The sequence below is a fragment of the Trichomycterus rosablanca genome, chromosome 15 (assembly GCF_030014385.1).
Source record: "Trichomycterus rosablanca isolate fTriRos1 chromosome 15, fTriRos1.hap1, whole genome shotgun sequence".
NCBI lineage: Eukaryota > Metazoa > Chordata > Actinopteri > Siluriformes > Trichomycteridae > Trichomycterus > Trichomycterus rosablanca.
Window position 1 is genome coordinate 14,109,820 of NC_086002.1, and position 144,179 is coordinate 14,253,998.

The 144,179-nt window shown below is 38.4% G+C and overlaps 6 protein-coding genes and 1 long non-coding RNA gene across 10 annotated transcripts; 4 read left to right on the top strand and 3 right to left on the bottom strand.

Moving 5' to 3' along the window:
- Positions 1-449: 449 nt before the first annotated feature.
- Positions 450-25,021, bottom strand: knl1 (kinetochore scaffold 1). Its single transcript, XM_063010862.1, has 22 exons — positions 24,975-25,021; positions 22,783-22,822; positions 22,112-22,171; positions 21,941-22,026; positions 21,798-21,850; positions 20,697-20,743; positions 16,930-19,755; positions 16,722-16,806; positions 16,530-16,597; positions 14,367-14,465; positions 14,164-14,279; positions 13,927-14,017; positions 13,634-13,750; positions 13,369-13,456; positions 12,424-12,547; positions 11,329-11,433; positions 10,686-10,786; positions 10,512-10,577; positions 10,281-10,390; positions 9,424-9,545; positions 3,686-3,811; positions 450-683 (listed from the first exon to the last, which is right to left on the bottom strand). The coding sequence occupies exons 1-22, from the start codon at positions 25,004-25,006 to the stop codon at positions 587-589; spliced, it is 4,659 nt and encodes a 1,552-aa protein (XP_062866932.1). The 5' UTR covers positions 25,007-25,021; the 3' UTR covers positions 450-586.
- A 1,847-nt stretch (positions 25,022-26,868) lies between these two features.
- On the top strand, positions 26,869-36,913 carry knstrn (kinetochore localized astrin (SPAG5) binding protein). 3 transcript variants are annotated; one of them, XM_063010607.1, is made up of 8 exons: positions 26,869-26,902; positions 27,449-27,552; positions 30,078-30,104; positions 30,191-30,290; positions 31,077-31,191; positions 32,939-33,000; positions 34,952-35,026; positions 36,649-36,913. In XM_063010607.1, the coding sequence occupies exons 2-8, from the start codon at positions 27,455-27,457 to the stop codon at positions 36,778-36,780; spliced, it is 609 nt and encodes a 202-aa protein (XP_062866677.1). In that variant the 5' UTR covers positions 26,869-26,902; positions 27,449-27,454; the 3' UTR covers positions 36,781-36,913. The 3 variants fall into 3 exon arrangements, with proteins under 3 accessions (XP_062866677.1, XP_062866676.1, XP_062866678.1); XM_063010606.1 differs by lacking the exon at positions 26,869-26,902 and adding an exon at positions 27,113-27,217; XM_063010608.1 differs by lacking the exon at positions 26,869-26,902 and adding an exon at positions 27,182-27,202.
- Positions 36,914-40,747: 3,834 nt separating this feature from the next.
- Positions 40,748-61,663, top strand: cfap221 (cilia and flagella associated protein 221). 2 transcript variants are annotated; one of them, XM_063010403.1, is made up of 24 exons: positions 40,748-40,789; positions 41,227-41,374; positions 42,085-42,185; positions 43,973-44,059; positions 44,146-44,241; positions 44,360-44,460; positions 45,769-45,872; positions 46,017-46,176; positions 49,817-49,940; positions 50,052-50,181; positions 51,229-51,337; positions 51,419-51,506; positions 53,947-54,036; positions 54,163-54,258; positions 54,801-54,876; positions 54,979-55,076; positions 55,399-55,479; positions 56,689-56,796; positions 57,404-57,565; positions 57,709-57,858; positions 59,012-59,112; positions 59,259-59,354; positions 60,513-60,611; positions 61,176-61,663. In XM_063010403.1, the coding sequence occupies exons 2-24, from the start codon at positions 41,245-41,247 to the stop codon at positions 61,303-61,305; spliced, it is 2,517 nt and encodes an 838-aa protein (XP_062866473.1). In that variant the 5' UTR covers positions 40,748-40,789; positions 41,227-41,244; the 3' UTR covers positions 61,306-61,663. The 2 variants fall into 2 exon arrangements, with proteins under 2 accessions (XP_062866473.1, XP_062866472.1); XM_063010402.1 differs by having other exon boundaries at positions 40,770-40,789; positions 41,199-41,374.
- A 5,268-nt stretch (positions 61,664-66,931) lies between these two features.
- LOC134329581 (cyclic nucleotide-gated channel cone photoreceptor subunit alpha) lies at positions 66,932-73,242 on the bottom strand. Its single transcript, XM_063010863.1, has 6 exons — positions 73,187-73,242; positions 70,201-70,269; positions 69,973-70,107; positions 69,755-69,856; positions 68,391-68,497; positions 66,932-68,298 (listed from the first exon to the last, which is right to left on the bottom strand). Exons 1-6 carry the CDS (start codon positions 73,240-73,242, stop codon positions 66,932-66,934), a joined length of 1,836 nt encoding a protein of 611 aa, XP_062866933.1.
- Positions 73,243-77,223: 3,981 nt separating this feature from the next.
- Positions 77,224-86,838, bottom strand: atp1b1b (ATPase Na+/K+ transporting subunit beta 1b). Its single transcript, XM_063009413.1, has 6 exons — positions 86,663-86,838; positions 82,895-83,023; positions 81,172-81,327; positions 79,519-79,703; positions 79,340-79,423; positions 77,224-78,670 (listed from the first exon to the last, which is right to left on the bottom strand). The coding sequence occupies exons 1-6, from the start codon at positions 86,754-86,756 to the stop codon at positions 78,410-78,412; spliced, it is 909 nt and encodes a 302-aa protein (XP_062865483.1). The 5' UTR covers positions 86,757-86,838; the 3' UTR covers positions 77,224-78,409.
- A 23,862-nt stretch (positions 86,839-110,700) lies between these two features.
- Positions 110,701-125,796, top strand: mpc2a (mitochondrial pyruvate carrier 2a). Its single transcript, XM_063009794.1, has 5 exons — positions 110,701-110,962; positions 116,584-116,624; positions 118,161-118,245; positions 123,179-123,290; positions 125,561-125,796. Exons 1-5 carry the CDS (start codon positions 110,815-110,817, stop codon positions 125,598-125,600), a joined length of 426 nt encoding a protein of 141 aa, XP_062865864.1. The 5' UTR covers positions 110,701-110,814; the 3' UTR covers positions 125,601-125,796.
- Positions 125,797-128,348: 2,552 nt separating this feature from the next.
- Positions 128,349-131,940, top strand: LOC134329342 (uncharacterized). Its single transcript, XR_010014861.1, has 3 exons — positions 128,349-128,454; positions 129,878-130,118; positions 130,834-131,940. It is a non-coding gene; the product is annotated as an uncharacterized LOC134329342 (long non-coding RNA).
- The last annotated feature ends 12,239 nt before the right edge of the window (positions 131,941-144,179 follow it).

A 144,179-nucleotide genomic window follows, 5' to 3' on the forward strand; every position in this document is an offset into this window, starting at 1 on the left:
AATGCAGTGTCCACTCACTGTCCACTCTATTAGGCACTCCTACCTACTTGGTCCACCTTGTAGATGTGAAGTCGGAAACGATCGCTCATCTCTTGCTGCTGCTTGAGTTGGTCATCTTTGAGACCTTCATCAGTGGTCACAGGACGCTGCCCCTGGGGTGCTGTTGGCTGGATATTTTTGGTTGGTGGACTATTCTCAATCCAGCAGTTAGTGAGGTGTTTAAAAACTCCAGCAGTGCTGCTGTGTCCTATCCACTCATACCAGCACAGCACACACTAACACACCACCACCATGTCAGTGTCACTGCAGTGCTGAGAATGATCCACCACCCAAATAATATCTGCTCTGTGGGGGTCCTGACCACTGTAGAACAGCATGATAGGGGGCTAACAAAGCATGCAGAGAAACAGATGGATTACAGTCAGTAATTGTAGAACTACAAAGTGCTTCTATATGGTAAGTGGAGCTGATCAAATGGACAGTGAGTGTAGAAACAAGGGGTGGTTTTAATGTTATGGCTGATCAGTGTATATGAGCAACACGGGACCCATTTTGCAAACATAAACTAAAGACATTAAAGCATTTTTTAGCACAAAAGATCTGAATGAATCCTCCTGATGACTTTTGTCAGATATTTCTTGGCTGGTGTTACAGAGGATAAAATGTCTTCAATTTGGTCCACCCTGTTAAAAAAGATAAACAAATTAATCTTGTATAGTACACTGTTAGTCAATTTGATTGATTTTTCTTGAATCATTAAACAATTAACATTAAAAAGTATGAATACGTTTTTCTCTATGGTGTTTATATTTTTGACTATTATTTATTTATTGTTTGTGAAGGATAAACATTTATTTATTAGCATTAAAATGAAAAGGACTTCCACACAGGACACAATTGTCTATAATCACCACATAATGACTAATCCTTGCTAACGAGTATCTGTTCTTTTAACATTACACTTTAGAATAGTGTCACGTAGGGCTGGGCGGTAGGACCAAAGATTTGTATCACGGTATTTTTTAAGATTCTGACGGTTTCACGGTATGTTTTTTTTTTGTATGACTGGGACTTTTTATATGTCTGTGGCTGATTTTACTGTCATAAGTACAGAATATTAGAAGTTTTAATTTCACCATGTATATAATGAAGGGTTTGAGGACTATAAGCTTTGCCCCACAAAATGACACAATATATGATGGAATCAGTATGCATAAAACAGCAATAAATACAATTTTTATTGTTTATTTAATATTTAAGTATTGTACAATTACTCTTAGCTAGGGATGTAACGATGCACCACAAGACAGTTAAAAATCGATTTACATGTGTAACGATGCAAGTCGGTTTACATGTATAATGAATCGATATTTACTAGCAGAGGTCACTGGCGCTATTCACCTCGCCTGGTTGACGTGACTACAGGGTTGCCAAGTTCGGAATTTCCAGCCAAATTTATTTATGTTCATTTCTTTATTTGTATTATTCATTTTTTTATTTAATGTGGGATTTATTTCATTTCAGTTTTTTTATTTTACGCAAAAAGGGAAATGTGCAGCATTGTTTTGCATAGTTTGTACCTACCTCAAAAATAAAAGGGCATTCATTATTTAAATAAATAAAAGATAAGCACAAATAGAGAGAAATAATAAAAGGAAACTGTCATAATTTGTCTTGTATCGTGAATCACATCGCATCGTGGGTAGAGTGTATCGTTACATCCCTACTCTTAGCTCTCACTTTAAAGTGGACGACTTTAAACATCTCCGCTTCCAGTTCGCTTATAACATTGGTTTAGCGACTGACCTAAAGTATTTTCGCCCTGTAAGACAATTATTGCTGTAAAAGTTCCTTTCGTGACTGTCTATAGAGGAATATTATATGATTTGCTGCCTATTAAAGCTTACAGCTGTTTTATTAACTATCCTACAGTATGGTGGTATTTAAAAAATCCATACGGTATACCAAATGTACTGTCATACTGCCCCAGCCCTTTAAAATGTGTAATTAACAAGACAAATCCCAAATTTGGACCATAAGCACTGTGTTTAGAAAAAAAAACACTACAAAAGAAACTTGGAGCACAGACAGAGTCCTGATTTTCCTTGGAACAGCTGGTATTGGAATTTGTCAGCTGATGGAACTTATTGATGCATTTCATTGTACTCTAATCTGAGGGCAGAGATCCTGTACAGGTATACCATATGGAAAGATCCATACGGTATACCAAATGTACCATCATACCACCCAGCCCTTTAAAATGTGTAATTAAAAAGAGAAATCCCAAATTTGGACCATAAGCACTGTCTGTGCTCCAAGTTTCTTCTGTAGTGTTTTTTTCTAAACACAGAATCCTGATTTTCCTCGGAACAGCTGGTATTGAGATTTGTCAGCTGATGGAACTTATTGATGCATTTCATTGTACTGTAATCTGAGAGCAGAGATCCTGTGCAGTGGTGGTAACTCTTGGCCTGCCTTTCCTTTGGCAGGCCTCATTAGAACCTGTTCCATCATTGTGCTTAATTGTTTTTGCCACAGCGTTTGACACTTTTAAACATCACTTCTTTGAGATTGTTTGTTTGGATTTGAACACAATGTTTGATGCATATTTGTGTCAGTTTATGGCATGATCGGTATTATGTTTAAATCTGTTTAATGTATATTGTCTTTATATTTTTAGTCTATATAGTTGCAAGATAGGTTAAAACTGTTCTTGTGTTGTCTAGTGTAAGAATTTATTTTATGATTTCAGGCATGTGTACTTCTTGTCTGTTCTTTGTGTATTTGGGACACTTGTTTAAATAATGATGTTTAAAGTCTTCTATCGTTGCATAGCTGAGCTGTTCTAGCTGTGTTATGGACTACTACAACCAAATATAACCACACAAGGCTATTTAAGACTTGCCCTACCTAGTTGACCCAGCTGATTGGCATGAGGCATAAACCAGGACAGGCATTTCATGAACTTTTTTAAGCACACACCAGTACACCGTGAATCGCATCAGTATCGTGAATTTTGCCGCAAACAAAATTGGCCTCCAGTCTGCTAGGGTGGGAAATGACCGGATTAAACAGAAGGGTGGGGCTGCGTAAGGATCCTCGTTGCCCTGGGCACCTGCACAGCGGTGAAGGAGCGCAGACGTTGGGGTGTGGCTCTCCGTGTGCAAAGCCGGCCTCACGGGCAAATCCACCGAGGTGTGGGTGTGTACGAAGGGATCAGTAGACAGCGCAAACATCGGAGGGAGTGTGTGTCACCCCACTAGGGGTGATCGATTTGATTACGCTAAAGGGGGTTAAAAAAAAAATGCAATTCAAGTAAGAAATGCTTACACTTCTATGCTTTGTATGCTTTGTAAGACACCCCAACGTCTGCGCTCCTTCACCGCTGTGCAGGTGCCCAGGGCAACGAGGATCCTTACGCAGCCCCACCCCTCTGTTTAATCCGGTCATTGCCCACCCTAGCAGACTGGAGGCCAATTTTGTTTGCTGCAAAATTCACGATACTGATGCGATTCACGGTACTGGTGTGTGCCTGGTATTTTTATACTCACACTTGCTTTACCCCCACCACATTCAGCATGTTAAATTTTTTTAGAAGAATTTAACACATCAGACAATAAACAATACAATAAAAATTTTATGGCAACATTATTTTTTAAGAGAAAATGTATTAATAACTTCAAACCTTGTGTTGCCAATATGATTCTGGAATTTCTGTATTTGTACAGGCCCAAAGGGATAGTCTGCTTTAACAGCAAGGCTAAGATCAAACTTAGCAAATGCTCTTACACTGGAAAACGTAATGTCAACCCTGGGAAAGAGAAAAAAACATGTTTTCATATTTCTGTTTGTCATTGTAGAGGTATTTAAACCTTTTTTTCTTCTTCTTAAAGAATACAATACAAACAGCATGTAATAAAATAGCACTATTCTCACATAGTCACAATAACACAATCATCACCACATTTACTTATACAGAGTCTTTCACATGCTCAAGGATGCTTGAACCGAAGTACAACAAAAGGACAACATAGGTACAACACTCAAGTACATATGGAAGCATAAAGCAAGTACGTCTGTGCCAGAGAAAAAACAGAAGTCATCATGGGTAGGCTTGTGAAGAGTATTCCCCAATTACACTAAATGATCAAGCACTTATATTCTTCTGACATTTTTATATTTATACATACACTGATCAGCCATAACATTAAAACCACCTCCTTGTTTCTACACACATTGTCATATAGAAGCACTTTGTAGTTCTACAATTACTGACTGTAGTCCATCTGTTTCTCTGCATAATTTGTTAGCCCCCTTTCATGCTGTTCTTCAATGGTCAGGACTCTCCCAGGACCACCACAGAGAAGGTATTATTTGGGTGGTGGATCATTCTCAGCACCGCAGTGACACTGACATCATGGTGGTGTGTTAGTGTGTGTTGTGCTGGCATGAGTGGATCAGACACAGAAGCGCTGATGGAGTTTTATATATATATATATATATATATATATATATATACTGTATATATACAGTGTATCACAAAAGTAAGTACACCCCTCACATTTCTGCAAATATTTTATTATATCTTTTCATGGGACAACACTATAGACATGAAACTTGGATATAACTTAGAGTAGTCAGTATACAACTTGTATAGCAGTGTAGATTTACTGTCTTCTGAAAATAACTCAACACACAGCCATTAATGTCTAAATGGCTGGCAACATAAGTGAGTACACCCCACAGTGAACATGTCCAAATTGTGCCCAAAGTGTCAATATTTTGTGTGACCACCATTATTATCCAGCACTGCCTTAACCCTCTTGGGCATGGAATTCACCAGAGCTGCAGAGGTTGCTACTGGAATCCTCTTCCACTCCTCCATGATGACATCACGGAGCTGGTGGATGTTAGACACCTTGAACTCCTCCACCTTCCACTTGAGGATGCGCCACAGGTGCTCAATTGGGTTTAGTCCATCACCTTTACCTTCAGCTTCCTCAGCAAGGCAGTTGTCATCTTGGAGGTTGTGTTTGGGGTCGTTATCCTGTTGGAAAACTGCCATGAGGCCCAGTTTTCGAAGGGAGGGGATCATGCTCTGTTTCAGAATGTCACAGTACATGTTGAAATTCATGTTTCCCTCAATGAACTGCAGCTCCCCAGTGCCAGCAACACTCATGCAGCCCAAGACCATGATGCTACCACCACCATGCTTGACTGTAGGCAAGATACAGTTGTCTTGGTACTTCTCACCAGGGCGCCGCCACACATGCTGGACACCATCTGAGCCAAACAAGTTTATCTTGGTCTCGTCAGACCACAGGGCATTCCAGTAATCCATGTTCTTGGACTGCTTGTCTTCAGCAAACTGTTTGCGGGCTTTCTTGTGCGTCAGCTTCCTTCTGGGATGACGACCATGCAGACCGAGTTGATGCAGTGTGCGGCGTATTGTCTGAGCACTGACAGGCTGACCTCCCACGTCTTCAACCTCTGCAGCAATGCTGGCAGCACTCATGTGTCTATTTTTTAAAGCCAACCTCTGGATATGACGCCGAACACGTGGACTCAACTTCTTTGGTCGACCCTGGCGAAGCCTGTTCCGAGTGGAACCTGTCCTGGAAAACCGCTGTATGACCTTGGCCACCATGCTGTAGCTCAGTTTCAGGGTGTTAGCAATCTTCTTATAGCCCAGGCCAGCTTTGTGGAGAGCAACAATATTGTTGAATATCCAGTGGCCAGTATGAGAGAATTGTACCCAAAACACCAAATTTAACAGCCCTGCTCCCCATTTACACCTGGGACCTTGACACATGACACCAGGGAGGGACAACGACACATTTGGGCACAATTTGGACATGTTCACTGTGGGGTGTACTCACTTATGTTGCCAGCTATTTAGACATTAATGGCTGTGTGTTGAGTTATTTTCAGAAGACAGTAAATCTACACTGCTATTCAAGCTGTACACTGACTACTCTAAGTTATATCCAAGTTTCATGTCTATAGTGTTCTCCCATGAAAAGATATAATGAAATATTTGCAGAAATGTGAGGGGTGTACTCACTTTTGTGATACACTGTATATATTCCCCCCCCCCCCCCCCCCCCCCATTTTTATCCCCTAATCTAGTCGTGTCCAATTACCCTGATTGCATCCTCTATACTGATTCGACCCTTCACCGCTGACTGAGGACACCTCTCAACTGACTTGCGCCCCCTCCGGTACGCACAGTGCAGGTACTCCTCAGCCCTGTGCAGGCGCCATCAGTCAGCCAGCAGGGGCCGCAGTTGCACCAGTTATGAGGACCTATGATCAGACTTTCTTACCCTCTAACCCTGAACAACAGCCAATCGTTGTTCATACTGCCGCCCAGCCCAGTCGGAAAGGCAGAACCGAGATTCGATACGATGTATTCGAAACCCCAACTCTGGTGAGCTGCTGATGGAATTTTTAAACACCACACTGTCACTAATGGACTAAGAATAGTCCACTAACCAAAAATATCCAGCTAACAGCACAGTTATTTAAAAACTCCAGCAGCACTGCTGTGTCTGATACCTGCACAACACACACTAACAAACCACCACCATGTCAGTGTCACTGCAGTGCTGAGAATGATCCACCACCTAAATAATATGTTGATGCATGCTCAATAATCCAGGTACACAAATCCACAAAGTTGAATCAGTTCATCTGGACACAAGTTTGTTGTAGAGATACGTTTCGTCACTCAATCCGAATGACTTCTTCAGTCTGAGCTGGTGTTGAATACCCCAACCTTATATGCAGTTGATTTGCATAACGACCGATCACCGCCCATTGCATAACAATGGAACTGGTGATCAGGTCTATATGAAATTCACAATGACCATTAATTACAATGGCCATGTGTGTCTTTCACACATGATTGGGGTAACGCTCCAATGACGGCGTTGTATGATGGTGAGAGATGTACTCTCAGGCCCCCTCCCCGGTTCAGAGATGGTCGTTCCCTCTTCACGTAAATGGCCTCTTTCACTCCGCTGGCTCACTACACTACACTACACTCACCTGCAAGCCAGTGGCCACTCATTTAATGATGAAGATGTGCAGATCCTTGACAAGGAGAAACGCTGGTTTGAACGTGGAGTCAAAGAGGCCATTTACGTGAAGAGGGAACGACCATCTCTGAACCGGGGAGGTGATCGGTCGTTATGCAAATCAACTGCATATAAGGTTGGGGTATTCAACACCAGCTCAGACTGAAGAAGTCATTCGGATTGAGTGACGAAACGTATCTCTACAACAAACTTGTGTCCAGATGAACTGATTCAACTTTGTGGACACCTAAATAATACCTGCTCTGTGGTGGTCCTGACCATTGAAGAACAGAGTGAAAGCAGGCTAAAAAGTTATGTACTTTGGACTGTGGGAGGAAACCAGAGCACCCGGAGGAAACTCACGTGGACACGGGGAGAACATGCAAACTCCACACAGAAAGGACCTGGATCGCCCCACCTGGGGATCAAACCCAGGACCTCCTTGCTCACAAACCATGCCGCCCCCGTAAGGTTTGCAACCTCAGGGTACATGATGGGGCATTTTGATGTAGAAACTCTACCAGGTTGGGTGAGGAGTTAGGCAATGCAGAGCAATAAGAAGAATTGTGCTGAATGTGAAATGCAATAGGTGACCAGTGAAGATTGGGAGTGATGTGGTCAGTCCTCTTAAGAAGGCAGAGAATCCCAGCAGCGGCATTTCGTACATACTGTAACCTACTGAGGGTTATAATAGGGAGGCCACATATAAGGACATTACAGTAGTCTAACCATCACTACAGTCACCAATGCATGAACAAGTGTTTCTGCTACGCTGAGGGAGAACCAGAACCAAAATCTCTTCCCTATTGATGAGGTTTGCAGATCTTTTAAATCTGTATCTAAATGACAAAAATATAAAATAATTTACAATGTTTTTACTGACCAAATAAAATGTATTATGCAAATATAGTCACATGTTGAATACGATGCCTGTAACAAGGTCAAAATAAGGGATGTGGAGCAAATGAAGAATAAGAGGTTTATATAGAATTCGGGTGAAACATTTTACAGTAACATAATTGGTTATAAAAGGAGAATCCACCAAAAGCTTTGCGTGTCTGTGTAAGCAAATATGAATTGTGGCTCATCACGTTGTGCCAAACTTCATTAGAGATTCGTCAATCAGTTCTACTCCCAATCCTTGTGTTTTTTTTTAAACCTCAGCCCTGTGCCTAGGACCTTGTTTTGAACCATCCTGCCTTTTTCCAGCTCAATTGATGTCATCCTATGATTGCCAAGTGACATTCGAATGAGTTCATGGGTCCATGCCAATCAGTGGAGCCATAATCTTCCTCTGCTGGTCTTCGACTTATGCCAAATTCACCATACACAACTTTCAAAGTGTTCAGATCGCTGTACTGTTCACACTACACAGCTTGATCTTTTGTAATCAGGAGTCGTTGTGGTTTTTACACTACACGACTGATCGGCGATGGGGGTCGGACACTACACGATCTGTTATCAGGAGAAATTTTAATGATACCATGTCAAAAAATGCACGTCAACAAGAAGCGAGTGATCAAAGTCGTTTGTGCGCTGACATGTAGCGTAAAAACAAAGAGGAAAAATTAATGAATCTGGGTGAAGGAGTGGATTTGGCTATGTGACCAGCAGGGATTGTCTGTTCTGCAGAGAGAGTCGGAAGTCAAATAAATATTTATTGCAATACAACGTTGGTATTATGGTTTGGCGTGGATGATAAGTCACAAATACCGTAAAGCTTGTTTGTGTTCCGATTTATTCTGATAGAAACTATATTATGCCCCACACATTTATAACGCCCAACACACCGTATCTTGCGTTCACAACAATCACAACCTCATCGCAACACCTTTCACACTACATGATTTTGAGTCACTGACAGGTCCAGATATTTAGCATGCTAGATATTTTTCTTCAGTCGAGACGCTCGGATCGAGTCGTTGAACAGTTCACACACAGCAATTGAGAGCCGACTTGCCGGCGAGCAAAAATCATGGCAAAAACCGTGTAGTGATTTTGTATCTCCAATTCACCTCAATTGCATGTTTTTGGACTGTGGGAGGAAAGCCACACAGACACTGGGAGAACTTGCAAAATCCACACAGAAAGGACCCATCCTATCTGTGATTTGAACCCAGGACCTTCTTGCTGTGAGGCGACAGTACATAACAAGAAAACCAAAGCTGTCACTTTATGCTAAAATGATATTTCTCCACACTGTGAAATCTAATATGACAACCACAAGAAGGTCCACAGTTAAGTGTGATTGACATTCTCGTAATGTTTGCAAATCTGCTAAATTATGAAGACAAGTTCAAACTTTAGTTATGCAGAACAAAAGTTGCACAGGTATTTTACTTACATTGCATCCACGCAAGAAATCTGCAAGATTCCAAACTTTAGGCCTCCCCACTTTTTTAACTGATGTATTTCCTCGCCCAAAAGTCGAAGTCGGCCCACCACCAAGCTGACATCATGGAGCAACTATAGAGAAAGCAACATAAATGCACAGACTGAAGCTACAGCAAAAGTTCAATTCCTATGTTTTATTTCTACCGACTCATTTTAGTAGTCAGATAGGAAAATGGTAAACTGGTGTAAACAGGTAAACTTTTGCAGAAGAGCTTATCATGACATTTTAAAACATTGAGTTAATAAAAACATGACAAATTAAGAAAGTAGTTTTATTATTGCTGTGAAGGTGCATGACAAACACAGTCAGCTGTTTTTGTTAAGTGATGAATCAAACCAATAATCAATTAACTGTATCCCAGCATGCAACCTTATTCATAGACATAGCACCTTTTTTATTTATTTTTTTCTAGATTCCCTCCACCCCTCGATCTCCCAATATAGTCATTTCCAATTCCTAACTGAGAACAGTCTGCTGAATGCACAACCGCCAGTCTTTTTAAGGACAGCAAATCTCTGACACATCCAATCTGCAACCACTTCTTATCACCTGACCGTGTTAGGTTCTCACACAGAGCTGTATGGCTAAGCTCCATGTGACTCTAAATCCTCCCCAATCGTGTGTGTTGGTGCCCTGACCATTCCCGGAGGTTGCATAATTAAGTGGCAGAACGAACAGAACTTGCAAGTTGTGTGCTAGACCACTACTCTAGCCAAGCATATACATTTTGTTTTATTTTTTTGATTGAGGCTATTTTTTAAACATAACAAACAAAAGTGAAACAAAAAATGTCATTAAACCATTACCAGTGGTATGTGTTGAGTCGTTGGGTATTCCAGACCCCACTTCTTTTGAGACTGGATGTAATTTGCAAGTAACTGATGAATCATGACCGCATGGGACTGTGAGCCTTCACCTTCACAAAAAGACAAACAAATCATTAAACAAATATTAAATTTAAATCAGCTGAATACAGTGGTGTGAGATGGTGTCCATTTATTTATTTTTCTTTCCGTTGAAATGTCAAAAATTCTTACCATTTAAAAGAAATTTAAATGATATCTCCACATCCTGTACCACATCTTCACGTACCAATTCTGCCTCTTACAGAATAAAAATATAATAGTGTTACAGCACTTTCAAATAATTTCTAATATTCTTAAAATGTTTGCCAGTAAGTCACTAAAGGATGGTCAAGTTTTTAGACGTACCAGGGACCTTTTTCGGTTTCACTTCCAGCCGCAGAGTGCCATGAAGAAAGGTAAAAACAATCCTATGATCATCTCGGTCACAGAAGCGCCACTCATTGAGACTGCAAAATAGAATATTTAAATGATAACATAATGCAGTAAATTGTTTGCTCATCCACACCACTCTCACGGTCACAAAAGCTTAAACCTTTCTATTCCTCACATTTTACTGACTGAAATGATTTCACTGAAAGGCTAAAATGGTTGGTCTCCAAACAAAATATGGACTACAAGCTATCATTTCAGAGGTGGGGGCTTTTTTTCACCCTACAGGGGTGGGGTCTCGCAGAGCACAGTATCTTGATTAGCCGTCCCCACTCAGGAGCCTTGACTGTTCAGCGGAGGTCGTAATTCCACAAAATGTGTTGAAAAGTTTTCACAGGGTATGATGACTTAACGGTCGTTAAAGTATTGAACAAGCCAGCATGAAATCTACTGCATAATGACCACAATGACTGTGTGCAGTGCAACTGTTTTGCTAATAATGTGATCAGTGTATGTTTTTTAACATCCATCATCTGTCTCATACCACAATTATTGATACTAGGCATGACAGGACACAATTAATATTGTACCATTGTGAGCTGTGTATGGAAACACCTACCTATTTATAGTTGTGATCTGATGTTCTAGTCCTCTGGTTTCATCTTGCAGTTTTACCTGTGTTTCCTCTAAAGTTTGTGCTTGAACTTCAAGCTTGCCAAAGTGTCTGGAACCAAGAGCATAGTTTCAGCATTCGGTACTGGATTTCTAAATCATTGTTTGAATTGTACAGGGAATGCGTTCTAACATCTGTACAGACTCTGTCCAACAATACATTTGTTAATAACATTTTAACAATTAAATAATAATTTATAGAAAGAAAAAATCCAAATATGCATACTTAATGTATTTATCCTCTACACCCTAGTTACAGTACTATATGGTTTAACAATGACAGCCAGGCAGTGAAAACCATGGTTGTGTATTTTTACCAAGATTTAAGTTTTGGCCCAGACTGCTTTGTTTGCTAAGCTTACAATTGGGGATGTTAATGATTAGCCAATTAACAACAACACAGGACAAAGAATAATTATTTAATTAATGCTGTTGGTTAAAAAGATCAGTTGAAATTTATCTTATAACAGCTGACGTTTTATTTGAACAGAGACTGAAAGCTATCAGGCTATCGCCAGCTGACTGTTTACATACTCTTTCAAAGAACAGGCACTGCAGCTCTAACCCGAACATAAAAAAAAAACTTTTTTAAAACACTGATGTGATTTAAATGATGGATGACAGACCTATAACACATTAAATTAACAAGCTGTCCAGTATAAGTGTACTTAATAAAGTCGCTTATCTATTTTTAATAAAAACCCATCTCTTTATTAAGCACTTAATCTGACATGTACTTACTAATGCTTTATTTCTTGCATTAAAAAACAGATTTGTATTCTTGAACTGTTGTCTACCTAAACTAGAATAAGGTAATGTTTACTATGGGAGCACTTCTGTGTTTCATGCACAGTGTGATGGCAAATAAAGCAGCACACCATGAATTTATATTGTAACAAAATAATCTATAGGTGTGTTTTATATGTCAGGCGAAAGGAAAAAATGTGTCTATTTTATGAAACATTTTACCAATCGATTATATGTTTGCATGTTTATTTGGCTTGTTTACTACTACTACTTCAGTGGGTGGAACAATACGTACTTCTCTGTCTGAGCAACTTCTGAATTTAGTGCATCAAGATCTTCTTGCTTTGCTTTTAAAACAGGCACGGTTTTGAGGAGGACCTGTTGATCTCTTACGACCATGCCATTCATCCCTTCCAGTTCTAGCAAACAAACATGCAAAATTTTTATTGCATTATTACATGAACAATACATTGTAATCCACCCCTAATGTTGTTTAATTCAAGTCAACTCAGGCAATATCTATACCTGAATGTAGAGCTGGGTGGTATGACGGTACATTCGGTACAGTATACCGTCATACCGTACCAGTTAATACAACAGCTGTAGGCTTCAATATTGTTTGCCACTAAAAAACACTATGGAGCGCTGTGCAGATTAGGTACAGCTCACTTGTTAACCAGGTAGGCTTTCTTGATATGGTGGGAAAAAAATAACCAAAAACAGCAAAGAAATGAGCTGTGTCGGCAGTTTACAAGTTTTTTTGTTCCGACAGAGATTAAAACACTATATACTGTACGGTTTGTCTGGGCATGGTTGTTGCAAAAAAAGCAAACGGTTAGCGACATTACTACCGGGGGGAAAGTACTTCAGTTTAATTGCTATACTGACATTATACCAACAACACCGAATCAAGCTGGAAGCATAGATATATAAAGTCGGCCACTTTTCTACAATGGACCTGTGGTCAAGTTGGGCAATCAGTGGAGTCATACCTCAGTATAATGGTGCACTTCATCAGTAGTGACTGGGAGACTGCACATGTCATTTTACTTGTTAGAGGGAGAGCTAATGGTAATTGTGTAATACTTAAATATTATATTAATAATAAACATTGTACATATTGCAACACATTTTTTTGGTCATGCCGCCCAGCCCTACCTGAAATTATACGGCATGTAAAAGAAATTAGCTCCACAAATAAATCATAAATAATGCATGAAAGCACAAGATTCTCCCATACCAGACTCCAGCTCATTTACACATCCATCTAGTTCTTTCAGCATCTCATTTGTCTCCTTGATTTTACACATCAAGTTGTGTTTAGCATCCTGAAATGCACAAAAATGTTTTGCTGTGTTACATTAAAGACATAAAGACTTGCCTACATGAAACACTGTGATTTATAATTGTGATTTAAAACACTGTGTGTTTTGTCATTTAAAAATCACCTTAATGAACGTCATTATAGTTGGGGTAATACATATAACAAAAAATACATGGCTTACCTGTGTTGTTTTTAAGAGCTCAGAATACAGTTCTTTCTTTATTTCATTGGAAAATGCCTTGCTTTTCTTCCGGTAAAAAACTCTTTGTTCCTTTAACCTGGTACCAAATCTCTGCAGCTGTAATATTTTAAAAAATTTTAATATTTTATTCAATGGAATATGATTATTACTGTTATTATTAAGTACATAAATTAGTGACGACAAATATTTTAATGTTTTGCCCATTGGCATCAAAAACCCACTCAATAATCATACATTTTAATTACTAAAGTGTTTTGTTAGCAAATCCTCACCTGAACTTTCGAAAATGCACACACACTCTGCAGCAATGCTTCGTTGGTGTTTTTCAGTGGTTTGTCTTGCTCAGCCATTTGAGATTTAAATCTGATTCGTAAAACACAGTATAGCAACACATGCATGTATTACAAATCATTTTTGGAGTTAACAGACATGGGATTTAAAATCCGGTTTAATTGCATTAAAAAGATTTGTTTACATGTTGCACACACTTTCTGTACAGAATTACATACCCTTCAGCCATCTTTGTTAGCTTTTGGCAATCTTTTTCATAGACTCTCTGCTTTGGACGGTATATGTATTTGTCCTTAAGCGAGTCCTCCATTGTGTGAGTTTTGGCAGCTCTAAACTGTATAAGATAAATAATGGATTTAAAAAATGACAAAAGAACAGAACCATAACAGAGAAAACACTGGGTAATTTACAGACAACTTACATTGTCAGGAACCGCGCTGGGTCTTGATTTGTGGATTACAGATTTGACACCAAAGTGGTTTAGTAGGTCGTTAACAGTAATGCTTCCATCTTCAAGTTTCTTTAGGGGAAAAAACAAACAAAACACAAGTAAGACAACAGTGTCTCTAAGAGTTTGGGTCAGAAGTTAATTTGGCCTCTTTCATCCACTTTATTATCACAGTCCTACAGCATAACCTCACTATGCCACCAGCTGTAGCTAACAGACAGATTATCTTTTTAAAGGACTTTAAGAAACATTTGCTGCGACACTGGTGTGGAATGTTCTGCCTTCTTGTTCTGCACTAAAACTGAACATGCCAATGATCCCAAGCACACTTATAAATCAACCAATGCTTGGTTTAGAAAACAGTCCCGGAGCAGCCTTTTCAGTCTCCTGATTTAAATCCTATAAAAAAATTGATAGCTTTCCTGCTCCTTTTATTTATTTATTTTTAATAGCATCAAACCTCAATGAGCTGGAAGCTTTCGCATGGTATGGATGAGTAAAGGTTCCACAAGAAAGGTGTCAAAAGCTTGCTAGCAATTAACAAAATCGCATTTTAGAAATTACCAGGCAAAACAATATTAATTTTCTGTTCACTGAGATTTCTTGTCGTATGTTTTCATTTAATCCTATAAACATCACTATAATACCTTTCTAATTACAACTAAATAATCAGCTTTTATTGTATTAACACCTGCTTTTGAATTTACACATGTGTGAATCTAATGATTTCTTATTAAGCCATACTTTGATCAATTAAACATACTGTATCATATATTAAATGAACCAGAAGAATCCAGTCAGTCACATGGGTCATGACAATCTGAAATCAATCTGGATTTAAATTAGACCACTAATTGCATGTTTCTCTTATGTGAAATGTTACAATACTGTACTTACTTACACTGATCAGGCATAACATTATGACCACCTTATTGTTTTTACACTCACTGTCCATTTTATAAGCTCCACTTACCATATAGAAGCACTTTGTAGTTCTACAATTACTGACTGTAATCCATCTGTTTCTCTACATACTTTTTTAGCCTGCTTTCACCCTGTTCTTCAATGGTCAGGACCCCCACAGGACCACAGAGCAGGTATTATATAGGTGGTGGATCATTCTCAGCACTGCGGTGACACTGACATGGTGGTGGTGTGTTAGTGTGTGTTGTGCTGGTATGAGTGAATCAGACACAGCAGCACTGCTGGAGTTTTTAAATACCATGTCCACTTACTGTCCACTCTATTGGACACTCCTACCTAGTTGATCCACCTTGTAGATGTAAAGTCAAAAACGATCGCTCATCTATTGCTGCTGTTCGAGTTGGTCTTTTTCTAGACCTTCATCAGTGGTCACAGGACGCTGCCCATGGGGCGCTGTTGGCCGGATATATTTTTGGTTGGTGGACTATTCTCAGTCCAGCAGGGACAGTGAGGTGTTTAACACACACTAACACACCACCACCATGTCAGTGTCACTGCAGTGCTGAGAATGATCCACCACCCAAATAATACCTACTCTGTAGTGGTCCTGACCATTGAAGAACAGCATGAAAGAGGGCTGACAAAGCATGCAGAGAAACAGATGAACTACAGTCATTAATTGTAGAACTACAAAGTGCTCCTATATGGTAAGTGGAGCTGATAAAATGGACAGTAGTGTAGAAACAAGGAGGTGGTTCTAATGTTATGGCTGATCAGTGTATATCTACACCTAATCTTCAAATAATTATTCTTGTAATTGTAGACAGTAATATACAATATAATATACAATTACTTCCAGTCTATTTTCAGTCCAATTGTAAAACATTTAAACAGGTTACTTTTCCAAAACAGGCAAGATACCAACAATCACCTATACTTCACTGAAAGATAAACACCACTAATCCCAGTCCAATCCACAGATTGTTACATCTATAACAAACACATGGAATGATTTAACCCAATCCTAATACTTGAAAGTTAACCTAAGCCTACAGGAGGTTTCAGTAATGGCTGTACATCACACAGAATTATCAATTTGTCTAATGTGCTTCACAATCATCAAAAGCAGACTGCTTTTATTCTATCATAACAAATGCTAATTCCCCTCACACACGAGTTGTAGTAAAAACAGTTTTAAGTGCATTGAGATACCTCAAAGAAATCAAGTTCATGATCCAACGTTGCCTCAACCTGGGAGTCAAGCTGAGAGCTTCTTAGGGCTTTGAAACAAAGAGAACAGTAAGCTTTTTGTCAGAAATGTACACAGATACGTATATTAGAATAAATGTATTCAAAGAACTGTAACTGATACTACTATAGTATAGGTTAATCAGTAATATTTACTTGATTCAGAGATTCCTTCACATTTTGTAGTGTTGGAATTGCTGCTGGAGTCATATGTATCTTTAGTTGTAATGCCTGGTTCATTCTGAAATACAGAAACAATACAGTAGAATGCAATAGAGTCTCGTAACAATGACCGAATAAATAAAAATATTACACAGTAAAGAGACACAAATAGACAAAATGAATGTATCAGAATTAAGCTTACCAATGTTGGACTGCTTTCATTCTGGCTTGCATATTTTTCTTCAAGTAGCATTTCCTCATACTGGCTTGAAATCACGCTGGACACATTGTCGTCATGTTTAAGAACATTTTCATCAGTAGGGACCACAGTGAATGGCTCGTGCTCATCTATCTTACTGCTCAAATAGCTGACAGCAGTTCCAGAGAAATCCTCTTCAGGAAGCACCTCATTGTCGAGAAAGTCACTTTCATAGCTCCCTGTTTCTTTAGCAGAATCCACATGTGTTTTTTCGTTCTTTGAATGGATGTCTTCAAAGCCATCAGTGCTTTTATGTTCGGTCTGATTCGGGCTTGTCGATCTGGCATGGCGACGGAGTTTTGGCATGATGCCACCAAGTGAGAGCCTTGCTACAAGAGAACTCTTCTTGAGGTTGAACTGTGTGGTGCCCTCTTTCTGCGCAAAGTTCAGTTTATTTTTAAAAGTGTTAGCTTCCCTAAAAGACTGCACAACATTGTCTTTTTTTGTGGTATCAACTGGTGATATGACTGTAAAGCTGGCAATAGGTGTTGTAACACTTCCTGCCACCAATCCATTTGGCTCACCAATAGATTGGGCAATATTCTGAAGTTTTAGTTGTATATCAGCAAGGCTCCTCCGTCTGGAGTTTGGTCGCTCTTTTTTCATATCAACGTCTGGATCGATTGCAAATCCTTTGTTTTCGACTGATGTTGCAGCTTTGGCGCCCATAGGCAATGCGCCATCCACCTTTTTAAATGTATAAGTGTCAGTGCTACTAGACAGAGTCTCTGCACTTTTCGTACTTTCATTAAAGGCAACACTGCACTGTTCTTCAATGTGCTGCGTTAAAGCTCTAGTGATCTCCATACTACAGTCTTCAATGGGCTGTGTGAGAGCTCTAGTCATCTCCATATTACAGTCTTCATCAAAGACATCATCTCTGCAAGTCAAATTAAGTGATGAGCTTTCATTCTTGTTACTGAGACTCAAGGTTTGACTGTTTTTAGGGTCAGCTAGAACCGTCTGGCCTTTGATCAGGTCTATGCCAGTTATGTGTGACATTGCTTCTTTGTGGTTGCCTGTGTGACTTAAAGCATCCATCTCCATTTCTGAAACTGGAGACTTGCAGTATACAGTTTTTGGCACGAACGCCGTTACTGGTTTTACACCAATTACTCTGGAAGTCTCCATTTTATCAGACATGACTGGTCTTGAAGATGACACACGGGCTAAACTTTGCATCATGTTTAAAGCATCAATGGTGACAGTCCTGCATCCTGTGAGATCCATGTCAGCATGTGCACTTAGCATGTCAGAAGCACTGATGTGATCTAATTTTACAGAGTCAGGCAGACCATGGGGTTCAAGCATCTGCACTGAAGGTACAGATCTCTCTGTTAACCTTCTCTCAGAGAATGAGCACCTTTTCGGTGCTTTATAGCCAGTAAAATCAAGACTTTTCGCTGATTTGCCAAACTGATTGTACTCCCCACAGCCTTTGGTCTCAAGCAGAACTGTCTGACATTGTGTCATTTCCATATCGTCAACCACGTCGTCATAATTACTTTCATTACTTTTGACCTGATGGGCCATTTCGACTTCTAGAGAGACCGCTGGCTCTACCATGAAAGACGCACGTTTTCTTAAAGGCATTTTGTTAGTTGGCAAAATATTTTCCGAGTCTATTGCGACTGTATTGCATCCTGTCAAATCCATGTCATCTGGAGTAGGAGACATAACCAGAGTTGAGGCTTGGCAGGTCAACTCCATGAAGTCACTCTGTTCGTTGTACAACACAGTGTCCATTAAAGGTCTCTCATTTCTTGTTGCTCTTGTTTCTTTAAGGCCTTCATTCGTCTTTACTCTGCTTGAATCATCAGTTGAGGAAGATGCTGCTACAAATGACTTGCGAAAAGGTTCTCCTCCATACTTTGTCTCAAGGACAACAGTTTGTGATTGTGTTATTTCCATATCATCGCAATCAGCCATGGGGGCAAAAGAAATGTCCCTTGTTGTGTTTTTTTCAGACAACTGCTTAATTTCAGACTGATTAAATGATGAAATTCTTCTTGCTTGGGTAGAAATGAACATAGCCTCATCTTTCCTCACTTTTTGCTCTTGTTCATGAATATATTCATCTAAAGCTTGTGTCATATCCATTCCACTGACGTCATTAGAGAAACACCTGGATCTTCTCTGATTTGCAGAAGACATGTTGTGATTTAAATTTTCCACATCTTTCATGTTGATAGTTGCAGTTTGACTACAAGTTAGGTCCATGTCATCTGAATCATTCACAAAAGACCGTGTATTCAATCCTGTGCTTCTGCGGTTTCTGCCTACTGTATGTGAAGCATGCTGAGTGAAGTCCATCCTATCAATAACAACAGTGTGACTCTTAGTGATGTCCATGGTCTGTTCATTACCAGGAACAACTTCTGAATTTCTAGCCTGCAGTACTTGTGGTTCTGGACAGTATATCGGCTTGAAGAAAGTTGGCAGGACATTTTCCTTGTCCATTTCACCTTGTATTTTTTTGGAAAAGGCTACAACTTTTTGTCCACTTGGCTTCGATAAACTACTAAGAAAGTCACTGAATTCTAAATGCACAGCATCTTTTTCAACGTTGTCAGAATTTTTACAAGGCATCAGGTTTGTGAAGTAATGCCCACCAGAGCTGGCAAACATATTAAAGGATGATTCTGCATTAATGACATCCTCCTTCTCTATTGAAATAGTGTGACTGTGAGTCATATCCATATAGCCAGTGTCTTCACCAAGCAACATAGTTCTGTCCACTAGATCATCTTGGAGAAATGAGTTTGGGTCCTGTTTGGGTTTAGAGAGTAAAATAGATCTTAATAAAGGAACAGAAAGCAGTAATTTTATTTAACAAAACTGATGACAAACATAAGCACACATTATTTGGTAAATTATATTATTTTATAAATAATTATATTTCTGATTATGTTTCTGATGGTGGGGGTTTGCCAGTCAAAGCACCCAAGAACCTAGTCAGGATAAATGGCATTGAGGACTTCATTAAGTACCAGAGATTTAAAATTAAATGGATGTGTGGTTGGATCTTCCAAAGTATACATTAAAATCCTAACAAAGGTAGTTCAAATTAATCACATATTCAAGCCAGTGCAACAACCTTTACAAACATCTGACCTAAAGTTCATTAAGAATTTGCATGGTGAAATCAAAAGGAGGGCAAGGCCTGTATTTTTCAATGCCATTATAGATTGTAGAAGACTCAAGACTGCTATAATGACAATATTTTAAAAAGCCCTACAAAGTACTTACTAAAGATTAACAATTAAAATGCTCTATCATCTAGCTCTATTTAATACAGATTAAAAAGAATTCAGCAAATCATTGCTGTCTGTAACTTTTCTGAAGAAAAGCTTAATTAGCATAGCACAGTGAGTTATTTTCTTAATTGTTTTATGTTTAGTGTAGTCTTTTTACTACTTTTTTTCGTTTTGGCATGCATGCAGAAACTAAAAGAGAAAGCAACCACAAACTTTAAACTTCTCAGGAGTTCTGAAGTCCTTTACTTGCTTAGTAAAAGATTATTGTGAAAAAGATTTCATTTGGTACAACTAATGCCTATCCTTTTGACATCCCTAACTGCCATTTCAAGAAAACATGACTTTTAACAGGTACATGTTTGCATTTAAGGGAATCCTTTTAGAACACTGACTTATTAGACACTGATATGATTAATTTAGGCAGGTATATAGACTTGGGAATTTTTTACTTACCTTTAGTTGATGGAACTGTGAAGATGGGTTTATCATGGGGTCCAAGCCTAAAATTACAGTTACGAAAGTCATGAGCAATCATGTAAACTAAAGAATGTGAATGAATCTGGCAGCACAACTTTAATCTAGACTTTTGCTTCCAGATCATCCAGCACCACATTCTTGGCCCAAATTTATTTGAACATTTACTTGTTCGAGAGACAGTGAAAATAGACTGTGGACACAAAATTACACTATACAGCCAGAAGTAAGATGACACCTGACCATGAACATCCTATTCTAAAACCATAGTCAGTGTTATTGAATTGCCTCTACACTCCCCTATAACATTTTGCACTTTTTTGGAAAGACAGTGTGAGGTCAGTAATCTCATGTTAGTGATGTCTGCTCACATCTTTAGCTTAGGAGACAAATTTGCTTTACTATGAATGAAAGCTAAAATATTAATGATACTATTATTATTATAAGCTGGATCCATACATACATCATGTAACAGATGTATTAATTTTTTAATCATAGTGGTTTTCTTGAATGACAAAAATGCAGTAAACAGCAATTATTGTTTTATACACTTCAATTGACTAAATATTTAAGTGTAAGTAATAAATAAGTAATATTTTCCCTAAAATTGCATTCTATGAGCAATTTCATATGAAAATGTTTCAGAAAAAGCCTCCAAACTTACAGGAAATTAAGTAAACATTGGTTTAAAAAGTGTTAAAAAAAAGTTAGTAAAAGCAAAGTTAGATAACGGTGAGTCAGCAAAATATGATTTAATCAAAAATAGAAATGCTTACAAAGACATTAATTTTAATTATTAGTACTTTTCACATGATAATACTTATTACTAATAAACTAAGATTTTTAATTGGAGATGTTACAAAGAAGTTACAGATGTATGTATTTTTGTTAATGTGGAACAATGAAGAAATCTACTATATCTACTATACTATTATCATGATGTATAAACACAGGCATTTATTTTGCATTTATTTTTCATTTATGTTCCATACAGTCTCAGCCAAAATATTTAATTTATAGATAATCTTACTATTATTTTTTTCTTTGGTAAAAAAAATAAAATAAAATAAATGCCCTTACCAGTATTCACGTTCTGAATAGGGGCCAGCACAGGAGATTCATTCTTGAGGTCTCTAAATAATAATAAAAAAAAACAGTGAATTAAGACTTTATACAACAGTTTAATGTCCAGTTATTAACAGAATTGTGTAAAGTCATCTTACTTTGAGAAGACACGAACGTTATTTGTCGCGGCAAAGCTGACTCTTCGTGAATTCCTGCGTTTCTCAATAGGTCTAGTTTCCTCCTGCTAAAAAGGAATAAGGTCAGGATTAATAAGCTTGAAAAAAGTACAAAGGTAGAACAGCTGATTTAACAAAATGAATCATAATCACCTGATTTTCATCCTGCTCAGCAGCGAACACTTTCATTGATGTCCGGGGGGCTTTAAGAATCTGTATAAGTCACAAACACAGTTAGGAAACATGGTCAGTTTCACTGTAGTTTCCAGAAATGTGGTTTGAATACAACACTAGAATTCAGACGCAAATGATCATTTCACCAGAATTTGTGAAGATAAGCTTAAATCTGCATGTAACTATAAAAGACTCATGGGTCATTATAACTTATGAGTGTTGTAATAGACATGTATGAACACAACATACAATTATTCATTTTCAGCAGACCGAGTTGTTAAGCATGGTCTCAACACACACATCTTCCAATTATGGAATATAATATTATACTACAGTATGTAACAGTCCAATATCCATTATAGTATAATTTAATACGTAATATGCAGTTATTTTAATGTATTTCTAAGATATATTGTATTTTCCTGGAAAAGATGTCACTAAACCACTGCCAGTATGGGACTTGAGCAAAGCCCTTAATCCTTAAATGCTTGGAACGCACTTGGTCACAATTGTAAGATGCTTCAGATAAAAATAAAATACTTATTCCAACAGAACTCCCAGATCAATATACTGTACATCATTAAGTAGAAATACAGGTCAGGAAAGGTTATTCTATTTAATTCTATTCCAAATTACTTTTAAATACATACCGATGAAATTCTTCTTTTCGCTGATCCATCTTGGTCAAACCTGCAAAAATAACAATCACATATTCTGGACAATTAAAGTAATTTAATTATTTAATTTAATTTAACAAGCAGCAGTATTGTAACGGAAATGTCATACAATAATCATACCTGAGCACTTGGTCTTTCATTTACATCAGACTTTGGGCTTTGTTATTTAATTGAGTTAACAGTTTACTGTAATTCTGGCTTCAAATGCTCAAAGAAATGTCACCACTGCACTTCTTTAGGAAAACATGCAACTTCTCCCAGAAGATTTGTAATTATAAATAATAATTTGTAACTATTAATAATTTGGTGATTTCATTTTATGATTTCTTTTTGCATAGGAACACAAGAAACAGAGGAAAAAAGTCAAATGTAAGATCAAACACACACAGAACTTCAAAAATAGCCTGGACAAAATTGGAAGGAATTTGTGTCATATGACGTTCCTTTAAGTTGTACTTTAAACTCATGAGTGGCAGGCACCTGGTATTGGCTATATAGAATTCACACTTGCAATTACAGATCAATTGCATGCAATCACAGACTATTTTTTTGTGTCTGTTATGTACCACTCTGAGCATGAATACAGAAAGAAGAGCATAGAATTATCCAAGAATGAGAGAACCAAATTTGTGCAAAAGCATGGACACCCTTAAGGCTACAAGTCCATCTCTAAAGTACTTGGTATGCTCTTGCAAGTTACTGTATATTGTGTTCAGCACAAAGTCCTATTATTAGAAGGATTTAAATACGTTTTAATTACTTTAAGTACAAAAAGTAATGAAGTTTTAATCAATTTTATTAGTGGATTTGTGCAGGATGTACAAATTGAACACAGTACTTAATGTGCACTTACAAAATCTATGACTATTGTTACTGCTTAACCATGAACTGTCTTTTCCTTTACAACAACATCCATCGGTACAGCTGTGGCATGACCGTCATTTTCAAACAAGAATAATAAGATGAGTAACAATAATTCCGATTTATGAATTTTCCAGATCAAAGGCGAATGAACACACATGGCACATTTTGTTTGTAAAAAATAAACAAACAAAAGGAATGGTAACATTAAATTGGTCACTCAGAATTTCTTTTGTGTAGATTTAAGACATCATAATAATTGTAACTAGGTTAATTTAAATAAAAGGTTGTGGGATTGTTTAAAGGGGTATGCTCATGCAAGCTACTGTATATTGTGTTCAGCACAAAGTCCTACAATTAGAAGGATTTAAATAAGTTTTAATTACTTTAAGTACAATAAGTATTAAAGTTTTAATCAATTTAATTAGTGGATCTGTGCAGGATGTACAAATTGAACATAGTATTTAATGTGCACTTACAAAATCTATGACTATCGTTTCTGCTCAACCATAAACTGTCTTTTCCTCAACAACAACATTCATCTGTACAGCTGTGGCATGACAGTCATTTTTAAACAAGAATAATAAGAATAGGGCAGTTGTAGCCTAGCGGTTAAGGTACTGGACTAGTAATCCAAAGGTCGCTGGTTCAAACCCCACCACTGCCAGGTTGCCACTGTTGGGCCCTTTAGCAAGGCCCTTAACCCTCAATTGCTTAGATAATATACTGTCACGGTACTGTAAGTCGCTTCGGATAAAAGTGTCTGCTAAATGCTGAAAATGTAAATGTAAACGTAATAAGATGAAGAAAAATTATCATGGGCACAAGACGGCCAGCCAGGGCATAACACCACATTCCCAAGCCATGTAAGGTCAGATGCTATAGCAACACCTGACATTCTGGGAATTATGATGGAAAATGTTCAAGTTAATTCTGATTTATTTCAATGTAAAATAATACAATGTGTTATTCAGGACATTTAGGGACGTGCACATAATACTGACCCAAATTTGCATATTAAGAATGTGGGGACACCAGATAACACCAGGGAACTAATAATTAAAATAAATATGATATCAACTTGACAACACAGCATATAATAAAATATATATGTAACAATAATTCCAAATAATACATTTTCCAGACACGGGGCAAATGAAGACACATGGTACATTTTAACAAAAAATAAACAAGCAAAAAGACCTTCAGAATTTCCTTCACAAATGTAACAGAAAATTTATTTTAATTCTAAAACGACTCATGTAATTGTTATTTATTTTATAATCTGAAATGACTTCACTTACCCAAATTTAAAGTCTTCTTCTTTATTCTCCATCACTGTACAATAACGTAAACCTACAAAAATAAAAATCTGCATAAAACAAATGACTAGTGAATAAACGTAAACTATTTCACTTTTGCAAAGATTAACACTTTAATAGCAGCTCACTAAACCTTTTATCTTCTCTTAAATGCGTTATTTTCGTTTAGCTCAGCAGCTCGTTGCAGTCACTCCCTGTTTACTTTAGCCTGGCTAGCTAACCAGTCAAAACACGGACTGAAATGTCATTAAAGCAACCAAATAAGCTGGTACCTCTGACATATTATCTTCATATTATCTAATTATTGTATTTTATTTTGGTTTGGGATAAATATTTAAATGTACTTATACAAACACACTTATTGTTAAGAATTAAACATGCACCCGCCTATCAGCTAACGAGGTCCTTTTTTTCCTGAAGTTTGAACTAACCGCCTTCCGTTAAAACTCGGAGCATGCGCAGTAGCGAGTGAGTGCTGGCGCTCAGTGCAGTGAGAACATTTGCACTCTGAAGAAATGTCAGTCCACCTTACAACATCGAGTGTGTATAACAACCCTTCTAAATAATGAAGTTTGTTTACATTTCAGAGGGAAGATAAGAGAAAATTAAAGCAAACTCTGCAGTGTATAAATGTTTTTTTTAAAAGGAGTAACTTTAACTTTATACAGTGTTATAATTGACCATTTAATTGACCATTTAATGATTAATGAAAATGATTATGTTCAGTACACTCAATAGTTAATTGAAGTGATTTACCAATCTTATCCGTACAATTATTGTTATTATTATTATTATTATTATTGTTGTTGTTGTGTTGTTATTATTATTATTATTACTATTATTATTGCTGTTATTATTCATATTATTATTATTCATATTATTACTGTTGTTGTTGTTTTGTTGTTGTTGTTGTTGTTATTATTATTATTATTGCTGTTATTCATATTATTATTTTTCATATTATTATTATTATTGTTATTATTATTATTATTATTATTATTATTATTATCTAACAACCATATTGATCCTATCCAAATGATATACAATTATTGGCCATAAATTACTATTATATGTTATATTATTACTATTATTGTACTACTATATGTATACTATTATGTGTTAAATATGCAACATTGTTAACTATGGGGGTAAAAAAAATATAAGGTAATCAGCCTAATCTAAAACGGTCCACTGATAAAGGGCTAAAAGATGGGGGAAAAACTATGTGCATGAAAACTATGATCTTTAACTGTACACCTAAATTTTGTGACAAGTAAAAAGGCCAGTAAATGTCAACAGTATCAAATTAAGTGTGCTGCACTAATTAATAATTAGGAACAGTTGTCAAAGACCTAGATTTATGTATGAAAAACTCAAAGTTTTAAACTTTTAAATTGTATTTATATTCATGGCCGAAATGTTAAACATTTCTAATTGCAGTACAGTAAATCTCATAATATCTAATTTCGAGTTCAGCACTTGTAAACAGACTGCGTCCGGAATCGCATACTTAGAGAGTATGTACTAGATTGGAGGAAGTATGCACTACTCTGCCGGTAAAAAAGTACATACTTCCAGTACAGAAGTATGCAGTATGCACACAACACTGCTACGCACTACATCCGCCATCTTTCCAACGTCAAGTGATGACGTGGGACGTGATGACGTAATATCACCATGGTTACAGACTCATTACAAACCCCACTCGCCAAATTTTTGGATATTATCGTGTTTTTGTCATTAATTCGTCTTTAAAATGTTTTATTTTATTTATCTTACTTACACTTGTAAACATCTTTCTTGTTTCTTATTACGCTTCGAACGCCTACGCAGCTCCAGTTGCATTATGGGATACATTAACGGACCGCAAGTGTGCATCGCTTGCATACTCAAACATGGCTGCCCAATAAGTAGGTCATCCGGGTACTTCTCGCGTACCTCTTTGTGTATACTGTGTATTCGGACATACTAACCGCTCTCGCGTCCTCATTTCGCGTACTATTGAGTATGGAAGTATGCGATTCCGGACGCAGCCCGAGACGAAGACGCTTGACTGTGACACCACTTCCGATTAGAGTTTTTGAATAGTGCACATTTTATCACTACACCGGGCGCCGCCTCTAGACACGTATTAGTTGACGGAAGTGACGCGTTCATATTTTGAATCTTCAGCCGCGCTGCAAATCTGTTGAAGCTTGCGTTTATATTGCGTAAATATTATTCAGGTTTGAACTATATTTTATTTAAATGTATATTAACATGTATGAATTATCACAGAATTAAATATATATTTCCTTGCACAATGTTTAACATTTAATAAATGCTAATAACGTCAATGTATTTTTCCATTAAAACGGTTTTTTTTATGAACTAGCTGGATGTCTAGAAGTTAGATCATTAACTTTATTTATATAAGAGAAACTGTTTAACAAACTAAATGTATTTTATTTTGGCAGGCGATCATGAAGAGAGTGGAAAAGCCTCAACTGAAGGATACAGCGATTCCTACACTACCACATTTTGTTTCCAGAAAAGCAAATCTGAAGAGTGACAGTGAAAAGTCAGTACTCTAAATAAATTAAATAATAACAATTTTATATATACAGTATATATATATATATATATATATATATATATATATATATACACACACAGTGTATCACAGAAGTGAGTACACCCCTCACATTTCTGCAAATATTTTATTATATCTTTTCATGGGACAACACTATAGAAATAAAACTTGGATATAACTTAGAGTAGTCAGTGTACAACTTGTATAGCAGTGTAGATTTACTGTCTTCTGAAAATAACTCAACACACAGCCATTAATGTCTAAATGGCTGGCAACATAAGTGAGTACACCCCACAGTGAACATGTCCAAATTGTGCCCAAAGTGTCAATATTTTGTGTGACCACCATTATTATCCAGCACTGCCTTAACCCTCCTGGGCATGGAATTCACCAGAGCTGCACAGGTTGCTACTGGAATCCTCTTCCACTCCTCCATGATGACATCACGGAGCTGGTGGATGTTAGACACCTTGAACTCCTCCACCTTCCACTTGAGGATGCGCCACAGGTGCTCAATTGGGTTTAGTCCATCACCTTTACCTTCAGCTTCCTCAGCAAGGCAGTTGTCATCTTGGAGGTTGTGTTTGGGGTCGTTATCCTGTTGGAAAACTGCCATGAGGCCCAGTTTTCGAAGGGAGGGGATCATGCTCTGTTTCAGAATGTCACAGTACATGTTGGAATTCATGTTTCCCTCAATGAACTGCAGCTCCCCAGTGCCAGCAACACTCATGCAGCCCAAGACCATGATGCTACCACCACCATGCTTGACTGTAGGCAAGATACAGTTGTCTTGGTACTTCTCACCAGGGTGCCGCCACACATGCTGGACACCATCTGAGCCAAACAAGTTTATCTTGGTCTCGTCAGACCACAGGGCATTCCAGTAATCCATGTTCTTGGACTGCTTGTCTTCAGCAAACTGTTTGCGGGCTTTCTTGTGCATCAGCTTCCTTCTGGGATGACGACCATGCAGACCGAGTTGATGCAGTGTGCGGCGTATGGTCTGAGCACTGACAGGCTGACCTCCCACGTCTTCAACCTCTGCAGCAATGCTGGCAGCACTCATGTGTCTATTTTTTAAAGCCAACCTCTGGATATGACGCCGAACACGTGGACTCAACTTCTTTGGTCGACCCTGGCGAAGCCTGTTCCGAGTGGAACCTGTCCTGGAAAACCGCTGTATGACCTTGGCCACCATGCTGTAGCTCAGTTTCAGGGTGTTAGCAATCTTCTTATAGCCCAGGCCATCTTTGTGGAGAGCAACAATTCTATTTCTCACATCCTCAGAGAGTTCTTTGCCATGAGGTGCCATGTTGAATATCCAGTGGCCAGTATGAGAGAATTGTACCCAAAACACCAAATTTAACAGCCCTGCTCCCCATTTACACCTGGGACCTTGACACATGACACCAGGGAGGGCCAACGACACATTTGGGCACAATTTGGACATGTTCACTGTGGGGTGTACTCACTTATGTTGCCAGCTATTTAGACATTAATGGCTGTGTGTTGAGTTATTTTCAGAAGACAGTAAATCTACACTGCTATACAAGTTGTACACTGACTACTCTAAGTTATATCCAAGTTTCATGTCTATAGTGTTGTCCCATGAAAAGATATAATGAAATATTTGCAGAAATGTGAGGGGTGTACTCACTTTTGTGATACACTGTATATATATATATATATATATATATATATAATTAATTTAAAAAATATTACCTTACAACAATATGTCCTTACAAAAAGAGTAACATAGTACATGGGGCTACAATAGATATTTTAAAGTTAATTTCTACACTGACCAGCTACACACCTGATAATAGCAATCATAACCCCAAAACTAAAGCAACTAAAAAGTCATGGCCATGACATAAAGTTCTGCTGGATCCCAGGACATTGTGGCCTTAAAGGAAATGAACCAGCACACTAGACAGCAAAGCAAGCTGTAACATTACTGATCCAACAATGCCCCTACCCGCCATCCAATCTCAAAACAATTATAAAAGCATACATACAGCTTGGCAAAAAGAAAAGGAAACTTATACCATAAAACGGATGAAGCTCACTACCCAAAAAAACTATGGGAACAAAGTATCTACACAAGATGCTGCATAGGACACACCACATTGACTCATACCTATTGCTAAAAGGAGACCAGGCCCCCACTTGCCCTTGTACTGTCATTAATGTAAGTATAAAACATAACAATAAAATAATACATAAATAAGCAATTAACCATACAAATTTGTTTAGCTCTCAAAATAAAAAAATTTTTATTCAACCTACACTTTTGTTCGAACAGTGTTTTAACAGATGCATGTTTCGTCAGGTCAGTGGTATAACTGTGAACAATAAAACAGGTTCAGAAAGAAAAACGTTGTGCATGGAAAAAAAAAAGTCAAATCTCAAGAATGACATGAAGGTTAGCCAAAGTGGCTTAGTTTTGAGTTTAGAACACCGTCACATGTTAATACGACTATTTGTAATCCCATTCTATTATTTATTTTCAGGAAAACCCAAGCAAAGACTCTGAAAGGGTAAGAAGCCCACTTAAGCCTCTGTTTTTTGAAAATATATATTTGGTTTAAATTTAATTAGGGAATTGACTATTTTTATTTTCCAGACCCTCAGTAAAATATGGGCAACAAAATGATCTAAGGGAGCAGAATCGCATTTTGGTGGCAACAAATGAAGATTTGCAAAGACAGATTTTAGAGTTAAAGGTATTGTTGACCTTGTTGTTTATCTACAGTTGCAAGAATTAAATCATAATTAAAGAGCTGTGCCTCCACACAAAACGTGTCAAACCATGGTTTTATAGAGCTGGCTTTATACACACGGGTGCAATCATGCTGGTACAGAAAAGAGCCTTTCCAAAATTGGATACATATACTATATGGGCAAAAGTATTGGGACATCTGATCCTAAGCTTGTTGGACATCCTATTCTAAAACAATCAGCATTTATATTGATTTGCTCACTCTTTTCTTGTAGTTTAATATAATCCACTCTTCTGGGAAGACTTTCTACTAGACTGGAGTGTTTGTGTAGGAATTTGTGCCCATTTAGTCAATGGAGTCAGTGAGGTCAGGCAGTGATGTTGAAACAGAAGGCCTGGCTTGCAAACAGTTTAATTCATTCTAAAAGTGTTGAACTGGGGTGAGATCAGGGCTCCATGTGAGTAGTCAAACCAAGTCTTTATAGAGCTTGCTTTGTGCTCAGGTGCATAATCCTGCTGAAAGAGAAATAAAGAGTCCCTAAACTGTTGCCACTAAGTAAAAAGCACACTATTTAACTTATATTTTTATACAGCTGTTAGCCATATAGTGTAGTTGGATGCACAGCCGTTATTTAATGATTTAAAAATTATTTAATACCATGTCCACATACTTTTGGCCATTTGTGTATCTGGTGATGTACATGTCAGCATGGGAAATGTATTTATAGTATGTGTGTGTATATTTTAAGCACCCAGTCAAGGATTTCTTTTTATTTGTTTGCTTCTATAGGAAAGTGTAGCTCTATTAGAAGAGCGGTGCAGTAACCTTCAAGATGAAAACGCTGGAATCAAGAAGCAACTCCGGGACTGTCATGTACTTCTGATAGCAGAAAAACTTGACCCTGGTAATCAGGAATCCATTGTTTTTAGTTTTTCTCTTTTTTTTTTTTACTTGTAGCATAATGAGACCTACTAATCTGAGCCATTGGGCTAACACCAAATTACAAAGAGTGGAACCTTTAATGTGTAATGTGCCTTGATCTGATTTTAACAAACCTATTAACTGCTTAATTAGGGGCTTTTAGCTACCTGAGTCAATACTCGTTACTCTTGTTACACTCCTGTCAATAGCCTGTATGTTGAAGCAAATGAACCCCCTCTCCCAATCAGAAGACTTCAGATTAGTTTACAAACAGCCCTCAGAATTCAGGATAACAAAAATAATCTCACGTATCAAGCCTTCTTCGGTGACCCTCTACGATGCCAGACCAGATCCCATCTTATTAGACCCCTTGGCCTGCAAATTGGCCACATACTGACCACTTTAAATATCCCAGAGGGCCCCACCAAGCCCCCGCTGCCTGCCCCCTGGACTCTGAGGAAACCGTAATACTTAATGTAGCAAAGTCCTCGAAACAGACTATGTCACCACTTGACTACCTGTCTTTATACAACACAATCAGACTCAGTTTCCCAAAACACAGTTTCATTTTTACGGACGGATCAAAAACAGAGACCCATGTGGGTGCCGCGTTTTTTTTAACCAACGGCCACTGTTGTAGTATTCGTCTACCTTATCATGCCTCAGTATTCACGGCAGAGGCTCATGCGCTCCTCTTGGCCATCAGACATATATCTATTAGTCCCCATAAATGCTATGTGATTTGCTCTGACTAAATCCTGCATGCAAGCTCTTGAGTCCATGAGAACAGATCACCCAAGAATACAAGAACTGCTTAAACTGGACAAAGAACTTTACACCCAAGGAGTTTTCATGGTCTACTGCTGGATTCCCTGTCATAGTGGCATAGAAGGAAATGAAAGAGCAGACAGCTTGGCAAAGGAAGCGAGAAATAAAGAGATTGCTTGGAGATACATCTCAAAAACTGATGCTTACCCAGAGATCAAAAACTACTGCAGAATAAAATGGCAAGAAGACTGGTCCACCAATACCCAAAATAAACTGTATGAAATAACTCCCAACATCAATATTAAACACAATCGAGACTTCTTAAAAAGACAAGACCAGACAATTATAAGCAGGTGCCGAATTGGTTATACTGCCCTCACCCACCGACACCTCCTGGTTGGTAAGCAGGCACCAACCTGTCAATTCTGTGCTACACCCCTAACAACCAAACATATTTTATTAGAATGTCCTACAATTTCAGCCATTAGAGACAATTTTTATAGTGAGAAGATTCCTCCAGTTAAAATTCTTAACTTTTTAAAAAGTCTTGATATTAAACAACTGATCTGAGCATATAATGTTTTACAGTTCTAATATCTGTCTATGCCATAAAATAGCCAATGTGTTGCTGATATGGCAATAAACCCAAACAACCAACCAAACACATACTGATGGACTGCTAAACACAGAGAGACTGAAATTCTTTAATGAAAACAATATACAAAACCTGCTTAAGACAACAGCACCAGGGAAAATACTAATATTTTATCATTTATTTTACAGGACAATACGCAACTTATGTACCACCATATAAATAGCCTCAATGTGCTGATACAGCGTTAAAATCAATCAATTTAACTGTCATTCAGATTGCTAACTGATAGTGCTTCTGTTATTTTCTACTAGTTATTAAAACATAGTCACTTGTCTAACTTTACCAGTGTGTCTGAATTTGTTCTCAGTTTCAGGGGAAAAGATTGAGCAAGCTGTAGAACAAAAAGACAGACAAAGGGAGGATGTCATGGTAACCAAAATTCTGCTTTCTTTTTACATAGTATATTATTTAGTGGCTTATTCTTGGACATGTAACATCCAAGCTCAAACATCAAACTCATCATTGCATATTTTTTTCCTAAATATATATATATACAGTGTATCACAAAAGTGAGTACACCCCTCACATTTCTGCAGATATTTAAGTATATCTTTTCATGGGACAACACTGACAAAATGACACTTTGACACAATGAAAAGTAGTCTGTGTGCAGCTTATATAACAGTGTAAATTTATTCTTCCCTCAAAATAACTCAATATACAGCCATTAATGTCTAAACCACCGGCACCAAAAGTGAGTACACCCCTTAGTGAAAGTTCCTGAAGTGTCAATATTTTGTGTGGCCACCATTATTTCCCAGAACTGCCTTAACTCTCCTGGGCATGGAGTTTACCAGAGCTTCACAGGTTGCCACTGGAATGCTTTTCCACTCCTCCATGACGACATCACGGAGCTGGCGGATATTCGAGACTTTGCGCTCCTCCACCTTCCGCTTGAGGATGCCCCAAAGATGTTCTATTAGGTTTAGGTCTGGAGACATGCTTGGCCAGTCCATCACCTTTACCCTCAGCCTCTTCAATAAAGCAGTGGTCGTCTTAGAGGTGTGTTTGGGGTCATTATCATGCTGGAACACTGCCCTGCGACCCAGTTTCCGGAGGGAGAGGATCATGCTCTGCTTCAGTATTTCACAGTACATATTGGAGTTCATGTGTCCCTCAATGAAATGTAACTCCCCAACACCTGCTGCACTCATGCAGCCCCAGACCATGGCATTCCCACCACCATGCTTGACTGTAGGCATGACACACTTATCTTTGTACTCCTCACCTGATTGCCGCCACACATGCTTGAGACCATCTGAACCAAACAAATTAATCTTGGTCTCATCAGACCATAGGACATGGTTCCAGTAATCCATGTCCTTTGTTGACATGTCTTCAGCAAACTGTTTGCGGGCTTTCTTGTGTAGAGACTTCAGAAGAGGCTTCCTTCTGGGGTGACAGCCATGCAGACCAATTTGATGTAGCGTGCGGCGTATGGTCTGAGCACTGACAGGCTGACCCCCCACCTTTTCAATCTCTGCAGCAATGCTGACAGCACTCCTGCGCCTATCTTTCAAAGACAGCAGTTGGATGTGACGCTGAGCACGTGCACTCAGCTTCTTTGGACGACCAACGCGAGGTCTGTTCTGAGTGGACCCTGCTCTTTTAAAACGCTGGATGATCTTGGCCACTGTGCTGCAGCTCAGTTTCAGGGTGTTGGCAATCTTCTTGTAGCCTTGGCCATCTTCATGTAGCGCAACAATTCGTCTTTTAAGATCCTCAGAGAGTTCTTTGCCATGAGGTGCCATGTTGGAACTTTCAGTGACCAGTATGAGAGAGTGTGAGAGCTGTACTACTAAATTGAACACACCTGCTCCCTATGCACACCTGAGACCTAGTAACACTAATGAGTCACATGACATTTTGGAGGGAAAATGACAAGCAGTGCTCAATTTGGACATTTAGGGGTGTAGTCTCTTAGGGGTGTACTCACTTTTGTTGCCGGTGGTTTAGACATTAATGGTTGTATATTGAGTTATTTTGAGGGAAGAATAAATTTACACTGTTATATAAGCTGCACACAGACTACTTTTCATTGTGTCAAAGTGTCATTTTGTCAGTGTTGTCCCATGAAAAGATATACTTAAATATCTGCAGAAATGTGAGGGGTGTACTCACTTTTGTGATACACTGTATATATATATATCAATGCATATATAAGATCCTTGTTTTCTGCCTGTTTAGATGTACAGTATTATTAAGTATTTCTCAATTTGTCTTAATGCTAACTTTTTATATGTATATTCATACAGAAAACCTCACACTTGTCCAATTGTTTGCTACAAAAAAATTAAGTCAGTTTCTGTTTCTGTAACAGACTGTTTCACAAAAACTGTTGACTGAGCTAAAGCTATTTGATGAGTTTGCAAGAGAACATGGAGCACAATTAGCAGTAAGTATTAGTATTTCCCTTTCCTCCCAATCAGTCATATCCAATTACCTAGTTGTATTATCTCTATCCTATTTCCTTCGAGATCAATAAAGTATCTACCTACCTACCTATCTACCACACACTACTCTTTACGGACGGCTCTAAAGCAGAAAACTTTGTATCAGCAGCAGTAGTAGCCAATCAACATAAAGAAAAGGAAACAGCTCAAGTTATACAGCAGAAGCACACGCTTTACAAATGGCAATAGCATATATTGAGCGCTCAGGTTTACGAAGAGCATAATCTGTACAGACTCTCAATCCTGCCTCCAAGAAATGTAAACACTATCCCTCCACCACCCAATCCTGAATAAAATACTAGGAAAACTAAAATAACTCCACAATCGTAAATATGACATTAGTCTGTGCTGGATCCCATGACACTGCGGCATTGCGGGAAACGAAAAAGCAGATCGGATAGCAAAGGAAACATAGGAAAAGCTGTAAACTGCAGGCTCCCCCCATCAGATATAAAACAAACAATCTTCTTCCTCTGCCTTTGTCCTGTTCGGTTGCGGGGTCTGCTCTAGGCGGATCATGATCCGCATTGATTTGGCACAATTTTTACACCGGATGCCCTTCCTGACACAACCCTCCCTATTTTACCTGGGCTTGGCACCGGCACTATAATGCACTGGTTTGTTCATCTACTGGCTAGATATCTATAGGACAATTCAGTGTTTCCAATTAGCCAATTATTGTTTTTGGACTGTGGGAGGAAACCGGTGCACCTGGAGGAAACCCACGCGGACACGGGGAGAACATGCAAACTCCGCACAGAAAGGACCCCTGGGACCCCACCTGGGGATCGAACCCAGGACCTTCTTGCTGTGAGGCGACAGTGCTACCCACTAAGCCACGTGCCGCCCATATAAAACAAACAATCACTGCCTATATTAAAAATATGCGGCAAAAAGAACAGGAAAAGCAAAAACAGAACAAACTCTACAACATCCACGCCAACATCCAAACACGACCAAAACTGCTGACTGGAAAGAGATTGGAACAGACAACATATACAAGATGTCGTATTGGGCACTCTTGCCTAACACATACACACCTGGTGAAGGGAGAACGCCCACCGATATGTGACCACTGTAATACACAAATAACTATTGAATATTTATTGACAAAGTGCACAAAATATAACATAGAATGACAAAGACTTGCAATACCAAATACAATTTTTTGAAAAATACAAGACTGATAATACACATCTAGAACTAAACACAGAAAGGACACTAGACAAAGAACATGAATAATTAACCTGTACAAAATCTAGGTACCTATCTTGCCATGAGAATGACCAATGTGTAAACATGGCGTTAAACAACATACATACCTACATACCTACCTACCTACCTATCGATCTATCTGAATGAAGAGGGCCATACCTAACACATAGCCCCTTCAACATCTTTGGCCCACCCACCTTCAGACATAGCCAATCTGTGTAGGTGTCCGGCCATTCGATAGCAGGACTCGCATTAGATCACTGCACCACTCGAGCACCCCTTCAACTCTATTTTCTTTCATTCATTGTGTTTCACAAATATTGAATGACCAATTATGTCTTGCTTGTAGGAGATGCAAAACACAATGAAAAGCCTAAATGAAGCCAGAGAAAAGCTCCATACTGATCGGGAATCGTTTTGCTTGGATGCTGAGGAGATGGAGAAGGCACTGAAGGAGGCAGAGAGACTGCTCATAGAGTAAAATAACTTCTTGTCTGTTGTTTTTTCTTTGTTGTTTGTTTTTATTGATGTTTTTACCTTTTGGTAAAATCTGTTTGTTATGAATAAACCAGTTTTGTGAGCTATGTTTAATAAAGATTCTACTTAATTAAAAAGTTTAGGCTTTTGTTGAAATATTCTGCCATGCCAAACTTGAGCTACAAGGTTAATTTTTAGCTTCCCAAGTGATGACCCAATAAGTGGCCGGACATTTTCTCCTTCAGCAACATTTGCTGTCCCAAATTACACATTTATAGTCCTTTGTGTGTTCTTGTGCAGTCTTCATAGATATGTGGTCTCATTTGTGGGTTAAAATGGGTTCTCACCATTATTCTTAATTAGTCCCTTAGTATGGATGCAGACTTGGTGATTGTCTTGGACCAAATGCTGTTAGCTTTAATAGAATGTGCTCATTGACAGCAAAGAAACTCAGAGGCCAGAACATTAACATCCATAATTAATTAATTACATAAAATAAATCTTTTCCTGTTTTTACTTGTTATTAAACATGATTTTCTGCTTAAACACCTAAGTGTAATTTTATTTGGTTTGTGACCCTAAATTTTCTCTCACAATTATAAATCACTATTCATCAAGACATATTTTAAGGCAGCTCCCCCTCTCTTTTGCATTGTTTTAATTCATGCATGGTTACCCTGACTGGTCTGTGGCTATGCAGCCCCATACCCAACAAACTGTGATGCACTGTGTATTCTAACACCTTTCTATCAGAACCAGCATTAACTTCTTCAGCAATCTGAGCTACAGTAGCTCGTCTGTTGGATCGGATGACATGGCCCAGCCTTCGCTCCCCACGTGCATCAATGAGCCTTGGCCGCCCATGATCCTGTCTCCGGTTTACCACTGTTCTTTCCTTGGACCAGTTTTGATAGATACTGACCACTGCAGCCTGGGAACACCCCACAAGAGCTGCAGTTTTGGAGATGCTCTGACCCAGTCGTCTAGCCATCACAATTTGGCCCTTGTCAAACTCGCTCAAATCCTTATGCTTGCCCATTTTTCCTGCTTCTAACATCAACTTTGAGGATAAAATGTTCACTTGCTGCCTAATATATCCCACCCACTAACAGGTGCCGTGATGAAGACATAATCGGTGTTATTCACTTCACCTGTCAGTGGTCATAATGTTATGTCTGGTCGGTGTTTATTTTATTTACTCTTTTCTCTGTCGCCTCCTGCTGTTAGCTTTGCACCCTTACATTGGTATTGACATGCAAGTTAGGTTAGGTGAAAGTAACAACATATTGTTATACATAAATTATAAATATACATTTAACTGCTTAGCTACTATTGGCTATTTTATAAGCCTACAATGGAAATACATTTTAAATTCAGATGCAGCAGCAAATATGGTTAGTTAACTACCCTGTCATTACCATGTTAGTGTAATTGAAGTATAGCCAATGGTCTGCCACCCAAATAATATTTGGTGTGTTAAATAAATCCTATGGGTTACAAAAGCTTGAGTGTACTGAGCAGCAATGCAGGGCTAATTGTATATGCAGAAAGTGCATCTATATGGTTGATGTTGTTTGTAATATTGCCAATTAATGTACATACAAGACAGTTTTTCTTAATAAAGATGGCAATATTTTTACACTATTAAGACAAAATATTTAACAATTGAAACATACCTCTGAGATCTGGGTGATGTAACTATGGTATTTATTTAACTGTTCAGTTACTACTTCATCATGTTTAAATTTGTGGTGGTTCATAACCTACTCTGAAATACTAGGTGCTATGTGGAAAAACTTGGACAGGGTTTTAGTCCATCTCACAGCAACAGAGCAACTCCACCTGAAGCCAGTAAATGGCAGAACTCAGCCAGCTAAGATTTACATTTTTTTGCAACAATTTACTGACCCACTAGAAACCACCTGGGTACCAGTTAGCTTTTGAAATAATCTATCACATCCAATCAACTCCTAGCAATTCACAATCTCTCTCTCTTGAATAATCATCAGGTTTAATTTAGTCCCATTGCCACACGTGTATAAAATCAAGCGCCTAGTCATACAGTCTGTATTTACATTTGTGAAAAGAATGGGTCATTTTAAAGTGCTCATTGAATCTGAGTGTGTTTCTGCAATAGAATGCCAACAAGTCAGCTGTTCACAATCAACTGGGAACAATGTTGTTGAACTCAGCCAGGAAGTAGCAGAACACGTAAATAGCTATAGTTAAAACTATATATTAATCATAGATATATGTTTACTGATATTCTCTGTTTTGTCTTTGCACAATGCTACTATTTGCACTTCTGGTAGATGCTAACTGCATTTTGTTGCCTTGTACCTGTACTGAGAAATGACTGACCATCCATCCATCCATCCATCCAATATGAACATAAGTTGGGTGACTCAATAACTGCAGGGTTCTAGTACTAGTAATCAGAAGGTCGCTGGTTCAAACCCCACCACTGCCAGGTTGCTGCTGTTGGGCCCTCATGGCCAGACAGAGTTTCTTAATACCATCCTTAAACACATGTGGTTATTATTCATTTAATGATAAAGCCAACGGAAAAGTTCATAAATATAATGAATAACCAAAAGTATGTAGACAATCCTTATTATTTAATATTTAGTTTGGGTGTTTATTTAAATATTATATAAAATAAAACTATATGCTTCTAATTTTGTGCCAACAGTTTGGGAAAGGCACAAACTCAGGGCAGTTGTAGCCTAGTGGTTGAAGTACTGGACTAGTAATTGAAAGGTTGCTGGTTTAAGCCCCACTGCAGCCAGTTTGCCACTGTAGGGCCCTTGATCAAAACCCTTAACCCTCAATTGCTCAGACTGTACGTATACTGTCAAAGGACTGTGTGTTGCTTTGGATAAAAGCATCTGCTAAATGCTGTAAATGTAATCGTATAAGAACATAATTTGATGGGCTGTTGTATGGAAGAGGTCCAGAGGCCTTCACAGAGCCATGACTTCAACCATACAGAACACTTGTGGAGTGAATTGGAACCCTACTTTTTATATTTAGGGGTATTATACAGTAGACCCTTGAGTTACGAACGGTTTACCATACTAACATTTTGGGTTACGAGCGATCTTTTTCAACTTAACGTATGAACAAATTTCAGATAACGAACCGAAATTCGCGAAACACGTGACGTCACGAACAAGTTGACTCCGACCGTCTCTCTCTCTCTCTCTCTCTCTCTCTCTCTCTCTCTATATATATATATATATATATATATATACAGTGAGCAAACATTCGGACAGCGGACAGAGTGTTTTCGGTGTTTTCTTTATATTTTGTAAAATTCTATTTTAAATGGCCTCAAAGAATGTGCAGAGAAAGTGTAGTGGTGAGAAAATAAAACAATCTAATGCTATTTGTTGTTGTATAATTACTCCTTCCAGTAGCTGTCACTGTGTATCAGACAGAGGGGACAGTGAGTGAGAGAGAAGAAGGAAGTCGCTGAGTAAAGTATTCTCTGTTTCGTGCAATTACACCTACAAAATACAACACTATTAAAATAAAGAAGAAAATAATAGAGAAATATGAGAGTTATTGTTGTTTCTGGTAGATACATTTTATAAAAAAAAAGAAGGAAATGTATTATGGTGTATGGTACACACGTACTGTACTGAAATGTGATGTGTGTTTTTATGTACAGTACAGTACTACTGTGTATTGTTGTTTATTATGGTTTATTACAGTAATGTCTATTCTATAATTTAAGATGAAGGGAAAAAATACTTGTATTATTTAAAGACCATTTAAGACATTAGAAAGGTTAGGTAAGGGGGGGTTTGGGAGGTCTGGCACAGATTAATTCTATTTACATGATTTCTTATGGGAAAAATAGGTTTAACTAACGAACATTTTGACAAATCTCCTCATGTTTATGTGCTTTTATTTTGAAGAGTAGCGTTAGCCAATAGCCGTCGTGATAGCGTTCTTGTTGCCATGGTGGTGGAACTGTTGACAAGGCTTCCAGGGTTGAGAAAAAACAGGTGTGTACTAAATGTCACAAGCGTTTCTGTTGCCTTTAGTTATATAATTAACATATATTTGAACAAATTAACATATATATATATATATATATATAAAATATATGTTACGTTATATTTTACTCTATATTTTACGATATTATTTGTAAATAACAAATTCATTGTTTGTTTGCCTTTTTTCAAACTGTGTCAGCAATATGTTCATTCAGTGTTCCATATAGCTGAACTTTATTAATTAGTTAATTATTCATTACATATTTTTATTTTACATGTAAATACATTAAACATTCGTTTTATGGGCTTGTGTCATTTAATGTATTTAATTTGAATTATAAATATGAGCTTTAATTTGACTTGGAAAACCCTTTGACTGCATATTAGTGACAGTATGCATGCTGACTAAAGTTTCTAGATGTTTCTGTTCTTTTGTCATAATTAAGTCGGTTTAAAGAGCCAGAATGGAAGTCATGCTGCAATCTCCCAAGACTTTCTCAGACAGTGTGAAGAAAAAGAAAATGTATCATCTTGGCCAGCTAATAGAGGAAACAAGGAGGAGTGGCAATGTTTCCCATCATCTTCTTGAAACTAGTATGACTATATTTCTTTTGCTATGGCTCCATAACCCTTTCTAATTACACACACTATCCATTTTATCAGCTCCACTTACCATATAGGAGCACTTTGTAGTTCTTCAATTACTCACTGTAGTCCATCTGTTTCTCTACATACCTTTTTAGCCTGCTTTCACCCTGTTCTTCAATGGTCAGGACCACCACAGAGCAAGTATTATTTAGGTGGTGGATCATTCTCGGCACTGCAGTCACACTGACTGCTGTTTGAGTTGGTCATCTTCTAGACCTTCATCAGTGGTCACAGGATGCTGCCGATGGAGCACTGTTGGCTGGATGTTTTTGGTTGGTGGACTATTCTCAGTCCATCAGCACTGCTGAGTCTTATCCACTCATACCAGCACAACACACACTAACACACAAGTGTTACCATGTCAGTGTCACTGCAGTGCTGAGAATGATCCAACACCCAAATAACACCCACTCTGTAGTGGTCTTGTGGGGGTGCTGACCATTGAAGAACAGGATGAAAGCAGGCTAAAAAAGTATGTAGAGAAACAGATGGACTACAGTCAGTAATTGTAGAACTACAAAGTGCTTCTATATGGTAAGTGGAGCTGATATAATGGACAGTGAGTGTAGAAACAATGAGGTGGTCATAATGTTATGCTTGATCAGAGTATTTGTTACATTAGGACTTAATCTAACTCCTCTTTCTGTCTTTCTCAGGAGTCTTTGCGAAGGTTAAGAGCAATAGTGTTGTTGAAGTTGAACCATCAGAGTTGCACTTTGGTGGGTTTGAAGTGGGAAAGGAATACAAGAAGGTTCTGGTATGTGGACCGCTTCTGAACAAGTCTACTGTACAATACATTTACTGTGCTTTAATATTCAGTAGTTAACTATGGCTATGATTCATACCACTCTTAATTATTATTCATTATTCATATTCATTAGATACGGGTGGCATGGTGGCTAAGAGGGTAGCACTGTTGCCTCACAGCAAGAAGGTCCTGGGTTTGATACCCAGGTGGGGCGGTCCGGGTCCTTTCTGTGTGGAGTTTGCATGTTCTCCCCTTGTCCACATGGGTTTCCTCCGGGAGCTCTGGTTTCCTCCCACAGTCCTAAGACATGCAAGTGAGGTGAATTGGAGATACTAAATTGTCCACGACTGTGTTTGATATAACCTTGTGTGAACTGATGAACCTTGTGTAATGAGTAACTACCGTTCCTGTCATGAATGTAACCAAAGTGTAAAACATGACGTTAAAATCCTAATGCACAAACAAACTATATTTATTAGATATTATTTATATCCATTAGTAATGGCTATGATTCATACTGTTCCTAATCATTAGGTTCAGGTGTTCTTTCAGCATGATTGTGGTCATGTATACAAATTCCATAAAGACATGGTTTGACTATTTGGGTGAGGAGCAACATTGACCTGCACCCTGATCGCATTTCTTTAAAAAACCTTGAAAAACTGAATTGGAAAACTGATGACAATGTGTAAAAAGTCTGTAAGACAAATCTTTAAATCTTGGAAAGCATTTCCAGAGGAGTGCAGCCTGTTATAGGTATAAAGAAGGGACAATTTTCATATTAATGCTGATGGTATTGGAATGGGATATCAAATAAGCTGATGGACAGGTGTTCACATACTTTTGGTAATACAGTAAACCCTTGACTTACGAATTTAATTGGTTCCAAAGGGCTGTTCTTAAGTCAAAATGTTCGTTAGTTAAACCTATTTTTCCCATAAGAAATCATGTAAATAGAATTAATCCGTGCCAGACCTCCCAAACCTCCCCCTTACCTAACCTTTCTAATGTCTTAAATGGTGTTTTTGTTATAAATACAAGTATATTTCCCTTAATCTTAAATTATAGAATAGACATTCCTGTAATAAACAATAATAATAAACAATACACAGTAGTACTGTACTGTACTTAAAAACACACACATCACATTTCAGTACAGTACGTGTGCTGTACCATTCACCATAATACATTTCCTTCTTTTTTTTATAAAATGTATCAGAAAACAACAATAACTCTCATATGTCTCTATTATTTCCTTCTTTATTTTAATAGTGTTGTATTTTGTAGGTGCAATTGCACAAAAAAAAAATATTAAGCAGACTTCCTTCTTCTCTCTCACTTACTGTCCCCTCTGTCTGATACACAGTGACTACTGATCTACTGACAGGAGTAATTATACAACACAAAAACGTTTTCTCTGCAGCTTCTTTTTGGCCATTTTAATATAGAATTTTACGAAATATAAAGAAAACACTGAAAAAAACACCGTCCGCTGTCCGAATATTCGCTCACTATATATACATATAGAGAGAGACGGTTGGAGTGAACGTGTTCGTGATGTCACATGTTTCGCGAATTTCGGTTCGTGATCCGAAATTTGTTTGTACGCTAAGTTAAAAAAGATCGTTCGTAACCCAAAATGTTTGTATGGTAAACCGTTCGTCATTCAAGGGTCTACTGTATAGTGTAATGCTATTACTTGTAGAGGAATAAACTTCCCAAATTATTCTTAGCAAAGTCAGCTCTAGATATCATTAGAAAATTGTTAATTGTTTTTTTTGTTCTAATGTTTAAAGAAACTCATCAATATTTCTTCTGAAGTCCTTAATGTCCACATTCTTCCCACCCAAACAAAGTACTTTCGAACTGAGTACACACCGAAGGTAATTGATTATACAATGTAAGTAGTAATAATGTATATTTATATGGGGTAAATATTTTTGAGAGTAAAAATGTCTTTTAAATACAGAGTCGACTAGTTCCAGGACTTTCATACAGCATTAATGTTTACTTCAGTCCCAACGAGTGGCGCTATTTTTATGACAGCGTCCGGATTCATTGCAAGGTCAGGCCATTCTTTTCTAATATTTCTGCTTTTCGAAATGTAAAACATACAAGGAAGACTATGGCAATGAGGTGTATGATCAGACTTACTTGCTTGTGCTCTACATTTGTTTCTGTAGGGAGACGAGAATTTGCTAGTCCCTGTCCATGCTTATCCAGTCATTGATGATCTTCATATGCCGTCTCGCATCAGTCTGCCAACTGTGTCACTGGGACAAAGGTGCCAAAAGCTAATTGCTCATAGTTAGTTGTACCTGATGGTTCATCTGTGCCTCCTTACCGTCTCTGGATGTGTGGGAAACCTGTTAATGCATTCCATGGATTAATGCATTAATATTTGGCTAATGTAAAATAATGGGGTTGTTTTTGACAGTTATACACTGAAAATAACACAAATATAATATAAAAAAACACTGAAATACAATGAAAACAGTTAAAAATCAATATAAAAATATAATAAAACCTGCACTTTAACTCAATTTATTGTTTTCTTATGCTTCTTAATTGTGGAGATGCTTGATCTTGGAATAGCATATTCCTTAGCAAACTCAGTAATTCACATGAGAAGTGACAAAACGCTTTTGCGCTGACTGTGCCATTGTTTCCTATGGAGTGTGGCAGTGCTCAATACTTAACGTATTGTACCAAAACAACGAGCGAGGAATTTCATTAGTGGAGAGAACTTATGAGCAGTAATAATAAAGATAGATTTAGTGTTCCTATTCTCACAATTTCTCAGCACCCTGAGCTATAACACAAGTTTAAATCCAGCTAAACACAGATACATGTGGAGCTTTCAGAGTAGATTTGACAGTTATTCCACACAACTGCAGATTCGCACTTTGATGACGTTTTACCTCACCTCTCAAGCCAAGCGCTAAACAAAAAAAGGTAATCACGCCGCTCAGGTGGCACATCGGTAAAATACGCTAGCACACCAGAGCTGGGATTTCTAATAAATCGTATCGAATCTCAGCTCTACCATGCGGCTGGACTGGGCTGGGCAGCTATATGAACAACGTTTGGTTGTTGTTTATCCAGGGAGGGAGCTGGATAGGGACCTCATAACTGATACAATTAAGACCTGATTGATGGCGTCTGCACAAAGTAGAGGAATAATGCGATCAGGGTGTGGCTCTCCGTGCACAAGGCTGATCCGCATATAAACTCGACCCCATGCAGGTGAAAAGATGCAGCAGTTATTATTGCACACGTGTCGGAGGGGGTGTGTGTCAGTTCGCTCTCCTCAATCGAGGTGGACCTGGTGGAGGTCAGCACCAGTAGAGAGGAAGCATAACGGAATTGGATAAAAAAAATTAGATGTGCTACAAATGGGGAGAAAAAGGGACAAAATGCAAAAAAAAAAAACACGTCAAGTTTAAGAGTACAAATTTCTCCACGAACTGCGTTGTTTTAAAGATTTCGAGTTTAGGGGATGTCGAGTTATAAGGTACAACTGTATTATTATTATTACTGTGTTTTTTCTTCTGAATCTCTAAATGTCTTGTTTTTCTTCCTTCCATAAAAGTGCAACTCATGTATTTCCATTGAGCTGCAGTTTCCCAGTAGACTTTGAGTTCCAAGTGCACTGCTTGCAGTCCCATGAAGCTTTCAGCATCAATCCTTTATCAGGTAAAAAACGCTCTTTAAATCCTAATATATTTAATTACAATACATGATCTTTAATTATTATTGTAGGGTGATGAGTGCCCATCTGTAGCAGCTGTCTACATCTGCACTTCAGTAATCTATATTTGTATATACTTGTCTTATCAGGAGTAATCCCAGCCAATGGAAGTGTAGATGTTACAGTTACGTATACACCACTGCAGTATGGAACGGCTGAAATGACTCTACAGTTGGTCACCTCTCAGTTCAACTCCAAACCATTTGTCTGCACACTGACAGCATCCTGCTCTCCTCATCTGACTCTCAAGTACAGTTACTTAGATTTTATATTTTTTTATATATACAGTATTTGATTTATATGTTGGTGCGTATGTATGTTATTTTGTATGTATGTTAATGATTTGTTAAATGTTATATGCATAGTTGAGTGGTATTTATACTTGATTTTAATGTACAGCACTTTGGTTGACACACGTTGTCTTTTAACTGGGCCAGTGATAGCTCAGTGGTTAAGGTACTGGACTAGTAAACAGAAGGTTGCCGGTTCAAGCCCTGCCACCACCAAGTTGCCACTGTTGGGTCCCTGAGCAAGGCCCTTAACCCTCAATTGCTCATCGCGTTCCGCTCATTGTGTAAGTCGCTTTGGATAAAAGCGTCTGCTAAATGCTGAAAATGTAAATGAAAATGTAAAATGTGCTATAGTAATAAAGGTGACTTGACTTCACTTTATATTTTGTAGTGTAGTGAATATTGGCGAATAATGTTGCAGGATTTGGGGAAGATATAGTTGTCTCTGACAGAGAGCAGAATTCATGGTTCCATCAGTTATGATAAGTCGTCCAGGTCCTACGGAAGCAAAGCATTGTCCAACTATTACACTACCACCACCATGTTTGACTTTTGGTATGATGTTTTATGGTGGAATGCATTGTTGCCTTTATGCCAGATGTTACCTTTGTCTCATTAGTTAGTTGTGGTAGTAGTAGTGGGTACAGAATATTATTTCAAAAGTCATGGCGGTCATTTAAATGTTTATTTTGGTCAGCAGTGGTTTGTGCCTTGCACTTCTGCCCACTTCTGCCCTTATTGTGGAATTATGCACATCAACCTTAACTGAACTTGTGATTGATGTAACAACCACAAGTACTAACTAGGAGTTAGGAGGTCATGCCATTAAGTTAAATTACATTAAGGAACTTTTAGCACCACCAAATGAATAATCTGAGGTGCTGTGTGTATATTTACTCACTCACTCACTTTCTTAACTGCTTATTCAATTAGGGTCGAAGGGGGGTGCTGGAGCCTATCCCAGCTTTTCAATGGGCGCAAGGTACACAGTAACACCCTGGACGGAGCGCCAGTCCATCGCAGTGCAGACCCACATACACACATACACACACCCATTTACCTATAGGGCACAAGCTCCCGGAGAAAACCCACACAGACTCAGGGAGAGCATGCAAACTTCACACAAAAAGGACCTGGACTGCCACGTCTGGGGATCGAACCGAGGACCTTCTTGCTGTGAGGAGACCAAGCCACCGTGCCACCCTCTATGTATATTTAACAATTTCTAAATTGATTTTGTTTACTAAGAAGCTTGCATTTGGTGGCACTGGGACATAGTAGATAACTCTGTCCCCTCACAGCAAGGAAGACCAAAGATATGCAGTCAGGCCAATTAGAGTTAATAAAATTGCCCTGTGTGAATGTGTGTGTGTGTGTGAGAGAGAGAGAGAGAGAGAGAGAGAGAGAGAGAGAGAGAGAGAGAGAGAGAGAGAGAAAGAGAGAGAGAACAGTTCTGTGTATATTTACATATGTACAGTGTATCACAAAAGTGAGTACACCCCTCACATTTCTGCAAATATTTCATTATATCTTTTCATGGGACAACACTATAGACATGAAACTTGGATATAACTTAGAGTAGTCAGTGTACAACTTGTATAGCAGTGTAGATTTACTGTCTTCTGAAAATAACTCAACACACAGCCATTAATGTCTAAATAGCTGGCAACATAAGTGAGTACACCCCACAGTGAACATGTCCAAATTGTGCCCAAATGTGTCGTTGTCCCTCCCTGGTGTCATGTGTCAAGGTCCCAGGTGTAAATGGGGAGCAGGGCTGTTAAATTTGGTGTTTTGGGTACAATTCTCTCATACTGGCCACTGGATATTCAACATGGCACCTCATGGCAAAGAACTCTCTGAGGATGTGAGAAATAGAATTGTTGCTCTCCACAAAGATGGCCTGGGCTATAAGAAGATTGCTAACACCCTGAAACTGAGCTACAGCATGGTGGCCAAGGTCATACAGCGGTTTTCCAGGACAGGTTCCACTCGGAACAGGCTTCGCCAGGGTCGACCAAAGAAGTTGAGTCCACGTGTTCGGCGTCATATCCAGAGGTTGGCTTTAAAAAATAGACACATGAGTGCTGCCAGCATTGCTGCAGAGGTTGAAGACGTGGGAGGTCAGCCTGTCAGTGCTCAGACCATACGCCGCACACTGCATCAACTCGGTCTGCATGGTCGTCATCCCAGAAGGAAGCTGACGCACAAGAAAGCCCGCAAACAGTTTGCTGAAGACAAGCAGTCCAAGAACATGGATTACTGGAATGCCCTGTGGTCTGACGAGACCAAGATAAACTTGTTTGGCTCAGATGGTGTCCAGCATGTGTGGCGGCGCCCTGGTGAGAAGTACCAAGACAACTGTATCTTGCCTACAGTCAAGCATGGTGGTGGTAGCATCATGGTCTTGGGCTGCATGAGTGTTGCTGGCACTGGGGAGCTGCAGTTCATTGAGGGAAACATGAATTCCAACATGTACTGTGACATTCTGAAACAGAGCATGATCCCCTCCCTTCGAAAACTGGGCCTCATGGCAGTTTTCCAACAGGATAACGACCCCAAACACAACCTCCAAGATGACAACTGCCTTGCTGAGGAAGCTGAAGGTAAAGGTGATGGACTAAACCCAATTGAGCACCTGTGGCGCATCCTCAAGTGGAAGGTGGAGGAGTTCAAGGTGTCTAACATCCACCAGCTCCGTGATGTCATCATGGAGGAGTGGAAGAGGATTCCAGTAGCAACCTGTGCAGCTCTGGTGAATTCCATGCCCAGGAGGGTTAAGGCAGTGCTGGATAATAATGGTGGTCACACAAAATGTTGACACTTTGGGCACAATTTGGACATGTTCACTGTGGGGTGTACTCACTTATGTTGCCAGCTATTTAGACATTAATGGCTGTGTGTTGAGTTATTTTCAGAAGACAGTAAATCTACACTGCTATACAAGTTGTACACTGACTACTCTAAGTTATATCCAAGTTTCATGTCTATAGTGTTGTCCCATGAAAAGATATAATGAAATATTTGCAGAAATGTGAGGGGTGTACTCACTTTTGTGATACACTGTATATAAAATACAGTTATATATTATCTGTATATCTGCCTGTAAATTTACCAGTGTTTTTATTGTTTATTAAAAAAAAAAAAATCTATTCACTTTTATTGTTTATTGTTATCTTTTGCTTATTTTGTAATTGTATTATTGTTGTAATGCTTTGGCAATATTGTTTCCTACAGTCATGCCAATAAAGCTACTTTAAATCTTGAATCTTGAAAGAGAGCGAGAGAGGGAGGGTTTTTGCCCTGTGATTGTGTGACTGGGTTGTTTCCTAACTTTACCCAATTAATCAGACCCATCACGACCCTGACCAGGGTAAAACCATGTTAAAAAAAAGACAATGAATAAATGAAAAGAAGTTTGTATGCAAATTTGTAGCCACTGACTAAGACTGTCGCCCCCAAGCAACATGACTGCCATCACATTTTGTATAAAATGCATATAAATGTTAATTCTGTATTGCATAATTATTGGAGGTCCAATATTACCATGTTTATTATGCATGCCCACAGTAAGCTTTATGACTTTTTCTCTGCATTAGTAAACAGACCAAAAATGATGAGTTTGCTATAATGGTTCCCAAAGCACCGAGAACTAAAAGACATCCTGATGTCCTGTTTACTTCTCCCAAGCCGAAGCTCAAAGTAGCTCCTAGTATAGAGAAGGTACGCACTGCTGTTTAGTATTAGTCCTTTTGAAGTCACATTTATGTTCATATTTTCTTAAAAGTATAATACTGTACGAATACTTACATTGTTCTTTTTTCACTTAAACAGCAAACTAAAAAGAAGATCAAATCTGAGCCCTGTTCTCAGACCTCTGGTGTGGATATTACCACCCCTGCTGGACTTGCTAAAATGTTAATTCAACACCAGGACAAAATTAGCTATACAGACCTCCGAGAGGGTAAGTAGAAATAACTGTTTCCAGTTTAAGAAATGATAGCATTAAGTATTTAGCAACAGTGACGGTAGCTGAAACCTATAAACAAAGTCCGTAAATAGTCTTTTCGTATAAGTGCTATTAATTAGTCAACTGTCCATATTATTTTTAAATTTCATAAAAGGTTTTCTGTTGAGGTTGAGCTGGCAATAATAACTTGTCAAATCAATATCAATTCAAAACTAGTTAATTGATCTTACTAATTATTGCCACCTATAACTAATACTGATGTATAATATAATATACACTAATGAACCAAAACATTATCACCACCCCTCAAAAATGCCAAAAATTGTAAATGTAAATGAATTGTGCATGTAAGGGTCAGGGATATATTAGATGTTAAGCTGATGGTAGTTTCACAATCTAGTTCACATGTTGAGTGCAGCAGATATGATCTGCATAAAGATCTGAGTGACTGGTAAGCTCCAAATCTTTATGCCCAGAAAACTGGGTTAAAGTATTGACAGTGTTCAGAGGAGGGCTAGCCATGAACCGCTGATAGGTTGTTGGGCGACCAAGACTCATTCTTTTATCTGTAAATCAACCATTGCTCATGCAGATGCCTCAACCAGCCAGCAAAAGCAGGAATTGGAGTAGCAATGAAGAGCCCATTCAAATCATTCTTCCCTCAAGACACAACTAATCGTGCCTTGTGTGGGTCCCCTAGCCGGTTTATAACGTGGCTGTGATTCAAACTCACATGAACACCCTGGAATTCTTTATGTCTTATGAACTTGAGTGTTTGTAGTTTAGAAAATCTGCTACTAAAGTCCATGGCTCAATCTAAAATGCATTCTGCTTTCTCATTGCTGATAAAATAACTGCAACATGTGGATTTCACATTAGATTAATACCTGCTTTTGATTGCAATTAGCATTCCTTAAATGACTTTCAAGGGTGGTAAATCGCACTACTAGCACTAATTGTGCTATTTGCATTGTGCCCTGTCTGTACTGTATTTTGCACTGTTCATTAAAAATGTCTTTGCTTGCATTTAATTAATTACAGCCATGTCCCATACCAAGACTGCACAGCAGACGAGACAAATGACAGAAGCTGCATTTGCAAATCAAGTACGAATAAATGTCCAAAAGGAGAAAGCGAATCTGCTTCGATGGTATGTAATATTTGCGTGTACATAAAATTTGCAAGCATAGTGCATTGTGATAAGAGTAACATGATTTTTTTTGCTTATTAGGCAGGTGCATTTAGGTGATGATTTGATCTCAGCTGAAGACAAACTGAAAGTTTTGAAGGAGCAAGAATTTGCAGCTTCTGAGTATATGGTGAGGATCTTATAAATATAAATAAAGAAATCTTATCTAAAACATGTGTTAGTGATGCTCAGGTAGTGCTAGCCCACTACTGCTGAGATCTGGGGATCCTAGGGTTAGAATCTCAGAGGTGCTGTCAGACGGACGGGAGTCTGCATGAACATGATTGGCTAGTGTCGTTGGGGCAATGGCCGAAACAGGCTAGCTAGGGTTGCATCAGGAAGGGCATCTGTACCATGTCTGGTATGCAAACTGTATCTGTTGTGGCAACCTCTGTATAGCCAAGTGGCCGGAAATAAAAAGTCTAAAATATGTGTTAACTTCATTGAGACATTGGCTGTTTCAAAATCACTTCCAAAATCAGCATTTTTATTAGTAGCATATAGACCCCACACACACTCACTCACTCACTTTCTTAACTGCTTATCCAGTTAGGGTCGCAGGGGGGTGCTGGAGCCTATCCCAGCTTTTCAATAAGCGCAAGGCACACAGTAACACCCTGGATGTGGCGCACACATACACACACCCATTCACAATTCAGTGTCAGGGCAATTCAGTGTCTTCAATTAACCTGACTGCATGTTTTTGGACTGTGGGAGGAAACCAGAGCTCCCGGAGGAAACCCACGCAGACATGGGGAGAACATGCAAACTCCACACAGAAAGGACCCAGGCCGCCCGGTCTGGGGATTGAACCCAGGACCTTCTTGCTGTGAGATGACAGTGTTACCCACTTAGCCACCGTGCCGCCCCAGTTCAAAACTAATATAATCATATTTTGCTAAATAAAAGCATTTCTAAAAAAATTTTGATAGCCTGTAGGTACAAATCCTCAGGTACCGTTTTAAAGGTTTCAAATCTAAAAAGTAAACACAATTCTCTCAAAATGCCAACAATGCTTTCTTCAAAAAAGTGTTTAAAACATGTCAATAAAGCCCTCTCAAGCGCATCAGATTGGATTGCATGGTCCATGAACTGTCATCTTTAGGTCTCGCTTAAGACTTATGATGTAGTTTAACATCTGTGCTATGTCTGGGCCACTCAGATGCATTCTGAGGCTTTTCTCAAAGCCACTCCAGTCTTTTTTGTATGTGTCGGCCAATGTCATGTTGAAATCGGAATTGTTGTCCCACGTTTTGAGTCTGTGTGCGCTCTGGAATAGCTCGCCATCAACCTGTGAATCAAACCCAGGACCTTCTTGCTGTCAGGGGACAGTGCTACCCACCTAGCCACCATGCCACCCTTCATTTATTTTATACCAGTCTCCCTGTTCCTGCTGCTGAAAATCACCACTATAACATGATGCTGCCTCCACCATGTTTCACTGTAGAGATGTTTTTTGTTAAGTGCTTGTTTTTCTCTAGATGTTATGCTTGCTGTACTGCTCTTTGTCTTATCAGACCATAAAATTGTAAGTGCCTTTTAGCTAACTTCAAGTTAGCTGTTACGTGCCTTTTATCCAACAGGGCTGCTTTGCCATCTAACAGGTTCTCCCATCTCTGTATACTGTATATTGCAGTGTTGCTGGATGGCCAACTCTAAATAGGTTCAAGGTTATACCAAGCTTAATCTAGGGCAGCAGTGGCTATGTGGTTAAGGTTCTGGTCTAGTGATTGGAAGGTTGCTGGTTTAAGCCCCACCACTACCACATTGCCACTGGATAAAAGCATCTGCTATTTGCCAATGTAAATATTGTAAAATAGTATAAAAGCCACTGTGGTCCTGGGAACACCCAAAGTCTTATATATTCTTTTGTATTCTTGTCCTGATCAATGCCTCGCTACATTTGATTGTAAAGCTGCAAAGACATGACTAGGACTTTATGGCTTGGTTTTTATCCAACAATGTACTGTAAATTGAGGGCCCTTGTTTACCCAGGTGTGTGCCTTACCAATTAATGTCCAAACTATTCCAACTGCGACAGATGGACTGTAGAAATCTTGACAGAAGTGTCGAGGTTTAGTTCTTGACACATCTCAATAACAACTAAAGCAAACAAAATGCACCTGACCTCAATTTAGCATGTCTCATTAAAGGGTCTGAATTCTTGAATGAATAAGAGGGCGGCAACAGTGGCTCATTGGGTAGCACTGTCGCCTCAGCAAGAAGGTCCTGGGTTTGATTTCCAGGTGGAGCAGTCTGGGTTCTCCTTGTCTCTGAGCGGGTTTTCTGCAGGAGCTCTGGTTTCCTCCCACAGTCCAAAGACATGCAAGTGAGGTGAATTGAAGATACAAAATACAGTCCATGACCGTCATGAATATAATAAATAAATAAATAAAAAACTATAAATAAGATATTTGTAATTAAATTTTGCTTTGTCATTATGGACGATTAAATGTACATGTATGGGCGAAAATGGCAATTCTATCAATTCCACATCAAACACAACATTGTAAAGTTCACAAAAAGTCAAGAAGCCTAAACACATTATGAATCCACGGTATGTGTTACAGGTGCAAACGGTCATGAGTGCCAAGGAGGTGGATGTTGCCCAGTCTTCTCCAAGACTGTCATCTCATCGTGTTGTACGCAGTGCAGGACAGGTAGTTACAAAGACTCAGAAGTCTACTCAAAGCTGACTTTATCCTATAATAAAACTATACTATATTTAATCACATTTCACATCACATCGTTTGAGGACTTATAAATAAAAAAATACTGTGTTGCAGTATCCCGATTGCACTCCTGTTTTTAACACTTATGGGTGTAGCCAACTGAAGGTCAGACAAAGAGTCCTTAGGCTTTTTCAACAAGCTGTTCATAAGGTAAGAATTAATTAATTAATTAATTTATGTTGTGTTTATGTTTCCCCCTGTATTTTCCAATATAGTCATTTCCAATTTTTATGCATATTGCAATTCTCTGCAGCTTGCACCACCCCGCATTGAGCGGAGGATGGCCGAAGACTGTTGCACACATCCTCAGATGTTTTTTTTTTACCATATTTATTAAATTTGTAATGGTTTATGCTCTGCTAACTGCAAAGAAGCTAGTAATACACAATGTATACTGCCAACTGTATGCCAAAGTATGGTGTACAATTAATTTATAGTATTCATAGTAGTTGTCAGTAATCCTATAGAAATAATTATGTCCAATACTAACTGATGCAGTTTTAAAGGACTAGCTGAACCCTATGGTGCAAATACACATTTCTGATAATGATTTATATTCCCGATTGATCCAGCTCTCCTTGTTCAGATTGGGGGTTGTACATGTGGCAGTTGGTTCAAAGCTGGGGATTAAAAACAACTTACATATTTTACATGATTGTATAATGCTATTTGTGTGTGTTTTGCGTTTACAGGTTGTCCTGTGTGTCCGTATGAACAACAGGCTGCTTTTGTTGAGAAAAGCGGCTTCCAGTACAAAGAATGATACAGGTAATTTTTAACTTCTGCTGACCTTAATTGAGTTTTTTTTAATTCATGCATTTTAACCTTTACAACAAAGTGAATATAAGTGACTTGATTTTTTTATTTTAGAGGTTGATGCAAAGCAGCAGCTTCTAAATCTGTCATCAGAAAAGCTGCTGCCATTCGCGCTGCCCATCTTTACTTCTACAGACCTTTTTGATGAACTTGTGAGTACCATTAAAACAAAACAAAAAACACATTCTAAATGTATTTTACTAATACTGATACAACTTTTCAAACCTGAACTAAACTAAATTCAACTCATGCATTATTGCAACCCACACAATATTATTATAAAGGTAGAATCATCATTGTCGTTCTTATACTGGGCTCTAACTGGTCATGCTGATTGTAAAGTAATTTACTTTAAAATTGTATTCATTTATTTGTTTTATTTACTCATCACAGCTAATTTAGCAGGTTATTGTAAATAATATTTCTTTTAGATGTTACTATTCAAAATGTTCATACATTTCATTTGTCTTTCAGGCCATCAACAGACTTGGTCGTGTTCATGTGAGAACCATTAAACCAGAGTTTACCCCTTGCATTCCATTTTTTAATCTAAAGGTACAGTACAACGATATATTTTTTTCTTTTTTCTGAGCTTTATATGTTAGTTTTTAAATAAAACATGACAGATGCAATGCTTCTGTAAGGAATGGGCTACACAGGAGACGAGGACAGGCACGCAAAGATGTTAAACAAACGTATATTTAAAATGACAAGACACGACCAGACACAAACACATGAACTATGCTAACACTAAGCTAAATGCTAATGCTACAGTAACAACATGAAACATGACGCTTTGCTGTGCTACACCCTAAACCTGACCAGCAAAACCATGACTGTCAAAATGACCTCCTTAAATGCCTTGAGCACTTATCCTACAATGAGGATCAGCTGTGGATCATTAACTTCATTGTCCAATCATCTTGAGGGGCGTCGGCTAGACACTAACAACAAACGACCTCCAACATGTGCTCCCAGAGACAGGCGCGTGGCACATAAACAGAACTACGGGAACACAAAGAGACTTGATTCGTGGCAGCTTCATTGCCACATTAACCAATTCACTGTTTGGGTGGTGATTAACTATCAGCACAACACTGACTCTGAAATAGGATCTAACAAACTGTTTGGTAAATAAGTGTAAACAAGGTGTGCTGATAATTACTACAAAGTAAATGAACCCTATGTTATGTGTGACCATAAAATGGAATAGTATAGGTAAAAATGAAATATAAGCAGTGAGGTATCCAATTAAAAACAGCATAAAGTAGAATTATTTAATGTTTTACCTAACAATGTTCATTGATATTTGTAAATATATTCATTCCCAATTTGATGCCTCTAACACATTCCTTTAGGTAATTAGGTAACAGGTAACTATCAAGATTGGGCACAACAAGAATGGCTCAAGGGCTGCCTTTTTGTGAAAAACATCAAGAGCAAATACTTCAACAGCTTAGTTTCTCAATGCACACTTAAAAGACCTTGAGGATCTGACCATCTACAGTTTAAAACATCATTAATATTCAACAAATATGTGAGGCAAAGCAAACAGTTTTTTAGTACAGACAGTTTGTTGCTACATTAACAAATGCAAGTTAAGACTCTAGTAACACAGCTGTAACGTGTCCACCTTTTGTTCCTGTAGAGTCTGTTTTATTTTAAATTTCAAATTATATTTTCAAGCAGAAAATCAACAAAATGTTTGATCTGTGTTCAAGTTTTTGCCTAAAAGGGGAATATGACCAAAAATTGATTTTGTAGGTTCCTCAGCGTTACAGGATAATGGGGTATCAGGAAATGTCTGTGCATGATGCCCAAGCCTCATTTGTCCACGCAAAATTGTGTAGACCATTACGCACTGGAGCACAGGTAAGAGAAATGTAGTCAAATATATTTCTTACATATAATTTCTTCTTGCCAGCCAAAACATTAGGACCACCTCTCAAAAATTAGCATGTGACAATTGTGCATTATTAAATTCAAGTCAAATTTGTTTATATAGCGCTTTTTACAATAGACATTGTCTCAAATCAACTTTATATAATCCAGGACCAACAGACCAAAAAAAACCTGTTGAGCAAGCTGAGGGCGACAGTGGCAAGGAAAAACTCCCTTAAAATTACAAGAAGAAACCTTGAGAGGAACCAGACTCAGCAGGGACCCATCCTTCTTGGGTGGCCTGGAGGATACTTTGTATGATTTGTGTAAATCCTATTTATTCAAACACAAAATTACATGTTGGGCTGATGGTTGTTACTCATGATCAGGCATAAAGACCTGAGTGACTTTGATAAGGGGTTGGGTAGAATTGTCTTGTGTAGTCCATGTCTCATCAGATCAGAGCTGTTTTGACAGCATATAAGATGGATGGTCCTAATTTTGTGGCCAGTCATTGTATATACTGTAATACAATGTTTTGAAAGCTTGTGTTATCAGTGTGTGTGTGTGTGTGTGTGTGTTTGTTGTGTTCCTACAGGATGAGCTATTGCCCACTGTAATGTATCCTGATTTAGATTGTTGCATGGACAACGAACTACAAAAAGATCAGGGACCAGAGCAGAAAATCAACCCAGTCATGGAATTTAATGCTCCTAAAGATTTGCTGAATCCACCGAATGCTCACCCTCTCCGAATCTTTGTAAGCATGTGCATTATATTTTTCAGTTTGTGTCTCACTAAGCTAGTGTTTAAGCACAGAAATAAAGCTGAAGTAAAATGTACAACTTCTAATAACTAGCTATAACAGTTTTATGTACTTCCTTTTTATTTTGTTTATTTCAGAACCCTGCTCCAAGTGTGTATGCTTACAAACAAACCCCTTTATACTTAGAGAGTGACCCTGAGTTCCATTTGTGTCCACTGCCAAAATACACAGTGTCCAAAGATAAAGGTCATACCTTCAGTACCCAGAAGGCATTTCTAAATAGAAAGGTACGTATCTGTAAGGGTTTTTACCTATTCAACAAGTGATTTACGAACTTTTTACATTTGCTTGGGTCATGTGACTATACAATGCCTTCAGCTGGAAAATAAGTGGTTACAGTCGAAATTGCGGATAGGTCAGATTTTGCATGCAACCAACAGTTTAATTTGTCCCGTAAGTGTTCACTAGGGTTAAGGTCAGGGCTTTGTGCAGGCCACTGTGTTCCATTACCACCAAAATCACCAAGCCATGCTTTTATGTACCTCACTTTCTGCAGTGGTTCACAGCCATGCTGGAATTGGAAAGCACCTTTCTTAAGCTGGTCTTACAAAGTAGGAAGCATATAATATCATCTCACTGATTTTAGACAACTTTTAACAATTGTGCGATTGAAATACCTTTATTGAACTTAAGGAAATTAACAGAGGGCACCGTGTTTAAAAGCATAAACAAATATGGTTCAAAACCAAATTGATAAAAACAATGAATTAAAAGCCACAAATAAATAATATTGGTACTTTATTGCAAAGCCTTTGTTGGCAATTTTGGCTTTAATATGTCTGCACTAAGAATTATTTTGCAGCATTATGGTGTAGTTTTGGCACAAAACCACAAATCCCTCTACTGAACTTTAAAATCCCTCTAATTTTAAAATTCCAGGCCAGGCAAGCACATTTATCCTCATCTTCTGTTTATACTAATTTGTTAGCTGAAATGTTTTGTCATTGGGGGAAGAAACAGAAATCCTTTTGGTGCAGTTCCTTATTACTTTATGTGTAATTGTTGTTCCTGTAGATTTCAGGTCATCTAAAACTTCCATCTGTAAATTGTTAAACCAGTTTTGCTGACTATTATCTGTGTTGTTGTTTACTAGTTTTGTCCTTGAAAACTCCTTGTTGAAGCTCCTTTACCTTGACTATGACTGCTCTTCATTGTGTAAAATCTTCATAGCCAGTGCAAGGCTGTTTTATGATTATGAATGATCACTTTTTGTTCATTTTTAAAAGAAGAAAACCAAAATACAAAATGTATGAATTTCTGTATTTATATATTTGCATTGGTAGTAAATTAAACAAAAACGAAAGTGCTTAAAACGTGTTTCCTCTCACTGTTTTAATTGAGCATTGTTATGCTTTATTTATAATGATCCTTTTTTTTTAGGACATTATAAAAGGAGTTATGATGTGGAAGAAGTTTCCATGTTTGGCCTTGAACACGTTTTCTTCTGTTTCAACTCCAACCAGCAACTGTGCTCAACGCATGTAAGAATACTCACATAACTCATACAGACACACAGTGATATAAAATGACCAAAAACTAGTGGGCAATTAATGCAATATCTTAACTTTCCTCTTACCTTTACTATTTCCTACAATTTTATATAATTTGGTTTTATTTTTATTTGCAGATGTGATCCCTTTAACAATTTGGTGCTGCCCTTGGAAGCCCCACCACCTCTGCTGGCCCCTCTTGACAGCATTACTGACGAGGATAAATTGGGACTGTAAGCTATAATACTGTATTAACTCTGTGTTATTGCTTTTAGATCATTAGGGAAATTAATCTTTGCTCAGCTATTTTAAGTAGCATACAGTGCTCATAGTGGAGATTTAAACAAAGTCAGTAGCAAACAGTTCATTTCAATTGCTAACTAAACATGACTACATAACTTACTTGAAAAGCAGAGACGCAGCAGAAAAGCAGAGACACTGCCAGTATCTTAAAACAAAAAGCCACAATTTATTTTGTTTAAGGCATTTAAATTAATAAGAATGTAGGGCAGGTACTAATCTAATGTGCATTTTGAGCATGGCTGTGAATATTGTTATGAGCAGACAGTAGAAGCCAATTTTTTTTGTTTGGCTTGTCCTGTAGTTTTTTAGGGCTCCCACAGCAGATCATTCTGGTCCACATACCTCAATTGGCACAGTTTCTAAACTGGATGTCCATCTTGATGCAACCATCCTTATTTTTATCTTGACTTGGGACCGGCACTGAGACCACAATGACAAATGAGTCAATACAGTGACACTGAGTCAATTCAGGACTATCAGGACAGACTCATGAAGCATGATCTGTTTATGTCATTGCACATCTATGGATATTTAATGCACAGGACACTTTTATAATTTTTCTATTATATTACATATTGCATATACTATTTATTACCTATCAACATTGTACTGTAATACTTACTTAATATTTCTTACGCACCTTGAGCCTATTTAATTAATATTTTCAGCTGTTCTAATACTTGACGTCCCTCTGGGATTAATAAAGTGATCTATCTATCTATCTATCTATCTATCTATCTATCTATCTATCTATCTATCTATCTATCTATCTATCTATCTATCTATCCATCTATCCATCTATCCATCTATCCATCCATCCATCCATCCATCCATCCATCCATCCAGTAGTGGGCTAGCGTATTTTACTGCTGCACCACCCAATCAGATACCAGAATAATGAATAATAATTAATATTATCTTTTATTCCTTTTATTTTCTTTTAGTGTTCTGTTGTTATTTTATTTTGGCAATTCTTTACTTTGTATATTTAATATATACTTACAAAATTATGTATACATTGAGTCAGTGTTTTGAATATATATTTAAAAAACCATGTATACATATAATCAATTGATTTTGTTTAACAGCACTGAAGGTCCAGGCACTTCTCTTACTCCTGACATGGTTCATGCAGAGTTTGGACTCTTTGAAAACTCTTTAAAGGAAGACAGCAATAAAAATGACGAGTAAGTTCTTTAATAGTAACAGTTAAAGTTTACTGTCAATGACAGGAGTGGCATGGTGACACAGTGGGTAGCACTGTTGCCTAATAGCAATAAGACTTTGGGTTTAATTTCCTAAACAGGTGGCCAGTGTTTTTTCTATGTGGAATTTACATGTTTTTCCTGTGTCTTCTGAGTACTTATATTTCTGCCCACAAGTCCAAAGACATACAGTCATGCCAATTGGAGCTACTAATATTGCCCTAAGGTTGTGTGTGTGTGTGACTGGCGACTTATTCAGGGTGTTTTGCCCAGTGATTTGAATCCACCAGGAAGGACAGTGGCAAAACAGACAATGATTGAGTGAATGAATGACAATGACAATTTTCCATTTAATTTTTACACTATTTGTGCTTTTCTTAGTTCTATGTGGGCAGTTTTATTTTATATAAAATATTCTATTGCCTTAATAGTTCTTAAAGATTAAAATATGTGTTTCTTACAAGAGCTATCAGTTTCCATTGCACTTTAGTTGCAAATATGTAGCTTTCCTAAAATAATAATGTATCTTGTCTGTTTGCTTCTTAGAGAATCACATGAAGAGCTACTAGAATCAACTGGAAAGTCACAAACCAACAAACTGGCCCATGTCTTAGCAAGAATGAAATGCCTGAAATATTCGGGACATAGTAATCAAATTCCCCATGACAGCAAATAGCTTTTTTATTGTTACTGTAATTTATGTGCACATTTATGGTTATGAAATGGACATATCTAAAACTTTCCCATGAATGAAGATTTAAACAAGCCCATGAGCAAAAAGATCATGGTACTGTAATTTAAAATATGGAGGTGCTTCAGAAACCCATGGCACTTTGTAGCTGGATGATGAAGGCTAGCGACTTTTTAAAATTTATTTTAAAATGACATATGATGAACAGAGGCAGAAATAAGCTGAATGTTTCTCACACTGGATTAGATAGAACTGTACGGTTAACTCCCTTCACCACTTGTACACTGCCAGCTTGTTTGGACTAGCTCTTACCACAATAAATAATTGTTTATTAAATTAATAATGTTGCATCGAGTGGTTCTTGGACTTTATTTTTGTGGGTATGATGGGAATTTTTCCAGTTCCAGTTTTTCTTTTTAAATTCTATATTCTTTTGTCACAGTCATCTGTGGCTGAAAGTCAGGCTGGGTATGTCACATTATTAGCCCTATTGAGTTTATTATGATTTTTTTTAATTATAATTAAATACAGGTAACAATGTTTTTTAATGCAATAGTATCTGTATGTCATTTTTGTGGTTTAATATTATGTATATTCAATATATGTGATATATTAAAGATGTTAAATTAATTTACTTGTAATAAATAAAGTATTACAATTTTCTTTTGGATTGTGTTAATAATATTAATAACACAGAATGAAAGAGATTTGGTGTTGGGTGTGGCATGACAAAATTGTTTATTTTATGCATACTTAATTTTAATAATTAATTAAAATTTGCCCAGTTTCCCTGATATCACTCTTCATTTTTGTATGTGCAAATAAATAAATAATTAAATAAATAAAAGGGCGGCACGGTGGCTAGGTGGGTAGCACTGTCGCCTCACAGCAAGAAGGTCCTGAGTTTTCTTCCCAGGTAAAGCGGTCCAGATTCTTTCTGTGTGGAGTTTGCATGTTCTCCTCGTGTCTGTGTGGGTTTCCTCCGGGAGCTCTGATTTCCTCCCACAGTCCAAAGACGTGCAAGTAAGGTGAATTGGAGAAACAAAATTGTCCATGACTTGTGAAGTGATGAATCTTGTGTAATGAGTAATTACCTTTCCTGTCATGAATGTAACCAAAGTGTGTAAAAACATGACGTTGTTCTCCCCGTGTCTGCGTAGGTTTCCTCCCACAGTCCAGAGACATGCAAGTGAGATTAATTGGAGTTACTAAATTATCCATGACTGTGTTCGATATAACCTTGTGTGAACTGATGAACCTTGTGTAATGAGTAACTACCGTTTCCTGTCATGAATGTAACCAAAGTGTAAAACATGACGTTAAAATCCTAATAAATAAACAAAATAAATAAAAACAATTACTAATTACAAGTACAATTACAAGTCAATTATTATTTTAGTGTTGTTTCACTGTAGATCTGGTGCTCTATAAACTCTACATCCAGGCTTTGTAGCCACTAGATGGACTCATATGGTATAAAAAAGTCTTTGGGTCGTTCTCTAGTTTTTAGATTTTTCAGTGTTAATTATGGCCAACACAAAAATGCAAACATTTGTCAGAATACGTAGTGCTATAACTCTTGATGTATAAGTTCTTACCAAAAGTGTTTTGCAGTGGGATTTACAGTTCAGGTTTACCATTAGCACAGCTCCACAGGGCATTGCATGGACAATTATGTGATTTACAGGTACTGGTACCAAGGAGCCTTTATTTATGAAACCCCAGAGGTAATCACTGAAGAGGCTCACTGAGGACAAGTTTTAACAGGTCCTGGAAAAAGCTTTAAATAGAAATTGCTTAATGTACATATTCCACACAATGAGTGTTCCATCCTCTGTGTGCCAATAATTCGAGTTCAAGATTTTGCCTAGTTTAGGGAATCATACATAACTGATTTTCATTCTAAATTATTTTATACCAACTACTCAATAAAAAAATCACTGAAAGGGAAATATGTTAACTGAGTTAACAGGGTGCTCGAATGGTGCAGTGGTTTATTACAGGTGTGAATCTAAGCACCGCTATCTGAAAAGACATAATTGGCTATGTCTGAGGGGATGGTTGGAAATTGATGGATTGGCGCCCTGTCTAGGATATTTCTGTCTTAAAATCGGGCCTGCCGTGACCTTTACCAGGATAAAGCTGTTGATGAGAAAGAAATAAAATAAAACAAAATTTAAACATATACAGTGGTACCTTGAAACTCGACGTCAATTGGTTCTGGGAGTGGCGTTGAGTTTTAAAGACATTGAGTTTCAAGGAATTTTTCCCATAAGGATGTATGGGAAACCTGTTAATGCGTCCCATGGTCAAATACAATAAAACCTGCACTTTACCTTTATTTCTTTATTGTTTCCTTATGCTTCCTAATCATGGAGATGCTTGATCTTGGAATACCGTATTCCTTAGCGAGTTCAGTAAAGGCACATTCACATGAGAAGTGCTGTGTCGTTATTTCCTATGGAGTGTGCCGGTGGACAAAGTTTAATGTGACTTATTGTACTGAAACAACAAGCGAGGAATTTTATTAGTGGAGAGAACTTATGAGCAGTAATAATTAGAGAGGTTTAGTGTTTCTATGTTGTTCTTTTAATACATTAAGTCATGTTAAGCTTTTTTCTAACGATAAGTGTTTTAGACTCTCGAAAAAAGCTGATTCTTACCATTTCTAAGAACCCTGAGCTATAACACAAGTTTAAAAGTGAAACAGCAGAAAAATCCAGCTAAACACAGATACATGTGGAGCTTTCAGAGTGAAATTGATGGTTATTCCACACAAATGCAGATTCGTCTCATATTCGCACTTTGATGACGTTTTACTGCACCGCTCAAGCTGAGCACTGAACAAAGTAGCAGTTCATTGTTAGATTAAAATTCAATAAATACATTTTAAAAAATTAACACGTTGAGTTTAAGGTAAGCGTTAAAGTTTAAGGGTAAAAATTTCTCAGCAAAGGGCGTCGAGTTTCAAAGATTTTGAGTTTAGGGGACGTCGAGTTACAAGGTACCGCTGTATTAACATCGCTGGCTGAATCTATTGCATTGATAATTCATAGTATGTCAAGGCCAGTGCCGAAAATCTGGCAGCAAATGAATCTAATGCAAATTGTTGAATGGAGGATACTCTGTAATAACTGATGGTGTTGGTCAAGTCTGAACTGATGTCTTATGATGGTTTATACACCAACCAGATTTGAGCGAGTTTAACAAGGGTCAAATTGTGATGGCTAGACGACTGGGTCAGAGCATCTCCTAAACTGCAGCTCTTGTGGGATGTTCCTGGTCTGTAGTGGTCAGTATCTATCAAAAGTGGTCCAAGGAAGGAACAGTGATAAACCGGCGACAGGGTCATGGGCGGCCAAGGCTCATTGATGCACGTGGGGAGTGAAGGCTGACCCGTGTGGTCTGATCCAACAGACGAGCTACTGTAGCTCAGATTGCTGAAGAAGTTAATGCTGGTTCTGATAGAAAGGTGTCAGAATACACAGTGCATCACAGTTTGGGGCTGCAAAAGGGGAACCAACACAATATAAGGAAGGTGGTCATAATGTTATGCCTAATCGGTGTATATTCAATAAATCTCACATAAAGTTTTAAATAAGAATAAATATTATAAACATATTAAAGTTTTAAGTGGGGAAAACTAGAGATAAAAAAACCAAATTATTTGACATTGGTTTTAAATAGTGTTTATTTACACAAAATATATAAATTACATTCATTCATTTCATTCATGCTAATCAGTGTTAAAAAATCTTTGATGTTTATTTTATATGAGTGCACCTTCACTAATATGACTTTTATAAATGCCACCAATATTCATATACTACTGAAACTGAAAAAGAAAACCGGTGTTTGAACATAAAAACAACTGTCTAGCCAAGTGATGAAATACACTATATAGCCAATAGTATGTGGACACCTGACCATGGGCTTGTTGGACATTCCTTTTTAAAACCATGTGCATTTGTAAGGTCAGGCACTGATGTTGAAAAATTAAGGCCTGACTTGCAATCAGTGTTCCAAAAGGTGTGCAGTGTGATTGAGGTCAGGGAATTCCTCCACAGCAAACACTGGGAATTAATACACATTAGCAATGTAATTAGAAGTACAACCCCAAATCATAAAAAGTTGGGACAGCATGGGAAATGCAAGTAATAAAAAAACACAGTTTCTTACATTTACTTTGACTTTTATTTGATTGCAGACAGGATTAACCTGAGATATTTCATGCTTAATCTGCTCAACTTCATTTCATTTATTAATAAACATCCTTTTCTGCATTTCAGTCCTGCAACACATTCCAAATAAAGTTGGGACAGTAAAGCATTTACCAATTTGTAATGTTGCTATTCCTTTTCACCACACTTGAAAGACATTTTGGCACAGAGGATACCAAGTGATTTAGTGTTTCAGCTTTTATTTTGTCTCATTCTTCCTGCAAACACGTCTTAAGATGTGCAACAGTACGGGGTCGTCGTTGTCACATTTTTCATTTAAAAATTCTCCACACATTCTCTACTGGGGACAGGTCAGGACTGCAGGTAGGTCAGTCCAGTACCTGTACATGTTGCTCTAAGATCTCAATGTACTTTTCTGCATTAATGCTGCCATCACAGAAGTGCAAATGACCTTTGCCAAGGGCACTGACACAGCCCCATACCATGACAGACCCTGGCTTTTGGACTTGTGGCTGATAACAGTCTGGATGGTCCTTTTCGTCTTGGTCCGCACACGGTGTCCATTTTTTCCCAAAAAAGACCTGGAATGCTGATTCATCTGACCACAATACACGTTTCCACTGTGTGATGGTCCATCCTAGATGCCTCAGAGCCCAGAGAAGTCCACACTGCTTCTGGACATGGTTAACATGAGGCTTCTTTCTTGCACAGTAAAGTTTTAAGTGGCATTTGTGCATGTAACTCTGTATTGTAGTGCTTGACAAAGGTTTGCCAAAGTAATCCCTCACCCATGTGGTTATATCAGCTATTGTTGAGTGGCGGTTCTTGGTGCAGTGCCGTCTGAGGGATTGAAGATCACAGGCGTTCAGCTTAAGCTTGCACCCTTGGCCTTTACGCACTGAAATTCCTCCTGATTCCTGGAATCATTTAATGATATTAGGCACTGTAGAGGGAGAATATGCAAATCCCTTCCAATCTTTCTTTGAGGTACATTGTTTTTAAACATTTCAATCATTTTCTCACACATTTGTTGATAAACTGGAGATTCTCTGATCATCTTTGCTTATCAAAGACTCAGCCTTTCCTGGATGCTGCTTTTGTACTAAATTATGATTACAATCACCTGTTGACATCACCTGTTTGGAATCACATCATTATTTAGTTTTTTCACCTCATTACTAGCGCTAAATTGCCCTTGTCCCAACTTTCTTTGGAATGTGTTGCAGGACTGAAATGCAGGAATGGATGTTTATTAATACAGTAAATGAAATTAAGTTAAGCAGGTAAAACATGAAATATTTCAGGTTCAAACTGTCTGCAATCAAATAAAAGTCAAAGTAAATGTAAGGAAGTTGTAATTAGAAGATGTGTCCACATTATTTTGTGTTACATTCACATTTAAATAGCATTCTGTATGCCTAAAGTATGTATTAATCATCATCTTGTTTCACCTCCCACAGTGGTTTAACTCTAGCTTCCATGTTGCTGATCCTCTGTTTGATCTTACCCTGACTAGCTGCCCACTTTGTTAATAAATGCATAAATTTGGTCTGCATCACCTCTAGATTCGTCTCCAGCATGGTTACCTTGTCCTCCATGTCTTTAGCATCTACCTGTTTGGCCACTGACTCGTCAATCAAGCCATCCTTCATCAAAATAGCCCTACCCTTTTCCTCCAGAACCGTCTTTGCATCTGGATACTCAGTAAGGGCCTCCATGAGATCGTCTTTGGAAAGAGCGAAGAGGTCTGAATATCCAACGCTGCGGATGTTCGCAGTTCGCCGATTCCCAGCTTTACTACCTTTAATGCCTAAAATGCTGATCTCACCAAAGTAGGCACCATCACCGAGTACGACAAACTGTGTCACGCCATCATCTGCTACCACAGCCAGTTTACCTTCTTTAATTATATACATTTCACGACCAATGTCACCCTTCTTGCAGATATAGTCTCCAGGGCTGAAGACCTGCGGTTGAAGCTTGAGCACTAGCTCGATGAGCAGTCCTGCCTCACAGTCCTGAAAGATGCGCACCTTCCTCAGTGTTTCCAAATGCACATTGATGGCAATCTCTGCTTTAAGCTTATCCGGAAGGTACTTAAGTACTTCTTTTTCATCGCAGGTCTTTTCCTCTGTCCAGAGGTAGTCGAACCACTTAACAACACGAGCCTCTAAATCTTTACTGACTTTACGGAACTGCATGTACTGCTTAATCGAGTCAATCTTGGCTTGGAATAAAGCTCGTGAGGCATTCATGTTGGAGATCATGGCACCAACGTTACCAACAATGGTGGCAAAAATGAGTACGCCAATGAGAAAATCAGCAACAACGAACAAATACTCAACATCCCGAACGGGAGGTGGGGTCTCTCCGATGGTGGTCAGGGTGAGCGTGGACCAGTACAGGCAGTAGATGTACTTCCTTGCCAGACGCCCATACTCAGGATCAGTGATGTCAGGGTAGACCCAGGCATCTGTCCCAAAGCCAAGTGTTTTAGAGATAGCAAAAAAGATGCAAGCATTCCAGTGGATGATAATTATGATGTAAAGTACTAGGTTGCCGATACGAAAGATGTTGGGGAAGTTGGTTCTTGTCTCAGTCCTGTCAAAGAACTCAAAGAGGCGGGACAGTTTGAGAAGGCGATTAAATCTCAGTTCAGGATTGTCGAGGCCCACTTTCAGCATTATTAAATCTGTCGGGATCATGCTTATAAGGTCACATTTAAATTGTGGTGTCTTTTTGTAGTGCTCCCATAACGTCTTAGCGTCTTTAACCAGCAAGCCTTGCTCCAGAAAACCTTGTAAAACAATAATATTTGCCTTAGAAAGATGTGAATAGTTTACATAAGGAAAAAGTAGAATAATAGTATGCATAAATACACTTTTATACCTGTTCTTGATCTCACAAATGTGTCAATGTAGTAGATGACATCTGAAGTATAGTCCAGTGCTGCCCATATCTTATAGTAATTACTTTGCAGCTCATTGAAACAGGATCTAAAACAAAATAATTACATTTTCAATGACTTACTTACTTACATTTATCTGAAGCAGCTTCCAATTATGTCTGTATACAGTGCAAGTAATTGAGGGTTAAAGGTCTTGCTTAAGGGCCCAACAGTGGAAACCTGGCATTGGTGGGGCTTGAACCAGTGACTTTCCGATTACTAGTCCAGTACCTTAACCATTTTACTTATTTAATTGTTTCAGATCATTAGAGAAAATGTGATATAAGCCAAAAAAAAACAAAGCATTCTACAACCCCAAATCAGAAAAAGTTGGGATGCATGGAAAATGCAATGCAGAGTTTCTTACATTTACTTTGACTTATTTATTTGCAGACAGGATGAACCTGAGATATTTCATGTTTTTTCCGCTCAACTTCATTTCATTTATTAATAAACCTTCTTCTGAGTGCAGAGAAGTTGACGTCGTTTCTGGACATAGTAAATAGTAAAGTATTAAGTATCATTTGTGCATGTAACTCCGTATTGTAGTGCTTGACAAAAGTTTGCCAAAGTAATCCCTCACCCTTGTGGTTGTATCAGCTATTGTTGAGTGGCGGTTCTTGATGCAGTGCCATCTGAGGGACCGAAGATCACGGGAGTTCAGCTTAAGCTTGCGCCCTTGGCAATTACGCACTGAAATCCTTGAATCTTTTAATGATATTATACACTGTAGAGGGAGATATATGCAAATTCCTTCCAATCTTTCTTTGAGGTTCATTGTTTTTAAACATTTCAATCATTTTCTCACACATTTGTTGACAAACTGAAGATCCTCTGATCCCCTTTGCTCATCAAAGACTCAGCCTTACCTGGATGCTGCTTTTGTACCAAACCATGATTACAATCACCTGTTGACATCACCTGTTTGGAATTGCATCATTATTTAGTTTTTTCACCTCATTACTAGCACTAAATTGCCCCTGTCCCAAATTTTTTTGGAATGTGTTGCAGGACTGAAATGCAGGAATGGAGGTATATTAAGTTGAGCAGACAAAACATGAAATATCCTGTCTGCAATCAAATAAACGTCAAAGTAAATGTAAGGAACACTGCATTTTTATTTTATTTGCAATTTCCACACTGTCCCAACTTTTACTGATTGGGGTTGTACAATATACAATGCATTTCAAGTTTTTATTATCTAAAGTTTGTGTGAAAGTATGTCCAAACAATATTTGTAATAGTACTATATTGGATGATACTATCAGGTATTGTTGCTTGTTTTTGCAATGTTTGCAGTACTCACCTGGTCACAAGCATCATTAAATTGTAGAAAGTCGGTACAGCAACAATTGTAAGCCAGTGGTAGTACAAATCTGTTGCTGGGTCCATGATCCAATATTCTTTTCTGAAACAAATTGTTAACATATTTAGTGTTTTCTGTCCATGATGGTCCTACATCATAAATATAAATAAAGTAAAATGTGATATAATCTTGGTTTTTCATACTCCACCCATACTTACGGTTTTTCCTCTTTCTTCTTGTCATCTTTTTTATCATCTTTCTTTTCCTCTTTCTTCTCATCCTTTTTTCCATCTTTGTCTTTATTTCCATCATCTTTTTTGTCATCTTTCTTTATCTCCTTGTTACCTTTTTTACTTTATAAATGGATTTTATATAGATTACAGTATCACAATAACATTTCTAACACAGTGAAGAGCATTCATGATTTTAGTGTTTTTCTCACTTACTCATCTGTGTTGTTGCAGTTGTTCATATTCAGGGTAGCAATGGGCCAGTTGCTGGTTTTTATTTTAAAGCTGCAAATGTCATGTGAAAAAATAGTATTATTGAATAGAAATTAACATATTGAATTCAACATGTTTTAAATCAACTTGTTCAAATTATTCAAATCTAGAACCTTTTATTTTCTTCTCATGAGAAATTACAGCATAACCATTTGACCTCCACAGGATGAATTTCTGTTTAAGAAATCACATTAAATATAATCAAATATATTGGGAAAAGTAGGTCTGTCGGTCCTGGATTCTGTAAGGGTGCTTTGAGACAATGTCTACTGACTTGGAGTGATGCTAGACCTGTAAAAGCCATATAAATAATCTGTGCATATTTTCACCATCTGTTTTTCAGCTTTCCATAGGACAACTGTGTGATGGCTGTTTTTTTAAGATCTAGGAGTCATCTACAACAGCGGTCCCCAACCTTTTTTGCACCACGGACCAGTTTCATATAATACATAATTTCACGGACCAACGGGGGTGGGGGGATTTAAAATAGAATAACTATAGTGGAACTATAATGGAAAATCGGTGTGAATCACGTTTCCACTATGTGATGGTCCATTCTAGATGCCTCAGAAGGCTAACATAAGGCTTCTTTTTTTGCACAGTAAAGTTTTAAGTGGCATTTGTGCATGTAACTCTGTATTGTAGTGCTTGACTATTTTGCCAAAGTAATCCCTCACCCATGTGGTTATATCAGCTGTTGTTGAGTGGTGGTTCTTGATACAGTGCCGTCTGAGGGGTCGAAGATCAAGGGCATTCAGTTTCAGCTTGTGCCCTTGGCCTTTACGCACTGAAATTCCTTCTGATACCTTGAATCGTTTAATGAAATTAGGCACTAATAATTGCAATAATTTGCCTGCAATCAAATAAAAGTCAAAGTAAATGTAAGGAACACTGCATTTTACATACTGTCCCTTTCTGATTTGGGGTTGTATATATAATGTGACACAGACAGATCTGTTACACAGTACATCAAGTTCTTTTCTAATAAAAGACATAATAGATATACATAAACACTGAGAACCACCCATGTTGTATCAAGCATCTATAAATACACAGTAAAGCCTATCTTAATCTGGTCTGTTCCTTATCTTGGTAAATCTCAGCTTGTTCTATTCCAGGTAAGGTAAGCTGTGCTAGTATAGAAACAGTCTGTACTCTACTGTTTACATTCTATTTTGGAAATGGGTATAACTTTATGTATGGTGTTCAAATAATTCTTCCAAAACATAAAATATCTTGTATTACAAATATATTGTAAAGTATATATCAAAGACTTCTTATAATGAATCCTCAACCAAATCAAACCTTACATCTCACTCAACACCCAGATATCCAAACTGAAGCTCTGTCTTATTTTGGCACATTGTCCCCAGAACTGTTCAAGAAGAATATTTTTTAACATTTTGGATTAAATAGCTCTAAACAATGTTGTTTTAATATTAATAATATTCACATACATATTTGAAATGCATTACAATGTTTAATGTAAATATTGTAATTAACAAATTACATGTACTTTACTTGATGTTTTACTTTGCTTTTTTTGCTTTTACCCCCATTTAATCCTTTTTTTGTAATTTTCAATTCCCTATTATAATTTCTCTGCCAGAGTGAATGGAGGATAATGCTATGCCTTATGTATGTTTCTCCACTACTCAGGGTGGCATGGTGGCTAGCGCTGTCACCTCACAGCAAGAAGGTCCTGGGTTTGATCTGGGTCCTTTCTATGTGGAGTTTGCATGTTCTCCCTGTGTCTGCATGGGTTTCCTCTGGGAGCCCCAGTTTCCTCCCACAATCCACAGACATGAAAGTGAGGTGAATTGGAGATACAAAATTGTCCATGACTGTGTTTGACAAACTTGTGAACTGATGATCTTGTGTAATGAGTGACTACCGTTTCTGTCATGAATGTAACCAAAGTGTGTGGAACATGACGTAAAATCCTAATAAATAAATAAATTCTCTACTACTCATGTCAGCACCTTAACCAGACATGAGGAGTCGCTGTTACAGTGGCAATGAGGAGAAACTCCATACAACCTTCCCTCCCTCAGAAACGCCCAACAATGTCTGTTGAGTAGCTGCTGGAACTAAAATTTCCAATAACTCTCTGCAAAATTTATAGATTTTACAAAACTTTACTGGCAACTCTGTTTTGAGGAAACTATTGTGCATTACATATAAGAAAATAGATCAATAGAGGATAAAGGATCCATAAAGAAATGGTTTGATGAATTTAACGAGGAGGAACTCAAGTGACCTACACAGAGCCCTAACCTCAATCCCACTAAAAACATTTAAAATGAATTGGAACCCCAAGCCTTCTTGTCTAATACTTTACAAATTATGTTTTAACTGAATGAGCACAAAACATGTTATCTCAAGCCTTCCCAGATGAGTAGAGGCTGTTCTAACTGCAAAGGGGATATTTCCATATTAATTCACATGCTTTTGGAATAGGATGGCCAACAAGCATATGGACAGGTGACAGCTTATAAATGTACACACTAACCTTTTTAGGGTACTGCATTCTGCTTAAAACTCTAAGATATTACATGTATTCATTTATTAATGAAAAATGTATTTATCATACAACCTGACCTGGTCAGGGTCTCATTGAATGCGAAGCCATCCAGAACCACTGAGACACTTATAATTTTAGTTTCAGTTGTTATTACTTGACAAGTCTGTTAGAATCAAACTTATTAAGCTTATATATTTTATTATTTAATTTATGCTAATTTGTTTTCTGCCTACTGAAAAGATTCAAGCAATTTATGGTCAGAAATGTAAAGATTTTTATCCTAAAATCACTGCCATTAAGGGTATTAATTACGCGCACCTGTTTTGTACTAATACGCGCGCAAACAAACGCAGTAAACACTTAAAATATATCATCAAACTATTTAAATAATGTCCAAAAACTTACCAGGCTGGACAGAAAACAGAAGTTCCTTTTGTACAGCAGCTAAACAAAGATTTCATTCAGTCTCGATAGAATCCGACTCCAGGTCGCACGCGTGCGTTAATACGCATGATTTGGTTTTACATTCCACCGCCTTCCCAACCAAAGGAGTCCAAATAATTTCAGGTTTAATATGTCTTTACAAAATCAGATTTTCTTTTGTTGTGATCTTCTGCCAAGTCTGAGGTGAATGTGTTCAACGTGTCTGTTCCCTGTACTGATGTACTGTGCTCGAACCACTATCAAGAGAAGCCAGTCTGAGCTCAGACTGATCACATGTACAGTACAGTCAACATGAGTGTTAATAGCAACATACATTAACATAGACATTATAACATAACATCTGGCAGTTTTGCTGTTCTATAAATAATTAAATAGTAAATGTAAATGTAAATAATAGTTTACAGCTTAATTAAATGCTGACTAAACCCTTGCAAAAGTGGCAAAGTGGTAAAACTACAATGTACTTAATAAATCTAGTCATACATGTGCATATACAAAAACAGGAAAGGCAGAGGGTTAAGGACCTTGCTCGAGGGCCCAACAGTGTCAACCTGGCAGTGGTGGGGCTTGAACCAGCAACCTTTGGATTACTAGTCCAGTACCTTAACCATTAGGCCACAACTGTCCCACAAATTCTGCCTAAATATTTGCAAAAGAGGTAAAGTGGTAAACTACAGTGTTAACTATAAAGTTATGGATCTCCTTATATTTTTTTATTACTTTAATTTATCCTAATTTGTTTCCAGTCTACAGAGTTTGCATTCCAACTTTTATTTTTAATACATTAATTACAGTCCAGTGCATCACTTAAGATTGTTGCAATGTTGCTTTCAGCTGCAAACCAGCTATGATCAATTCAGAATAGATCTAATCATGGAAAAAGATAAAATTGGCTATTATTAACACATATTGTTGTTTTTGTATTTTGTACATTGTGCTATTTTGGCTGTTTTACAATCTGTACAAAGACCATAGCTATGAACTGGACATTGGAGGGGACCTAATGTGGGAGGGAGGTGTTCTGGCCATCCTGCTATATCAACAACTGATGGGAACACTGATGGATCCTAATATCATGCAAAGCTAGTAAGAATATGCGTATTCATAATTTTTACATCAATATATGGGGGATATATACAGTATATATACGTATATATATATATATATTTATTTATTGTGATTATAGCCTTGGGCTATACCCTGACATTCTGAACACTTTTAATCCTTAATGTTTGGGCAGATTGCAGAACAGAAGTAAGACCTTGGTTTAATCCCGCTAATGTTCTTTCTTAGACTTAGCATCAAAAGCCAGTAAGCTTGTGGCACATGCATGTTTACTCTCACTACAAAATATTTTTATTAAAACACACCAATAAATTTATTGTCCATAAACTTCATGCATTGATTTTCACTAATTTCTTATTCTGTTTATATCAGTTTTCTGGAGAGTCACTACTTGGAATCACTGAAAACAAGGCAGGTATTCACCCGGGACAGGTTGCAGCTTTACAGCAGGGCTACACACTGCATTTACACACCCACACCCTGATTCTGGGTCCTCCTCTCGCTCCATCTGGGAATCGAACCCAGGACCTTCTTGCTGTGAGACGACAGTGCTGCCTACCAAGCCACTGTGCTGCCCTTTAGGAAACCATATTAAAGTTAAATAAAAATACAGCAGTACTATAAAATCTGATTTATTTACTATTTGGCTTACTATTTGTTTAAATGGGAAAGGGGGGGGGGGGGCTTGTTTATAACCTTTGCTGATAAGTCAGCACTAACTATCACACCAATGAGCGTATGTAATTTCTTATCCCTTGACTCCCTAAATTGATTGGCTCTCTTGACACATCCATCCCTGGATTCCCAAAAGTGGTGTACAAGCGTCATTATATGTAAGGCACTTGCCTAACAATTAACACACTATTTTATTTATTTTTATATATTTTAATGGTTCATGCTTTAAGAATTGTAGAGAATAATAAGAAAGATAAAAAAGATAAAATGATGAAGTTTTATTTATTAACATTTTTATTCAACTCAATACCAGATAATAGGAACAATCTGAAATATTTGTATATGTTGTTTTAATAAATAATTAATGACTAATCTACACTGGATTTTAGTTTTCCTCATATCATTGGAACAATCTGTTTTATTGTCTAATTAATATTTATAAGCAGTGGTCATGGCTATTTATTTTTGGCCTATTGTCTTTCATACAAACTCTGTGTGTGTGTGTGTGTGTGTGTGTGTAAAAGAGAGAGAGAGTGTGTATTGTATAGCCAGTGTTTTCCAAGTGGCACCCTACCCACTGCAACCTTACTCATTACACAAGGTTCATCAGTTCACAAGGTTATATCAAACACAGTCATGGACAATTTTGTTTCTCCAATTCACCTCACTTGCGTGTCTTTGGACTGTGGGAGGAAAACTGAGCACCCGGAGGAAACCCACGCAGACATGGGGAGAACATGCAAACTCCACACAGAAAGGAAGTTTTATTAATAAGAAAGGTGATGGAACACAGGGGTAAACATGCCTTTGTCCCAACTATTTGGAGAATGTTGCAGGCATCAAATTCTAAAGGTGTTTATATTTGCAAAATACATTGATGTTCATCAGTGAAAACATTGGAAATGTTTTATTTCTACTTTTATAAGTTTAATAAAGATTAAAGAGAAATAACAAATCACAACATTTTCTGTTTATTGCGTTTAGCAACGTGTTCAAACCTTTCTGGAAATAGGTATATAACTATTTTCAGCCATCAAAATAACTATTTTCAGCCATCAGTACTGTAATTGCAAGCAGTGATGGTTTTTACAGAGCCTATTGCGCCATCTACTGGTGTATTTTGGTAGTTGTAAAGAAACCAAAATACCTGAAAAAAACCCCCCACCTGTACACAGGGTCACTCTATTACTGAAAAAAAAACTACTACTTATTCATAAGAGATGTAAAACGTTTCTCACGTTCTCTCTATGTGAAACATGCAGAAGTAAAACTGGCTGTGCTACTCTTAATTCCCTGTATGGTTAATACAAATTATGTATGAAAACCTGAAATGGTCAGTTTGAGAACCCCCATGCGCATGGTTGGCTGAAGACACTTGCCCCAGCCATTAATTTTATGGGACGGCATTCCACAAGATTTTGGAGTGGTTTGTGGGCATTTGTGAGGTTAAAGGCCAGGCCTGCAATCAACATTCCAATTTAACCCAAACATGGTCAATATGGTTGAGACCAAAGCTCTGTGCAGGCAATTAGTGTCCCTCTACACCAGACTTGTTTAACCATGTCTTTATTGACACCGCTTTGTGCACAGGAGCAAAATCAAGCTGGGACAGGAAAGGGCATTTTCCCCAAACAGGGAAGCATATACAGTGGTACCCTGAAATTGGTCCTGGGAGTGGCTTCAAGTTTAAAAGCCGTTGAGTTTCAAGGTATTTTTTTCCATAAGAATGTATGGGGAAACCTGTTAATGCGTTCCATGGAACTGCATATGTTTTAGGCTAATGTAAAAAAAATGGGTTGTTTTTGAAACTTATACACTGAAAATAACACTAATATAATATAAAAACACTGAAATACAATCCTGGCCTTCTCATCCAACATCAGTGTCTGACCTCACAAATGCGCTTCTGGAAGAATGGTCAAAAATTCCCATAAACACACTCCTAAACTTTGTGGAAAGCCTTCCCAGAAGAGTTGAAGCTGTTATAGCTGCAAAGGGTGGGTCGACATCATATTAAACCCTATGGATTAAGAATAGGATGTCACTCAAGTTCATGAGTGTGTGAAGACAGACGAGCGAATACTTTTGGCAATATAGTGTTTTTATGCTATAAAATTCTTAGGTCTTACCTGTTATTCTAATTAGGTGCTTGTTCGTACCATTTTTGAATAAGACAAGTTAAAGAATTCAATTTCCTCCCCACACAAGATAAACAGAATCTTTAAAAATAAAAACAAACACACAGTAAACAGCAAATATCTTGTTTCTTCATATGCTTTGTTTTATTCTTGTTAATTCCATCTCTAATGTTTTTTCTTTATGCATTGAGCAGATTATCTCTCATAGTATTCTCTACTATCAAATAATCTTAACGCTGTGCTTTTGAGTAATCAAATACAGATTAGTTTGAGCAGAAGAGTTAAAGGGAGTTACAGATATCTGATGGTGGTCACTGACTGCACACATCTACAAAAATGTACATTATGTGTCACTGTGGTGATTAGAATGATTCAGATTTCTTTTCAGTCGTTTTGGTTTTTTAACACACACCACTTGTCTGCATAAATAATATAATGTGCAATTATATAACTGTATTTCTTTTATTTATGTGTATTTACTATATTTTGAGTGTGGTGACTGCTGTAAGACAATAAATGGATGAATTAAGGAATCAATCAATGAATCAATAAAAGCATCCAACATAGGTATGAAAGGCAACATTATTACACATTCAAGCAAAAAATATTCTTTTCTGATTGGTGATTTGACAGAATAAGTTAAATAAAAATGTAATATCTCTTCTTATACCTGAAATCCCCCAGAAAACAAAAGACACTTAAGACTTATTCGTTAACAGTAAGTAAAAATACATACACGTATACTGAATACATGTACAATAATTATAGCCTGATAACACATGATTTGGCTTAGAACAACGTACATATGCGGCTGCCATGCATCGTTAAAATGAAGAAATACTTCACAAAGTGGCTGTACATGAGTAAACAGACAAAACATTGTAGACTTAACTTGAAGTAGACCTAAAATCTATACAACAAAAATATGTCTCTTGGTCAACTATTTTCCTTTATTAGTCGCATAGTCTAATATGCTATGGCTAGTCCTTCAGGCATTTACACTCTAACCCTATACAGAAGCAGGAAAGCTTGCAAGAAAGCGCACGGACAACGTTAGGTCCCACATGTAATGGTTTATTATAGACTAGTTCTTGAACTTCTTTTGAATCTCTGCTGAACAACCAAGACCACTTTCTGACGCAAGACACTTGCATACTGTCAATTGTTTTTACGCATCTCCTCAGTAAAAGACTGTGGAAGACAAGTGGAAAAAACTAGGCCTGGTGTCTGCATATCTTAAGTCAGAAGATGGTCCTTGGTTTGCTTTAAAACTGGGCCAGTAAAAGTGCTTTACTTCTAATGGAGGTCAAAAGTTGTGGATCTTGAGTTTAACCTCAAAGCGTCCCTGGAAGCGATCCTTCTCACTGTAATATATGTTCTCGCCGAACACTTTGCACTCGATACGAAGCTCATAGTTCATGGTCATATTGGCGAACTTGATGGCCACCAGAGGCTGGAGGTACTGTGGGTGTAGCAGCTTGCCGTAGTACGGGTAATACTGGAGGGGGAAGCCTTCTCCAATGCCATAGTAATTTACCTCTCCAAGCAGTTGTTTTTCCTCTGGTCTCTGCATATGTTAAGAACATCACATGATGTAAAAACCAGCATCCTTATACTGATTAGAATAAATCTTAATGAGTAATGTATTCTTAAATGGTTTATTGCAGTGGTTCTCAACCTTTTTTTTCTCAGACCCCCCTCCCCTATGTTCCAAAAATTTTCTGGGATCACCTTGACATGAGTTATGAGATTAGTCTTAAGCTTTCAGCAGGGATGACAAAATGTATTGTGTTTTTGCTCATCTTAATATTTTCTGATTTTGGTTGATGTAGTTGGTTTACTTCTGGTGAACTGATGGAGATTCCTCATCTTGGTCTGCTTTAGCGGGATCTGCATCAACAACTGAATCAGAATCTTTCAGAGTTACGAAGGTCTGTTGACCTTCGCACTTTTGTGGTGGGCAAATGTGTCTATTGTCAAAGACCCTATGTAGACTATAGACAGTTTAAATAAGATCTATATGACATCACAAGGAATCTCCTATATGCCAATAGCCTATTGATCATGTGTGATTCTTATTTACTCTTCTCAGTTGAATGCAACCCTGGTTGAGAACCACTGGTCCACCGCATGTGTATGTTGACATTATTTTCATGTTCTGTATCTTTAATCTATACATTGGTGGTTGATAATGGTCTGTGAATAGTATTTACAATAAAGAAAGAAAACTATTTACCCTAGCTGTGCAGTGAATGGGGATCACATTAGGCTGTAATTTGGTCTTAGCCTCTTCAGGTAGACTTTCATTGGACTGTAGGGGCTAAACAAAATCCATAAACAAAAGAGTTCTAGTTCTCATATTTAAACTAGAATGTATATTATTATGCATGGAAAATCAAGCAAACAAGAACCTACCTTTGGCTTAAAATTCACAATCCTATTGAGTTTCACAATTAGGCAGGGTTTCCCCTCACTGAATCCAAAATAATTGTCCTCAATGCCTGAGCAAGGCCCAAGATGCGTCCTCGAGAATCGGCAGGACTTTCTAACACCTATTTCACTCTCCAGATCACCCCTGTTTTTGTAGTCAGCTGGTTGCTCTGAGCAGATGTGGATAGGGGAAAAAAGAAAAAATGACTTTGATCAATATACACTGATCAGCCACAACATTAAAACCACCTCCTTGTTTCTACACTCACTGTCCCTTTTTTCAGCTCCACTTACCATATAAGAGCTTTGTAGTTCTACAATTACTGAAGAACAGCATGAAAGGGGGCTAACAAAGCATGCAGAGAAACAGATGGACTACAGTCAATTGTAGAACTACAAAGTGCTTCTATATGGTAGAAACAACAAAATACTTTATCTACTTTTCCCATCTTGTTTTGAAGCTGGGGTCAAAGCGCAGGGTCAGTCATTGCACAGTGCCTTTGGAACAGACAGAGTCAAGGGTTTTGCTCAAGGGCCAAACAGCAGAGCCTGGATTCAAGCCAACAATTTTCGGATTGATAGCCCAAAGCTCTACTCACTAGGCTACCACTGTTCCAAGTCAATCACACCTGTAACTAAAAGCAAACAAAGCAACATTTAATGTCTGTAACTGATCTATTTGGAAATGGGTTTGAATATTTGTATTTTAAGATCTGATTAGATTTTGCTTTGTATAGTAAACAGTTTTGGTGACCACTTACAAGCAATGGAATTGAATCTGTAGAATGTACACAATTCTACAGTCTTTTTTTAACCCACTAAAGGTCTTGCTCAAGGGCCCAACGGTGGCAACCTGGCAGTGTTGGGGCTTGAACCAGCAACCTTTCGATTACTACTTCAGTACCTTAACCACTAGGTTACAGCTGCCCTTTATAATATTCTACTTCCTTTGATGCTTGAATGCTTCCTTTAACCCCTTTCCTCACTGGCTGAGAACAGCTGCGGACTAGCACCCATCCGCTCTGTCCTTTTCACCAGCCAGCAGTGGATTTCATATAGAGCTGTACCACATGTAATAAGAAATAACCCATCTAGTCTTCCCTTTCTTAGACACAGCCAATTTTTCTTGTTGGGTGCCAAGATGGTTTGGTAACACTGCTGAGATTCAAACCCGAGAGTCAAGCTGAGTCCATTTGGGTAACGTGGCTTAGTAATTCCTTTTGGTTAACTTGTTAAATGGGGAACAATGAAGACTAGTACTTAATACTGTGCTGACAGTGGATAACTTAGATAAGATAAGATAAGATAAGATAAGACTTTATTGATCCCATTAGGGAAATTAACTTGTTACAGCAGTATGAAGACAGCTCCTAAGATATATAAAATAAGATCCTTTTATATATAAGGTATATTTGGTATGAGATTGACACACATAAACAATGTTAACATTTCTGTTGTGATCGCTCTCTATTAGAACAATTTGTTATCACAAATTAAAGTATGGTGAGCTAGCATATTAGACTACTGCCCCATCCTAACTCCCAAACATGTATTTTCATTCAGTATTATAGTATCGTTTAAGTCTTAGACGTTCTGCAGAAGGAATGTAATGTGAAACGCATGTAGCAAGTAACTTACCTCCGCAGTCCTCAAACTTCATTTGGTCTATTTGCTTTGCATCATCGTAAGCCTCCAGGAACTTAAGCATGGCTTTTGTGTATTTCACATACGTTTCCACATTGTTTATGTTAAAGCTCAGCTCAGTTTTTTCTGAACGTGGGGAGTGGGTGAGTCCTGCATGCCAGTAGAATCAGAAGGAATAAATCTTTAAAGAAAGCTTTTACACATTTAAATAATTCATTACTTTTACATATTCTGCTGCTGCTGTACTAGATAACTTCAGCTGGTTTAGAAAAGGAACAGAATTAAATGCTGTAAAAAGTAAATCTCTCAATGATTCGCACTACTGCACAAGTCAACACATTTTATGAAACATAATTTCATGTATATAACAAAAAATACCCAACATACATTTTACTTTCGTCTAAAACGTAATAGATAATTATTTTGCCTAATAATCCTTTTTCCAATACTGCTTTAAATTAAACACACTGCTCACTTTTTGGACACAAACTGCTCGTTTGAGCTGTCATCACACCATCTGTATTAGTTCTGCAATTATTTTGTATCATTGTCCTACTGGGTAACATAATTACACCTGAGCTTAAGCTCACAGACAGATAATCTTACATTCTCCTTAAGAATTTATGTTTTCTTCTTTAATGACAAATGGTCCTAGTCCTGGTCCTGGTGCAACAAAACACCGCCACATCTTTACAGACCACCACCATGTTATTACTGTTGGTATTGTTAGGTTAGTCAGGTTATTGCTATGAAATGTAGTTTTTTGTCTTTGGTGATACATAAGGCTCTTGTTCATGTGCATTCTATAAATGTTCCCTCATTCGTCCATGTACCTTTGGTCATTCATTCATTTAAAAAAAATTTATGTATGAGTTGTTTCTAAGCTTTAAAAGGAATATAAGCTCATAAGGCTGCTCACTTTTTAGTAGAATTCTTTCTATTTAAACAAAATGTACATTACTGTGGTTTAGTGGCTCACAGAGCCTTGCAAGTTGCTTTAAAACTGCTTTTTTAGCTCTTCTAGAATAAGATTATGGCATAGCGTTCTTGTAGAATGTTTGAGGTAACTACTTGACTTTGTTGGAAAGGTTCTGGTTAAGTAAGGTGTATATTCTGTATTGCTGGCTAAAACCAAGTCAAGTTAAGTTCATTTGGGTAATGTGGCTTAGTAATCCCTTTTGGTTAACTTGTTAAATGGGGAACAAAGAAGACTAGTATTTAACACTGTGCTGACAGTGGATAACTTAGATAAGGTATATTTGGTATAAGTAAACAATGTTAACATTTGTGTTGTAATCGCTTTCTATTAGAACAATTTGTTATAAAACAATTAATATGTTAAAGTGATGAATTTTCATCATACAAACTTATCACATATTAAAGTATCAGCTCTGTCTAAGAAATGGTTAATCTATAATGTAGCCTGTTGTAGTACTTTACATGAAGAAAACATAACACAAGATGATTAACATATGTGCTTATATAAAAAGGCTATGTCCCTGTTAGAAGTAATGAAATTCTAAGCATCTGCACATATATCAGTACATAGAACTTCAATTCAAAATGCAAAAAAAAGTGACCACTGTGTGTTAATGTGCTAAGAATCAATCAATAAACTGAACCAAACCCCTCCTCCCTTAACTTGTGTCAGGTTAAATTAAAATAATATAATAATATATATTAGAAGAGCTACAATAGGGAAGCTTGGCTTTTTTACCAGGAGGAGTAACTCTGTCCTGCCAGGTGGGTTTGTAGTTACTCAAAGTGAGAAGAAGAGCCTGGATTGTGCCGATGAAGATTCCAGCCAGAAAACCATAAAAGACGACGTAAAACAGAAGGATTTTTGCTACAAAGAAACAGACAAAGAAACAGATTGTGAAAAGATGAAGTGTGGACAGTCCAAGGCAGCAGGTAATAATGTGACTATGCACCATGAGCCCCTAAATATGGACAAGAAATGATTCAATAATTTTTCGCAGCTTTAACATGCAAACAATAATACATTAATACATTGTAGATTGTGCCATGTATTATGAAATCTCAAGAATCCATAGTAAATGCATCTACCATGATACAAATTCTTTATCAATTTGTAGAAAAACCACATAAAGAAAATGTAATCACCAAATATTTTATATTAAATTAAAGATTAAAAACTTTTTAGGAGTTTTACCAGTGAAACACACAGGTGGTGCATCCTTAGCTAGGTTAATGTAATATTTATATTTATTATTTTATTTTATTTTTTATATAAATATAGAATTTTTATATTTTATATATATTTTTATATAATATATAGTATATAAAACTGTATATTAAAACACTAGCTATGTTATTTCTTCATCTGACTTTGTTTAAAACCTGAATTTGTCTTTCCTAAAATATTCAATAGTAAGATTTACGTTTTATAATAGTAGAAATATAGTCCCCTCCAGGAGCTCCGGTTTCCTCCCACAGTACATTGTCATGCAAGTAAGGATAACTGGAGGTACGAAATTGTTCATGACCGTGTTTGACATTAAACTTGTGACCTGATGAATCCTGTGTAACGAGCAACTACCTGTCCTGTCATGAATGTAACCAAAGTGTGTAAAAACATGATGTTAAAATCCTAATAAATAAAATAATAGTAGTAGAAAGTTAATCAGGACAATCTGTTCTGAGCAGGCTGAAAACCTTCGCTGAGTTTTGAGCTATAAGTAGCACCTATAAAAAATAAGTTCAGTGAAATTTATATAAATCAGTGCATTAGTTTCCTCTTTCTGGAACAGAATATCATGCAGCATCTCAGCAGCATCAGGGTCAAAGGTGCTGCAAGAAGCAATGTCATACCGAATCTGACAGGCTATACAGTGTATCACAAAAGTGAGTACACCCCTCACATTTCTGCAGATATTTAAGTATATCTTTTCATGGGACAACACTGACAAAATGACACTTTGACACAATGAAAAGTAGTCTGTGTGCAGCTTATATAACAGTGTAAATTTATTCTTCCCTCAAAATAACTCAATATACAGCCATTAATGTCTAAACCACCGGCAACAAAAGTGAGTACACCCCTAAGAGACTACACCCCTAAATGTCCAAATTGAGCACTGCTTGTCATTTTCCCTCCAAAATGTCATGTGATTTGTTAGTGTTACTAGGTCTCAGGTGTGCATAGGGAGCAGGTGTGTTCAATTTAGTAGTACAGCTCTCACATTCTCTCATACTGGTCACTGAAAGTTCCAACATGGCACCTCATGGCAAAGAACTCTCTGAGGATCTTAAAAGACGAATTGTTGCGCTACATGAAGATGGCCAAGGCTACAAGAAGATTGCCAACACCCTGAAACTGAGCTGCAGCACAGTGGCCAAGATCATCCAGCGTTTTAAAAGAGCAGGGTCCACTCAGAACAGACCTCGCGTTGGTCGTCCAAAGAAGCTGAGTGCACGTGCTCAGCGTCACATCCAACTGCTGTCTTTGAAAGATAGGCGCAGGAGTGCTGTCAGCATTGCTGCAGAGATTGAAAAGGTGGGGGGTCAGCCTGTCAGTGCTCAGACCATACGCTGCACACTACATCAAATTGGTCTGCATGGCTGTCACCCCAGAAGGAAGCCTCTTCTGAAGTCTCTACACAAGAAAGCCCGCAAACAGTTTGCTGAAGACATGTCAACAAAGGACATGGATTACTGGAACCATGTCCTATGGTCTGATGAGACCAAGATTAATTTGTTTGGTTCAGATGGTCTCAAGCATGTGTGACGGCAATCAGGTGAGGAGTACAAAGATAAGTGTGTCATGCCTACAGTCAAGCATGGTGGTGGGAATGCCATGGTCTGGGGCTGCATGAGTGCGGCAGGTGTTGGGGAGTTACATTTCATTGAGGGACACATGAACTCCAATATGTACTGTGAAATACTAAGCAGAGCATGATCCCCTCCCTCCGGAAACTGGGTCGCAGGGCAGTGTTCCAGCATGATAATGACCCCAAACACACCTCTAAGACGACCACTGCTTTATTGAAGAGGCTGAGGGTAAAGGTGATGGACTGGCCAAGCATGTCTCCAGACCTAAACCCAATAGAACATCTTTGGGGCATCCTCAAGCGGAAGGTGGAGGAGCGCAAAGTCTCGAATATCCGCCAGCTCCGTGATGTCGTCATGGAGGAGTGGAAAAGCATTCCAGTGGCAACCTGTGAAGCTCTGGTAAACTCCATGCCCAGGAGAGTTAAGGCAGTTCTGGGAAATAATGGTGGCCACACAAAATATTGACACTTCAGGAACTTTCACTTAGGGGTGTACTCACTTTTGTTGCTGGTGGTTTAGACATTAATGGCTGTATATTGAGTTATTTTGAGGGAAGAATAAATTTACACTGTTATATAAGCTGCACACAGACTACTTTTCATTGTGTCAAAGTGTCATTTTGTCAGTGTTGTCTCATGAAAAAATATACTTAAATATCTGCAGAAATGTGAGGGGTGTACTCACTTTTGTGATACACTGTATATTAGACTAATTTAACTGAATTATAAAAAAAATATATCATTAGAATTAAAACCGGTGCTAGAAAAGAAGTAAATTGTTGACAAAAAGAGATTGTAGCCTTCCAGCAGCATATGCAGTAAAATCAATGACTTGCTATAGTTGGCTGCTACAGACGCTGGATCCATGTTCGGTGGGTGAAACATTAGATGAGCAATGTCATGTTCCCAACACCCCCAAATAGTAGGCCTATCACCTTGAGTCACCTTGGACATTGATGCATTTTTAACCCTTTCTGTTTGGAACAAGATGTAATTTAAGCATGTTAAATGGCGGACAATGGCAAAATCATTTTTTATTAATATAGGCTGCGAACGATTCCTTAACCAGCATCTTCTCCAATCAGATCAGTGCACTTTTAATGTCTGTCAAGTAATAATACAGAAAACCAGAAAACCAGAAATCCGCAAGTTAGATAGCTGGGATTACTTTTCGAAAAGTGAGGAGACTGCTCTCCATTGTGAGACCAGTGATATTCATTAGTGTACCCTTTCATGACCTTTTTGTCCTTGTTGTAGACTATATTGCACAGGAAGCACAATAAAATATAATAGACAAGTTGTCATAGCATACAAAGCACATAAAGAGATTTAGAGGTGGAACTCTCTGACTGTTCATCAAGGTATGAAGCAGGTGACATTCACAGTGGTGATCTGTGCAAAAACACTCGGACCATACGTAGTGATGAATTAAAAACCCTCCAGAGCTTTTATAATTCAATGCGTTTGCCAAAGATATTAATTAGACCACCATGTCCAGAGATGATTTGTCTCAGATCATGCAAGTCCGTCAAACGTTTGGTGCAAAGTCAAATCTAACAGGTTGCAGCGTGACCAGACGCCAGACACACAGTCCTTGGCTAGACTGACTCTAGGACCTTGACAGGACGAATACACAATGTCTGCAAGGAGAATCTGCGTCCTAATTCTCTACATCTTGATACATTTCTACTCACCCCAACTACCACCGGTGCGTCCGAGTAATTCCCTCGTTTCTGAATTCCATACAAACTTCTTCCAGCCTCCATCATCTTTATTCTGAGCAGGCATTTTTTTCACCAGGTTTCTGATTTATTTATCCCCTTTCTGCCCTATGCTGTCGATGACCAAGTGCCTCCAGACTGGGAATCACCAGCGCGCTTTTGGATGGAGCACTTCACACCCCAAAGACATGGAGCGGCACCCGCTTCTGCAAGGTGCCCCGCGTATTATATCCATCACGCAAAGGGGAACACGCCCACAGCTCTCCCCAACTCGTCCAGACGGCTCTCCAGCCAATAACATCCCCGCGTCGTTTTACCACGCAACACATACGTGTAACAATCGGGTGGGGGTGGGGAGCCTTTTTACTACAGCGCTGCGTCCATCAGAACCTCCTGTAAGTTGCGCAAATCTCATGACGCGCACGAAACGAGCGGCGTAAGCAGCGTGATGTCTGATGAGAGCGCGCCGAGGAGACAAGGGCCATAAGAAACAGCCTGCTTAAATCGAAGCAAATAGCATAATAAATATCATAAATCTATTATATCTTCTTTTTTTTGTTGCACAGATGAGCGTCTGGTTTAAGGTCATATGGTATTGGGTATTGTCAGAGGACAAGAACGCGCAGGTCTTAGGTTTTCCTCTAGAGGAGAACGGGGTTGGTTAGTGAATTGTTATTTTTCGGGTCATTATTATATTATATTAGATTAAACTTTGTCATTACACATGTACAAGTACAAGGCAACGAAATGCAGTTTAGCATCTAACCAGAAGTGCAATAAGCAGAAAGTGCAGGATATACAGTATCTATGATATACACTGCCTGGCCAAAGAAAATGTCACCACCTGGATGAGCAAATAGGCAAGAGCCTCCCATTGGATAATTACTGCATGGGTGATTATGTTTCAGCTGGCAACAAATTATTTAACCCTAACTGGTGCAGTGAGTAGCTTCTCATTTGTTAAACAACCATGTCAAAAGACACATCCTGTGGTCGTGGAAAAGATGTTAATCTGTTGCAGAAGGGTCAAATTATTGGCATGCATCAAGCAGAGAAAACATCTAAGGAGATTGCTGAAACTACTAAAATCAGGTTAAGAACTGTCCAACGCATTATTAAAAAGTGGAAGGACAGTGGGGAAACATCATCTTCGAGGAAGGAATGTGGTCGGAAAAAAATATTGAATGATCGTGATCGGTGATCACTTAAATGTTTGGTGAAATGAAATGGTAGAAAAACTACAGTAGAACTCAGGGATATGTTTAATAGTGAAAGTAAGAACATTTCCACACGCACACTGCAAAGGGAACTCAAGGGATTGGGACTAAACAGCTGTGTAGCCTTAACCCTTTGATGCACAACCTGGGTCAAAAATGACCCAACTGAGTTTTTATTTTCTATATCTTTGCAATAAATTAATTGTGTCATTCAAGCTTCCATGAATTCCTCAATTAACTTGTTTTTGATCATCACAAATACTTATTTCAGTTTTATATTTTTTTACTTTTTTAATAAAAATAATTTTTGTATCACTACCCTTCTAATGCACAACATGGGTCAAAAATGACGCTTATGTATTTACTATGGAATTTGACAGGAACTACTGACATTTGTAAGTGTTTGTAGTCAAAAACATATTTACTGATCTTTTGAAAGATAACCAAAGATTAGGCCCTTGAATCTTGAATATGTCCAATACTATTTGCTTGCTAGCTGTTTACATATTCTAGTATAGATAGATTTTATTAGCTAAGACAATAAATACATGAATAACTGACTAATGTGCATATGAAAATATTCTTGAATGGTTGAATATGGGTCATTTTCCACCCATGTTGTGCATTAGAAGGGGTTTGCTTAACTTGTGCATCAAAGGGTTAAGAAAACCACTTCTCAGTGAGGCTAACTGGCAAAAACAGCTTCAATTTGCTAGGGAGCATAAAGATTGGACTCTGGAGCAATGGAAGAAGGTCATGTGGTCTGATGAGTCCATATTTACCCTGTTCCAGAGTGATGGGCGCATCAGGGTAAGGATTGCCAGGATTCATCGGGCTCAAATTGTGAAAGAGTGGTTAAGGGAGCATGAGACATCATTTTCACACATGGATTGGCCACCACAGAGTTCAGACCTGAACCCCATTGAGAATCTTTGGGATGTGGAAACGACGCCACAGCGAATGCGTGCCGTAATCAAAAGCTAAAGGTGGTCCAACCAAATATTAGAGTGTGTGACCTTTTTTTGGCCAGGCAGTGTACATTATTTACAGTGGGTAAATAGTAGTGGTATGAACAAGATCTATGAAGCTGAATATATTATTGAATGTACTATAAATAAGATATACAGGTAAAAACAATATACAGATTAAGGTGCAGATTAAGATATGCAGGTTAAAGTGATACAGATTAAGGTGCTATGGACATGATAGAGGAATGTATATATAAAACGTGGTAAACAGATGTATACGGTATATATGGAATTTATGTACAAATGAGGTATGAGGTATGTACCAATGATATACCTAGCAGAAAAAAGATAAAAAGGATTGTAGTGCAACCTTGCCAGGAGGAGAGATGTGGGAGAGAGGGGGGTTAGCTGGGGACAGAATTCAAAATGGAGACAGCTCTGGGGAAAAAACGGTTCCTTAATCTAGTAGTCCTTGTCCGGAGGCTCCTGAAGCGCCTGCCAGAGGGCAGAAGGGCAAACAGTCTGTATGTAGGGTGGGAGGAGTCCTCAAGAATGCTGCGACCTCGACTCAGACAGCGTTTCCTCTGGACGTCCTCAATGGAAGGAAGTGGAGTCCCTGTGATGCGCTGGGCCGTTTTCACCACAGTGCCTTGCGGTTCGCAACAGTGCAGTTCCCATACCAGACGGTGATGCAGCTGGTCAGGATACTTTCAATTGCAGTGGTAAAAGTTCACCAGGATGGCCGAAGATATGTGGTGTTTCCTGAGTGTCCTCAGGAAGAAGAGGCACTGGTGAGCCTTAAACGTAAAATTTAGGACGCTGTAATCTTACATGAGATTTAACAAGCAGGGACAATTGGTGTTAGCTAGGATAGCACATAATAAGTGCATGTGTCATGGTACAATTACAATTACAAATTTCACTCTACTTGAGTGACAATTGAGTAAGCATACAATTCAAACAAATGAGGATAAAGAGCTTTGTTAAGCAGCTTAGTGGTGGTGGGGGGTCCAACCCTTAACCTTCCAATTAGCAGACCTAAACTGCTGAGTCACTCATACCCAGAGCATATTGCAATAAATGGGGTTGGTTGCCACATTGATGTCATTGTCACAAAATGATCATGATGTGATCTCTCTCTCTCTCTCTCTCTCTCTCTCTCTCTCTCTCACACACACACACACACACACACACACACACACACACACACACACACACACGCTAGAAGCGGAAAGTAGGTGGGTGCTATGGTGGTGTCTCCAATCAGGTTAAGTATCCACTCCTGTGCACAAAAATAGACCTTTTCTATGCTCTTAACAATAAATCATTAGGCACATGGGCAAAACACGCCCAAAATTTTCAGATTTTTTCTCCCTTTGTGGCTCATTTGCTGCTTAATTTTTGTAGCAGTGAATTGTTTAGGAAAAAAAACCTAGAGACATAGAGATTTATTTATAGCCTTACATTGGCCATGGTTTGGGGAGCGTTTTTAGCTGCTGGTACTGCCGATCCACTTCACTGAGAACAGTCAGTTAAATTTAGAAGGAAATGCTACCCCATACTCACTAGTTACTTTATTTATTAAGGGTAATTGTGCTTTACATCAGAACAATTAGAAAGTGTCAAAACATGCTTATTACTCGTAGAAAAATGTTTATACTTTACACTTTATCTGGAGCTGGACGCGCCTCACTTAAGAGAGAACAAGGTGTGATTGCCAAACTTCTGCAGCAAAAGAAATACAATCTTTTTGTAGATATTTAATCAAGATAGAATAATTTTGTGGCTAAAAAGCTTGTGTGGGGGAAATTTTAATATATTTTAAGTAAGTTAGAAGTTTTAATACATTAATAAATTTTTCTATAATCTTTAACATTTTGGTGCAAGTCGTCTGAGGTCAAAAAGTTAATTATTCTGTATGCCTGTAAGTTCTGTTATTTTTGGAGACTAGCTCTGCTGTTGAGACAAGTTCTGCTTTTAAAACTAGACAGTATTTCCTGTTTTTTGACAATGTAAAGAGTTTCATCTCCTTATAAATAACAACTTGAATTAGCTTTGAAATCTGCCCAGAGATAGTATGTTCTAGAAAATCGCCATATAAGGCTTCAGTCAACACCCTAGAGTGGGTATAAGTAATGTGATTTTTCTTTGTCTCATCGCACATTCTCTGATGGTCTGCAGGTTGACTGTAGATTAGATGTGTCCTATTGCAATAGAACTTGCGCCATAAACCTTTTGCAGGAATTCTGGGTGGTCCTGATATTATTTCTGAGTCTTTGTTACTAGGTCTCGTGTTTTTCTATGACACTTGCAAATAATAAGTGACCAAAAAAAAAAAAAACACAGTAACATCTGTAACCCACAATGGAGAAGATGGATAAAAATGGGATAGAACAGGCAACTCTGCACATTTACGACAAGAATAAATAAAAAGAATAAGCAAAACCTTTTATCCTTCCATTGGCTCCTTACGTGCATAATGTGGTTTTATGGGTGGTTCCACTCCGGGAACAGGACTGTACAGCATTACTGGGGCAATCCACTATCCCAGTGTGTCTCTATTGCAAGGTCCTAAAATGCCACAAGACTGGGACAGTTCCTGGAAACTAAAAGAATGCTGAAATACCAGGTGAGCAGAAAACTGGACCAGACTAAGTAATCCAGAATCATGGCTTCAAAGAAAATGTGTGCCAACAATAGGCTGGTGAAGAAAAAAGAGAGAAGCCATAATATATATGTATATAAAAAAAAACAAATTTCTGTTTATAAAGCCATGATATACTGTATATAAAACATTTAATCTTGAACAAATTAATGTTCATGAGGTGCATGTGATTGTCAGTCAAGAGCGCTTGACAGATCACACACACACACTACACCTCTGTGCCCCAGCTGCCAACCACACTAGGCAGCGCAGAGGGATGAGCTGCGTGAACACTTTATTTACTAATAAACTAACAGGAGCTAATAATTAAAATGTGTTTTGTACAATATTCAGCTGTTGATAATGTAAAGGGCAGTTGTTGCCTAGTGGCTAAGGTACTGGACTAGAAATCCAAAGGTCGCTGATTCAAGCCTCACCACTGGCAGGTTGCCACTGTTGGGCCCTTGAGCAAGGCCCTTAATCCTTAATTGCGTAGGCAATGTACTGTAAGTGGCTTTGGATAAAAGCACCTGCTAAAAGTCTAAAATATAATATAAATAGGTCAGCTATTATTGAATTATAAATTATTTCCTGAATATACCTCCTTCAAATAAAAATAAAGATGACTCAAGTAAAAGGTCAAATGAAAGCACTTTTTTACTGGAGCCTATCCCAGCTGGGTGCAAGGCACACAGTAACACCCTGGGCGGGGCACCAGTCCATCGCAGGGCAGACACATACACACACACACACACACACACACACACACACACACACGCACACACACACACACACACACACACACACACACACACACACACTAACCTATAGGGCAATTCAATGTCTCCAATTAACCTGACTGCATGTTTTTGGACTGTGGGAGGAAACCAGAGCTCCCGGAGGAAACCCACGCAGACATGGGGAGAACATGCAAACTCCACACAGAAAGAACCCTGGATCGCCTCAACTGGGGATCGAACCCAGGAACTTCTTTCTGTGAGGCGACAGTGCTTCCCACTTAGCCACCGCTGCTCTCAAGGCTAACACCCTCATATTATTATAGGGATGAATTTTGAATCTTGAATTACAATATGTTTAAATTACAGTATATGAATTGTGTATTCACTTCACCCAAGTAAACATCTAACTAAAATGTATGAATAAAAATCAATACTCTGTAATGTTTCTTCTAGATTCCCTTCTAATAACTGCATAAAATCAGAGGTAAAAATACTCTGTAAAATAGGTTTAACTGATTTTTAAAAAATCTGCTTAAACATAACGTTGCCAAAAAAAAGGGCAAGCGTCTTAGCAAGTTGGAAATTCAGCACCAAGGACAGCTTCCAACACAAAAGAAGTTAGGAATTTAACTCAAATCAGTTTAAAATTTAGCTTCAAACAAAACTGCTTTAGAATTTTAGCTCCAGGAACAGCTTTTAAAATACACTATATTGCCAAAAGTATTCACTCACCCATCCAAATAATTGAATTCAGGTGTTCTAATCACTTCCATGACCACAGGTGTATAAAACCAAGCACCTAGGCATTTAGACTGCTTCTACAAACATATGTGAAAGAATGGGTCGCCTTTAGGAATGGGTTTCTATGACCGAGCCACTGCATCCAAGCCTTACATCACCAAGCGCAATGCAAAGCGTCGGATGCAGTGGTGTAAAGCACGCTGCCACCGGACTCTAGAGCAGTGGAGACGTGTTCTCTGGAGTGATGAATCACACTTCTCTGTCTGGCAATCCGATGGACGAGTCCGGGTTTGGCAGTTGCCAGGAGAACGGTACTTGTCTGACTGCATTGTGCCAAGTGTAAAGTTTGGTGGAGGGGGAATTATGGTGTGGGGTTGTTTTTCAGGAGTTGGGCTCGGCCCCTTAGTTCCAGTGAAAGGAATTCTTAATGCTTCAGCATACTGAGAGATTTTGGACAATTTCATGCTCCCAACTTTGTGGGAACAGTTTGGGGACGGTCCCTTCCTGTTCCAACATGACTGTGCACCAGTGCACAAAGCAAGGTCCATGAAGACATGGATGAGTGAGTTTGGTGTGGAAGAACTTGACTGGCCTGCACAGAGTCCTGACCTCAACCCGACAGATCACCTTTGGGATAAGTTAGAGTGGAGACTGTGAGCCAGGCCTTCTCGTCCAACATAAGTGTCTGACCTCACAAATGCGCTTCTGGAAGAATGGTCAGAAATTCCCTAAACACACTCCTAAACCTTGTGGAAAGCCTTCCCAGAAGAGTTGAATCTGTTATAGCTGCAAAGGGTGGGCCAACATCATATTAAACCCTATGGATTAAAAATGGGATGTCACATGAGCGAATACTTTTGGCAATATAGTGTAAATAAACTGGAAATTTAGAAGCAAGGAAACAAACCATGAAAATGGTTGGGAAATGTAGCAACAGGCAGCACTGAAGCCTTGAAAACCAGCATCACCAGCCTGCATGTGTCAGTGCTCCGCTATTGGCCCTCTTTAAGGCTTATATATAGAGGCACTTGTCTTCAGACTCATACGCAGATAGTATTTCTGTCTTGAGTCTTCCACACAAGCACCCACTTACCTTCCAAATCATGTTCCCTTTCTCCTAAACCTGCTTTCAGACTATAACATCCTGATTACAGCTCCAGCCCTACCTGGCTCCCAGAGCACATTGACTTTTGATTACTGTTGATGTTCCATGCCTTCCTTGTCTCCACCCCTGTCTCCTGATTTTACCCATTCTCCCCTGTTCATGTTGGGTGTAAGCAGCATAGAATAGCATCACATTAAACCCTCCTTGTTGTAGATTGCTCTAATATAACCTTAACGTTCATGTTTAAGATCTATGTTCATTGTTATAAGTAGCCTTAGTCCATGTGCCTTTCTCTAGCCTGACCTTGAGATCCATGTACCTTATCGTAGCCTAGCTCTAGTGTCACCTTGATGTCCATGTGCCTTGTTATAGCCCGACATAGATATCCATGTTCCTTGCTGCCGTTTAACCTGAGTCTTTGTCCTATTTTGGTCTTAGTACTGTTCTTATTCTAGTCCTTGTCCTTGCTTTTCTCCTCCCCATGGTGTCTTGCCCTTGTGTTTGCATAAGCACTTAGCTTGGCTTGAACTCAGGATTTAGCATTTCTTGTTAAGTCAAGTTTAGGGTTAATATTAGTTTGATTCTGAATGTTTCCATGTATAAGTCAGCATTTAGTCAATAGTCATTAGCCTAGCATTACCCTCCCTCCTTTGGCAGGTACTCTACCAAATTAGGTATGTGGACCAGAACAATCCAATGTGACAACCCCTAATACTGGAGCGGCCGGAGGAGAAAAAAATGTGTGGATACTTTCTGTTCTGGTGTTTAAAAATTCCAACAACACTCCTGTACCTACTATATGCATACCAGTACAACACACATTACAATGCCATTACAATGTTAGTGCCATTGCAGTGCTGAGAATGTTCCACCACCATCTGATCATCATCTGTTCGACCCCCATCTGTTCGATCAGTGGGGGTCGTGCCGAATAAATAAAATGTCATATTTCATACAATATACTGTACAGCTGGTGTGTATTTTTGAAAAGCTGGTGATCCTGAGCCCTAACCAATTAATGAGAAAAATAAAATGCCAAGATTTTTATTCTGCACCAGTTATCAATGGCTCTTAGCAAACTAGAACAGTACCAGTATCACATGTCCCCTAAAGAGGACAAAATGTATCACAGTGTCTTCGAGGCATACATTACATTGTGCTATATATAAAAATTCATGACTCATGAAATGTCTGTATCAGCGAAACGGATAAGCGGGCACATGAGCTCAGGGGCTGGGAGGAGTGACTCTTTCTACCTACACAGAGAAAAGTGAGTCTTTCTACCTACACATGACCCCAAGCTATCTCCTATAAACCTGTTAAAAGCCTTACTTTATTTATTTATATAGCTGTTCTATTACAAATGATCATGACATCATAAATTACATGCACTTTGCACTTCCTCTGGGGTATCTGGGTAGTATCAACTTACTTTGGTCTTCTATGTTTTTGGTATTAGGAAGACATCTCTAATACAAACTCTCATCATTAGGCTTTTTGAGTCATGTTTTATATTTTACAAACATGTGGTTACTGAATAAGATAAGATATCCTTTACATTTACATTTTCATTTACATTTTCAGCATTTAGCAGACGCTTTTATCCAAAGCGACTTACACAATGAGCAACTGAGGGTTAAGGGCCTTGCTCAGGGACCCAACAGTGGCAACTTGGTGGTGGCGGGGCTTGAACCGGCAACCTTCTGTTTACTAGTCCAGTACCTTAACCACTGAGCTATCACTGGCCCCTTTATTTGTCATATATACATATACAGATGTACAGTACAATGAAATTCTTTTTTCACATATCCAAGCTTGTTTTGGGAGTTGGGGTGAGAGCGCAGGGTCAGCCATCGTACGGCGCCCCTGGAGCAGGCAGGGTTAAGGGCCTTGCCCAAGGACCCAACAGTGGCTGCATAGCAGAGCCTGGATTTGAACCGCCAATCTTCCGGTTGATAGCCCAAAGCTCTACCCACTAGGCTACCACTGTCCCATATGTGGTATGGGAATGTTACTGAATGTTACTGAACAAGTATTTATATGACTATATGACTGGAGAGGCCATACAGAAACTACAGTGGGGCCAAAAAGTATTTAGTCAGCCACTGATTGTGCAAGTTCTCCTACTAAGATGAGAGAGGTCTGTAATTTTCATCATAGGTACACTTCAACTATGAGAGACAAAATGAGGAAAAAAAATCCAGGAAATCACATTGTAGGATTTTTAAAGAATTTATTTGTAAATTATGGTGGAAAATAAGTATTTGGTCAATAACAAAAGTTCAACTCAATACTTTGTAACATAACCTTTGTTGGCAATGACAGAGGTCAAACGTTTCCTGTAAGTCTTCACCAGGTTTGCACACACTGTAGCTGGTATTTTGGCCCATTCCTCCATGCAGATCTCCTCTAGAGCAGTGATGTTTTGGGGCTGTCGCTGGGCAACACGGACTTTCAACTCCCTCCACAAATTTTCTATGGGGTTGAGGTCTGGAGACCCACTCCAGGACCTTGAAATGCTTTTTACGGAGCCACTCCTTCGTTGCCCGAGTGGTGTGTTTGGGATCATTGTCATGCTGGAAGACCCAGCCACGTTCCATCTTCAATGCTCTCACTGATGGAAGGAGGTTTTGGCTTAAAATCTCACACATGGCCCCGTTCATTCTTCCCTTAACACGGATCAGTCGTCCTGTCCCCTTTGCAGAAAAACAGCCCCAAAGCATGATTTTGCCACCCCCATGCTTCACAGTAGGTATGGTGTTCTTGGGATGCAACTCAGCATTCTTCTTCCTCCAAACACGACAAATTGAGTTTTTACCAAAAAGTTCCATTTTGGTTTCATCTGACCACATGATATTCTCCCAATCCTCTTCTGGATCATCCATATGCTCTCTGGCAAACTTCAGATGGGCCTGGACATGTACTGGCTTAAGCAGGGGGACACGCCTGGCACTGCAGGATTTGAGTCCCTCTCGGCGTAGTGTGTTACTGATGGTAGCCTTTGTTACTTTGGTCCCAGCTCTCTGCAGGTCATTTATCAGGTCCCTCCGTGTAGTTCTGGGATTTTTGCTCACCGTTCTCATGATCATTTTGACCCCACGGGATGAGATCTTGCGTGGGGCCCCAGATCGAGGGAGATTATCAATGGTCTTGTATGTCTTCCATTTTCTTACAATTGCTCCCACAGTTGATTTATTCACACCAACCTGCTTGCCTATTGTAGATTCACTCTTCCCAGCCTGGTGCAGGTCTACAATTTTCTTCCTGGTGTCCTTCGACAGCTCTTTGGTCTTGGCCATGGTTGAGTTTGGAGTCTGACTGTTTGAGGCTGTGGACAGGTGTCTTTTATACAGATAACGAGGTCAAACAGGTGCCATTAATACAGGTAAGGAGTGGAGGACAGAAGAGCTTCTTAAAGAAGAAGTTACAGGTCTGTGAGAGCCAGAAATCTTGCTTGTTTGTGGGTGACCAAATACTTATTTTCCACCATAATTTACAAATACATTCTTTAAAAATCCTACAATGTAATTTCCTGGATTTTTTTTTCTCATTTTGTCTCTCATAGTTGAAGTGTACCTATGATGAAAATTACAGACCTCTCTCATCTTTCTAAGTAGGAGAACTTGCACAATCAGTGGCTGACTAAATACTTTTTGGCCCCACTGTATGTGCTATGTACACATAACAACTATGCAATGTAATTAAATGCCTTAAATCAGTGGTTCTCAACCAGCCAGCCAAGCCCCCCTAGGGGGCTTCAGTGAGCCTAGAGATGGGTCCAGTTGCATTTAATTGAGAAAAGTAAAAAAAAAAAAGAATCATGTGTGATGGGATGGGAAAATCAATAAGCTATTGGCATATGGGATATTGCTTGTGATGTCATTTATATCAATGTTAAACTGTCTGTAGTCTACATGGGTTTTGGAGAATGGACACAAATTTGATTTGCTCACCACAAAAGTGCAAAGCTCACCGCTAAGCAACAACATAAGATTCTGATTTACCTAGGTCAAACAAGGTGAGGAAGCTCCCACCACCAGTTTACCAGAAGTAAACACTACATCAACCAAAATGAGAAAATACCCAGATAATATACCTTCATCATGGATTCATCTAATTTCCCATGAGCAAGAACACAATACTGTTATTCCATCCTTGCTGAATAATAAAAAGAGAAGTATCATAACCCATGTCAAGGAGGTGCCAGAGTTTTTGTTAACACAGGGGGGTCTAAAGAAAATTAAGAACCACTGCCTTAAATAATAATACATTTATTTATTTATTAGGATTTTAAGGTTGTTTGTTACACAAGATTCATCAGTTCACAAGTTTAACGTCAAACACAGTCATGGACAATTTTGTATCTCCAATTAACCTGACTGCATGTCTTTGTTCTGTGGGAGGAAACCAGAGCTCCTGAAGGAACCCGGATCTCCTGAAGGAACCCACGCAGACACAGGGAGAACATGCAAACTCCACACAGAATAGACCCGGACCACTCCACTTGGGAATCGAACCAAGAACCTTCTTGTTTTGAGGTGACAGTGCTACCCACTAAGCCACTGTGCCGCCCCAAATAATAATACAAAGGTGATATTATGAAATAAATAACTACAATAATTGCTGACTGTGTTTACTATATGATCACGATTTCAATAGCAATAAAATATAATACACAGCTGCTGCAAAGGGTCGCTTGGGGGTCAAAGCAGTCCATCTAGGTTTCTACACTGACATGATTGGTCATGTCCGGGCAGGGGGTTTGCCGAACCCCTGATATGTAATAGTGCCCTTGTCAAGGTATTCCTGTTTTTTTGTTCCATGTTTCCCAGTGGAACTAGACCCACCGTCACCCTGACAAGAATAAAGTGGCTAATGAAATGAAATGAAATGAAAAACTGTGTTCATTATTTTTGCATTTCAATTAAATAATTGCAAGGTACTGTCTTTTATGTGTCCAGAGTCACCAGAAAAGGGGTGGGGTTTTTTTTCAGCCCTTTTCTCTTAAGGTTTTGTACATTTGTTGTCGATATTATTCCTGCATAGACAAAATTAGCTCGATTGGTTGTGTAAAAACCTTGTAGGTCTACCTACAGCAATGAGTCTAAGAGTCTGAATTTTAAGAGTAAGCAGTGTAAAAGAGTCTTTTTTACCAGGAATACACTCTGGATAGGGCTCCAACTTCCAAACATGTTATGATGAACCTATACAATAAAAGCTTTGGTAATTATTGATCCATGAATTAGTTAATATACATTTGTCAATCCTCTTTGGAGCCGCTGCACAGTTACTCTGTGGGCAAAAGAATAAAGATCATATTACTTTTAGCTTCAATTAACTGGCTTCCTGTTTATTCTAAAATCTTGTACAAACCAGAGCTTTTACTGAAAAGCTTTTACTTGGGCCTCACCCCAATTTAACTGTCCTTGTCAAATATGTACAAGAGCTTGTGTACAGCTCTGGATCCACAACATTTTTCTGTTTTTACAGTATTGATCATGATCATTTAGCTAGCTAATTTAGGGTTTGATTTTAAATGTTTCCACGGATCAGACTTGTATGTCCAGCACACCCCACAGATGCTCATTTAGATTGAGATCTGGGGAATTTGGAGGCCAAGTCAACACCTCAAACTCGTTGTTGTGCTCCTCAAAGCACCCGGCCATCACCCTGTCACCGGTTTACCACTGTTCCTTCCTTGACCACTTTTAATAGATACTGACCACTGCAGACTGGAAACACCCCACAAGAGCTGCAGTTTTGGAGATGCTCTGACCCAGTCGTCTAGCCATCACAATTTGACCCTTGTCAGCTTGCTCAAATCCCCATTTTTCCTGCTTCTAACACATCAACTTTGAGGATAAAATGTTCACTTGCTGCCTAATATATCCCACCCACTAACAGGTGACGTGATGAAGAGATAATCAGTGTTATTCACTTCACCTGTCAGTGGTCATAATGTTATGCCTAGTCAGTGTATAATTCTTGTGCGTCCTGTCAAATCATCTGATTTTGATGGGCAGACATTCATAACACCTGAATTTTTATTAGATATCAGAAAGATCTGTGCAAGAAATTAATCACAAATTAGTAAAAGCACTGCATGATACTAACGTTGTCACATCAATATAGAATGTGTTCTGAAAATATAAGAAGGCTTACTCAAGAACAAAAAATAAAAATTTTAAATACCGTGTCCACTCTATTAGACACTTCTACCTAGTTGGTCCACCTTGTAGATGTAAAGTCAGAGACGATCACTCATCTATTGCTGCTCTTTGAGTTGGTTATCTTCTAAACCTTCATCAGTGGTCACAGGACACTGCCCACAGGACACTGTTGGCTGGATATTTTTGGTTGGTGGACTATTCTCAGTCCAGCAGTGACAGTGAGTTGTTTAAAAACTCCATCAGCATTGCTGTGTCTTATCCACTCATACCAGCACAACACACACTAACACACCACCACCATATCACAGCAGTGCTGAGAATGATCCACGACCTAAATAATACCTGCTCTGTGGTGGTCATGTGGGGGTCCTGACCATTGAAGAACAGGCTGAAAGCAGGTTAAAAAGTTATGTAGAGAAACAGATGGACTACAGTCTAATTGTAGAACTGCAAAAGTGCTTCTATATGGTAAATGGAGCTGATAAAGTGGACAATGAGTGTAGAAACAAGGAGGTGGTCATAATGTTATGCCTGATCGGTGTGTGTGTGTATATATACAGTATATATTAAATGTAGTTTTATTTTTCACCATTGCTTTGTATTGGATAGGATCACATTGGGTCATGTTTTACCCAGAATCATCAAGTACAATGCAGTAACAAACCCAGGAGAGGTCATGGACACCACTACTCCCTTAGACATATGTGTATGTATGTGGACAGCCAACTGGCTGACAGCACCGCTAGAAATTCAAACCCTGGAGCCCAGTGGTAGAAAACCACATATTTATTTGTGTCTTGTAATGGATGTATTACTGCATTGCTTCCAGTATGGTTTAGATAATAGGTTTAAGAGCCAATGTGACCCTGATCAGGATAAATCAGTTACTGAAGATGAATGAATAAATTATGCATATGTGACATGACTCAACAGCAGGACTCTGGTTCTATCCTTGCCTTTTGTTATTGTCTTTCCATTTGTCCATGGGTGCTTTAATTGAGTTCTCTACCCACTGACCTCAAAACAGCAACAATTTAACAGTGGGTGGACTGGCTACTTGTGACTCATGCTGGTTTTTCCTAGACTGAATACATTGCTGTAGAAATCATTCCACAGAAATTATCCCAAAAGTCTTGGTGGTCATATAGATGCGAGATGGGCCTTTGTGTTCTGATGTGGTTTGAATCTTGCAACTCTTTCATGGATGGCATTTTTACGGCAAAACAAATTAGGAGGTGTGACGGGAACGCTTAGCGATGTTTTGTCCATTTTGTGGCAATCATTTTAGCCCGCTTTTGTTTTTCTTGTGGTAATGCTTTATAATTTTTAGAAGAGCAGACGAAAGAAGACGTGATACATTTATGTATAGGATATTTCAATACGATGTTATCGTTGACATGATGTCCTCTTTACATGGTGTAAACATTAGTTTACGATCTCTTAAAACTAAGCTTAAAGAGGCTGGACTGTACCGTAGAAAGGGCTATTCATCTACACACGCTGTCAGGAATGCTATAAGGTTGGAGCCTCGTAGACCTGGACAGCTCTTCGGCTATCGAACAATGTGGCAAAAGTACAATCTGCGAATAAAAAGAGATGATGTTATGGTGTTACTCCGGGAGCTTAATCCTCGAGGGTGCGAGATGAGAGCAAGCAGAAGGTTTATAAAAGAACCTACCACTCAATGGGGCCGAATTACATGTGGCATGCTGATGGTTATGACAAACTCAAGCCATTTGGTTTGGCCCTTTCGGGATGCATAGACAGATTTTCGCGGAAAGTACTGTGGCTCGTATGTGGACCAATAAATAACAATCCGTCAGTTATTGCTCACAATTTCCTCTCTTGTGTGCGAAACCTTGGTGCTGTTCCCATGAGATTGAGGACCGGTTGCGGCACGGAGAATGGCATTATGGCTGCAGTTCAGTGTACCCTATGGCACCAGCACACTGACTACTACGCCGGAGTGTCTAGCCATATGTATGGTTCATCCACCAACAATCAACGCATCGAGTCGTGGTGGTCCAGTTTTTTTGTCGTTGAATTGTGTACATTGACCTTAACTAAAGCAAGTAAGGCCTGCAGTTTGTATGTATGTATGTATGTATGGATGGATGGACGGATACTTTATTGATAACAAAAGGAAATCAAAGTTCCTTCTAATGAAAGATTACATTAAATACAATTGTAATTAAATTCGATGAAATTAAAGATGTTCGTCTAGGTTCTTGTGTGACCTCATGGATGATTCGTTGATGTGCTCTTGGTGAAATTTCGGTTGGCCGGGCACTCCTGGGAAGGTTCACCAATGTTCCAAGTTCTCTCTAGTTGTGCATAATGGGTGTTGCTGTGGTTCGCTGGGGACCCAGAGCCTAAGCAATGGCATTATACTCTTTTTGGATTAGCTCATTTTAATGACTTTGTTTCGCATCCATATCCTCTTTAGAACGTGACATTGTGTGATGTCTTTTAAGACCGTTTATCCTTTTTCACATTGCCAGACAGGCTTTATTCGAAGGTTGTTGTTTGTTTGTTTATTGGTTACATTCATGACAGGACAGGAAATTACTTGTTACACAAGATTCATCAGTTCATCAGTTAATGTCAAACACAGTCATGGACAATTTAATATCTCCAGTTCACCTCACTGCATGTCTTTGGACTGTAGGAGGAAACCGGAGCTCCCAGAGGAAACCTGGAGGAATCCCACACAGACATGGGGAGAACATGCAAACTCCACACAGAAAGGACCCAGACCACCCCATCTGGGACCTTCTGGGTGTGAGGCGACAGTGCTAAACACTGATTTAAGTGATGTTTAGATTCAACAGGTCTGGCAGTAATTGTGCCTGGGCTGAATCAATCAGAGATTGATCCACCACCCAAATAATACCTGCTCTGTGGTGGTCCTTTGGGGGTTCTTACCATTAAAGAACAGAGTGAAAGCAGGCTATAAAAGTATGTAGAGAAACAGATGGACTACAGTCAGTAATTGTACAGTGAGTGTAGAAACAAGGAGGTGGTTTTAATGTTATGGCTGATCAGTGTATATAGACACACACACATTGTTTTGCCTAATATTCTTCTACTTGGATTTGCCCTTTTGTACCTTTGACTATTTATCTGCTTTCTGTGACCCTGCTTTGGTCCCTGACCCAGATTTTGGACAGCCTGTTATTTTACTATCTGCACCTTGCTTGTGTTTCTTGACTATGATTTTGGCATTGCGCTTTGGATTTGTTTTTTAATAAAGACTTCTTGCAAATGGAAGCACATGCATCCCAGTCTCCTCTCTTACACTTCAGTTACAAAAGCATTAAAGATAGATAGATAGATGGATGGATGGATGGATGGATGGATGGATGGATGGATGCTTTATTAATCCCGAAGGAAGTTAAACATATGCTTTTGGACACACTAAACACCTTAATAACTAATTAAAGACGTGTGAATGCTAGCTACTCAATAACACATTCATACCTGTAGCTTTATTTTTGGTAATATTAAATAAAAAAATCATGATTTTGCTCTGAGATGTGTGCCACCGTGGCATTTGCTGAATCACTGCTTTGATTGCCATGGCAACCAGAGAATTGTCAGGAGCTTTTGCTCCTGGAAGGATGTGAGACCCAACCTTGATATTTTTGGCACCCAGCTCTGCATCACACCCTATCTTAGGCGTGGATAAGCATATTTCCATAAATTGCATTCAAGTTTTATGATTTTTCATAATTCTGTGTAAATACAGTGAAGATTTGTTTTGCGTGACCACATGTAGCACATTTCGGCATATTGGTCTGGGTATATGTTGTGCAGTGCTAATTCCAATCACATTCATTGATGTTTAGGGTCCATGTGACCTATTTCTGGTTGTGCGTTGCATGTGTTATGGTTTTTATAAGCCATGAAGACCTGATTTCAGCTGTGTTGTGGATAGGAGAATCTTAAACATGCATTGTACTGTTTCATGAGCATGATTGTGAAATGCTTATTTACAACCCCAAATCAGAAAAAGTTGGGACACTATGGAAAATGCAAATAATAAAAAGAAACACTGAGTTTCTTACGTTTACTAATGTGTGCAGCATGTGGTTTTGCATTGTCTTGTTGAAAAATGCATGGATGTCCCTGGAAAAGACGACATCTTGAAGGCAGCATATGTTGCTCTAATGTACTTTTCTGCATTAATGCTGCCATCACAGAAGTGTAAATGACCTTTGCCAAGGTCACTGACACAGCCCCATACCAGGACAGACCCTGGCTTTTGAACTTGTTGCTGATGGATAGTCCTTTTTGTCTTTGGTCCAAAGAACACGGCATCCAATTTTATTTCCAAAAAAGACCTGGAATGCTGATTCATCTGACCACAATGTGTGATGGTCCATCCTAGATGCCTCAGAGCCCAGAGAAGTCGACGCCGCTTCTGGACATGGTTAACATAAGGCTTCTTTTTTGCACAGTAAAGTTTTAAGTGGCATTTGTGCATGTAACTCTGTATTGTAGTGCTTGACAAAGGTTTGCCAAAGTAATCCCTCACCCATGTGGTTATATCAGCTATCGTGGAGTGGCGGTGCTTGATGCAGTGACGTCTGAGTGATTGAAGATCACAGGCGTTCAGCTTAAGCTTGCGCCCTTGGCCTTTACGCACTGAAATTCCTTCCGATTCCTTGAATCGTGTAATGATATTATGCACTGTAGAGGGAGAAATATGCAAATCCTGTCCAATTTTTCTTGGAGATTAATTGTTTTCAAACATTTCAATACTTTTCTCACGCATTTATTGACAGACTGGAGATCCTCTGATCATCTTTGCTCATCAAAGACTCAAAGCCTTTCCTGGATGCTGATGCTGATTTTGTACCAAACCATGATTAATCACCTGTTTACATCACCTGTTTGAAATTACATCATTATTTAGTTTTTTCACCTCATAATAATTTAAAAACTTGTAAGCGATCGCCCCCTTGTGGAAGCTCTATGTTACATCTTGTATAGAGAGAGTAAGATGCAGTGTTGCCTGTGTCACGTAAAAATCATGAACAAAATGTGGGTTGGTTGAAAAAAAAAGTTTGAAAAATCCTGCTATAAACTACATTTCCTAAAAAATAAAATAAAAAAAACTCTAAATTTTAAACCAAATCTTCAGTTTAAATAACAAAATTCTCAAAAAAGAATTTTTGCTTTTTAGTTTACCATAAAATTAACTCTTAGTCATCACTATTGTATGCTCTCTCTCTCTTTGACTCTCAACCTGCATTCAATCAGCCATAATAACAGAGTGACCACATCAACCAAAAACTCATAATACTGGTCAAGGGATTCCTGATTGCCTTTATTACCTTTAAGATGTTCTTTAAGCTTCAAGCCATTGAGTCTCTTGGTCTGATGAGACAAAAATTGAACTTAATGAACAGAAACAAAAAAGAAACACCAGCCTCGTAGATTGTGCAGGTGTCACTGTAGCCCAGACACCATACAGCACAAAACCAGCAAGCAAGCCCATCAAGAACTGTATTTAAAGCGATGTCCCAGGTGTTACTGCTGATGAGACTCAGAGACTGTCTGATTAAAGAGTCTGACACGGTCATCTGCACCTCCACGCCCTCTGCTGGTCAAGAGTGGCAGAGCAGATGAATATGATTTTTTAATCTGAGCGCACTGCTGATCTTCATGGCAGGTGGAGATCTTTGTGGATCTTCATAGCAGAGCTCGAAGGGCATGCATATTCAACGTGATTTCCTGCCTTGCCCTACTTTTCCAAATATATATATTCCAAGCTGTGGTAGCTCATTAGTTTTTGCTCAGGGCTGTTGGGCCCCTTAGCACTGCATATTGGCTTGGATTTGCTGAAACTCATTGTGTACACTATACATGTACAGTACTCATTGTATGCAGGACAAGTATATGTATATATGACAATAAAGGTTTTCTATTCTATATTATGTACTGTATAAGATAAAACACCATATATTAATATATTCTATACTAACCTTTTGTGGAATGTATGTGTGTATGTATTTATGTATATATATAAATACATTTATATTTATATTATTTAAATATTATTTATATTATTTAAATATTATTTATATTATTAACATATTACATTTATGACAGAAATGGGAGTTAATCTTACTCAAGATTCATCAGTTCACAAGTTCAGTATCAAACACAGTCATGGACAATTTTGTATCTCCAATTCACCTCACTTGCATGTCTTTGGACTGTGGACTCGTAACCCACACAGATACGAGGAGAACATGCAAACTCCACACAGAAAGGACTCGGACCGCCCCACCTGGGAATCAAATCCAGGACCTTCTTGCTGTGAGGCGACAGTGCTACCTACTTAGCCACCCTGTACTCATTGTACACAGTACAAGTATATGTATATTTGACAATAAAGGTCACCTATTATGTACCGTATATGATAAAACATCTTATATTAAACTATTCTTTTTTATTTGAATGACAATTCTCTCACAAGGTTGGTGGTGAGCCATCTCGCAAGCCATTTTTGCTCACCACCAACCTTGTGAGACCTTTGTTTGGTCCTCCTTTAATGCCCAACCAGAGAGAAATCCTTGTACATCTGGTACTTGTTGAATATTAAAGATTCTGATTATATGTATTGTATGTACTGTTTGTATGTATGTATTTATGCACTGTATGTATGTATTGTATGTACTGTATGTATATACTGCAGGTATGTACTGTATGTACTGTATGCATGTATTGTACGTATGTACTGTTTGTATGTTTTTATTTACTGTATGTATTGTATGTATGTGTGTACTGCATGCATGTATTGTATGTATGTATGTATGTACTGTTTGCATATTTTTATTTACTGTATGTACTGTAGGTATGTGTATACTGTATGCATGTATTGTATGTATGTATGTACTGTTTGTATATTTTTATTTACTGTATGTACTGTAGGTATGTACTGTATGTATGTGTGTACTGTGTGCATGTATTGTATGTATGTATGTACTGTTTGTATATTTTTATTTACTGTATGTACTGTAGGTATGTACTGTATGTATGTGTATACTGTATGCATGTATTGTATGTATGTATGTACTGTTTGTATATTTTTATTTACTGTATGTACTGTAGGTATGTACTGTATGTATGTGTGTACTGCATGCATGTATTGTATGTATGTATGTACTGTTTGTATATTTTTATTTACTGTATGTACTATAGGTATGTGTGTACTGTATGCATGTATTGTATGTATGTATGTATGTATGTATGTATGTATGTACTGTTTGTATGTTTTTTTTACTGTATGTACTGTAGGTATGTGTACTGTATGTATGTATTCATGTACTGTATGTATATGTATATAGACCCCCATTTACAAACCAAGAGTCTGTGACTTGTGAATTATCCAGATTCTCACATAGATCTTGCGTAATGATACACAAGTAGATAATGTTTCTTAAGATTAGACAGTGTAAGTAAAACCTGTTAGATGACTTATTGTATTCCTGTCTAAAAAAACAAGACCAGTGATAAAAGGTATTCTGACTAGAGAAGCCTTAAAGCGACAATGGTGACCTTCACAACCATGTTATAGTTCTGTTTCTATGGTTACATTACGTTAATTGACTTATTGTTCCATGTTTAATCACCCCATTACATTTACCTTAGCTTAGCTTCAGTCTTTGTAATGCCTTTCTATTCTTTGTACATAACTATAAAGCTGTAGTAGTTGTGTACACATCACTGTGTCTCAGTGATGATCAGTTAAATAACCTAACAGTTTAATCGTTTGGCTTAATTGTCAAATATAGAAAGTTCAAACCAGTGACACTGTTAAAAGTTGTGGGTCACCTGAACATTTCATGTCCTTGTCAAATCTGTCACAAGATTGACTGTATACACATATATTCATCTTAATTTAATAGCAATAAGCTGTGAAACAATGTAAATAGTCGGGAAATTCTGTGCATTACATTGCTTATGGATATTTTATGTTGCTCCAACAGCACAGTAATAATGTGCACAATAGCTTAATTTTATAAACAAATTATATGTATTGCTTTGTTTCAGTGGTGAAGGATTTCAATGAGGACTTACTTTACTGCTTAAAATACACCGTTTTGTTTCAGTATTTTTTTTCTTTTTAATATTCAGCCTATGTATATTGTTAACACAATCTCTGTGCAGCAATAGCCTACCTACCATAACAAGCTTTGAATGATCTCTATAGACTGTATTTTTGTACAATTTACATTAAATAAACAGGTAAAAATAAACCAATGATTAAGTTTTTATTTACAGAAAAAAACATACAGTTTAATCCTTTATGTTATTAACAGCATTTTTCTTTTTACAGTGTTGTGGAGTCACAAGAGTCAAGGACTAGACAGTAGTAAATCTTTTGCTCATTTGATGGAAAAGGTTGCCTCACTCTTAAAGCACTTAATTTGAACTAAAGGTCATGTGGAACAAAGGTCTATTTTTAGACTAACTTATACTCAGAACTGTGGCTAGGGTAACTAAAATCAATACAACACATGATAACGGCAAGGCAACACACTGACAAATAAGATAAAACAATGGATCTCTAAATGTTATACAACACAAATAGGATCCCTACTACTGGGATTAAAACAGATCAAAGTTTACAATGAATATTATGTTATAAAACATAAAATTTTTTAATAAGAGTGAAGCAGGGCATCCTGTGAGCGCCAGGATAGTCACAATAACTATCTACTAACTAGTTATTAAAAGTCTATTATATTCTTCAAAATGTCTATTATTTACATGTAAATTAATTCCATTCTACCTAAAAGTTAAATATTGAAAATTTCATAATATTATGAAGATTATGCAGGCAAAAACATACACAGATCAGCCACACCTTTAAAACAATTGATAAGTGAAGCAAAAAACTTTAATAATCCTGTTACAATGGCCCATTATTGCTGGATTCAAGACTTGAGCTGTTCAACAGTCCATGATTGCCGCTGTCTGATCCTCCCTTTCAGGAGACTGCAGATCTAGACTGCAGGCCAGTCAAGCACACACATTCTATGTCTACGTAGCCCCGCTGTTCTCATGCAGAATGAAGCCTGGTATTGTCCTACTAAAATAGACATAAAGTTCCTGGGAAAAGACATCCTGATGGCAGCATACATCTCTACAAAGCACCAATAAACGCCTGTAACAACATTGTTTTTGAAGGAACATGGACAAAACCCATGCAGAAATAGTAAGAACATGCAAAATTTCTTATAAACAGTGACTGGACGTCATGTTGTTAATGAAATGACTATAATGCACAGGATGTAAATGTTTCTAGGTTGGGTGAACTATTGTAGGTACTACAACCCCTATTACTTGTTGCATAATTACAAATACCAGGTTATCACACAAATCAACACAAAATTATGTATTTTTACAATCCTAATACTTGCAGACTGATCCTTAAAGATTGTTTCCTACTCGAGGGTGACTAAAATATAACATGTTGGTGCGAACAGCATCAGGCTCATGGAGACCTGGTTTAAATCTTATATTTGATCATTGTTGTGAGTAGTGTTTCATGTTCCCTTATGTTCACATAGGGTATGTCCAAGCTTTTGTGATTTCCTTTTACAGATTTCTTTTACTACTTTCTTTAAAGTACAGTACAGTACTGCTTTATCCTGGACAGGGTTGTAGTGGACCCAGTGTCTCCTGTAGACACATGGCGCAAGGTATACAACCTGTGATGGCAACCAGTTAATCATACAGCATTGGAAAGCCAACATTCATGTTTTAAGAGGTGGGAGAAAACAGCACCTCGAGAATACCTATGCAAACACGAGAAGAATATGTTAAATTGCACATGAACAGTGACATGGGGTCCCCACTGTGCCGCGCCCTGAACTTCTTTCTTTGTACTATGCTTCCTCTATTTTGAACCGATTCAATTTGTTTACGAATCGACTCATAAGCTTTGAACGGCAACTCCATTCTAAAAGCATGGAATCAGGGATTCAATTAATTTGAACCGACTCCTGGCCCGCTTTGCTCGGTAGATGCAAAATGAACCATGTATAAGCGAATTAATTCATCTTTTAAATTTAAATTTTATTAGTAATTATTTCTAAAATATATCTTTGTTTACGAATCGACTCATAAGCTTTGAACGGCAACTCAATTCTAAAAGCATGGAATCGGGGATTCGATTTATTTGAACCGACTCTGGCCCGCTTTGCTCGGTAGATGCAAAATGAACCATGTATAAGCGAATTGATTCATCTTTTAAATTTAAATTTGATTAGTAACTATGTCTAAAATATAAAAACTGCCACCGCGGTGTGACTTGCCAGAAAGTCTTTAATGTGTAATAGGTTATTTTTTTGCACCCGGTTAATTTAGATTAATTTTTAGCAGGGTTAACATGGTCAGGCGGTGAAGTGCAGTACTCGACATGACATGTGATAACAGGTAGTGAAGGGCGGAGAGACGTGGCGCAAATGCATGAGCGCGATTCCTGGTGACAAGAGTCTCTTCAGAAGTCAGACTGACCGCTATGGCCACTATGAATGGTGCTCGATTTTGGTTACGGCTTCATAGGCGTCATTATTCCAGCGCGATTAGGGTCACATACCACAGAACACTGGACAGAATCGAACTCATGCTTCCGCCTAAACTGAGACCCCTGTACAACCATCCAGCAGGTAAACAAATATTCCTCCTACCGTAGTATGTGTAGAATAAGCTCGACAGATCCTTCTTATTACGATCGAGTTTAAAAATAATAGTAAAGTATTGCGTATAATAAGGAATATAACGGTAGTTATTACTATCACGACCTTGGATCATGCCGCGTTTTTTTTAATGATGACATGCTGCCATCTGCTGTCATCAAGTATTTAATCAAAGTAAAACAAAACGGAAAAGGGAACAAGACTTAGTTCTAAAGAAGGTTCAAGCATTTATTTATTATTTATTAGAATTTTAACGTTATGTTTTTACACACTTTGGTTACACAAGATTCATCAATTCACAAGCTTGTCGTCAAACAGTCCTGGACAATTTTGTATCTCCAATTCACCTCACTTGCATGTCTTTGGACTGTGGGAGGAAACCAGAGCTCCTGGAGGAAACCCACGCAGACACGGGAAACAGGGAGAACATGCAAACTAACGCTGTACCTGGGAATCGAACCCAGGACCTTCTTGCTGTGCTACCCACTGAGCCACCGTGCCACCCCCCAAGCAGCAGTTCAGTTACTTTTTTCTTTGCTGATTTTCAGATCAGGTCATAGCATCTTGTGTATTTTAGTCAGTTGTTGTTGTTGTTTGTTGTTTATTAGGATTTTAACGTCATGTTTCACACACTTTGGTTACATTCATGACAGAAACGATAGTTACTCATTACACAAGGTTCATCAGTTCACAAGGTTATATCAAACACAGTCATGGACAATTTTGTATCTTCAATTCACCTCACTTGCATGTCTTTGGACTGTGGGAGGAAACCGGAGCACCCGGAGGAAACCCACACAGACAAGGGGAGAACATGCAAACTGCACACAGAAAGGACCTGGACTGCTCTGCCTGGGGATCGAACCCAGGACCTTCTTGCTGTGAGGTGACAGTGCTACCCACTTAGCCACCGTGCCGCCCCACACACTTTGGTTACATACAGTGTATCACAAAAGTGAGTACACCCCTCACATTTCTGCAGATATTTAAGTATATCTTTTCATGGGACAACACTGACAAAATGACACTTTGACACAATGAAAAGTAGTCTGTGTGCAGCTTATATAACAGTGTAAATTTATTCTTCCCTCAAAATAACTCAATATACAGCCATTAATGTCTAAACCACCGGCAACAAAAGTGAGTACACCCCTAAGAGACTACACCCCTAAATGTCCAAATTGAGCACTGCTTGTCATTTTCCCTCCAAAATGTCATGTGACTTGTTAGTGTTACTAGGTCTCAGGTGTGCATAGGGAGCAGGTGTGTTCAATTTGGTAGTACAGCTCTCACACTCTCTCATACTGGTCACTGAAAGTTCCAACATGGCACCTCATGGCAAAGAACTCTCTGAGGATCTTAAAAGACGAATTGTTGCGCTACATGAAAATGGCCAAGGCTACAAGAAGACTGCCAACACCCTGAAACTGAGCTGCAGCACAGTGGCCAAGATCATCCAGCGTTTTAAAAGAGCAGGGTCCACTCAGAACAGACCTCGCGTTGGTCGTCCAAAGAAGCTGAGTGCACGTGCTCAGCGTCACATCCAACTGCTGTCTTTGAAAGATAGGCGCAGGAGTGCTGTCAGCATTGCTGTAGAGATTGAAAAGGTGGGGGGTCAGCCTGTCAGTGCTCAGACCATACGCCGCACACTACATCAAATTGGTCTGCATGGCTGTCACCCCAGAAGGAAGCCTCTTCTGAAGTCTCTACACAAGAAAGCCCGCAAACAGTTTGCTGAAGACATGTCAACAAAGGACATGGATTACTGGAACCATGTCCTATGGTCTGATGAGACCAAGATTAATTTGTTTGGTTCAGATGGTCTCAAGCATGTGTGGCGGCAATCAGGTGAGGAGTACAAAGATAAGTGTGTCATGCCTACAGTCAAGCATGGTGGTGGGAATGCCATGGTCTGGGGCTGCATGAGTGCAGCAGGTGTTGGGGAGTTACATTTCATTGAGGGACACATGAACTCCAATATGTACTGTGAAATACTGAAGCAGAGCATGATCCCCTCCCTCCGGAAACTGGGTCGCAGGGCAGTGTTCCAGCATGATAATGACCCCAAACACACCTCTAAGACGACCACTGCTTTATTGAAGAGGCTGAGGGTAAAGGTGATGGACTGGCCAAGCATGTCTCCAGACCTAAACCCAATAGAACATCTTTGGGGCATCCTCAAGCGGAAGGTGGAGGAGCGCAAAGTCTCGAATATCCGCCAGCTCCATGATGTCGTCATGGAGGAGTGGAAAAGCATTCCAGTGGCAACCTGTGAAGCTCTGGTAAACTCCATGCCCAGGAGAGTTAAGGCAGTTCTGGGAAATAATGCTGGCCACACAAAATATTGACACTTTAGGAACTTTCACTAAGGGGTGTACTCACTTTTGTTGCCAGTGGTTTAGACATTAATGGCTGTATATTGAGTTATTTTGAGGGAAGAATAAATTTACACTGTTATATAAGCTGCACACAGACTACTTTTCATTGTGTCAAAGTGTCATTTTGTCAGTGTTGTCCCATGAAAAGATATACTTAAATATCTGCAGAAATGTGAGGGGTGTACTCACTTTTGTGATACACTGTACATGACAGAAATGGTGGTTATTCGTTACACAAGATTCATCAGTTCACAAGCTTATTGTCAAACACAGTCATGGACAATTTTGTATCTTCGATTCACATTACTTGCATGTCTTTGGACTGTGGGAGGAAACTGGAGCTCCCGGAGGAAACCCACGCAGACACAGGAAACGGGGAGAACATGCAAACTAACGATGTACCTGGGAATCGAACGCAGGACCTTTTTGCTTTGCTACCCACTGAGCCACTGTGCTGCCCCCAAGTTAAATTTTCAGATCAGGTCGAAGCGTCTTGTGTCTTTTAGTCAGTTGTTAACAGTTTGTTCTGTTGCCAGGCACTATTTGACATGTACAAAATTTCTTGTTGGTGGCACCAGTGGCTCGGTGGGTAGCACTGTTGCCTCACAGAAAGAATGCCCTGGCTTTGATTCCCAGGTGAAGTGTTTCAGGTCTTTTCTGTGTGGAGTTTGCATGTTCTCCCAGTGTCTGCTAGTTTCCTCCCACAGTCCAAAGACATGCAGGCAAGCTAGGTGGATATACTAACTGGACTCACTGTGACCCTGTATACGATGAAGCGGTGGTAAAACAGACAATGAATGACTGAAATTGAGACAAAGGAAAGCTGTAAAGAAGGTTCAAGCAGGCGTCAAGTTACTTTTAGTTTTGTCTAAAGTGTCTTGTGTCTTTTAGTCAATTGTTAACAGTATTCTCTGTTGCCAAACATTATTTGTCATGTTTGAAATTTCTGTTGCAAGGGTGTGTGAGGCAATGCTTTTTGGACTGGCGTAGTTCTGTCATGCAATAGTTTACTTTTTAATAATCAGACGTCGCAGAAGTACGCAATTTATTTACTTAAAAGTACTGCTAATCCGATAAAAAATATACAAGTAAAAGTTAAAGTATGGCTTCTATATTTAATTCAAGTTGAAGTATACAAGTACACGCTATTAAATGTATTTAAAGTAAAAGTATTTCTTTAAAAAGCGTTACTTAATCACTTGAGAAGCAGGATGCTGTTTATTTAGGGCGAGAGGTACAAAGAAATCATACAGATCTACTATATATATATATATATTTGTTCATCTGAAGACATGGCATGGAAGAGCATAAAAGCATAGACATAGAAGCGATATTATTTTATTATTCTTATAAACAATACACACATATATGTAAGTATAATTAAAAATATAAATTATAATTAAATAAATAGATTATAACATGCATAAGTTTGTGTCTGGTTTAATGTCCCTGCCGTCGTGTGGTGTTAAACAGTCTGACTGCTTGGGGCACTGCTTAGGTCTGTTGAGCGAGACAGAGAGAGCAGTCTGTCACTGAAATGACAACCATTACAGAGTTTTGATGTTCATTTCATTTTTATCAACCGCTTTATCCTGCTCAGGGTCACGGTTAAACACTGGGTGCAAGACAGGAATACCCTGAATCAGGCATCAATCCAGCGCAGGGCTTTGGACAACTCAATTTTTAAAAATGTTATTATTGTTTTAATAAGCTGGTAAGGAACACACAACCATTGCTTTGACCCTAAACAATAAAAAACATATATTTAAGGATGGTGTTATTTCTCTTTCCCATGATTATACATAGTACTATACAAGTAAAAGTTAAAGTATGGCTTCTATATTTAATTCAAGTTGAAGTATACAAGTACAAGCTATTAAATGTACTTAAAGTAAAAGTATTTCTTTAAAATGCATTACTTAATCACTTTTAGAAGCAGGGTGCTGTTTATTAAGGGCAAGAGGTACACATTCATGACAAAATGGTTTTGTACTACAGCTGCATGAATTATCTAAAGAAATCATACAATCATCCTGGTATTCAGTTTTCACACCTCAAAAACATCAGAAAACATTAGTAATTTTAAAGTCTTTTATGTTTCATCATTAATTGGCCATGTTAAACATTTCAAAACTGATGTTGGTGAAATTCAGGTAAAGAACCTACTTACATGTTTACCTTGTTGTGTCATGTCCACTCTGTTAGATCTGTTGGTGATCCATAACAGGACATTCTGGTATAATATAATAGTATATATAATAGTAAAATATATATAATAGTATAATGTTAACCAGTGCACAGTGTGTGATTAAAACCAGACTAGCAGAAGTAAAATTCAATCAATAATTTTGTGTCTTTGCAATCATGTAATCTTATTGATTTTTCTAGTATTTCACCTCAGCACGGTGGACATGTTTGGTTAAACGTATCAGCTTGATAGATAAAGAGACAAGCAGATATTAGATGTAGAGTTTCATCACCTTCCATTGAAGTTTACCCCCAAAGTAGAGCTGTAGGCTTCAGGTAATTATAATTTATAATAATAATCATAATAGGCAGTACAGTGGCTCGGTGAGTAACACTGTCACCTCACAGCAAGAAGGTCCTGAGTTCTATTTCTAGGTGAAGCGGTCCGGGACCTTTCTGTGTAGAGTTTGCATGTTCTCCCTGTGTCTGTGTGGGTTTCCTCCAGGTGTTCCTTACACAGACCAAAGACATGCAGTCAGGTTAATCATACTCTCAAGTTAATCATACACACACATTCACACCTTAACACACACATCTAAGGCAATTTTAGTATCTAGAAAATTCACCTGACTGCATGTCTTCAAACTAAACCAGAGCAACAGGAGGAAACATACGTAGACACGGGAAGAACATGCAAACACCACACAGAAAGGATCCAGACTGCTCCACCTGGGAATAGAATCTATTATGTTATAACTACAGTAGTGTGATTGCAGTGCTGAGAATAATCCACCACCCACACAATGAAATAATCCACCACCCAGACGTCATCTTTGCATGATTTGTATGAAGGTTGCAGCTTAAAAAAAGAATTAATGAGTGTACATACCAGATAGGTGAGTGCTTAGTGAATGTATGTTCTCTGAATCACTCTCTTTAATGCCTTTTAATGCCAGCGTTATTCCTCATTGTATCAGCTGTCCAAATACTACAGATTTGCAGTTAACAGTTTTTGTTTTCTTTTAGGGCCGAAGACAGTTTTCTTCTGGGCACCAGTTTGTAAATGGGTAAGACAAAATAAAAATCTTGCATATATATAGCCTTTATAAACTTCTCTAATCCGATGAAGTATCATCAGGTGACAAAAACAAAGACATCCTAGGCTGCATTCACATTATATGCAGCAATTGTTGCCATTGATTTTTATGGAGTAAGGCTTTGCAAATTTGCCACTTTGACGTTTGTTTTTCATTGAGACAAATTGTTTGTGACAATCGAAAATTACATACATGGTGGGGAGAATCTGATTTTCAGTGGTTCACAAAACCCTGATATGTATTCCACTTTAAATTACATCCATGGCACTGAGAGAAAAATCTGGCATGGAGACTACTGAGCTGTGAAATAGGGATACTTCAATTACATATTAGATGGCGAGCCTATGTTTACTAATGCTGGAATTGCTTGTTATGCCTTATTAACTCTTTAATAAGATTTAATGCATGATTTTGATTGAAGCCATCATGCTTTATTAACCCGGGTTCTTTTCCTTTTCATGTTCTTACATCTTCAAAGAGATAGACAGACAGACTGACAGGGAAAAAACTGAACAAGGAAAACAATGATATGATCCTTTTTGTGTGTATATATATACACACCGATCAGCCATAACAGCTCCACTGTTTTCACCCTGTTCTTCATTGGTCAGGACCCCCACAGGACCACCACGGAGCAGGTATTATTTAGGTGGTGGATCATTCTCAGCAGTACAGTGACAATGACATGGTGGTGGTGTGTTAGTGTGTGTTGTGCTGGTATGAGTGGATTAGACACAGCAGTGCTGCTGGAGTTATTAAATACCGTGTCCACTCACTGTCCACTCTATTACACACTCCTACCTAGTTTGTCCACCTTGTAGATGTAAAGTCAGAGACGATCCCTCATCTATTGCTGCTGTTTAAATTGGTCATCTTCTAGACCTTCATCAGTTGTCACAGGACGCTGCCCACAGGGCGCTGTTGGCTGGATATATTTTTGGTTAGTGGACTATTATCAGTGCAGCAGTGACAGTGAGGTGTTTAAAAACTCCATCAGCATTGCTGTGTCTGACCCACTCATACCAGCACAACACACACTAACACACCACCACCATGTCAGTGTCACTGCAGTGCTGAGAATGATCCACCACCCAAATAATACCTACTGTGTAGTGGTCCTGGGAGAGTCCTGACCATTGAAGAACAGCATGAAAGGGGGCTAACAAAGTATGCAGAGAAACAGATGGACTACAGTCAGTAATTTTAGAACTACAAAGTGCTTCTATATGGTAAGTGGAGCTGATAAAATGGAAAAGCGGTTAATTTTTGTATCAAGACGTCATATTAGTGACTGAAAAATGGTTCAATGGGACAAATAAATGGCAGGGGCCTCAAAACAATAACTTATTAAAAGACTTGCTAGGTAAGCAGTCTATGTGACTAAAGCTCCTGCAACCTGTACAGTCCAGACACTCAAGGAGTAAGAATACAGTTGAATAAATAAGTGTGTTTGACTATAGACATAGATATATTTGCTTTTTCTTAGTTTTTTCACATTTTTTGCAGGGTTTGGTCGCAGCTGGTTTTTCTGATATGACACGTTCACCAGAAAAGCTGAGCCTCTCCCAGTCATGTGTCATCACTGCCACAGGTAACTGTCTATGTGTGGGTTTAATACACAAATTAAATTAACTTTAAAGCCAATATGTCTATAGTTTTTTTTTTATTAATAAATAAAAGCAGTTAATTGTAGAGAGTGGTAGCTCAGCGGTTAAGATACTGGACTGGTAATTAAAAGGTTGCTGGTTCAATCCCAGTGGCCAATGGTGGACACCTGAGCAAAGCCTTTAAGCATGCAGCCATGCTGTAATAGTGTACCAAAGGGTTTAAGACAGGGGACACACGCAGATATGTTACAAACGTTTATTCATAATAGACCAAGTTACACAAGACAAGACACATGTACTATGCTAAACACTAGAGATGTACCGATCGGGGCTTTTGGCACCGATTCCGATCTCCGATCTCCTTTCAGGGACATCGGCCGATAGCCGATTCTGATGGGGAAGGGGGGGGGGGGGGGGTTTAGCAGTAAATTAAACTTAAAAAGAGCCTCACAGTGAAGATAAACCGGAGCAGCGCGCGTGTGTGTGTGTTTGTGCCTTTAGAAGAGACACTTTGTTCACAGTATCGCTATAAGTGATTCATTGATTCATGAGTTAATTCATTTTATTTGAAGCGTAAGTTTCTCTACTCAGTTATCTCTCCGTGTTTACTGTTATTAATTAAATGTCATGGTTTTAAATAAACACCAGCTACTACAGAACATTTTGTGTGACTCTCTTACATAAAAAATCTTAATTAAAAAGCTTAATTAAACTGCTATTACCACAGATCTGTAACCGAGTCAGACTCGTGTAAGTAGCTAAAAGTTTTCTGATCCTAAAAGTTCAGCCGATGATCCTGAACTAACGAATTTGGTAATTAATAAACTTTTGCCTCGAATTGGCTCTGTAACGTTTTCTGTTCTCATCTACATCACAAGTAAGAACCGCTCACGATTTACCAAAGTGAACCAGGAGTTTATATAACGTGCTGATAGAATCGACTCAGATGTGACCGGGTTGAATTATCTTTTTAAAGTAAATATTACAATCAGCAAAATTACATCGTATGTATGATGCACAACGTTAATGATGTTATTTTACGTCATGAAGAGCTTTCACTGTGGTTTCTGTACGATTGTTGACGAATTTTGATGCGATGGTTGGCGCTTCGTAGCTCAAAGTCTGGATCAATCCACTGAGCTGTTAACTTAACATGGTCTTTTATATATCACACGATCGGATCAGCTACTTTTAGGAAATATCGGCCGATCGCCGATAGCATATTTTGAATAAAAATCGGCGGATACCGATTCGTAGCCGATCAATCGTCCCATCTCTACTAAACATTAAGCTAAATGCTAATTGCTAATGCTAATCTACACACATGAAACATAACTATTCTAAGCTAAGCTATACCCTGTAAACTAACACGAATGCTACCACTAAACATGAACTAGGCTGCAACATGAGACGACAATATTCTCTAAGCAAGATGTCAAACTAGATTCATGAGCAAGAATGCAAGACAAGACAGTTACCCTAACCAAGATATATAAACTACAATACATAATTCTTAAAGTAAGTTACTATAATACAATATAACTACCAAAGTCAGAGCTAAAGTACCATCAAACTCATGAACAGACTAAAGTCAAAATAGCCTCCATCGAATGAACCACAGCACCTCCCTTTAATGCCTTGAGTTGATTCCTGCAATGAGGTTCAGCTGAGGATCATTAGCTGTTGTCCAATAATCACGAGGGGCGTCAACTTAAAACTAGACAGGGGTGTGGCACATACATGGAACATGAGCTTTGGGAGCACAGAGAGGCTGGATTCGTGACAAATTAGTGAACGTGGTTTGTTGAAATAAGAATGGTTGTAGTAACAAATGTATCCTCGAGAGGGCAGCATACATTGTTTACAAATGTGTATAAATCGTTCAGCATTTACAGTGCCCTTATAGATGTTCAGGTTCCCTATGCTATAAGCATTAATAAGTCCTCATACCATGACAGACCTTAGGAACTAAGGCTGCAGAATTAATACATCTATGAGCACTAATAAATTATTGTACCATGATAGATCAGACATGCTAGGAGTGCAGGATTAGCTGTATTTGTATCATTCTCAGGATACGAGTTTTCACAGTAAACACATCATAAAGGGCCTCGATAACACACCGAAAGAAAGGAATAAAAGCTCAATTCAAATATCGTTACCAGCAACAGATTTAACTCTTTACGCTCCATATGCACACATGGACTCAAGCAAACCTAGTAAAACATGCTAGCTGTTAGCATGGAGGGTAAATTAGTGCTGGAAGTGCTGTCAGGTTAAGCACTGAAAAAATTACTCATGACTGAGGATTTTAAGAAAAAAGGCACATCTGTAGTACATCCAGTCTGAAACTGGCAGCTGTAGCCTAGCGGTTGAGGTACTGGACCAGTAATCAGAAGGTTGCTGGTTCAAGCCCCACCACTGCCAGGTTGCCACTGTTGGGCCCTTGAGCAAGGCCCTTAACCTTCAATTGCTTAGGTTGTATACTGTAAGTCGCTTTGGATAAAAGCGTCTGCCAAATGCCGAAAATGAAATGAAATGAAACCACGTGCCGAGCAATCGCAGACAACTAACACAATGTGATTTGGACGCTCAGCATCACAAAGACCTGACACTGGAGATATGCTATTCATATAGTCAAAATATATGGAGCATTTATACTGGTTAGAAAAAAGGCTTTTTGCACTAATGACTTCAGATTACATACCAGATTCCACCACAAGTGCATTACTCCAGACGTGTTCACAAAGAACTAAAGCACGTGGAATCCTTTGCCTTAACAACAGATCTTTGGTCTAGTAGATGTGGCTAAACAGGAATTGGGGTAGTTTGGTTTTTTTCATAACACTAAGGGATTAAATTTCGTTGAGGATGTGAGAGATCTCCAAGCTGGGGCAAGATAGATACATTTGTTTATTTTTTATTATTTAATTGTTTCATTTTTATTGTTTTTATATTGAAATATAATGTGTTTGTTAAATACAGATAACGTTGCACTTTAATTGTGTCAAAGTGAAAATAAAAACAGCAGTTTTGGATAAGTGTGATGTTGGAGGTTCTGTATTTATTCCTTTAGAATATTTGTTTTACAGTCTGAGCATTGTTATTTAGATAGCTAGTTTAACCATGGTGCATTGAGGTATCGGTTTTGGACATAAAAAAGTGGTATCAAGCCAGCCCTAGTATTTACACTGACAGTCTGCTACTTCCAAGAAAACCCCAATATTATCTAGAACTGGTTTGAGATCTTCCTTTAGACATGGTGTATTCTCTCTGGTTCAACTTATCTTGTAAAAACACTCTGCTCGACCTTACAATGGTATCATAAAGATACGATTAAGGTTCACAACAGCCTGTCCTGTTCCACTAGAACAAACTATTCTTGATGATAATTTTTCCACTTCATAGATCAACTGAGCCAGTTAACCAGAACTTTTAATAAAAATGTCAATGCTTGTAGACAGCTTGTGTCCTTGAGGACCCTTGGAGGTGCATTGGAGGTTTAATTTAGACACTGGGGATGTTAACTATTTTTGAATAAACCTGAATTAGCTTTAATTATTTTGGTTTCATTACAAATGTCCCTTAAAGGGACAGTGGTAGCCTAGTGGGTAGAGCTTTGGGCTATCAATTGGAAGATTATCTGTTCAAATCAAGCCTCTGCTATGCGGCCACTGTTGGGCCTTGAGCAAGGCCCTCAACCCGTTCTGCTTCAGGGTGCCGTACAATGGCTGACCCTATGATCTGACCCCAGCTTTCAAACAAGCTGGGATATGTGAAAAAAGAATTTCATTGTACTGTATATGTATATAAGAGACATATAGGCATTTCTTACCTACTTCTAATTATAAAAAAGAAAAAAAACTATTATTCCCAATTCTTTTCCAGCTTCTGAATGTTTTATCTACTGCTTTTCTGATATGCATGAAAATTCTGTATAAGAATAATCATTTACTGTATTTGACAATATCAGGATATCCAAAAATCTTATCACGTCACATTTGTTGTCCATATTAATGAGCCCTGCCTTTATGCTGGTAACCATCCAGACATTCCTTTTTTGCTGACCTAATGCCTAGTTCACACTACACGATTTTTGCCCTGATTTTTGCTTGCCGTCAGGTCGCTGCTAGATGTGGCAGCTCGAAGGCAACTCTGCATTTGATTGGGGATCAAAACTCGGCTCTCGATCGCTATGTGTACTGTTCAACGTCTCGATCCGAGCGCTCACCGATCACTCACAGACTCAAGAAAAATATCTAGCATGCTAAATACCTGGACCTGTCAGCGACTCAATATCATGTAGTGTGACAGGTGTTGCAATCAGGTTGTAATTGTTATGAACGCAAGATACAGAAGGGAAACCCTGGGGAAGGAGTTGTAAATATGTGGAACAGGGGCATAATATAGTTTAATATAGTGTATCAAAAATACATTGGCACTCACAAGCATTACAGTATTTGTGACTTCCACACGAAACAATGATACCAACATTGCATTGCAAAAAATCCAGCTCTCTCTGCAGAACAGACAATCCCTGTGGGCTGCGTAGCCACTCCTTCAACCAGATTTATGTATTTTTTCTACTCCCTTTATGCCACACATTAGCGCTCAAACTACTTTGATCGCTCGCTTCTTGCTGGCATGCATTTTTGGGTGTGAGATTCTCCATGGTGACAGATTGTGTAGTGTGATCAGTCATGTAGTGTGAAAACCACAACGACTTAAAAGACTCCCGATTACAAGAGATCCAGTTGTGTAGTGTGAACTGTACAGTGATTTGAAGAACTTGAAAGTCGGTTAGTGTGAACTTGGCATAAAGCACACAAGGTGAACATACATTTTAAGACTTATGAGATTTATGTGAAGTAGCAAACATGGGTCCGTTAACCTTATGTGGTCATGCTTTTCTTCCAGGTTTCATTTGGTCAAGGTACTGCTTGGTGATTATTCCTAAGAACTGGGCACTTTTTGCAGTGAACTTCTTTTTGGGCTTGTGTGGAAGCATCCAACTCTTCAGAATCTGGAGGTAAATATACATGAATTACTGACACTTATTATTTATATTTATACACTTTATTATATTATTGTTTGGACCAAAAATGCTTAATACATTCTCGTTAGTGCTACCCACCTGGTCAGCATCCAACAGACATAACTGGCTGTGTCTGTAGTTGGTAATGTGTGCCAGTTGGATGAGGTTTCTCCTTGCTACTGCTGCGATATGTGATCTCCGGGGGCTGGTCCGGGTGTGGCACGAGCTGGCAAGAAGGGGGGGTTGGGTTGTTTGTCATATGGAGTTTAGCTTGTCTTTCCCTACCTGATATGGCTCTGTGTGGGAACCCAACATCAGCAGGGGATAAGGGAGCTGTGGCTGGGAGCTGTGTCTGTTGGAGGGGTACACATATAATCTGTGGATCTTCAGAGGGGAATAGGAAATGACTAGATTTGGTGAGAAAAATTAAAAAAACAGCTCTGGCTTTAAAACAGAGAAAGGCTATATATGACATGTTTATTAGAGAAAATATCCAATTTTATAAAGGACACATAAAACAGACAGTGGAGCAAAGTGGCCTAATGTTGAATGTGGTGTTTTTGTAAAATTGAAATGGAGCCCTGACCTCAACCCTAGTAAACAAACCAGGAATGAATCGGAACACTGACTGCATGCCAGGTCTTCTCATTTAACATATGTGCCTAAACTTACATTGACCCCCTGTTTATGACTGAATAGACACGAATTCCCATTAACTCACTAAAAACTATATTAATGTTTTGAAACAGTTTGACCAAAAAGGCTAAGGTCAGCTGTCCACATACTTTTGGCCATTAGTTAACATGTTTTATTTATTGATTGATTTATTGATCTGATCATCATGAACAGTTTTAAGTGATTAATGGGGGGATATGTTATGCAAGACCCATATCATCTATGTAAAAAATTGTTACCCCCTAAACTTACACTATATGGCCAAAAGTATTTAGACACTTGATATTGAGCTTGGTGGACATCCCCAAAAACAAATGGTGTTAAATCAGAGTGACCTATATGTGATCTTTTCAGTTATAACAACAGCCACTGGGCACTGATGATGGTCAAGATAGCTTCAACTGATGTTCTAGTTAATTAGTGTATAATTTCAATATATTGTCACATGATTTGTCAATGTGAGAGAAAGCCAATTAACCACAGACACTTTTTATGGATTTTTTACCCAGCTTTACCAAGGATGCCAGTTTAAATATGGCTTATACACTGATCAGCCATAACATTAAAACCACCTCCTTGTTTCTACACTGTCCATTTTATCAGCTCCACTTACCATATAGAAGCACTTTGAAGTTCTACAATTACTGACTGTACTCCATCTATTTCTCTACATACTTTTTTAGCCTGCTTTCACCCTGTTCTTCAATGGTCAGGACCACCACAGAGTAGATATTATTTAGGTGGTGAATGATTCTCAACACTGCAGTGATAATGACATGGTGGTGGTGTGTTAGTGTGTGTTGTGCTGGTATGAGTAGATCAGACACAGCAGCGCTGCTGGAGTTTTTAAACACCCTGTCCACTCACTGTCCACTCTATTAGCCACACCTACCTAGTTGGTCCACCTTGTAGACATAGTCAGAGATGATCGCTCATCTATTGCTGCTGTTTGAGTTGGTCATCTTCTAGACCTTCATCAGTGGTCACAAGACGCTGCCCACAGAGCACTGTTGGCTGGATATTTTTGGTTAGTGGACTATTCTCAGTCTAGCATTGACAGTGAGGTGTTTAAAAACTCTTTCAGCGCTGCTGTGTCTTATCCACTCATACCAGCACAACACACACTAACACACCACCACCACGTCAGTGTCACTGCAGTGCTGAGAATGATCCACCACCCAAATAATACCTGCTCTGTAGTGGTCCTGGGAGAGTCCTGACCATTGAAGAACAGCATGAAATGGGGCTAACAAAGCATGTAGAGAAACAGATGGACTACAGTCAGTAATTGTAGAACTACAAAGTGCAAAATGTGTGTGGAAACAAGGAGGTAATTTTAATGTTATGGCTGATCGGTGTATAAAGCGACAACAGGTTCTTCTGATCATGTGCTCCTGCAGCCCAAAGATCATTTGTTTAATGACATGTCATTGGATGTATCTAATGTAGAATTACATTTACACAAAGTGTAAAACAGTGTATAAAATAAAATCATGTTAGTATGGAATATTAAACAACAGAGGATTGTTGTAACATTGTGTTTCCAAGTAAGAGTATGCATTAAACAAAACTTCCTTTTTCTTTTATAGGTATAACCAGCAGTTAAAGCAAGAAAAAGATTTGGTATGACGGTTCTAAAGCTGAATAAACACAATCAACTGAGTGCCGTTATGAATTACATGACACATGCTGTGAAAAAGATGACTGAATAATATTATATACTGTATATTAGTATATGTTAATATTCCTTCATAACCTTTCCTATTAAACATATTAAGTCTTGAGAACCATTGTACAAAGGTCCATTAAAAATGTTTAAAATGTGGTGATATGGTCATGTTTTCTCTTTCCTTTACTATGCAGCATCTTAGAACTATACCTCATAAATCTAGAACTGATCAAACTGCCATTATTGGCACAATATTCAAGAGTCAAGAGAGAGTCAAGAGAGGTTGTATTGTCATTTCAGCTATATACAAGTACATATTGAAACTAAACAACGTTCCCCCAGGTCCAAGGTGCAACATAGAACAAAAAGTGCAAGACAGTACAGTGCAGGTACACAACATTACAATAAATACAAGAATGCCTAAAATAAATGAAGGAAGACAAGTGTTGGTCAGTACTGAGTAAATAATGGTAAGGTAGATTAGTTATGTATATCAGTCAAGTTAAGTCAGACTCATTTATATAATGCTTCTTGCAATGACAGAAAGGCTACTCCACACCCAAACATCAGAAATCAAATGCTTAAAAGATGTCAATTTATAGAGCAAAATACATTTTCTTCCTTTCCTCTGAACACGATTGCCAAATCATGATTACAATCACCTGTTGACATCACCTGTTTGAAATCATTATTTAGTTTTTTTACCTCATTACTAGCCCTAAATTGCCCCATCATAACTTTTTTGGAATGTGTTGTAGGCCTGAAATGCATATATATACATATCAACAGTTAAAATGAAGTTGACCAGACAAAACATGAAATATCTTGGGTTCATATCTGCAATGGAATAAGAGTGAATGTATCTTTTTTATTTGCATTTTCTATACTATCCCAACTTTTTTTCTGATTTGGGCTATACATTCAGGTAGGTGATGATTTATCCCAATAACCTAAAACCACTGAATTTTGGCTGAATTAATTTGAAGCAAAACTCAAGAGAGTTTAATGAAATGTATGGCGCTTTTAAAGACTCATTTGTCAGCAGGTGAGTGTTTCAAGATTAAGGACATGCCTTCAAGAGTTTTGCACTGAATTAATTGCAACAAAATTTAGTGGAACGTTATATCTGTGATTCAAATGTAATCAAAAAGGTTAGATATCTTACAGTGGCGTAACTAGGAGCTCATGGGCTCCAGTGCAAAAAAAATGTGGGGCCCCTTAACAAATTTCATATATATATATATATACAGGGGTTGGACAAAATAACTGAAACACCTGTCATTTTAGTGTGGGAGGTTTTATGGCTAAATTGGACCAGTCTGGTGGCCAATCTTCATTAATTGCACATTGCACCAGTAAGAGCAGAGTGTGAAGGTTCAATTAGCAGGGTAAGAGCACAGTTTTGCTCAAAATATTGCAATGCACACAACATTATGGGTGACATACCAGAGTTCAAAAGAGGACAAATTGTTGGTGCACGTCTTGCTGGCACATCTGTGACCAAGACAGCAAGTCTTTGTGATGTATCAAGAGCCACGGTATCCAGGGTAATGTCAGCATACCACCAAGAAGGACAAACCACATCCAACAGGATTAACTGTGGACGCAAGAGGAAGCTGTCTGAAAGGGATGTTCGGGTGCTAACCCGGATTGTATCCAAAAAACATAAAACCACGGCTGCCCAAATCACGGCAGAATTAAATGTGCACCTCAACTCTCCTGTTTCCACCAGAACTGTCCGTCGGGAGCTCCACAGGGTCAATATACACGGCCGGGCTGCTATAGCCAAACCTTTGGTCACTCGTGCCAATGCCAAACGTCGGTTTCAATGGTGCAAGGAGCGCAAATCTTGGGCTGTGGACAATGTGAAACATGTATTGTTCTCTGATGAGTCCACCTTTACTGTTTTCCCCACATCCGGGAGAGTTACGGTGTGGAGAAGCCCCAAAGAAGCGTACCACCCAGACTGTTGCATGCCCAGAGTGAAGCATGGTGGTGGATCAGTGATGGTTTGGGCTGCCATATCATGGCATTCCCTTAGCCCAATACTTGTGCTAGATGGGCGCGTCACTGCCAAGGACTACCGAACCATTCTGGAGGACCATGTGCATCCAATGGCGGTGCCGTGTATCAGGATGACAATGCACCAATACACACAGCAAGACTGGTGAAAGATTGGTTTGATGAACATGAAAGTGAAGTTGAACATCTCCCATGGCCTGCACAGTCACCAGATCTAAATATTATTGAGCCACTTTGGGGTGTTTTGGAGAAGCGAGTCAGGAAACGTTTTCCTCCACCAGCATCACGTAGTGACCTGGCCACTATCCTGCAAGAAGAATGGCTTAAAATCCCTCTGACCACTGAGGGAGGCCCTACACCATACTAATAAATTATTGTGGTCTAAAACCAGGTGTTTCAGTTATTTTGTCCAACCCCTGTATATAGGTCTAGTAACGTTAAGCACCTTGATGTGCACTCACTGTATATTTTGATTTAAATTTTTTACTTAACGAAAATATTGTCGTGTTTTACTTTCGTTATCACCGCAATTTATATATACAAACTAACTGCAGAACGTCTGAACGCACGTGTATAAATATGCTTAACCACTGTTTGACATACCTAGGCCTTATTAGGTAAATGACGTAGACCGGGTGTCCTAAACTTCTTGTACCATTTTTAGAGCAGAAGATCTTCAGTCACAGATTCTATTGTCAGGGCTTCTGAACGTTGATATGAGATTTAACAATTCATTCACAATAATGAGATTCTCTTCACTGTTGCTTCTTCTGGATGGAGTTTGCTCTTAAAGTAAGTACATGTTTATTATTTCTTTATTATAAAATATTTTCACAACAGAATTCTTTATTTAAAAAAAAGCTATTGTTTGTCCAACACCCTTCTTTTTTTCTTGTTGATGGTGGTTGGGAAGCATCGTGTGTTTATATTATTAACATGCATAAATAAAATTAGATAGAGCAGATCTTATGTTGCTCGGTCAGCTACTGCGGTAAAGTTTAATATTCAACATTCGTTTGACATTCGCCATTCCGATCTCTATAAGTGGTTGAAAAAACACCTAACACCTACTTATTTTACGAATTCTTACACAGATTAAAGTAAGCAAAATACTACAAAAATATTTTATGGTAATTTTAAGATTACATCTATTTATTTAAAGAAAGATTAAAATGAAACCGCTGATCAACTAACGCGTTAGGGAGAGTCGTAAAACTAACAGAAAAACGTAGGAAACATTTACTGTGCACTTATTACAGAGAAATAAATCAATTAAAAGTAATATAAAAGTATTATGGATTTATTGATCTTAACTATAAATTAAAAAAAATAAATATAAAAGTAGTTTCTATAAAACAAGGTTTGTAGGATGTAAGGGACATTAATATGTGTTTATTAAAAATAGTGTGACTTTATTATATTAAATCATGTCAGAGTTTGATAGATTTATCTCTGATACACACTTATTATGGATTCATTGATCTTAAGTATAAATTAAAATAAAATAAAAATAAAAGCAGTAATTATAAAACAAGGTTTGTAGGTTGTGAGGGACATTATTATGTGTTTATTAAAAATTGTTTGACTATTATATTAAATCATATCAGAGTTTAATAGATTTACCTCCAATATACACGTATTATGGATTTACCGATATTAACTATAAATAAAAATTAAATAAGTATAAAAACAGTATCTAATATAAACATAAAAACAGTTTGTAGTAGATGAGAAACATGAATGTGTTTGTATAAAAATAGTTTGACATGAATCCATCAATACATTACAAGACTTTAATGGATTTATTTCTCTGTAATAAGTGCAGAGTAAATGTTTCCTACGTTTTTCTGTTAGTTTTATGACGCTCCCTAACGCGTTAGCTGAAGTGGGAGCTTGATCAGCTGTTTCATTTTAATCTTTCCTTAAATTAATAGATGTAATCTTAAAATTACCATAAAATAGTTTTTTTAAGTAGTAGTATGTTGCCTACTTTAATCTGTGTAAGTATTCGTAAAATAAGTAGGTGTTAGGTGTTTTTTCAACCATTTATATAGATCGGAATGGCGAATGTCAAACGAATGTTGAATATTAAACTAACTTTACCGCAGTGCTGCAGCTGTGTGTGTGTGTGTGTGTGTGTGTGTCTGATTTAATGGGTTTTAATTATGTTTACTTGTTTTACTCTGAATTTAATTTAATCTGTTTTTTTTTGTAGAAAACAAAGAAGAGAATGTTTAAAAAAAAAAAAAGTCCTCACAATTGACAAAAAGTGCAACTAACTAGTGAAAAAAAGATTTTAAATTCGCTTTCAATGATGAGACATCTGGTATCAGATAAACCCAACGTGAGCCGAGCTGAAGATCCTGCTGCAGTTCCAACATCAAAACCTCAGCTCACCAGAAGATCATCTCTGACTGTTCCTCCTTATTTACGATCCGCTTCACATCCAGAGACTGGTACTTAATTCATCACTTCTGTACAGGAAAACCAGATTACACCACCACTATCAAAATCCATCACTGATATAAAGATGCAGTCTGGCATTGTGTGATCTTAACACCCATCAGTCCCTGATTAAGCCATTTGGGAAACAGTGTTCTATATTGTTATCAGGGCATGTTTCTGTGTCCCAATATAGAAAGTCTGCTCACCACTGTAAAATTAAGACATTACAACAATTTTACATGCATTGTGGTGCTTCATGCTGATACTGGAGGCATGGGGACTGTGTTTGACATGACGGTATCAATCATCAATTAATTTTATAGCCATTTAGCAGATGCCTCTATCCAAAGTCACAATCATGTTGAATACAATTAAAGTAATTGAGGGTTAAGGGTCTTGCTCATGGGCCCGAAATTGGCGACCATCAGTTTTATTCTTTATAGCGTTTTGTTATTTATATTTGTAATTCATCTCTTCTTTTTAATCAGTAGATGCTTGAGTTATGTTTTAATACACTGATTTATTAAAATATATATATTTTTTTGATTGATTGAGTTTTGTATTTTCCCCAGTATAATATGTTGTTATGTAAGGCAATGTAAGCTGAGGCATAATCAAATATTAGTAAAGAAATTACAAATCCAACACTTAATTCATTTTGGGAGGTTATTACAATTTCCATGTTCTTCTTTCATGCATCTGATTCATTGTTTTTTGTCTCCATAGCTGAGTTGGAGATTCCAATCACCTCTCATGTCCAAAAGGGTTTGTCCAGGATAGGTCCAGCAAATAGGACCTAGATAGCAGCATGATAACATGGCAACCTCACCCAGAGGTCGTCCACAGTTTCTACTACAGCCGAGACCAGCTGCAGCACCAGAGCTGCCGATACACCAACCATCTGGAGCTAATAAATGTGAATACATCTCTTAGGCTGGACCGTATAGGTCTGAAAAATGCTTGGGAGCAGACCTGCTCTTTTAGCTTTCTGGGCAGCTAAGCAGCCAAAGAAAAAGTTATATAATGTTTGGACGAAGTTGCTTCATAATCACTTGTACTTCATGTTGATTTATTGTAAATGCATTCTGAGGATTGAGTTGAACTTTTGTACTATACTTTTTACACTTTTCTAAAATATGCTTTATATTGCTTTATAAAAAATAATGAAAGCAAACATGAGTATAATTTGTTTAGCAGCTTAAATTTATTATGTTCTAATCAATTTCAAAACAGGGTGGCAGGGTGGCACGGTGGCTCGGTGGGTAGCATTGTCGCCTCACAGCAAGAAGGTCCTGGGTTTGATTCCCAAGTGGACCATTCTGTGATCTTTCTGTGTGGAGTTTGCATGTTCTCCATTTGCATTTCCTCTGGTTTCCTTCTGGTCAAACAGACAATGAATAAATAAATTAATGATTGTCAATACAACAATTATTAATATAAAACCTGGTGTTAGCTGCAGCAGGATGTTCTGTATTATTATGTTGACTTTTTACTTGATTAATGGAACAGTTATGACTAATTTTGTTTTATTCTGTTGGTTTCATTTCAAAAATTAATTAATTCTGTTGATTCACTTACACTGTTTTTGCTGAATACTTTTATGTGTTTTTTTTTTTTTTGCTGGTAAATGAAATGTTAATGTGCTTTGTTCATTTAATGTACATTTTTGTATAAACTTGTGAGACTCAACAGTGTGGCATGGTTATTGCAGAATGGATGAATGGATGGATGGACCCTGAGAGTGAATTATTATTGATTACATTATACAGTATTAATATATTATATTACTGAAGACATTTCTGTAATCATCAATTTCTTTAATAAAGAGTTTAATATTTAGGGTTTTAAAAAGTATTATTGATTGAAACAACTGTCACTTATTCAGGGGTTCCATCAAGGGAGGTGGGGGGCAGGAGGGGCCACCCCATATAATCAATGACCCCCCTTGTGCCCACCCCAGAGAATTGACTTGCATATGGTTAATAAGCTTCTATCTGATATATTACTTACTGTCCATTTTAATCCATGTATATTTTTAAAAATACAGTAGACATGCTAAATACATACTGTACATGCAAGTTGATGCTGCTCAGAAGGTAGAGAGTTAACTTTAGTGAGGTTGATAACCTCAATGAGCAAGCCAATGTTTGTTTGTTTATTAGGATTTTAACGTCATGTTTTACACATTGGGTTACATTCATGAGAGGAACAGTACTCATTACACAAGGTTCATCAGTTCACAAGGTTATATTGAACACAGTCTTGGACAATTTAGTGTCTCCAGTTCACCTCACTTGCATGTCTTTGGACTGTGGGAGGAAACCAGAGCACCCGGAGGAAACCCACATGGACACGGGGAGAACATGCAAACTCCACAAAGAAAGGACCCGGACCGCCCCACCTGGGGATCGAACCCTGGACCTTCTTGCTGTGAGGCGACAGTGCTACTGAAGAACACTGAATCACTGTACACATTTGTAGACAAATATGTAACACATTAAAACAATATTGTTTGAATTGTTGTTAAAACATAGTTGTAACATTAACTGTAAAATAAAAAACCAAAGTATATTAGTTTGCGAACTCTTTACAGTGGCTCCATCTGGCCACCCCATGAAAATTAATCAGGGCACCACTGGTGTCCACATAGAGCAGACCCTTGAGTTATGAACCGTTTACCATATGAACATTTCGGGTTATGAGCGATCTTTTTCAACTAAACGTAAATACGCGAAACACGTGATGTCACAAACAAGTTGACTCTCTCTCTCTCTCTCTCTCTCTCTCTCTCTCTCTCTCTCTCTCTCTCAATTTCAATTCAATTTGCTTTATTGACATGACAAATTTACATATTTGTATTGTCAAAGCTTAGATTAGTATATATAAATATTTGAAAAAAGAACAAGTATATATATACATAGAAAAAAAATGGTAAGAAAATATTCAATTTGTAGTAAAACAATTGTTCACACAAAAAGAGAGAAAATATTAGTGTGTGTGTGTGTGGTGGGTGTGCGATGTGTGTGGTGTGTGTGTGGTGGGTGTGCGGGGGTGTGTGGGGGTGTGTGTGTGCGGGGGGGGTGTGTGTTCGGGGGGTGGGTGGGGATTTTATTTGGTGATTCACTCACTGTCCCGGAGTGTGTGACACTCCTGTACATATCTGGCTGCAGTGGAGGCTGATGGTCCCTCTCCTAAAATAATGGCCAGTTTTTCACTGTCTGTCAGCGTTCTGAAGCCGCTCACCTCTCTTCCAAACTAATCAAAATATTTGTGTCTAATTGTTGTGTATTTTGGGCAGCTTAGAAGGAAGTGCACCTCTGTCTCAACCTCACCTGTCCTGCAGTGACCACACAGTCTCTCCTCTCTGGGGATCCAGGACTTTTTTAACCTGCCTCTCTCGATGGCCAGGCTGTGGTCACTCAGTCTGTATTTGGTGAGGATCTGTCTCTGCTTCGTATCTCGGACAGTGAGGAGTGGTGATTCATGTTTTAGGGTCAGATAGCAGTTTAGTCTGTTTTGGGATTGAGTTTGGGTTCTCCAATGTTCCAGATAAGTGTTTTTGAGGTGTTTGATAATTTGGGTGATTCTGATTGGTGTTTGGGAAGCAGTGCTGGTCAGAGAGTTAGGGTTGTTAGGGGTCAGTGTGTTGGTCAGTCTCTGGACCAGCTGACACAGGGGACTCTTTTCAGGGTAGAGCTCTTGGGATTGGAGTGCCTGAAACTGCAGGCTTGTTGTGGGACTGGATTTTAGGTGCATCCAGAATTTAAGGGCTCTTTTTTTAATATTAATGACTAATGGGTATCGGCCTAATTCAGCCCTGCATGCGTTGGTTGGGGTTTTTCTCTGTACATGTAAAATCATTCTGCAGAATTCTGCATGCAGGACTTCAGTGGGATGCTTGTCCCATCTAGTGTAGTCATGATGACTGAGTGGACCCCATACTTCACTACCGTATAGCGCAATGGGCAGGATTATACTATCAAAGATCTTTAACCAGATTCTAATTTGGATGTCAATCTTAATGAATTTGTTTTTAATTGAATAGAGGGCTCTGCAGGCCTTCTGTTTCAGTGCATCCACTGCCAGACCGAAGCCTCCTGAGGCGCTGATTTTGAGCCCCAGGTAATCATAAGAAAGGGTGTGGTCTAGGGCGGTGTTTCCTAGATTGAAAGTGTACCTGCTCTCCTGAGATCTGGCTTTCTTTTGGAAGATCATGATTTTAGATTTATCAGGATTTACTGTCAGGGCCCAGGTCTGACAGTACTTCTCCAGCAGATCCAGATGCTGCTGAAGCCCCTTTTCTGTGGGCGACAGCAGCACCAGGTCATCCGCATAGAGAAGAAATTTAACTTCCGTTTTATTTAGTGTCAGGCCGGAATTTGCAGATTGCTCCAATAACACCGCTAAATCATTGATATAGATATTAAATAGAGTAGGAGACAAGCTGCAACCCTGCCTGACACCACGCCCCTGAGTGAAGACCTCAGTCATTTTATTGCCAATTTTTACTCCACATTTATTATTGACATACATTGATTTAATGATGTCATAGACTTTACCCCCTACACCATTTTGGATAATTTTATAATATAATCCTTCTTGCCAGATTGAATCAAATGCTTTTCTAAAATCTATAAAACATGCAAAAACTTTAGCATGATTTTGTTTGTGTAGATGTTGGTGGATTAGGGTGTGTAGGGTGTAAATATGGTCAGTAGTGCGATGATTTGGTAAAAAGCCGATCTGTCCATTACTCAGGACACTGTGCTCGGTAAGGAAGGCCTGTATCCGGGCGTTAATGATACAGCAGAACACCTTCCCCAGGTTACTGCTCACACAGATGCCTCGGTAGTTGTTGGGGTCGAATTTGTCTCCACTCTTATAGATTGGGGAAATAAGCCCCCTGTTCCAGATCTCAGGAAAGCAGCTGGATTGGAGAACGATATTGAACAACCTGAGCAGAGCCTGCTGTAGCTGAGGACTGCTGCACTTCAGCATTTCGGTCCTGATGCTGTCAGGTCCGCAGGCTTTTCTGGATTTGAGTTTTTTAATTTGGGTATTCAATTCTTCCTGTGAAATTTGGTGATCAATTGGGTTCTGATAGTTTTTTATGGTAGATTCTAATATATTTAGATTTTCTATGATTTTTTGCTGTTCTGAATTAAAATCGTCTGGTGGTAATTGCTCATATAATTGTTCAAAGTGATTTTTCCAGGTATTTGGATTTTCTATGGCCAGATGATGTGGGTTTTTCTTGCTCAGGTTGTTCCACAGTTCCCAGAATTGATTTTGGTCAATAGAGTTTTCAATTTTTTGTAGATACTGAGTATAATAGATGTGTTTTGTATGTCGTAAAATCTTTTTATATTCCCTTAGATTTGTAGCATAATTTGATCGAATTTGATGATTGTTTGGTTCTCTGTGTTTTTGGTTTGATAGATGTCTTAATTTCTGCCTGATTATTTTACAGTTTTCATCAAACCATTCTTCATTTTGTGGTTTTTGGTTTGGTTTGGTGTTTATAAAATTGAGACCTGCAATTTTAGCGGATTTATAATACAGTATATTCCATTAATTTTTGAAACAGCTCTATCAACACCTGATTGGTTTAATTCAAATGATTCAGATAAAAAATTGTTAATATGATTAATGATTTTTGAGGAACCAACAGCAGATTTAAATTTAGCTTCGCTGTCATGATTCCATCTGAATGTTCGGTTTAACTGGGATGTTTTCAGGGCTCATATTTCATGGTTTGATGCTGACTGAGTCGTTTAAGATAAACATTGATTTGACAGTGATCAGAAAGTGGGAGTTGTGGTCTGACAGTGAACGCACTAATAGTGGAGGGGTCCATGTCAGTGATCGCATAGTCGACTACACTAGCTCCAAGAGCTGAACAGTATGTAAACCTCCCTAAAGAGTCCCCTCGGATCCTACCGTTAAGAATATACAGACCTGAGGATCGACAGAGGTGCACTAGCTCTTTACCATTCCTGTTCAGGACGTGGTCAGGACTGTTTCTTTGAGAGCAGATAGTGCTGAAGTTGATGGATGTTTGTTTAAATATATATTTGTTACCAGTAGAATCAATGATATCGTTCTCATTGCCTGTTCTGGCATTTAAATCTCCAACAAGCATGACATTCCCCTGGGCCTGAAAATGTCTGATTTCCTGCTGAAGGTTCTCAAAGAAACAATCCTGATAGTACGGAGACTCTAGAGGGGGGGTGTAAGCTGCACATATGTACAAGTCATTTTCACATTCAATTATGTTTTTATTTAATTTTATCCAAATATGTGTTGAATGTCTTTTGGTTTCTGACAAATATGATGATAAATTGTCCTTATACCATATTATAACCCCCCCGGAGTCTCTACCATGTTTTATATTGCTGTGTTTTATAGAGGGCAGCAGAATTTCCCTGTAATTTGGGGGACAGTGAGTGTTGGTGTTATCTTTACACCATGTTTCAATTAGTATGATAATGTCTTGGCCAGAAATGCATGTTAAAAAATCTAAATTTGTGGTTTTAAAACCAAATGTTGAGGAATATAGTCCTTGAATGTTCCAGGAAGAGATTGTAAGAGATTTCATTCTAAGTAAACTATTAAATATTGATTATTAGCCATATACAACAGAAAGCAACAGTAACAATTAAGTTAATTAAGTATATTAAGTATATAAATATAAAAAGGATATATTGTTTTGTGTAATTATCCAACAAGTCTGCAGACGAGCTGGAGCAGCTGCCTCACTTCCTCAAGGGCTGGATGGTCTGGTTGTTTAATACCAGATACAACCTGTGCATAGGAGGGTTGTTGGCAGGTTGGTGGTAGAGCCTCTGCTGCAGTGATGCACCGGGATCTGCTGGATTCTGCAGTGAGATGCTGGGATCTGCTGGATCCTGCAGTGAGATGCTGGGATCTGGTCGGTGCTGTAGTGAGATGCTGGAATCTGGTTGGTGCTGCAGTGAGATGCTGGAATCTGGTTGGTGCTGCAGTGAGATGCTGGGATCTGGTCGATGCTGCAGTGGGACGCTGGGGTTTGGTGGGCGCTGTGTTGCTGGATGTGGCTCTACTGTGTCCTGCATTACTGGGAGTGGCTCTGTTTGGTCTGCCTCTCTTGGGTTGCACTGTACTCTTAGGCCTATGATTTATGTCATGAGGATAAGGCGTCATTAACCCGGGGCTTTGTACGGCTCCTCCAAGATCATATGCTAACATCCAGATGTTGTTTTTGTCCACATGTACATGGTCATGTAGGTGTTCTGGAGTTAGCGCTGGGTGATGGGCAATTGTAATGCCCGTGATCTTGGCACATTCTCTGCTGACAGCATCATTAATGTCCTTGATCATCTCACAGGGAATGTCTCGTCGTGGGAGTAAGGTAGAGATGGTGATGTTGGCTTTTGGGAATTCTTTACGAGCTTTTTGAGCCATTTGTACCATTATCAGTGACAGACTTTTCCCACAAGAGTGAAGCTGGTTTGTTCCTGTGTGTATGATGATGTTATCAGGTGCACCTATCTGTGTATGATGAAGCAGATTATGTGCTGCCTGGGTTGTGGGACACCAGAATTTCCCCACTCTGTGTGTTGGGAACATCTGCCTGTGTCTCAGAAATTTCCCATTAGAGTCGATGAGAATGGCTGTTTTAGGAGGACAAAGTGAGGCTGAAGATTTCTGTGTAGCGCTGGAGGGGCGGGGCTCTGGCTCATTCTGTGTAGCGCTGGAGGGGCGGAGCTCCGACTCTTTCTGAGCTCTCTCTCTCTCTCTCTCTCTCTCTCTCTTTCTCTCTCTCTCTCTCTCTCTCTCTCCTCTCTCTCTCTCTCTCTCTCTCTCTCTCTCTCTCTATATATATATATATACAGTGTATCACAAAAGTGAGTACACCCCTCACATTTCTGCAGATATTTAAGTATATCTTTTCATGGGACAACACTGACAAAATGACACTTTGACACAATGAAAAGTAGTCTGTGTGCAGCTTATATAACAGTGTAAATTTATTCTTCCCTCAAAATAACTCAATATACAGCCATTAATGTCTAAACCACCGGCAACAAAAGTGAGTACACCCCTAAGAGACTACACCCCTAAATGTCCAAATTGAGCACTGCTTGTCATTTTCCCTCCAAAATGTCATGTGACTCGTTAGTGTTACTAGGTCTCAGGTGTGCATAGGGAGCAGGCGTGTTCAATTTAGTAGTACAGCTCTCACACTCTCTCATACTGGTCACTGAAAGTTCCAACATGGCACCTCATGGCAAAGAACTCTCTGAGGATCTTAAAAGACGAATTGTTGCGCTACATGAAGATGGCCAAGGCTACAAGAAGATTGCCAACACCCTGAAACTGAGCTGCAGCACAGTGGCCAAGATCATCCAGCGTTTTAAAAGAGCAGGGTCCACTCAGAACAGACCTCGCGTTGGTCATCCAAAGAAGCTGAGTGCACGTGCTCAGCGTCACATCCAACTGCTGTCTTTGAAAGATAGGCGCAGGAGTGCTGTCAGCATTGCTGCAGAGATTGAAAAGGTGGGGGGTCAGCCTGTCAGTGCTCAGACCATACGCCGCACACTACATCAAATTGGTCTGCATGACTGTCACCCCAGAAGGAGGCCTCTTCTGAAGTCTCTACACAAGAAAGCCCGCAAACAGTTTGCTGAAGACATGTCAACAAAAATATGTAAAAATATATACAGTGTATCACAAAAGTGAGTACACCCCTCACATTTCTGCAGATATTTAAGTATATCTTTTCATGGGACAACACTGACAAAATGACACTTTGACACAATGAAAAGTAGTCTGTGTGCAGCTTATATAACAGTGTAAATTTATTCTTCCCTCAAAATAACTCAATATACAGCCATTAATGTCTAAACCACCGGCAACAAAAGTGAGTACACCCCTTAGTAAAAGTTCCTGAAGTGTCAATATTTTGTGTGGCCACCATTATTTCCCAGAACTGCCTTAACTCTCCTGGGCATGGAGTTTACCAGAGCTTCACAGGTTGCCACTGGAATGCTTTTCCACTCCTCCATGACGACATCACGGAGCTGGCGGATATTCGAGACTTTGCGCTCCTCCACCTTCCGCTTGAGGATGCCCCAATGATGTTCTATTGGGTTTAGGTCTGGAGACATGCTTGGCCAGTCCATCACCTTTACCCTCAGCCTCTTCAATAAAGCAGTGGTCGTCTTAGAGGTGTGTTTGGGGTCATTATCATGCTGGAACACTGCCCTGCGACCCAGTTTCCGGAGGGAGGGGATCATGCTCTGCTTCAGTATTTCACAGTACATATTGGAGTTCGTGTGTCCCTCAATGAAATGTAACTCCCCAACACCTGCTGCACTCATGCAGCCCCAGACCATGGCATTCCCACCACCATGCTTGACTGTAGGCATGACACACTTATCTTTGTACTCCTCACCTGATTGCCGCCACACATGCTTGAGACCATCTGAACCAAACAAATTAATCTTGGTCTCATCAGACCATAGGACATGGTTCCAGTAATCCATGTCCTTTGTTGACATGTCTTCAGCAAACTGTTTGCGGGCTTTCTTGTGTAGAGACTTCAGAAGAGGCTTCCTTCTGGGGTGACAGCCATGCAGACCAATTTGATGTAGTGTGCGGCGTATGGTCTGAGCACTGACAGGCTGACCCCCCACCTTTTCAATCTCTGCAGCAATGCTGACAGCACTCCTGCGCCTATCTTTCAAAGACAGCAGTTGGATGTGACGCTGAGCACATGCACTCAGCTTCTTTGGACGACCAACGCGAGGTCTTTTCTGAGTGGACCCTGCTGTTTTAAAACGCTGGATGATCTTGGCCACTGTGCTGCAGCTCAGTTTCAGGGTGTTAGCAATCTTCTTATAGCCTTGGCCATCTTCATGTAGCGCAACAATTCGTCTTTTAAGATCCTCAGAGAGTTCTTTGCCATGAGGTGCCATGTTGGAACTTTCAGTGACCAGTATAAGAGAGTGTGAGAGCTGTACTACTAAATTGAACACACCTGCTCCCTATGCACACCTGAGACCTAGTAACACTAACAAATCACATGACATTTTGGAGGGAAAATGACAAGCAGTGCTCAATTTGGACATTTAGGGGTGTAGTCTCTTAGGGGTGTACTCACTTTTGTTGCCGGTGGTTTAGACATTAATGGCTGTATATTGAGTTATTTTGAGGGAAGAATAAATTTACACTGTTATATAAGCTGCACACAGACTACTTTTCATTGTGTCAAAGTGTCATTTTGTCAGTGTTGTCCCATGAAAAGATATACTTAAATATCTGCAGAAATGTGAGGGGTGTACTCACTTTTGTGATACACTGTACATATATGTGCATACAGCGAGCGAACATTCGGACAGCGGACGGTGTTTTCCGGTGTTTTCTTTATATTTTGTAAAATTCAATATTAAAATGTCCCCAAACAAGGTGCAGAGAAAGCGTAGTGGTGAGAAAATGAATCTATTACTATTTGGTGTGTTGTATAATTACTCCTGCCAGTAGCTGTCACTGTGTATCAGACAGCGGGGACAGTGTGTGAGAGAGAACAAGGTATTCGGCTAAGTAATGTATTTCTTTAATGCAATTACTCCTACAAAATACAACACTATTGAAATAAAGAAGGAAATAATAGAGAAATATGAGAGTTATTGTTGTTTCTGGTAGATAAGAAGGAAATGTATTATGGTGTATGGTATAGCACACGTATGTGAAATGTGATGTGTGTTTTTATGTACTGTGTATTGCTGTTTATTATTGTTTATTACAGTAATGTCTATTCTATAATTTAAGATTTAGGGGGATAACAAAACAACCAAGTGAGGCAAAACTCAGTTAAAGTTGTTTAATAGGTGAAAGTAACATAGGTGACACTATACAGTAACATTATCAGGACAAATGTACTGTCATAGCACATTGACAATGAGTTATGAGTCACGACAAAATAAAATAAAGCCTTATTTATGAATAGTCTGAATAAATTTTTTATAGGTCCATATTACACACAATTGATAAATACTATAAATAGGGGCTAATTATTTATACTACTACTACTACTACTACTACTACTATTACTATTATTCAGTTAGTACAACTGTTTTGACCTCTTCTTGTTTCATCCAAGATATAATTTAAACAGCCACATATGAAGTTTTTCATACGGACACCTCAGGAAAATAGAAGACTGGGCTTGATGAAATAATGAAATGAAATAATAATTCTTAGATACCTTAAAATGCTGCCTAGTAAGGTACCTTAAATTTTAACTGTATTATGACTGAATAATGAGGGAGCATCCGAATATATTTGTATTCAGGCACGTGCACAGATAGACCCCTAGTGGTGCTCAAGCACCTGCCCTTTTGCCCTGGATGAGAAATGTGCCCTTTCTGCTGGAGCCCAATTTTTTCTACATTCATCAATATTTAAAAATAAAAATTACGCTCTCTGTCATTATCAATTCCCCCAAAAGTGTTATGATAACTGAGGGGCATTTATTTGAGTTCTTGTGACAATTCTGCCCCATCTGATCTGCAGCGCGCACAAGCTCCCGTCTTGCCCCTCCGTCCTCCTCCTCCGGTTAACACTCATGCAGTGCTGACCCGCAGCATCAGACAGACAGGTAACGACAGTGTTTCATACAAAGAGCATCCATGCGTAACGCATAGCCTACACGTTTTGTACTTATGAGTCATGAAATACATGATTTCAAAGCCTTGTCCAGCTGTTTACTGACGTTTGTCATGTTTAATGAAGGGGGAGGGGGACAAACTGCAGCAGACAGGCAGACAGAGAATTTAAAGACAGTTTTACTGTTTTACAAATTAGACAAGTTTACTAGTTTTGTTTCATTTAAAATCTTACTTATTTTGATGTGAAAGCCTGAAGAAAAAAAAGCATGAGCACAAACATTTTGCAGGAGAATGTCAAGTAGCTCTAACAGTAAAGTGTTGCAAATAGATACAGACATACAATAATTTATAATTACAGCATCCTGCCCAAAACGCTGTGTAGGAAAAGTCACCTTTAGTCAAGGAGTTATACTTTATACTTCAACCGTTGAGGTTTACGAATGAGGAATAATTTTGCTAGGTAATTAACATTACAAACCAATATATGTAGAAGGCTAAATATAATGCTGTATGATATAGAACAGCATACAAAAAAATTATGAATAAATAGGAAATTGTTATTTGGCTGTCTATTTGATTTTATTGGCATAATAATAGGCCCTTTGTTAACATAAACTATCCAAAGTGGGTTTCTGATTTGAAATCAAAGGTAGGTCTTAAGTTGAGCTACATGACAGTCTGGTAAGGTAAATTAATACTAGTAATGGTATATTATTAGTGTAATGCTTCAACTCTGTCAGAAAACAGTAAAATGATGTATACTGTGTTCTCCTCTTTATGGAGATTCAGTAAGTCACTCTTGATTATTATGCACAACATTGATTTATCTAATTTACAAATTTTGCAGCATAATGCCAAAGAAAAGAAAGATTACAAAAGCAGAAAGAAAAGGAACTACAGCAAGCAGCTCAGGGTAGCAGCTCTCTTTTATCCTGGATTAGGCCATCTACCAGTAAAGCCAACGAGGGAGATGTACAGTAGTGTTCAAAAAAATAGCAGGGATTTTAAAAAAGTGAATAAAGCACAAAATCCTTATAATAACTTTTATTTCCATAAATGCAAATGCACTGAAAATACTACACTTTCAATTCTAAATCAAAACATTAACAAAATTTTGCCAGTTTGTGTTCATCCTTTACAGAAAGTTAAGAAAAATTAATATTAGGCTGTTCAAAAAAATAGCAGTGCCAGCATTTTTCATTAAAAACTCAAACAAATGTATCTATAACATAAAAAAATGTTTGAGGTTTCAAATTACTGAACTAATATTTAGTGGCAAAACAATTGTTTCTGAGATCTGTGTTGCATGGAGTCGATCAACTTCTGGCACCTCTGAACAGGTATTCCAGTCCAGGATGATTACACTACATTCCACAGTTCTTCTGCAATTTTGGGTTTTGCCTCAAAAAAACGCGCTTCAGATATCAGAACACAAGTTCTCTATGGGATTGAAGTCAGGGGATTGGGCTGGTCACTCACTCTATTACCTCAGTCTTGTTTGTCTGTAACCAAGATGTTTTGGGTCATTGCCATGTTGAAACATCCATTTTAAGGACATTTCTTCTTCGACATAGGGCAACATGATCTCCTCAAGTATTCTGATATATTTAAACTGATCCATGATCCCTCGTATGCGATAAATAGGCGTAACACCATGGTATGAGAAACATCCCATATCATCATTTTGTACCACCATGCTTTACTGTCTTCACAGTGAACTTTGGCTTGAATTCAGTGCTCGATGGTCGTCTGACATACTGTCTACAGCCACTAGACCCAAAAAGAACAATTTTGCTTTCACCAGTCCACAAAATGTTGAGCCATTTCTCTTTGGACCAGTCAATGTGTTCTTGGCAAATGTTAACCCATTCAGGACACGTCTTTATCTTAACAACGGGACTTTGCAAGAAGTTCTTGCTGGTAAATTGGCTTCACTTAATCATCTTCTGTACTCACTGGTAACTTCAGATGTTCCTAATTCTTTCTGGAGGTGATCATTGGCTGAGTATTTGCCATTTTCGCAATTCTTCAATCCATTTGAACAGTAGTTCCACACTTCCTTCTGCATCTTTCAGGTGTTGGTTGTCACTTCAAGGCATTTGAGATCATTTTAGCTGAGCAGCCAATAATTTGCTGCACTTCTCTGTATGTTTTTCCCTCTACAATCAACTTTTTAATCAAAGTATGCTGTTCATCAGAACAATGTCTGGAACAACCCATTTTACCCAGTATTTCAGAAGGAAATGCGCTATGACCAACCTGTGCAACATTTGCCACCCTCCTAAATTAAATAAGGGCCAAAACTGACACACGTTCTTCTGCAGAATTAATGATTTCACCAATTGAACACCTCACTGCTATTATTTTGAACAACCCCCTTTCAATCAATGCTTCAATTACTCAGAATGAGCGGGATTCATG

Coding starts and splice junctions, on each gene's coding strand:
- atp1b1b (XM_063009413.1), bottom strand. CDS start 86,756: ATGCCTGCTCAGAATAAAGATGATGGAGGCTGGAAGAAGTTTGTATGG. Junction 83,024..86,662: donor ACGCACCGGTGGTAGTTGGG/GTGAGTAGAAAT, acceptor GTTTCTTTGTAG/CAAAAATCCTTCTGTTTTAC. Junction 79,424..79,518: donor TTGTGAATTTTAAGCCAAAG/GTAGGTTCTTGT, acceptor GATTTTGTTTAG/CCCCTACAGTCCAATGAAAG.
- knstrn (XM_063010607.1), top strand. CDS start 27,455: ATGAAGAGAGTGGAAAAGCCTCAACTGAAGGATACAGCGATTCCTACA. Junction 30,105..30,190: donor CAAGCAAAGACTCTGAAAGG/GTAAGAAGCCCA, acceptor TTTATTTTCCAG/ACCCTCAGTAAAATATGGGC. Junction 35,027..36,648: donor AACATGGAGCACAATTAGCA/GTAAGTATTAGT, acceptor TCTTGCTTGTAG/GAGATGCAAAACACAATGAA.
- cfap221 (XM_063010403.1), top strand. CDS start 41,245: ATGGAAGTCATGCTGCAATCTCCCAAGACTTTCTCAGACAGTGTGAAG. Junction 51,338..51,418: donor AAAGCGAATCTGCTTCGATG/GTATGTAATATT, acceptor TTTGCTTATTAG/GCAGGTGCATTTAGGTGATG. Junction 54,259..54,800: donor TTCAACAAGCTGTTCATAAG/GTAAGAATTAAT, acceptor TTGCGTTTACAG/GTTGTCCTGTGTGTCCGTAT.
- knl1 (XM_063010862.1), bottom strand. CDS start 25,006: ATGGAGAATAAAGAAGAAGACTTTAAATTTGG. Junction 9,546..10,280: donor CGACTCAACACATACCACTG/GTAATGGTTTAA, acceptor CTTTCTCTATAG/TTGCTCCATGATGTCAGCTT. Junction 3,812..9,423: donor ATTTCTTGCGTGGATGCAAT/GTAAGTAAAATA, acceptor TCTCTTTCCCAG/GGTTGACATTACGTTTTCCA.
- mpc2a (XM_063009794.1), top strand. CDS start 110,815: ATGGCCACTATGAATGGTGCTCGATTTTGGTTACGGCTTCATAGGCGT. Junction 110,963..116,583: donor CCTGTACAACCATCCAGCAG/GTAAACAAATAT, acceptor GTTTTCTTTTAG/GGCCGAAGACAGTTTTCTTC. Junction 118,246..123,178: donor ATGTGTCATCACTGCCACAG/GTAACTGTCTAT, acceptor CTTTTCTTCCAG/GTTTCATTTGGTCAAGGTAC.
- LOC134329581 (XM_063010863.1), bottom strand. CDS start 73,242: ATGAAATCTTTGTTTAGCTGCTGTACAAAAGGAACTTCTGTTTTCTGT. Junction 68,498..69,754: donor TTAATGATGCTTGTGACCAG/GTGAGTACTGCA, acceptor ATTTTGTTTTAG/ATCCTGTTTCAATGAGCTGC. Junction 68,299..68,390: donor ATTTGTGAGATCAAGAACAG/GTATAAAAGTGT, acceptor TTGTTTTACAAG/GTTTTCTGGAGCAAGGCTTG.